The 144,179-nt window shown below is 39.2% G+C and overlaps 1 protein-coding gene across 2 annotated transcripts; it reads right to left on the bottom strand.

The window, feature by feature from the left end:
• Positions 1-27,515: 27,515 nt before the first annotated feature.
• Positions 27,516-139,191, bottom strand: LOC126106881 (uncharacterized). 2 transcript variants are annotated; one of them, XM_049913295.1, is made up of 3 exons: positions 138,969-139,191; positions 37,411-39,099; positions 27,516-32,692 (listed from the first exon to the last, which is right to left on the bottom strand). In XM_049913295.1, exons 1-3 carry the CDS (start codon positions 138,986-138,988, stop codon positions 29,386-29,388), a joined length of 5,016 nt encoding a protein of 1,671 aa, XP_049769252.1. In that variant the 5' UTR covers positions 138,989-139,191; the 3' UTR covers positions 27,516-29,385. The 2 variants fall into 2 exon arrangements, 1 of the variants encoding a protein (XP_049769252.1); XR_007523412.1 differs by lacking the exons at positions 27,516-32,692; positions 37,411-39,099 and adding an exon at positions 112,824-114,660.
• Positions 139,192-144,179: the final 4,988 nt, after the last annotated feature.

Raw genomic sequence — 144,179 nt, 5'->3', positions numbered from 1 at the left:
AGTGGTTAGGACACTGGACTCACATTTGGGAGGAATATGGTTCAAACCCATGTCTGGCCATTCTGATTTAGGTTTTCTGTGATTTCCCTAAGCCACTTAAGATGAATGCCAGGATGGTTCCTTCAAACAGGCATGGCCAATTTCCTTCCCCATCCTTTCCTAATCCGATCGGACCAGTGACCTCGCTGTGTGGTCCCCTCCTCTAAACCAACAAACCACAGTCAAAAGACCCTTACATAAAGCTTTTGGCCACAGCATTCATCAGTAAAAGAGAGACACACAAACCATTCATACACACAAGCAAGTCTAAAATCAGGATGCCCGGACGTGGGTTTGAACCATCATCCTCCAAAATGCGAGTCCAGTGTGCTAACCACTATGCCACCACTCAATTGGTAAATTGTGCCTGTCTGCAGCTTAACATGTCTTCTTCATGGTAATTAGCAATCTGTCTTTTTGTACAGTGTTAAAAATGCCATAAATTTATGCACCAACCTAATATTTTAGCATCTATGTTACTGTTTTTGTCTGGTTCAGGTTTTTGGATAGAGATTGTTCTATGAGTCTCTGGGTTTCTTCTATCACATAAGATTGGGTTATGAGTCTAGGTTGTTTGTGACTATGGCTATTGGGGGCGGGGGGGGGGGGGGGGGGGTGAAGCAGGAGGGTGTAGATGTATCTGAACTAGAAATTTGTGTTCATCCTTGGCACTGTTGCATGCTTCTCTTTCACATCTTGTCTGTTGGTTACAATTTGTTGCCTGTATCCAGCGGAAACAAGTAAACCTACCCAAGTGATATACTTCAATTTTGATTGGCTTTGAATATGTTGTAATGTAGAGCAACATACAAGACACTTTTTTTATACTGGCCCATATGGTCGTTCAGGGGGATACAACCCCTTGGAAAAAAAACCTGAGTTTAATATCTCCGAATGAATATCCTTGAAATGGTAAAAAAAAAAAAAAATAAAAAATAAAAAAAAAAACTTCAAATAAAAGTTCTATGGTTTTTAATGTCTGCTACAATGATGCACCCAGATTTGTTGAAAAATTCATTTTTTCTAGATCCCATGGCCCCCACTATTTTGTTTTTCATTTCAACATTTGACTAATAGCGAAATGTGTAGCATCCATAATACCAAATACAATCATGAAGTGGTATTCCAAAGGTGCGTGTATCAGAAATAAGCTGGAAATATCTCTATATTGCTGCATGTGCACCTGATATGACCATTTTGATGACTGTTTTCATGTTGCATTTGTAATAAGTCTTCTGCAGACAAATTTAGTCTAAATGTATATCAGCATATGCTGTTCTATACATAATTTTTGTTTTAATTTCATTAAATATAAAATACCTTGTTTTGTAATTGTGTTTTATTTTTGTATTTGGTGTATTTTTTTATTTTCAATTTGCAACCTTCTCAGATTCAATTATGTTATATTTGAAATTGTTAGTACAGTATTGTAAATTTGTACAACAATGAGAAAGCTGCATATCACAATTTATGGACTATAAACTGCACCATTTTTTCTTTGAAAAGTTGCCTCCAAAATTCATGTGTGTCTTATACTTGAAATTAATATTAAAATCTCTGGTATTTGATTCAAAACTCCCACCAGTCTTAAAAATGGCCATTCATTTGATGCTGCATGAAACCTATCTTTATCTGGCAACATTTGATTCACCTGGCAGCAGCAGTGCACCAATGTGACAAATGTGAGTTGCAGGAATTCAGAAGCTTGCCAACACTGTCTCCCTACTGTCCCACCAACATCATAGAACATGGTCCAGCCTATGATGTATCATTGCAGTCTATGTTGCCAGTGAGCTTGAACTGAAAGTGATTTTATCAGTAAAAGTTTGTTAGTAGCTAGTTTTGTAACACAAAAACATAAAAGGTATTCAATGGTGAGAGCTATAAAATGAAAATAATAGTATATGCAAAAGAACATTGAAACACAGCAATTGAGCAGTACTTTTGCTGTCCACCAACAGAAAAAAAAAAAAACATTTGCAATTCCCAGGATAGGAAAGAAGAATGAGGAAGACTCAATGTGCAAACAGAGGACTGAATGCAAAATGGCCAAAACTAGAAGATGGTGTATTGAAATGGATTCAAGAATACCATAAAAACAACACTAGAATTAATACAAAAATGATTCAAATACACACCTGTAAGCTAGCAGTACAGTGGAACTTGACAGACTTTAACAGTAGAGTTGGTTGGTGCCTACAGGTTTATCAAGCATCGTGGACTTAGCAAGTGCACCAAAACCAAAACGTATCAGAAAATGCCACAAGAATATGAAGGGAAAATACTATATTTCCACCAGATTATTATTCAACATCAAAAGAACACCAGTGTGGAACTAAGCCAAACAGCGAATATGACCAAAACTCCTCTGACATTTGATGTGCTGAGTAACAGAACTGTTGCCATCAAAGGTGCTAAAACTATAACTATAAAAACAACAGTACATGAAAAAATGCAATAAATGTCATAATTTCATGTTGTGCTGACAGTACTAAACTTAATCCAATGATCATTTTCAAGCACAAAACAATGCCAAAACCTTCTGAAATACCACCACATGTTGGTGTTCATGTACATGACAAGGATTGTATGGATGAGGCTGATATGAAATTAAGAGAACAGAGTGTGGGAGGGTAGGAAAGATGCCTTGTTGAAGAAGAGTTCTCTTCTTGCACTAGATCAGTTTAGTGGTCACTTGAAAAACTGAGACAGAGAAATACAGAGCTTGCTGTTATTACAGGAGGACTTACTACACAATAGCAACCTCTTAATGTCTTGATAAATAAACCATTTAAAGTGTGTTTGAGAGAGGAATGGGACAAAAGGGTGATGGATGAAACCCAACATGAATTCATGCTGAAGAGAGCTTAAAAGCTCTGCCTACAATCAAACAAGTGTGTCATCAGATAAAACAGTCATGGTCTAGAGTGAGAGAAGACATTATTGTTAAATCTTTCAAGATGTGCAGCATAATTAATGCTCTCAATGGCAGTGAAGACCATCTTATATATGAAGAGGACAACAATGGCAATGAAGAGGAAGAAGAAGAAGAAAGATGAGATGATGATTTACAGGGATTTTAAAGGTTAGTTCAGTTTTATAAACTAAGAATTTTTTTAGTCTGACTTTGCAATCTAACAATAAAAATGGTAAAAATGTTTTTTAAAAAAAATGCTTAAAATTTAAGTTGCATCCTGTAGTCTGTAAAATATGTTAAACATTTGAATAAAAAAAAGAAAAGGGGAGTACTGAATGCAATTTTATACAAAGAAATTCTTGCTTATTTCTGACAAATGTATATTGGGAATACTATTTCATCACCTATGATTAAATCTGATATTAACAATGCTATAAATGTTGCTATTAGTCAAAGGTCAAAATGAAAAACAAAGTAATGAGGGAGAGGGTATTTTGAAAAAAATCACTTTTTCAACAAATCTGTTTGCACCCTAGTAATGCACATTAAAAATGTAGAATGTATTACATGTGTTACCATTCCAGTGGTATTCACTTAGGAATATTAAACTCAATTTTTTTCAAGGGGTTGGTTCATCTCCTTAATGCCCGTATGGGCACATACAAAAAAATTGGTTTCTTTTATTTTGCTCTAAGCCACAATATACTCAAAGCCAATCAAAACTGAAGTGTGTCCCCTGGGTAGTTTTACTTGTAAGTAATGCAAGGCAGTTTTAATAGGGGTGATCCTTGCTGTATCACAACAGTGTTGCAGGGGGGTCTAAAATCGAGTTTGAGTATGCTTCTGAGTATCCATCACACATGGGAGTCCTGCTGGACATGCTGAGGTGTATACAATGATCAGTCTGATGAGTTTTGCAGATGTAGATAACTTGGAAATCCTGCTACTTTGTCTCATACCTTATACCACAGACAAAGTGAGCACACTCTGGTGTTTGTATCATATTTCATACCAAGCCCTAAGTACTTACATCAGAAAGACCAGAACAATATATCTGTCAGCCCAAAATATCACCCCCACTTATTCTAAACTGCACTTCCACCAATGGGCCATCTTGGCAACATGTGGCATGTGGCTGTGTCACACACTACAAGGAGCAATTTGACCAGGGTGACACATGGCAACACACCCCTTGCATCATTACATAAAGGCATACAAACATTAATGCTTGTTCCATAGATCATGAATACAACATTTCATAATGATGTGGAATGTGTCACTTTAACATAAGTTTTCTTTACACATGTCTTTGCCTTTACATATGTCTGCTTGTGTCAGTATATGTGCATATGGATAGGTGTGTGTGCGCGAGTGTATAACTGTCCTTTTTTTTCCCCTTAGGTAAGTCTTTCCACTCCCGGGATTGGAATGACTTTACCCTCTCCCTTAAAACCCACATCCTTTCGTCTTTCCCTCTCCTTCCCTCTTTCCTGACGAAGCAACCGTTGGTTGCGAAAGCTTGAATTTTGTGTGAGTGTTTGTGTTTGTTTGTGTGTCTATCAACATACCAACACTTTTGTTTGGTAAGTTACATCATCTTTGTTTTTAGATATAATTAATTAATTACTTTTTTTCACAGTTACTACTTCATATCTAAGAATTCATGTGTTGAGTAGAAGGAGTTGTCATTCAGAAATTTGTTTAATTTGCTTTTAAATGTTGGCTGGCTATCTGTTAGACTTTTAATACTATTTGGCAAATGACCAAAGATTTTTGTGGCAGCATAATTCACCGCTTTTGGTGCCAAAGTGAGATTTAATCCAGAACGGTGAATATCTCCCTTTCTTCTAGTGTTGTAGCTATGCACTTTGCTATTATTCTTGAATTGGGACTGGTTATTAATGGCATTCTAGCATCTGTTGTCATGTAAATGCAAGGCTTGTTGACAAGAAATGACATGTTGCTTCTTGTTGCCAGTTATCTGACAGTGGTTCTGTGTAGCTTGTTGTATGAGAGATGGAATGGACAACTAGTAAAACAATTTCTTTATTGCAGATTATTGTAACTGACATGACTATGAGAAATTAAAAGTAAATTAACAAATTTATTGCACTTATAGTGACAGCCTGCTCCTGTCAATCTCATTGAACTTCAAATATGTGGTGTTTTTTATTCGTAGATTACATACATTAAGATGTGTGTAGCATAGTTGTAGAGTTTTCATTTCCTTGCATTATAAGAATTTGTATTTCCTCTTGCTGTGGACATGTCAGTACCAGTAGTGATATTACAAAGGCACGCATGATGTAAAGTACCTCATAATCTCATCCCACACTTCTTTTGGTTCTAAGGCTGACCATCTGTGGTGTCACTGCAGATTCTCCATGTCAGTATCATTCTGGATTACAAACCTCCATGATACACAAACACTTTCACCCCTTTTGTCTGTCAAATATTCCTTGAGGTAAGTGCAGAAGTTTTGAAGTGTAACTTTTTCTCAAGAAGTTGTGAAGATAAACGCATGTTGTAACAAGTTCTGCATGCCAAGATGCCAAGATGGCCACGAGTGTGGAAGCCGATAATTTTAACACGAGAAATAGTTATAGTTATGTAGCTAAAAAGAAAACCTGTGAAAATTGTAAAGTTGAAATTACAACCCTAAACGAACGAATTTCAAGCCTACAATTCGTAGTCAATAATTTAAAAAGGGAAACAGCTGGACTGAAGAAAGAAATCGGCGAAGTACAAACAGTGGAAAATTCGTGTGAAGTGAAACAAGATACACGTGATAAATCATCCAAGTGGAAAGCAGTGTCGCAAAAAGTTCGGTCTCAAATCACGAAAACTGTTAAAAGTGTTACTTTCTTAGAGAAAAAAACAAATATGATGTATCATAACGAGTGTACAACTGATCGTGACGCTGTAAAAACCTGCAATCCGAACACCAACAGTAAACTTGGAAACAGTGGTAAGGGCAAACACGAATCATTAAGGGAAAAGTGTGGTATTCTCTTGCTTGCCGACAGCCACGGCAGAAAGCTATCAAGCATGCTCCGGGAGAAAAATCGAGAAACGGCAGTGACTAGCATAGTGAAACCTGGAGCGGGAACACACCATGTCGTAGACATTGATCTTCAGATGAACACAATAGAGGATAATGACTTTATTGTATGTATAGCGGGTTCGAATGACATAGCTAAAAATGAAGCCAATGCCTGCGTTAAAACGCTACAGAACTTTCTAGAAGTGAATAAATCTAGGAACATAATAGTAGCCACTGTGCCTCATAGACACGACCTAATTTACAGATTGTGTGTTAATAAAGAAATCAGGAAAACTAACATCAAAATTAAGAAATTGTGTGCAGAATACCCAAAGTGCGATGTACTGGACGTAAGTAAACTACATCGAAACCTACACACCAAACACGGAATGCACCTTAATTATGACGGAAAAAGTATTATGTGCGATCACATCAGTGAAATAATTTAAAAAAGACTATTACGAAATAGATCAGTCTATCAGCTTCCTGAAAGACTTACAAGCAAAAATGAGGAAAGCAAATTCAACAAGAACGAAGAAAGCAGGACAGAGGAGACGTCAGAAGATCCACAAAGGATTGCAGCAGCTACACCTGTAAGAGTAAATTTAAGATCAAGACGGAATATACCCAAGAAGGAGGATTTTTTCTATCCCCCTCTGAGAAAAGAAAAAACTTAGCATCATCAAACAAGTTAAAGATACACCATAAAACTGGCAAAGGACTCCATCAGCAAATTGTAGTAAATAAGGTAAAGTCTGAACCTCCTCACCAATGTGTAAAAAAATTAAACAAAAAAATTCTTGATCTAAAAGTATACATCCATAATGTACAAGGGCTCAAAAGCAAACTTAATGAATTAGAAATTTTGTTATCAAGTGCAAGTGAACTGTCAGATACTCAGATATTATGTATTAATGAACATTTCTTGAGGTCTTTTGAAATAGAAAGTGTTGTGATACCAAATTTTAATCTCGTGGGTCACTTCTCAAGAACATCTTACAAAGGTGGAGGCAGTTGCATATTTGTAAAAGACAACATTACTGCTTCACCTCTTGATATTTGCAATTCGTATAGTATTGAAAAAGATATAGAAATGTCAGGTGTAGAGCTTACAGATTTAAATGTTTATATAATAGCACTTTACAGGTCACCCTCTGGTAACATAGGGACTTTCTACAAAAATTTAGCACCAGTAATAGAAAATCTAAGTAAAAGAAAATCATATAGTGTTCTAATATGTGGTGACTATAATATAGATTTTCTCTCAGAAAACCCCAGCCATCTAAGCATTAAAAATTTTATGAACAGCTACAACCTAGACCTAATGGTTAACACTCCAACCAGGATAACAAATCACAGTACCACTTGTCTGGATCAAGTAGCAAGCAATATAAATTGTACTGTATCCTCTGTCAAACTAGGATTTTCAGACCACAATGCATTAATTATGCAGGTCTGGTTGCAAAATAACAGTCATGAACACAATAAAATCACTGTACAGAGGAGAAACTTCAATAAAACCCACATGCATACTTTCCTCTTTGATATACAAAATGAAAACTGGCAAAATGTATACGAGGCTCAAACAGTAGACAGCAAATATGAAGCATTCTTGGATATTTTCTGTTATTATTTTAATTGCCACTTTCCCTTACAAACAAAATGTATCACCAAAGATAGAAAACTCTCCAGCTGGATCACCCCAGGAATCATTAGATCATCACAAAGAAAAAGAGAACTTTTTTACATGAGCAAATCCAGACTAGGCAGTAGTGAAGCATTTAAGTCATACTTTACTCTATATAAAAAGATATTAAAGAACGTAGTAAATGCAGCCAAAAAGCTACAGAATGATAACTACCTCAAATTGTCATCAAATAAGAGCAAAAGCATGTGGCAACTCATTAATATGAATACTAATAGAGGAAAACAGTTACAAAGTGATATTAGCCTAAAAATAAATGGAAAATTAGTCTCCTGTGGGAAAGAAACAGCAGAGGAATTCAATAACTACTTTACAGAAACAGTAGAAAACCTGGCTAACCATCTTAAAAATAGCTGTCCCTTACAACTAGAACCAAACTTATGCTCTGAGACTCTATTTCTAAGGCCTACATCTGAAATTGAAATAGAAAAGACACTGCATAGCAAAATTAAAAAAAAAATCATCTGCTGGACAAGATCAAATCCCATGCTTCCTCCTTCATAATTGCAGTAACTCTATCAGTAAACCCCTCGCTCACATAATAAACTTCTCATTCCTGAATGGTACATTTCCTGGCATGCTCAAAATTGCAAAAATTATACCTGTCCACAAAAAAGGAAGCAAAGAGGATCCCAGTAATTATCGACCCATTGCACTGCTTTCAACTTTTAGTAAAGTATTTGAATATATAATGGCCACCAGAATCATGTCCTTTCTAGACAAAGAAAATATCCTGTCACCTGCTCAGTTCAGCTTCCAAAGTAAGAAAGCTACAACAGATGCAATACAAGAATTTCTAGATCATGCACTGGAGCTTGTGGACAAAAAACTCCCAGCCATAGGCATATTCCTAGATCTAACAAAGGCATTCGACATGGTTAACCATAGTATACTTCTGCAAAAGATGCATTCCTATGGAATAAGAGGAAATGCCTATGACTGGATTAAAAGCTATCTGGAAGATCGACAGCAGTATGTCGAATTAAATGAAACTAAGCTCTCAGGTACAGCTAGCACAGTACATTCCTCCATACATACCATAAAGCAAGGCGTTCCCCAAGGCTCCGTCCTGGGCCCTTTGTTGTTCTTACTTTACATAAATGACCTTCCTCACAGCCTACCAAACACAAAAACCCTTTTATTTGCTGACGACACCTCTATACTCATATCTGCGCCCGAACAAATTCTCCAATCCAATATAGATAGAACCACAGATCAAATAAGTCGATGGCTCCAAAGTAATAGGCTGCTGATTAATGCAAAAAAGACAATTGGAATAACCTTTCACACTGCCCAAAACAGAAATGCATTACAACCAACTATATCACTGGAAAAAAATAATGTTAAACTTGAAAATGAAATAAAATTTTTGGGGGTCACTATTACTGATACGCTCACATGGAAAAGGCACATTGACGTTACCAGCACAAAACTTAGTAAAGTATGCTTCATGATTAGATCAATAAGGAACGTCACTAACACAAGTACCCTAACCACAATGTACCATGCACTCTTTCACTCCGTACTTAACTACGGAATCATCTTCTGGGGCCAAAATTCTGAATCAATTAAGATATTCAAACTGCAAAAGAAGGTAGTCAGAACAATTATGTTCAAAAAACAAAGAGACACTAGTAAACCATTATTTAAGAAACTAAATATTTTGCCCCTCCCATGCCAATACATACTAGAATTATTATTCTTTACCAAAAAAAGTATCAACAAAATTAGTAAAAATATGGACTACCACGATTATGACACAAGATCAAAAACCTCTCTAAGAATACTTCCCCACTCAACAAAACTGTACAGTGATGGTGTCAAGTGCATGGGAATAAAATTATATAATCATCTTCCAACTTTTATACAAGAAATCCAAGAAATAAATAAATTCAAACAGACAGTGAAATCTCTTTTATTAAAAGAATGCTTTTATACCATCCAGGAATATTTGGAATCAAAATTGTCTTAGTGCATGATAAAGTATCAAAGCGGAATGTTGTTAAGTCAGTTTTGTCACATCATGTAACAAATCTCTGTAAAGCTGTAACATTAAGTAACATAATTTTGTAGGTAATGTAAAATAATCTTTCCTCTGTATTCATGTTTACTATTATAGACTCCTGTAAACTGTATATTTGTATTGACTTATCCCATATCAGTTGTACAAGCCATTGTACTGATTTGATCCACGGGACAAATAATAAATAAATAAATAAATAAATATCCACAGATAGCACTAGTGGTTTTCTAAATACATGAAAAACATGCCAACAACACAAAATTGTTCTCCACTGCTCTGCAAGCACCTGAGTATCTTTAGTTGTACTGTCTTCTACAAGAGTGCCTTTTTTGAAGGCGTGAAAGGGGTTTAATAAGTTGTTCCTGTGATGAAAATGCATCATCAGTCACTAATACATATGACAACACTTAATGCTTGCACAAAGAGGTTCAGGAGGTGTAAATTCCAATTCATTTTTTGTGGAACAAAGTTTCTGGGAAACCTTCATGGTCTGAAATGCAGCCCTGATAGCCTGTATTAGCAAACAAGAAAAAATAGGTAGCATCAACAGCAGTCATCATAAAAAAAAGTTAAAGGTCCATTTGTAATTGAAAAACATGCTGCCACTGTTCTTTGGGCTTTGAATAACTATGTGTTTTCCATCACAAGCCCTAACACTGAGCAGGTAATTCCAGGAAACCTCAAAATCTTTTGTGATGTTTCTCCACTTGTATTCAGTGGATGGAATCTAAAAACAGAAAAAAATAGTTTCTGTAGATTTGCGGCATCCTGTAATGCTATGATGAATATAGTCACAATTGGTATCAGTTTCTGTTTTTGCCATCACAGTTGGTCATGTATTGTTCTAGGTGACTGGTTTCAGGGTTTATTTATAGCATGTCAAAACTGCATAGCACCATGCACATAACAGGGAGTATCTGCAGTTAGTACCACAGTTTTGATGTATTACAAACTACACTTTGGACTGAATACCATAGCAACAACTATATGAGTACTGTAATATTTATGGTCTGGAGATGTGTTATGCCTGAAACCAGTCACACAGAATTATTCATGAGAGATTGTGACAACAGCAAACAAATAAGGTATTAATTTACTTTGCTACATATTTGGTTTTACTGGCAGAAGATGGTATTTCAAATGCTCCAGATGCTTCGAGTAGGTTAAGCAATGATGACAACGCTGCCAACTGTACATAAGTGTTATAGTCCTCTTGAAAATGAGAAAAAATGGTTGGGCTGTGTAGGTTCTTTCCCCTAGAAGAAAGTAACAAGGCATACACATTCCAGATATCCGTCAGAATGCAAGGAGGAAGCATGTCCTGTCTGTTGTGAACTAAAACTATTCTTAGGGAAGGAAACATAAAAATACTATTGGGTTTGATTTCAATTTTGTCTCATCAGAATTTGTCTGGGGCCAACTATACATCACTGCAAAATAGTTCCCTTTACAGTTACCTCAAGTTTATAATATCCTAGCAAATCTGCTGTGTGTGTTCAAATCAGATCTATGTAGCTGGAGTTGGGTTTTGCAAGTAAAACTAGGTGACACAATGAAATAGTTAAAGTTGCTAGTTTATTAGTAACAGTGTATCAATGATGCAAACTATCTCAGTCACTTCAGCAGGTGCAAATTTAGCAGACAGTCTCACTTACAATTTGCAAAGAACTGTTTTAACTGTTCCTGAGTCTGACCACAGTTCCCAACATAATTTACTACTCAGGTACAGTGCCACTGGGGAAGGAATTCTAAGCCAAGGTAAACCAACTCTATGTTTAGAGCTCTTGCAATTCAACTGCACAGAAATCTCCTAAATCATGATATATTCTCAACAAAAAGTGAAATTTGAAAACTTCACAGTTCAGGAAACTCAGGCCCTAAATTTGATATGTCTTGACCCTCTCGAGTCCCCAACCCAGTCCACAATTCACTAGAACAGGAACAATAAAGTCTAGACTTTCCCGAGTTCCTGAGAAAAATCTCTGGTCCACTAATCCAGGCACAGCTCCTTACATAATGAAATACACAAATACGTCTGAACTTTATCAAGTCCCCAACCAAAGTCCTCCCAGCTAGAACTGAAACATCTTGACTCTTCTGAGTCACTGACAGAAGGTCTTTTTACATCCTAACATCAGTCCCAAGGTAAATTCCTATATCACCATTACACCTTACAGTATGTTGGGTATTTGCTGCTACTTCTGTGCCTCCCCAACTTCATCATTTTGGTGTTGTGTCATGCCATAAATACAATTTCATACGAATTTGAACCAATTGGCCAACCTTGATAAATATAATCAAATAAAACTTATATCCCAAACTGCATTTAGATGTTGATTTTAACAACATCAAACATTATATATTTACGAGGTCTAATCTCTCATAAAACTTATGTTAAAAAATATATCTAAAAACAAAGATGATGAGACTTACCAAAAAAAAGCGCTGGCAGGTCAATAGACACACAAACAAACACAAACATACACACAAAATTCAAGCTTTCGCAACAAACGGTTGCTTCGTCAGGAAAGAGGGAAGGAGAGGGAAAGACGAAAGGATGTGGGTTTTAAGGGAGAGGGTAAGGAGTCATTCCAATCCTGGGAGCGGAAAGACTTACCTTAGGGGGGAAAAAGGACAGGTATACATTCGCGCGCACACACACACACATATTCATCCGCACATACACAAGCAACAAAGTCTGCTTGTGTCTGTGTATGTGCGGATGGATATGTGTGTGTGTGCGAGTGCATACCTGTCCTTTTTTCCCCCTAAGGTAAGTCTTTCTGCTCCCGGGATTGGAATGACTCCTTACCCTCTCCCTTAAAACCCACATCCTTTCATCTTTCCCTCTCCTTCCCTCTTTCCTGACAAAGCAACCGTTTGTTGCGAAAGCTTGAATTTTGTGTGTATGTTTGTGTTTGTTTGTGTGTCTATCGACCTGCCAGCACTTTTGTTTGGTAAGTCTCATCATCTTTGTTTTTAGATATATTTTTCCCACGTGGAATGTTTCCCTCTATTATATTCAAAACTTATGTTAACTTGAATTATTTCATTATCATGTGTTAATTTTGTCTCTGAATTAAATACACGAGTGTTCTCCACATTTTGCGGATAGAGACTGCCATCCATGTTTTGATTAAGTAAGACAGTTGATTAAAAACAGAAAAAGAACAGCTGGTCAAATACTGTTTGTGACAACATTTCTTAATCTTACATGGGTGTTCTCTCTCAAACATAGTTAACAATACAATCGAGACTTCAAAAGCATCACAAAAAAAGGTGATCTCTGGTGCTTGCCCTTATGTGTCATTTAACAAATATCCCAACAACAAACAAGTCGAGTAATTTTCACTGCTCCCACTCCTAGGCTTTTGCGTGAACATCTTGTGCATTTGAACAGAGTCATTGTCTCTTTGTTGACCCTTTTAAACACAATTCTCAGCTGCAAGTGGAACACCTACAGCATCTAACAAATACTGGTAGCTTTGGTCCAAATTCAATGGAGAATGCTGGTTTCCAAACCCTTTGTCTTCAAAAGCATACTAGTAGCACCTTCCGATGAGAAGAGACACTGTCTTTTGTGTTGCATTTTGAAACAGGTATTCCCTTGGTGCCAGTGAAGACTTTAGAATGTAAGGAGTGAGAGGTGTGAGTAATAGGACCAGTAGTTTAGATCATGGCACTCCTAAAGAGTGTGTACTGCTTATCCTTAAGAAAGGTAACAATGTTCACTTTAGCACTTTGCTTCAAGCGTGCATCTCACTGGTGCCGATGGTGCCCCCGGCTCACTCTACTTGCAGGCACTCCACTCTTAGTGGCGTGTGTGAGAGACACACACACTTTCCCAACCAAGCTAGCCAGGCTTTCCTTCAGTGCTATTGCCACACAGCACAACAAGCAACATGCTGTGCCCAGCTATCTATTCTCTTGCCCCTCCATGTGCAGTGCAAAGCACAGCTGGACCCTCATTTGTTAGCTCTCGAACTTCAAAGTCTGTTTAATACAAGACATAATTTTCAATGAGTTCAATTGCTCTTGCCTCAAACAAGATCGGTGATAATTTTTCAGAAGCTGTACGGATTCGAGATATGTTATTCACCTGTGGCATTCACAATCTTGAAACATCTATAAGTTTCTGCAACTGGTACAACATTCACAGATATTGATTGCACCATATTTTCAGAATGCTGGAAATGTTTTTTGACCTTCAACATCCTATAACTTGAAAATGAAATAATAAAAATGAACCAAATGAATTGGAGAGTGTGGTTTTAATATCCTAAGAATGGGTCTCAAGGAATGTTTGGGCAGTTTCTTTAATTTCCACAAGGAAACTCAACAATGAACTGAGACAAGAAACGAATCATCTTGTATGTATAGTTTATAGCTTATTGAGTCACCTTCGTAGTACTTCAGTTTCAATCCCTGACTTTTCTCTTCAACGAATCACAGTTTCTGCAATGTTACCACCATCGTGATATTTTTTTCTCATAGATACAGTAGATGCTTGCTGACATCTGAATATTTCCAACAGATTTTTCGATTTGTCATTTTCTCGTAGGTATCAAACAATTCTCTTCACAATTTTAAAAGGTTGATACTCGATTTCAGAAATTCTACAGCCTTTCGTAATTTGTTAGGAAGCAGGCAAAATTAAAAATGTGTTTGCAGTTCACATATTGGTGTTTCCCATTCGACAGAAGCCAATAAGCATAATAGACAATGTATGTGGCAGACCAAGAGATGTTACATTGAAGTAACTGGTACCATATTCAGTAAATCACCGGATCCACATATTTCTTCAGTACACAAATATTTAAACACATGGATTTGTCTCTGTCCACTGAGGATGTTGTCTAACACAGTGAAATGGCACTCTGTTTTCCTGTGAAATGAAAAGATCATATAGAATTAATGTCTGGGAGTCTCCACAGGGCAAGTTCAGGTGCCAGGTTGCAAGACTTACCAGTTGACAGCACATTGTATGTTACTGATGATGAAATTATGATGAGGACAACACAACACCCATTCCCTGAGTTGAAAAAATCTCCAACCCAGCCAGCCAGAAATCAAACAAAGGCCCGATGCATGTGAGTCAAATGCTCTGACCATTTAGCTAAGGGGCCACACTGTTTTCTGTGTGAATAGAAGATTAGCTGTCATGTGGTAGTGAATAGTTGGAGAATGAGCAGACTGTGGGTGAAAATATATTTAACATCAAATGTCCTGCCAGACTGGAAACCTCGCATTGTTATTGCATCTGGATCCTGCAGTGTTATTCAAGTCACATCCCCAAAGTTCCTTTCATTCACCAACAGTATGAGCTAATTTCTAACTGATCTGTTTTGTCCTTTGATATAATACAAATTCTAGGTGTACACCAGGCAATGATGATGATGATGATGATGATGATGATTGCTTGCTTGCTTGCTTGTTGCTAAATGGCCTGTTTCAGATGTGATTCAAGACATATTTTGAATGGAGCTCTGAGGTGGACATCAAAGGACTGAATATAAAGGCTTGCCATCAGGAATCCAATAATATGTATTGAAGCACGGGTTGTGTCCTCCCTGTTAAATACTGCCTGTCGATCCCCAGTGGAATACCTGTTAGCCTAAAATTGTATGTCAGGATTAATTGGTTTACACATGTGTCTGCTCTGGTTAAAAGTAATAATTGCCTTTGCCTTTGCTTTTAAGAAAATATTGCAAGTTTTCTAGATGTCATGTGTTGCCTTGTTGCTTTTCATCTGCGATTGCACAGAAAGGAGCATAAGCTTATGATTAGGAAATTTATTTATTTTTTTAATCTGGTAAAATTTCTGACTGGCCAACAATAACTAAAGCAGATTTAAGAATCGCCAAGATTAAATAACTTGAAGATAAAACTTCAGTATGAGGTAGCTTGTCTTGGTCTTTGTTTAAATGGCTTTTCACTTTTTTTTTTTTTAAATTAATCTCGGTGATCATTCTTGCATTTATTGTTTAAGATATTTCCAAGACTGGTACCCACATCTTACCTCCATCTAATGCATGGGATAAGAGATAAGTGTTATTGAAAATTAGTTTCACAATTGTGTTGATATGTAATTGTGGATCATTGTTCTCTGTAAAATGGTTGTTATCTAATTGTTTGCTGTCTGTCTGATGCTGCTTCAAAACATATTGTTATATGAAATAGTGTATACTAAAATTCAACTGTATACATGTCACTGAACTCAGTTGCTTCACCCTTCAACTATCCTACGGTGCCTTGCCATGCCCCAACAGTTAGGTTGTATCAATTAATCTTCCAATCCTTGACTTTTATTGTCCTTGTGATTCGTGATAGGAGGTGGTTTGATAAGTCTGGTAAATTTCCAAAAAAAAAAAAAAAAAAAAAAAAGGAACATTTTTGTAGCACCTTCATGGTTGGTAAGCTCGATTATTCCAAGCTCTGTATAAAGAATTTGAATAATGTGCAGCATACAGTTCATTGTTAACAGCTGCCTTAACTGGTCAGTGTGTTGCATGCGATTTGAAAATGGAGAATACCAAGTTTCATGATGTTACTAACATTTTCATTTGAAGAGTTGTGCTACAACACAAATCAAAACAGAATGGCATGAAGTTTGCCTGCACTCTGCACCATCCTTGAAGGCCATTTACTTTTGGATTAATGAATTTAAAAGTGATGGACAAGCACCAAAGACAAAGCATGCTCTGGCCGTCCAATTGAGGTCACCACAAAGGAAACCGCTGACAAAATCCACAATACAGTAATGCAAGACTGCCAAATGAAAATTCATGATATTGCCAAGACTGAAGGCATCTCAACTGAGTGAGTGCATAATATCCTGGATGTACAACTGACTATGAAGAAGCTGTGTGCGAGTTGTGTGCTACGACTGCTCACAATAGTCCGAAAGCACATCCAGCACAACATTTCAATACAATGGCTGGTGATATTTAATTGCAATCCCCAAGACTTTTTGTGCCAATTTTCTACAGTTGATGAAACCTGGAGCCATCATTACACACCAAAGTCAAAATGGCAGTCAGAACAATCACCATCACTGGTGAATGTGTACCAAAGAAGGTAAAAACTGTTTTGTCAGGTGAGGTCCACCGTCTTTTTGGGATTCCCAAGGAATAATCCTAATAGATTACTTAGAAAAAGGTGGAACCATAATTGGATCCAATTATGCTTCATTGTCGGATCATTTGAAACTTGCCTTGGCTGGAGAAAGACCATGACTGCCACACAAAAAAGTCCTCTCTCACAAAGATAATGCACCATCCCATCCATCAATGATAGCAATGGCAAAAGTGCATGAATTGGGCTTTGAACTATTTCCTCATCCTCCTATTCACCAGACTCAGCCACAAATGACTTCTCTCTAGTACCTAACTTGAAACTTTTGCCCACTAGGAAGAATTTTTCATCAAACGAGGAAGCGACAGTTGCTGTCAACATGTATTTTGCAGAGCTTGACAGTAACAATTTCTGATGGGATGAAAAAGCTGGAGGATTGCTGGACCAAGTGTATCTCCCTCAAAGGAGACTATGTTGAGAAGTACAGTGAGTTGTTCACGATAGACACAGTTTTTCTTTTTAACCACCCTACAACGTGTATCACACATCTGTTGAAACATCTTGTACATAGACAAATATATTTTCATTTGATGAAATTCTTGTTGTGACTTGAATTTCTTGGATAATTAATTCATATTGGATTAGGTTATGCTTAAGAGGTCAGTTAAATTAATTCAGTGCTCTGGGTGTTGATGTGGTTTCTACAAGTCATTTAACATATAAGGTATCAACCAATGAAACATAAATGTTGGCAAGTATTACTTGATGAAGCAAAGTGTAGACTTTGTCGTAGTGGGAATTAATTTCATCACATCACTAGGTGCAACCATATTCCATTCAAACTAGTGATCATTGTTTCCTTGCAGTATGAGCATTTCAAGTGACTATGGAAAATGCCTTTGTTTCTTGCTGTTAATGCCATTAAACTTTGTGATGATGAAAAGGAGAAAGGCATGATCGTTCTGATGTAAAATGCAAGCAGAATGTTAAGGTTGAGTAAGCTGATGGTGTACAGATTGCAGCAGGGGGGAACGATATGATGTTAAGTGATGCAGTATTCAATAGCAAAGTGCACACAATAAATTGCCCATTAATGGCGTGGGAAAATGTGTTGATAGCAGATTCTGTGATTATTATGAACAATACAAGGAAATACCAACTTTTCACAAACTTCATCATTTTCCTTGTACAAAACTGATCTGTGGTTGAAAGATGCTTCAATAAATGAGGCACCATGTTTGTGAACAAGTTGACGTAGTTTCAAGAAAGGTAAACTGTATTAGAGTTTTATGGAAAAATGAAGGAACAAAGGCTCAGAATTAAAGTGGCCAGTGGATTATTCATACAAAACATGTATTCATATGCATTACACTGTAAATATAATTTGTTGTCAGTCAGAGTGAGAAGTAGTGTAAAAAAAAGTGCTTGTCAATATTTAATTATTGTGCAACGATGTACATTTGGTATGTGTGTATTTTCATAGGGTGAACGTGACTCCAACAATAAATTTTTGCAGCTTTTTCAGTGATATTTTGAGTATTTTAGTGTATAGGACACATGGATACTCACATCATCATCACAGTTATTTTTCTTCTGTGAAAAAGCATGTAATACGCAATCATCGACACATACAACAGAAAACATAGTCTAATGTAACAACCCCAATTCTGTGAAAATATCTTCATAACAGAGTACAAGTGTGCAATATGCAATCACTAAAACGTATAACATGAGATACTAATGCACCCGCCCTCAGACAGATACAAAACTACTGTGATTTAACTAGCAGCATGGACAGTAAAGCTCCCCCAGGGTGTTTTGCTTCTATAACAATAGAGAAACATGCTATAGAGGATTACAAGTTCCTGACTACACCAAGACAAGGCTTATGAAAAGTCAGAGGTTTAGTGCATCAGGATCAGCTGATGATGTGCTGTTGAGAGCCGGACAACAGCAAACTTTATGCAGTTGGGGTTGGGGGCATCTCAAACAAAGGCTAGTTCTCTACCTTGTGTCCTCAGGTACTACTCATGATTTTCAGACCGGGGGGAGGGGGGGGGGGGGGGTGAAAGAACTGCGATAACCAAAGCAGAGTTCAGACAAGCTGTGAGTGGCCACCTGTGGCAAGGCGTCATCTCAAAACAGCAGCTGCTAGTGAAGAATATTGACTCCTCTGACTCAAACAGAATATAATTCTGTGGCAAAGTGTTCTTCTGTCCTTCCTCTTCTTTGTCCCACAATTTTACTCATGGTGATTTGTCCATTTTTTGCTCTCTGGGCAATTGGGTTTGATGATACGTACTCTTTACTTGCACTATGATGTTCTTGGTGCCAACCCTACATGTAGGAGGGTCATTCTAAAAGTAAAGAAAATTTGTTTGACTAAGCATTTTTACTCTAGATAATCTATTTTACAACACATTTTACAATCTTAGTTATTTGTATACGCAGTTGCTGTTCAAACTCATACATTTGTTGTACTGTTCCTCAAGTTTTCCAGTACTCTCTGCATACTTAGTTGCCACCAAGTTGTTGAACCAGTCATACTGTCCTCTTACAGTTTGTTGTTTTGTTCGTTATGATTTCTACCCAAGAAACCCGTCAATTTGGGAAAGGATAGTTATCACTCGGAGCCAGGTTTAGGCTATTTCCGAAGCAAATTCTTCAACACATCAGAAAGTGGGCAAGCATTATCATGAAGAGGCACATTGCCATTAGACAACAATCCATGCCATATCTTTTGAACAGAAAGGCATAGTGAAGGATCTTACAGTAGGCCACTGCATTTAAAGTTTCTCCTCTAGGCATAGATTCAATGGATAGGACACTCTTTTGATCCCGAAATACTGCGGGCCAAAACCTTTTTGGTCCACCTCCATAGTGGTCAGCATGGCTGACTGCCACGTGGGGGCTCTGGGTTTGATCTCCAACCTAGTTGGAGATTTTATCCACTCTGGGACTGGGCATCACATTGTCATCATTATTTCACCATAATTGGCGAACAGTTCACTGTAGCAGTGTCATATAGGAAACCTTTCACCTGGGAGTCAAACAACTGTAGACATTGTCTCCTAGTCAATAATGCCATATGATCATTTTCAATTCGCCTTTCTGCTACTCATAATTTGTATGGCTTTTTTTTGTTAGGGATAGTGAATGATGCCATTCCACTGACAGGGGACTTTGTTTCTGATCTTTCATGCGAGACCCAGGTCTTTTCAACAGTAACAATGTGGTTCAGAAACCTCACCATCCTTGTACTGAGTGAGAAAACTCTGTGCAGCTCCCATTTAGCATTCATATGTAAAACATTTAGGACCCACCTCTCATAGACTTTTCTATAACTGAAATCACCACTAAAAATTTTATAAAAAACTGATTGTGATATTTCAGGAAAGCAAAAATTCAGTCAATCAACAGCAAAATGTCTACCCTACCGAATTTTCCCCTCAGTCCACAATTTGATTTTGTCAGTCGAATGTTCATTTCTCTGCCACTAAACAAGACACGTTACATTCAAATTAAAGCTTCATCACATTTCCATTAAACTTGGTTATCTGTCAGTTGATTTTGATAGGGCAAACTTTTTTTGAATTCAGAAATAGTGTTACATTACGAACACAACACCTAGTAAGATCATTAATATCGTCACAAATCAGCAGCAAATAACCCTTACCACTTGCTATTAGCATCATAATGATGCCAAAACTTAGGAAGGTTTATGACACAGTGAAACGGGTTGGGAAGAGCTGCACAACTCCGCAGATCAAAATATTCTTAACTTTTAGAATGACCCTTGTATTTCCCTGATTGCTTCATCAAGTAGCAGGAATATGTCTAATAAAACTTTTAGCACTTGAAATTCTATATATGTTATTAAAATATGAGGCCAATTGTAAATCTTATTTAGTGTCCTCATGCAGGGAACCATTTAAATGGAGACTGTTCATACACTACTGGCCATTAAAATTGCCACACCAAGAAGAAATGCAGATGATAAACGGGTATTCATTGGACAAATATATTATATTAGAACTGGCATGTGATTACATTTTCACACAATTTGGGTGCATAGATCCTGAGAAATCAGTACCCTTGAAACGCCTGGGCATTGAGTCAAACAGAGCTTGGATGGCATATACAGGTACAGCTGCCCATGCAGCTTCAACACGACACCACAGTTCAAGAGTAATTACTGGCATATTGTGACGATCAAGTTGCTCGGCCACCATTGACCAGACGTTTTCAGTTGGTGAGAGATCTGGATAATGTGCTGGCCAGGGCAGCAGTCGAACATTTTCTGTATCCAGAAAGGCCCGTACAGAACCTGCAACATGCGGTCATGCATTATCCTGCTGAAATGTAGGGTTTTGCAGGGATCAAATGAAGGGTGGAGCCAGGGGTCGTAACACATCTGAAATGTAACGTCCACTGTTCAAAGTGCCATCAATGCGAACAAGAGGTGACCGAGACGTGTAACCAATGGCACCCCATACCATCACGCCGGGTGATACACCAGTATGGCGATGACGAATACATGCTTCCAATGTGTGTTCACCGTGATGTCCCCAAACACGGATGCGACCATCATGATGCTGTAAACAGAACCTGGATTCATCCAAAAAAGTGACATTTTGACATTCGTGCACCCTGGTTCATCATTGAGTATACCATCGCAGGCACTCCTGTCTGTGATGCAACATCAAGGGTAACCGCAGCCATGGTCTCCGAGCTGATAATCCATGCTGCTCCAAACGTCGTCGAACTGTTTGTGCAGACAGTTGTCGTCTTGCAAACGTCCCCATCTGTTGCTCAGGGATCGAGACGTGGCTGCACGATCCGTTACAGCCATGCAGATAAGATGTCTGTCATCTCAACTGTTAGTGATACGAGGCCACTGGGATCCAGCACAGTGTTCCGTATTACCCTCCTGAACAGATTCCATACCCCCGCTAACAGTTACTGGATCTCGACCAACGCGAGCAACAATGTCGCGATACGATAAACCGCAATCGCGATAGGCTACAATCCGACCTTTATCAAAGTCGGAAACGTGATGTTACGCATTTCTCCTCCTTACACGAGGCATCACAACAACGTTTCACCAGGCAACGTTGGTCAACTGCTGTTTGCTTAAGAGAAATCGGTTCGAAACTTTCCTCATGTCAGCATGTTGTAGGTGTCTCAACTGGTGTGAACCTTGTATGAATGCTCTGAAAAGCTAATCATTGGCATATCACAGCATCTTCTTCCTGTCGGTTAAATTTCACGTCTGTAGCACGTCATCTTCGTCGTGTAGCAATTTTAATGTCCAGTAGTGTATATGTATAACGATCAACTTTTATTGTTCCGTGTGCCATTTTAAGTTCAATGAACAAAGGGCCAAAATGGTAATTTTGAAGGCAAGTTTAGAGTTCTCCAGGAGAAGGGAAACATGCTGGAGAGAAATGTACTGCAGAATTTCTGTCAGAGGAAGGATGACACCACCCTGTGTCTAGAAATAGTGCTGCCTGTTTCTGTTTATAACCACTAGAAAATAAAGTGTTGCACTTACCTTGCTTGCAGATTATGCTTTCCATAGTAGGTTGCCAGATGAGTGATTTAGGAGAAAGGGTCATGTGCAAACTGCTTGCCTCAGTGAGTGTACCCTGTTCAAGGCTACTGTTTCGTATGTTTTCCCTTGATGGAACTTTCAACTAAATACACATGACAAGAAGTCAAGGAGAAAGGAAGTGATTAACACCCTACAACCCAATATGATGATCTCTGCTAGAGTACAGTACTTAAAAGGCCAAAAAAGCACAATTATGGAATATCTACTTGATAATGACAAATAAATGAGCGTTTGCAAAAACAAAACCTTCTGTGTCATTTGGCTCAAATTTTTAGCCACCCATTTAGCCTAGCAATAAGTATTAGGCAATGTATTGCCGTTACGATCTCCCACTCATATTCAGTGATTCCAGAAGAATCCCATGTCTCACATTGTAAGATTTGCTGTAAGTTTACTCAGTAGCTCATGTGATGGCTCAAAAGCAACTTGACTGCCAGGAGCTTTGCACATTTCTGAATAAGAGCTCTAGTGCAGTTTTGCTTATAAGAGTCTCTGAATGCCACCTGTTCAGCCAAATCAGAACTCCTGTCAGTGTCCGACATTACAACTCAAGTGCATCACTGCAAGCGGATCCACAGTAGAGAAGAACTACTGGAAGTTAACCTAAAAAGTACCTTTAATATATGTGTGTGCATCTGCACAGTGAAGAAAAGAAATCATTATTGTTTTAAGAGAAAAATCTGAATTATTACAATGAACAGTTGCATTCGAAACACATTTTTGTCACCAAACAACTTGATGCAGACCTTAAGTGCTCCACACACAGGTGACAGATCACTGTCGATACCACCTGCAATCAGTCACTTGCTTTGAGACCAGCATGTGAGAGCAGTTTGCCAAGCAATTTCTCATACTGTCATGAATGCCACTGTGTTGAGGAATTCTGCTATGGAAATGAAGTGCTATGTTAGTAGCAGTGGCAGGTGATCTCCATATTTCCACAAATGCTTAGAAAAGCTAGAAATTGAAATGTAATAAACATGTTGATTGAAATGCTATTCCTGGAAACTGTACATTACTTTACATCTGTCACTGATCCGAAATGGGTTGTGTACATCTTTTAGTGTGTCACTTTCATGTATTACAATCTGCAACCACGTTTATGGCATATGGGCCAGGGATATGCAGTAGACAACTGTGCAGCTAGCCAATCAGTGCTCCATCTGTTTCTGCATTCTGTATTGTGTACTCTTCCATTATATTTGACTGTTCTATGATGTTTTACATGCAAAACTACTACGACTGACTGATTTCTGTGGTATAATGGCTGAAATACCTAGGAGGCACCAACTACTTCACAAACAAGCAAGGGACTTTACTTTTAAAGTGTTGTCATTCTTCAAACATGGGGCAAATCCAGGTGAGCTGGTTTAAAACATGCCAAGGTGCATCCATGCACTGCAATGGCCTGTGGCATTATTGGTGCACTTTCAGCCGAGTTGACAATGCATAACTTCTTGTGAGATGTGTGGCCAGAGGCCATTAACACTGTAGCCAACTATAGTCCTCAATTTCTTTTTCAATCATTACTCTTTTAGTTCAACTGCAATCTCAGTACATCTGTAGAAATGATTTCAATAACTCCATAACTCTTGTTACAAATTGTATGGGTTATACTTAGACCATATGAGACGAAAAGGCCTTCAGTATAGTTTCAGAATAGGATTGCCCTATATACAGGGTGTCCCAAAAAGAATGACCCAATTTTAACTTGTAATAATATTGAGACAAATGTCACTAGGTAACTGAAACAGTGCTAGATGTAATTGACTTGGTCTAGAGTTCAGAAAAACTCCACTGGATGTCGCTACAAGCGCTGATCTGCAGCGTGCAGCCAGTCTCGCTCAGTATGGCACCCACGCAACAGCAGGCATATCGTGTTATTGAATTTAGTCATACTCAATCAGTGATCGCAGTTTCATATTCAATTTCGTGCTAAATCACCATCACCAAAGAACATTCGACAGTGGTATAAACAGTTTGAAGAAACAGGGTGCTTCTGTAAAGTCAAAAGTCCTGGCCGGCGACATGTTCTGAACAAACAGTGGAACAAATCCGACAAGCATTTGAGCAGAGCCCCCGCAACCCCACGTGTCATGCTAGCCGAGAACTTGCATTACCACGCATGACGCTGTGGTGTGTATTACGGCATAGTTTAGCCCTCAAACCATACCTATTATAACTGGTACAAGCTCTTCAAGATACTGACAAAGTGGAGCGAGTGGACTTTAGCAATGCTATTCTAGAGGACATGGAAAATGTCTATATTCAGCGATGAGGCAACTTCCCATATTAGCGGTAAGGTTCACTGTCATAATGTCCATATATGGGGGCTCAAAAATCCTCATGAAACAATTGAACACTAATGTGATTCAGCAAAAGTGAATGTTTTTTGTGCTGTTTCGCAAAGCAAGGTTTATGGACCATACTTTTTTGAAGAAGAAACCGTAACAGGACAATCATATCTTGCAATGCTACAGAACTGTTATTCCCACAAGTTGACTCAGACAATTTCATCTATCAGCAAGATGGAGCACCACCGCACTGGCACAACGTGTGCAGTTTCCTCAGTGCCAAAGTGCCTCGACGTTGGATAGGGCGTACAAGACTACGAGACCAGGCTTTACACTCTTGGCCTCCTAGGTCCCCTGACTTAACACCATGTGATTTCTTCCTGTGGGGATATGTTAAACAATGTGTTTACGATCCTCCCTTATCTCGTGACATTGATGAACTAAAAACCGGAATATCAGCTGTTGTAGCTTCGGTGACAGAAGACACCTTACACTTATTTTAGGATGAATTCGGCTATCGGCTAGATGTTGTCTGTGCGGCGAATGGAGGATATGTTGAACATTTATGATGGATTTTTATAACTTCTGTCTTTTCTGAGTAATTTAGTATGCAATTTGTTTGTGTGAAGCCCTTCTTGCTAATAAATAATTCTATTTAAAATCGGGTCATTCTATTTGGGACACACTGTATTTTAATTTAAATATTATGGTACACAAGTTAAAAACTTTGATAATCTCTTTAGCTGTTTCATAAATAGCTCAAAATCATTGCATGGAGCCCAGTATATTGTGACTATCACTGAGAACTCTGAATTTTACTTCTAGAGCACAAGCTGCAAAAAGTTAATCACTAAAAAATCTGAGGGTGTCTGTGGTATCAATAGCTATGATGCCACAACGTAGGTCCACTCTGCTAGGTTGGCACTATGAGAGACTCCGACGACAGCGCCCTTTAGCCAGTGCTGTCGAGGTTTACGAGCTATGCGACTGCTACTGCCCATTTTTCATCAGGTGCAGACAGCCAGGACACTTCGCTTCAACTTTGCACCTCATTCCAAGTTATGTATTCTTATTGCTTGAGTAAAGGGGATTTAAATTCATACAGCATTACCTACATGTTTTACCTTTTCCTGATCCAACCCACGCGCCGCCTTCCAGGTGGGATATAAAAGTGTCAATGTTTTTCTATTCGTATTCCTTCTCAACTTAACTACAGCTTCAGTGTCAATTTTCAGAATTGTTCGTGGGCCCCCAAATAGCTATAAATTCTAATGTAAAGTTTTTACCCAATATGGACGAAGCAAAATGAAATAAAACTACACATTCACACTTAAGAACTACACATTCACACTTAAGAACTACACAAAGAAGGCACAGTCTGGCAACGATACTATCACACATCGTATGCAATTCACGAAATTGCATGGGAATCCTGAGTGACCAGTGATTGATCATTGCAGTTTGTCCACACACTTGCGATCAGTGGACAGTTTGCACAATCTGGCCACAGATTGCTGTGATCTGTTGTTTGTGTGTGGGGTCTCCTTACAGCCTGTGACATCTGTTGAAGGTGCATCAGCCATCACTGCTGCCTGCTAGCCAACATTTGTGTGCACCATCCAGCAAGCTTAGTCAAACTTGCTCTGTGTGACAATGGTTTAAGTAAGACTGGCCAGACATTTCTTTCTCAAATTAAGTCCAGTTTTTAATACTAGCAAACTTCTTTTGGTGAGGAATGCTCTTTCTGCCTATAAAAGTCTACTGTTTACATCCTTCTTGCTTTGTTTGCCATGTGTTGATGATAAAAAGAAATCCATGTTAATGAGTTTTGACTCACTCCCGAATTGTGTTGGAATATTGTAATAGCAACTTAAAATAGGCTTATCATTTAGGAACCCCTGAAAACACAGCTTTTGAAAGCTTGTTATGTTTTGTATGTGATAAGTAGGAGTATAGTTGATCAGCAATGACTGTACATTGCACACACTTTCATTCATTATTTTGGTTTGGATTAACCTACTGCGGAAACTATGCCACCAGCAAAAAAATGTCATTAGGTTATTGAAGGAGGTTATTGGCATTATTTGTAACTCAACAAAAATATAATCATGCAGACCAGATTTCATGATGAGCATGACCAGCATTTGAATTTATGAATCTGACCTCCTTTGCAAATGACTATCTTTTAAACAGAACTGGGGAATTGAAACAAAATAAACATATAGCAGAAGAGTGCCTACATTATTCGCATGACCCAGCACAGAAGAGTTTTGTAACAGTAAAAAGTGTTGTGCACATCACAGTTTAATTATTCAAAAAGCTAGATAGTGGTATAATAAAAGTTCATTTAAAAATAGTCTCGAGTAATTTCAGAGCACTGCTTTTACTCAGTGAATAATGCTGAAGTTTGAATGACATTATTTATCATTTACACTTGCTCTTTATTAACTGAACTATTGGGAATTTGTGATATATGAGACAAAGAAACTAAAGCATGCCATCCATGACTGAATCTACCGGTTCCCACACAACTGAACACCCATGCCATTTTCCTGCATGCATAGTTCCGTTTTCATGTACTTGTATTCTTCAGAGTTTTACTGATTTGCTTGAGATCTTGGGCAATTCTTGTTGAAAAAGTTATGCAAAACACAGAAACATAGATTATGATATTGGAAGTGACTTTTCTTTTGTATAAATGAAAAATTTTACAGAAATACAATTTAACAAAATCTTTGAAAAGAATAATGAAATTTACTGTGTCTTTGTAACTTAATAGTCTAAGTAACACTCCTCAAAATACAGCTATCAATAGGTAAGAAGAACCACAAAATTACCAAGCAATAGTCTTAGAGAAACATTAAAAATCTTCTGTTTTGTATCCCTAACATTTAATTTGTCTTTATGTGCAATTATGAAATGAATGGAGCATTGTAATACAGCTGCCAGCTGTGTGCCACATGCTGTCAGCTGATGATGAAGATAATGAGAATATTATTCATAATAATAATAATACTAATAATAATAATAATAATAAAACAGTTATGTCTGAAAATTCATGTGTACAATTCCAAACAAAACCTCAGTTTAAAATTAACAAACTCAATAGGCTACTTACAGCTCTTCTGACAATGCAAAATCTTCACATGAATTTAAAATTAATAGTTATGCCATAGTAAATGAAATGCATGGAATAAATAAAACTAATGCAATTTACATTCCTAGTAATGAAGTCATAAAAAGTTGACTGTTTGGTTCAGACTTCATACAACTGTACTTTGAGAACTTATGCAAAATGGTACTGAAATATGAAGCCTGTTTATCTTTGTGTGAGGACACATCAAAAAAATAAGTTAAATATGATTTCTTATCATTTATTACAAAAATACAAGAAAATTAACATTTTTCCTCAGGTACATTTTTTCTCAGGTAAAGTTTATGACTACACAAAAATAATTAATTTGAGATCACAATTTGATATTTTTCTGCAAAAAATAGCAATATACAAATGCAAGATAAAGTTCTTAAATTAGCAAACATGTAAGTAAACTAAGTAATCAGTACTGTGTGAAACAGCCTTAAGGACAATCATAATGTATTTATTTTGGCAATATTTAATAGCAGTTAAAAGGAGCAGAAATATCAAATAATTAAAAAAAATGAAATATAAATATCCAATAAACATATAACATAATGAACAGACATCTTATCAGAACTGTCTGGTAAACTACTTTAGTCTGCAGAGCAGATCATTTACTTCATTTACTCTCTGAAGACTGCATTATGATGTGCAATAAGTTCAAACAGACAGACTTTTTGATCTTGGTCTATTGATAACCAGAAACAGACATTTTTTGGAAGTGTAATGGTCATGGTAATAGCGTTGGGGTTTTAGTTCTACATGAAAGATGCATTACCACACAGCTGGAGGAAACGTAACTGATGCAGATTTCACTCTAGCTAATTTTAAGTTTCAAGTAGATGAGACAATGGATGTCAAACTTCATCAAGTGGTCATGCTGGCAGAATACAACTAAGAGAACAGTGCCAACTGCAGCAATGGTTCTGTGGCTAGGTTAACTTATTTCAGGTTTTGTAGCACACAGAATTCATGCTAGTTTCAATGCAGCCTGGCTGCTATTGTCACAGTAGTACTTTGACACCAATGTTGATCCACTTGAAATCTAAACCAGACAGTGCCCAGTCTGCTGACTGCCAATAAGGGCCATGCAATCTATTCACATTGCACGCAATTAAAGGAAACATTTAGCCATAACTGGTCTAATTAAGAATTTTACTACAGGCTAACAAGGTGCCCACAGTTGAAAAATATGAAAAGGTGTTGGTACCAGCACAGGCTTTTATAGATGGCAGCATGTAGTACAGTTGTGAGATATGCCATGCAAATGAAAATGACTTGCCAAATACCACGGAGAATTCAAACAAAGAGAGCCACTGTCAGATGGAGACTTGAGAACTGTACACTGTGAACGTGCACTGCATTTAACCAGTAATAACAACAATAATAAAACAAGTGTCTGGGCAACACAGTTACAAAAATACACACTGGTTCAGCAAAGGGGGAAAAAGGCAATTCCAATTTGTTAAAAGCACAGGAAAAAATATTTAAATAAAATAAAAAGATCTGAACTCTGAAGAAAATATAAAAGCTTCATTTATAAACTATTTGGGCTTCCTCCATTATTATCTTTGGTACTGAAGCACTCACGGTCACGATGGCTCCACTCGTGGCAGAGCAATTTGTATCTACGGGCGAAAGTGTCTCCACAAAAACGGCATTTGTGGGGTGGGAAGTGGACTCTCATGTGTTGACTTAGGTGGCGCGGGGACAGGAATGCCTTGTCACAGACGTAACACGTGTACGGTCGCCGGTCATCTGTACCGCAGGAGTGCTGCTGCAGCTCTGACAACTGTGAAAAGTCTGCGAGGCACTTGCTGCAGCTATACTGCAAGATGGGAGTCGGTGGTGACGTACATTCTTTAATGCCGGTGCACCCGGAGTGGTGTCGAGAGCGCTGCACCTCCACGGATGATAAATTAATTTTTTCACACACGTGTCGGCGGACGTGGCTACGCAGTGAGCTTCTGGAAGCAAAGTTGTCACCACAATCGTCACAGTGGAATCGGGCTAGCTCGGGGTCGAGTGCCGCTTTCCTGCGATCCTCCCGCTTGTGCTGTGCCGAGTGCCTCTGCAGTGCAGTCTTCCAGCGGAAAATTTTGCCACAATCGGGGCAGATCAGCAGGGAGAGCTCCTTTTGGATAATGGGAAAGGATCCTGCAACCTCTTCTCTCATCATATTTTCTTTTTGATGCACTTTCCGCTTTTGTTCGAGAGCTTTCTTTGTCTCGTCCCTCAAGTGCTGCCTAATGTGTGTTCTCAGTTGGTCCTTTAGTTCGAAATATTCCCCACAGTAGCCACATTCAAAGTGGATCTTCTCCCGGTGAAGCTGTCGGTGCCTGACCAAGAAGGCTTGTCGCTTAAATGTCTTGCCACACAACCTGCACGTGTGCTGCCGCCCCTTCGTCCTGTGTTCTCCCTCGTGCTGCAGAAGTAGCTTTGCCTGATCGAACACTTTTCCACAAACCTTGCACCTCGATTTCTCCACTCGCTCCTTCTTGTCCTGTTCCGTGTGCTTTTCCACATGCCTAAGTAAACATATCCTCTGAAGAAATTTCTGGCCACATCCTTCACATTTATAGCGGCATTTCTCTAAAGGCGAACAGGACAGCTGCTGCTCGTGAGTAGTGAGCTGCGACTCTCTCCCAAAGCGGCGTCCACACATTAAGCAATGGTAGGGCAGCGTGTGTGAGCCTATGTGCTCAGTTAGCTTTGAAACCCTGTCAAATAGCTTACCACAGTATGTACAAGATAATTCTGCTCCATTTCCTCCTTTAGACATTTTATTTACAGAACAGCCACCTTTAGAGTACGTCTGAACCGTTACGACTCCTTCATCACACAATGTCCCTCTGCGTCTTTTGGACGGGTGAGTTGAGAATTCAGTCCCAGAGCTCTCATCACTTCTGCTATCGATTGATGAACGTTTTGTCGGTGAAATCGATACTGGGCTGACTCTGGGAGCATCGTGTTCGTTTTTTGGCAGATTAAAAGTGACATCTTTTGAGATTTGTCCTGCAAAACGCTCGTCCTGTATACCAGGGAAATACGTAATAGTATTTCGCAACCAGGCCTCGACGGGTTCAGACACACGTTTTCTCCTCCTCTTGCTAGTATACTGTGCTACTGGGTCTAGATTATCAAATCTGAGTGCTGTAAGATTACTTTGGATTGGTTTATTTTCTGCAGAAGATAATCTTGACAATTCTTCTGACGGCTTCATTTGTAAACAAGTTTCACCAACTGATGTTCTGTGAATGTCTAACATCTTTTTCTTAGTCCTACATAAAATTTTCTCAGCAACAGTGTCATTTTTATGGAAACATTTCTTTCTCTTTGACCAAGGCACTACCATCAGACTGCTCAGAGATAAGTTATTACCTTTCGCTTTCATATCATAGCAGCTAGGTCTGGGCAGTTTACTGACGACTGTAAGTTCCTGCACCGAGTTCAAATTGGTGTTGTGTTTGCAGTCCAAGTGCACAGCCTTGGAACACTGTGGATGTGTTTGTGCTGTCGTGTTACTGCAACTGTTTGTGTCGACTAATAGTGCTCCCGATCCTTTGACAATTTTCTGCTCTAAATTATTAGAAGACCCAATAACAGACATACTCACCAAATCATCCAAAAATTGCAGGGGTGGCTCATTTACAGACAAACTGCTCCCATCTGCACTCTCAGAATTTGACTGTGACCCACTGTACGACTGGTCACTGCCCAAGGTGTGAAGCTCAGTTTCTGTACTCTCATTGTTATCACAGTTTCTTACCGAGACAGTCATTGGGCAGCTTGTTCTTGCCACACAACTGACAGGCTCGCCTGTTTGTGGGCATTCTACTATAGCATATGTGTGGTCATCGAGCTGGTTGAAGGGAACACTTTCACCTTCACCTCCACTGCTACCTCTCTGTTGGCTCTGGTTTCCTACTGGATATTGGTGAATGTTCTGAGGGACCCAAGAGGCATTTGGTACAACAGTAACAACAGAGGACAATGACTCAGAACTGCTGTCATCATCATTATCATCATCATCATCATCATCTTCTTCTTCTTCTTCTTTGTCACTGCTCGGAGGCAGCGTACCATCAGTAACGCTGTGTGGAAACTGTAAAACTTCTGTTTTCTTGGCCTCGGCATCTTTTTGTGGGGCCATCCTAATACATCCAGTGTCTTCTAAAGATACATGTTCTGGTGAAATTGGTTGAAACGGAGAATCTGCTGCTAAGACAACTTTATCTCTGTACTTTTGTTGAAACTTTGTATGCTCTACACTTCTGTTTATGGGCTGATCAGTTTCAGTGATGTTTGGTAATGTGGTATCAGCTGGGAGCAATGTATCTGAACACTTATCTCTATCTTTCCTGTTACTATCAGGTATATGAACATCCAAGAGTTCACATAATCTCTCAATGGCTTCCTTTTCTTTACATTCAGCTTCTGTTTGAAAAATATTCTCATACCTCTCGTGGTTCCCTTTAGCAGTTTTCGGGAAATCTGCGCGTGTGAGAATACCACAGTGTTCATCTAATACATTACAGAATTTGTCAGTCAAGCTTGCAGTTTGAGTTGGGAGACCTGCAGCATCATCACCTTCACAGAACCCGTAGTCTGGGGACAGTACACCATTTGGGTTGCACCTATCATGTAATTTCGAGAATGTCTCATTGACACTGCTTTGAATCTTGTCATTGGCATGACACTTAGACATCTGGAGCTCTGATCTGTGTGGTGGAATAAATTCTTGTTCAGAAGTAAATATGTCTTCCAATGCTGGCACTGCCCACATTTCACCAGTAGTGGCAACACTAAATTCTTCATTATGTTCTGGAAGCATCACAGATGACCTGAAACAATAACTCCTGTAAATAATTTGCAGAAACATCACATTCAGTGCTAATTCACCATCTGAGTAAGACATACCCAAAATTAGTGAAATTTTTAATTCTTAGAAAGTAATACTGGACCTGCTTGGCATGTGTTCTGAATCTTCAGGGAAGTAACTCTGTGGAGAGATACTGGTTTGCAGTACAACACACTAGATGTTTTGTATGAAGAATATATTTATAAATACTGATAACAAATGACTGTCTGAATATAATGATTAAACTTCACCAAAGGAAGCACAAAAAATAACAACAGGATAGTGCAGAATTTACTGGAGTCACTGTTTGAATGGCTGCCGATTCAGGACGTCTGAAGTTTACAGTATCCATCTTTGACTTATTTGCCACAGTACTGTTCCAATGAGGATAGCTGAGCATTGAGCTTCAGCAACTGACAACAGTTTTAAGATACAGTTCTGTTCAGAATTTTATACGTAAAAGTTTTACCAATAATTTCTTTGGCAACTCTTTAAAGCCTTGGGATACAATTTTAGTTGTTTTACTGAGTGAGCACGATTTCCTGGATGTCACTGTTTCTACAAATTTATTTCGAAATATAGCATGTTACCCGTAAGAACTCAAGTACATCCACTGTCTAAAATATTATTCTTTATGTAACTGCATCTATTAAGGTCTGATAAAAGTGACTTGATGAAGACTATTTTGTGGTCAAACTAGAAACAATAAAGGCACTTGCTACCTTGTGACAAAATACCACACTGTAAAGATTGGTACTACCAAGTCCAATGGATAACTAACTGAAACACTCTCAATGAAAATGCATTTGGATTCTCAGTATCTTTATAGTGGCCACAGAAATTAGTGTTGTTTGAGAGAAACCATTTTTCTGATAAACAAATGCTTATGACAAAGCATTCTGAGTAAGTAAAAAAACAGAACTACTGCACAGCAAAATCACAAATAAGAAAACACAATTATACAGAATTTTTAGGACAAACAACACAAGTGATTTGAAAAGTATTCACTACAGGTAAAAAATTACCATCTGCTGCAGTTTATTCCTTTGGTACCTAGAATACAGTTTTCACCTAACATTTGGGTGAAATTTAACAAATGTAAGAAGAAAGAAGTGCTAAAACCTAAGACTGAAGCTTTGTATGCTAGGAAGATAATGCTGCATTTCAGTAAGAGGGCAGTCGCAAATCAGTGACAATCCATATTGTGAAAAATACTGTAAATTCCCCAACTAAGGGTAAAAATGATTTGGGAGACTTTTATACAACAAGTAAAACTTCTTAATAAGTTGCAACAATCAAGGAAATTAATGTTGCAGTAAAGGAAAAAAAATCCACTCCTTGAAAATATCTGCCTTGTGTATTCAAATTGCAAGTTTCTCTGTACTCACAGTTATGTAAGGATCAAACTCCAAATCATATCTGTTACGTAGCTTAGTCCAGAGAAACAGTTTCACATTAACAGACTACAAAATTTTGATACATTTATTTTGAAACTAACTAATAACTAAATAATTCAAGCACAGTGCCATTTGAGTGCTATTCATTTAACTTTCTCAATGGAATGAGAATGAAAATTAAGAAAAATAATAACATGAAGTGTTCTTGAACATTCACACTACAGACTGCTGGTCTCTATGCCCTCATACATCGTTTAGCCACCCAAGTGGCAATATGTAACACTATTGTGCTCATGCATGATCACAGGGTAAGTTGTACGGCAACAGTGCACCACTGTATGACACAATTGTTAGGTGCCATAGGTGCTTCGAATGACCAAAGAAGTCTGAGTGTTGAAGAATGAAGTAACAGACTTTTTTTCTCTCTGTGAAGAATCATGAATCTCAAGAGAAACGGAAGCTGTGGTGCAAAAAGAACACTGCATCACAACTGACACAACAGTGCAAAAACTAGAAAGTCATCGTCAGATCAGCTTTCAACATCTTGCACGCCATTTTGAACATGACAAATGTCACCATTCACTGGGTTTCACAACTGCTCAGAACCCTTCAAAAAAGCCTCCTGAACTAAGGTAGCAACAGAAAAATTTCAGTGGTAATCTGGATGAAGTATTTAAACACACAATCACTGAACAAGTGCTGGGTATACTGCTATCACTCAGAGACAAAGCAACAAAGCAAGCAGTGCAAACATGTAGATTCACCAACAGAAAAAGCAAAGACTTAGGTATCATTGGGCAAGGTGATGGTGAATATAGTCTCCTCCCCCCCCCCCCCCCCCCACATCCATGATGTAGTGCTAATTGAGGGAAGGGAGAGGTGATATTTTACAATAGGTACTCGTGACGACTGAGGTCAGGAGATGTAACTGCGTAAGAGGATGATTATTTTTTTTAAAAAAAGTGTTCATCTGACATGCCTGAGAAAGTACATTACTGTCACAGTTTCCATCTGAATTTGTGTTTGTTTATATATTCTGACTTAGACACAGATCACGCTCATTTGGTGTTTGAATTAGCAGCAGTATTTACATCTGAGTGGATTTCCGCATTTGCCATCTTTACACATCGCTCACATGCACATCTTCTGCTATTTTATATAGAATACACTTTTCATTTCATGAACTGCTGTATATACTGATATATAGTATGCTTACAGCAGCCTGACAATGAGTGATACTCAAAACTGCAGTCATAATAAACAAAAAATCTACGAAAATCACACAGCAAATGCAAGCAGATTTATTTATGGTGACAATCTTTATAGTGAGTAGTGATTAATTCAGTGATCAATGGGCAATAAAAATGGGTATTAACAACAACTCCACTCATATTGCCACAAGCCAGTACCCAACAACACACTATGAAAGTAAAACATTTAAGTTCTGCATGCTCAATCTGAAGATGAACTTGAAAAGCCTCAAAAACTAATTTATGAAAATAAACAAATATTTCATAAGTAACTGGTCACAATTATATATACTTATATTCAAGTAATACACAGACACATGTTCTACACTATCCACAAGGAATAAGCTCTGAAAATAACAATGTTTGGGAGCCTAAGCAAAAATGACAATGTTTAATAATTACAGTCCCTGGCCAAATTCTTAGACACAATGCACATTTTTAATGTTTTTTGTGATAATTATGTGTTGAGTACTATATCTAATGTGATTGCTCAGAAAATTTATGAGTTATTCAGGGCACTTGTTACATTGTTGAATTTTGTTTCTATTGTTGACTTATTGTAGGTATCAATATGCAGAGTACAGCGTACAGGAAAGGACCTGTTCAGTGGTGTTCTCACATGTAACTGGTGGAATACTTTGTTCGTTTTGATTATCAATTTCATAACATCAACATCACAATTGATTGTTTAACAGCCAGATGTTACAAATTGTGTCCTTCAAAAATGGGTAAAAGAGGGGACATTTCATCACGTAAAAAAGATGAGGTCAAAGCCCTCATTAATACAAAATGTATTCCAATTGAGAAATTTCACGAAGGTTGGAAATATCTGAAGCTAGTGCAAGGAGCATAAAGAAGAAAATTGATTCAAGTGAAGAATTGAGCCCCAGAAGCAAGAATAAAAGTGGAAGAAAACCAATTTTCACAACAAGGTCAGAAAGATTTCTCAAAAGACTTTGCCAAGAAAACAGATTTGCAACAATAAAACAGATAAAATCTCAACTGGAAGAGGCTAAGGTGAATGCATCTGAATGCAATGTTTGCAGAAAGTTGAAAGACATTGATTTCAAGGCCTGTAGATCTGCTAGAAAACCAAAGTTAACAGCCACAATGAAAGCAAAGCATCTGAAGTGTGCTAAACAGTGGTGTGATAAGGATATAGATTTCTGGAGATCCATAATTTAACTTTAAAATTATTATTTATGATATTATATAACCTATGTAACATTTATTCATGGTATATTAATGACGTTTCTCGATTTTTACAGGTATGCTTCAGCAATGAAAGCACGTTTGAAATTTTAACTAACAAATCTCGACATGTGCACCGTCGAACAGGACAAAAATTTAATCCCTACTGCATTATTCATACCATAAGACATGCAACTAAGGTGATGATTTGGTCTATCATCTGTGATAAGGGTGATTAAGGGCATAATGAGGCAAGACCAGTACAAGGAAGTCCTTGTCACACAGACCGGTCAGTTAAATACTTTCTGAAGAAACAAAATATCCCTCTGTTAGACTGGCCAGGTAATAGTCTGGACATGAATCACACAGAAAATGTATGGGAACTAACACAACAAAAACACAGCTCCTAGAGAAGATCATCCATATGTGGTATCATCATCCACAAACGCAGGGCACAGTACAGTCCTGCATCGACAGCATGCCACATCACATTAAGGCTCTCACAGCTGCAAAAGGTGGCTCACCAAGATATTAAAACCAATGTTTCACTTTCATAATATTTTAATTTTTGCTTAATTGTTGAAATACAATATTTTCAACAAATACAACATTTTAATTATTTCTTTAGTTATGAAGTAGACTACACATAATCATTTTATCACAATTTATGTATAGAAAAACATATTTGATTAGACATAAATCAAAATTTGCTTGAAAATTGTAGTGCATCTAATAAATTGGCCAGGGACTGCATATGAAGCCTGTCGACCCACCTCACAAATAAAAATGTTACGAGTCTTGAAAAGATTCTAAACTGCATGAGTAAAATATTACAACTAGGAGCAGATAGAAAGGGTACCAACCTGTCACTGAATGGTTGCAGTTCTGAAGCCACTACTCCCAAAGACCGCAGGAAAATGCTGTCACCAATAATGTGTTCATCACTGTATGATTGAGTGACTCCGTTGTCCCAGTTCCAAACCTGACTCTCTGCTGTTTCACTCTGGACATCACATACACTACTCCACACAGGAGAGAATAACAGGAAACCACAGTCCACAGGTTTTTGCTCCTTCTCTTCATTCTGCACTTCTGTCACATCATTTCCCTGTACTCTGATGGTGTTTTCATCCACAGCTATGATTGGGGATGAGGTGCCATTGTTTTGCTCTGTAGACAGCAATTCTTTCCTTTTTGGTGATGACATTAATGTTTCATGGAGGAGGTCTGTCTTAGTTAAACATGTACACAATGTAACACTCAAGGCATTCAGCCTCTGGCTGGTTTTCAAAGGCCACTGAAGTAAGTATTCTGCCACATTCACACAGAGTTTTGCAGCAGAGCTTCCACCCCACATCCACATTTTACAGTCTGTAGGAATACCAGCAGTTCCCACTGGCTTGCCAAGTAGAGAAAATGGCACACACATCATGCTAGTACCACAAACTGGCCACACAAACTGCTGAAAAATATTTTGCTGATAGACAGGATGCATCCTGACTGTTTTCTGCAATTCTTTGAAAAGTGACAAAACAGACAGACAATTGTTTTCTGGACTGGGAGGAGAAATATGAGAGGTATACGTAGAGGCACAGCCAGAAATATCGGTGAGACAAACACGTTTAACTAGAGGCCCAGAATTATTTCCAGATACTTCATGGTCCCATGTCTTCACCCTTTTGCCCCCTTCATTCTGCTTATTTAGTTCACTAGGTTTACCAGACTGTGATGCTTCATATAGAGTTAACTTTTTAATCCCAAAGGAGCTTTGTTGCAAGTCAGACACTTTATCTTTTGCAATAAAAACCTCACTGTTCATCTTCAGCCATATTTTCATACCATGTGCTTCATCACAAGGGTCGCTGTCCTCACTGCAGCTCACAGCCCCTTTTCTGTCACACTGCAATAACAGATCCTTTCCATGTGAAATTTCTGTTTTCACACACTTTGCCTGTTCCTGAATTAGCACTGCTGAATTTGTGCAGTACATTCTTTCATTGGTGAGGATGTGAGGCACTGCACTGCCCTTCACCTTACGTGTCTTATAGGATAATCGTTCTACTTTCTCTGGTGGGCACACGAGCAGTTCTTCAATCTTTGAGCTCGTTGCAGGTTCTTCCAGTTTACTCTTGTCTACTTCGTCCAAAAACTTTAATTCTTCACTCCAGTCTATCTTTTCAGCATTCAGTAGATATCTAGACTGTTCTTTGTCTTCACAGAACTTCTGAAAGCCGAAGTTCAAGTAACCTGGCTCTCTATCTGTAGCTTCAGACTTGTGAGTATTGGAATTGACTGCTGTTTCCCCTCCTCCCAGAATGCTTCCCTGCTCCTCTTCATCCTCAGATGGCCCACTGTTACCTCCCTCATTTTGACTGTCTACAGATGTGAACTTTTGTTTCTTAATGCAAAATTTATGGTCTCCCTTTCCTTCCTGTCTGTATTTCTGTGGTTTTTGGTATGATGACAGCAACTTCTTTTGAAGTCCACATAATTCACCGGCACTGTTGCTGACAGCCAGCTGAAGCTCCTGAGACCTGCAACATACGACGGTCCTATCCTTCCATTAATAGCGAATCAATTGTATTAGTCTGCTTGTCAAAAGTCAGAGAACTAGACGGCAGGGGTGTGTGTTTCTATTCCATTACAGCAAGAATTATTCATAAGACAGTAAAGCTTTCACCTTAATACATAACTGTATAATTCTGAAAATAGCGTATTTATAGAGCTGACACACCTCGCGAGCACTTCACATGCATTTAGTGGTAATTATCATTTTATGCGTAAATGAATAAAGCACATTCAAAAATGGATCACATTGGTGTTCCCTAAGCAGTCTCCTTTAGAAGTGAGCTACACTTCCCTAAAATTCTCACAAAAGACCGAAGTTGACCATTCTTCCAGAAAATTTGCTTCACACTATCCTTAGCCACAAATTATATTCCACTGAAGACAAATATTGGAACAGTATCTCTTCAGATGAGTGACAGAAATGTAAAGTACAGTAATGGATTGCATTCAGCTTGCACAGAACACACTATCATGCCTGACAACATAGTCAATTGCAAGAATCTGCACTGCAGATGTCACTTCAGATTAACCTTTAATGAAAATGGGAAATGCTTCACACTAATTCTTTTGGAAACAACATAATACAACAGGTTATTAAGAAATACTGTACTACACCAATTTATTGGGTCTGCATTTTGTTACTTATAACTTGCAAATCATTTGCATTAAGTACTTTTCTTATGTGTGTGTCCCATCTCTGTCCTCCAACAAAGCAAGCATCTTCACAATGTTTGCAGATGACTCACGCATTGTGACAGACTGTAAAACATTCAATGTCAATCAATTAGGTTGCAGGTATTCTTAAGTGGTGTACAGTAAATTCTCTGGCAAAAAACAATAGCAAAACCACTTATACTCAATTTCATTCTGACCACAAAAGCCTACAGAAGATTAATATTGTTCATGGAGCCAGCAGAAACACAGTGTATTCTGTTTGAAATTCTTAGGCATCCATATAGTAATAGGCCTGACTAGAAACAACACATACTACAAATCTTGGAAAGGCTTAGCTCAGCAACATTTGATATCCAGATAATCTCCATTAGAAGCTACGTCCATTCATTGATGTGTTATGGAATCATTATCACTACCACCAAAACAAGTCTTGACCATTCAGAAATAGGTTGTCAGAGTTGTGTGTGGAGTCCTCCCAAGAACCCCCTGTCATAATATTTTAGCTATTAGGGATATTAACCACTACCTCACAATACAGTTATCTCTCTTCAGCCATGACACCATGCTTCAAAATCCTTCTCAATATGAAACAAATGTGTCACACTATGAGCTGCATACATATGTGTGTATATACTCTGCAAGCCACCATAAGGTGCACAGCGGTGGGTACCTTATGCCACCACTACTCATTTTCGTTTCTGTTGCACTCTCAAATACTGCAAGGGAAAAACAACTGTCTGAATGCCTCCGTAAGGATCCTGATTTCACTTTTCATTCATCTTAGCTTTGTGCTCCTTACATGAAATGTAAGGTGACAGCAGTAGAATTATTCTGCAGTCATCTCTGACAGTTTTCTAAATTTTCTCAATGGTGGTGTGTGGAAAGACTGTCATCTCCTCTCCAGGGATTCCCATTTCAGTTCGTGAAGCACCTCCGCAATAATCGTGCATTGATGAAACCTACCGGTAACAAATCTACCAGCATGACTCTGAATTGCTTCATTTAATCGAATCTGGTGTGTATCTGAACATTCAAGCTCACTCAAAAATAGATCACATTAGTGTTCCCTGAGCCGTCTCTTTTTATAAGTGAGCTACACTTTCCTAAAATTCTCACAATAAACTGAAGTCAACCATTCGCCTTCTGTACTACCATCCTTATGTGCTCATTCCATTTCAGACTTTGCTGTGTATACCTAGTTATTTAATGTACATGACTGTGATAAGCAGCATACTATTAATGCTATAGTTGAACATTATGGGATTGTTTTTCCTACTTATCTGCATTAACTTACTTTTTTTATTACATTTAGAGCCGGCTGTCACTGATCACGCCAACTAGAAATTTTGCCTAACAAGTCATATCATACCCTCCTACAGTCAGCACATAACACAAGAGGGAAATGTGTCATATATTGCAACCTGAAGAACTGTCTCTACTATAAAAATCCTCAAGTCTCTTCCCAGTAATATCAAGTCACTATGAGATAATAATCAATTATTTAAAAGTAAACTGAAGCATGGTTTGTTTGAAAACAGTTTTTGTTCCCAAGATGGCTCCTTTAACAGAGACAGACAAAACCATTTCCAATACATTACTGTGTTTCCCCATTTTAATGTCTCTTTGCTGCTTTAATTACACCTTTTGATGATATATGTGATCACTGTATAGCTGTAATGGAAATTTCTGGAGAGAACACTGCGAGAAATCAGGGAAAGCCAACAACTCACCTATAGCAGACTGATGCGTGGAGTCCAGAAACATGTAACAAAAAAACAAAAAAAAAAAAAAAAAAAAAAAGTGTTCACACTGGCTTTCAAGCTCTTGGGTGCACACACCCACATGGCACGGTTAATGTCTAACAACTGGAAATCAACCCTTTCCCCAGACATATTCAAATGATTGGGGGAGGGGGGGGGGGGGGGGGGGGGACGTCTTTAAAACCACGAAACGAAAATTTCAGAATAAAAAGAAACAGAATGGACCAACATCTGCAACTGACTATGTTGCAGAAAGGGTAGGAAGTTCTGGACAAAATTCAAAACCCTGACAGGATAAAGCAATCATTAACACCATCGGAACACCAGATGACAGAAGAAAAGGTGAAATCTTTGAAGAGGTGCTCAAAAAGGGGCATACCCCTTTCCTCAAAATGGGATATCTGACTGACTAATATTGGAACAGAACTACCAATCTTACTGCTGACCAAAACTATACCATGGTAGATAGACTTATCTGACTAAAGACATAACAGAAGCAGAAATGAAATTTGCTCTTCACACCAGTAAAAATATATTATAAACACTACACCTCAGAAAAGTCTCTACAACAAACAATAATATAATTACTGACAACTATCTTCAACTACTGCTTATGAAATAACACACTACGTGCAGAGAAAACCAAAACTATACTGATTATCAAAGCCATAATTTAGGAAATTCCAACACTGTGTTGGTACAAGGATCAGCAACTCTTATTTATAATTCATCAAGATTTTGAATGTGTCACTGGAATTATGTTGCAATCAAATCATATTTGTTATATTGATCTAACGTATGGACAAACATTTTGAATCTTCCATTGAAATTATGAACAGCCAAACAGAGAAGGAGGTATGTAATAACTATGTAATCTGCACATACAAAATGTTAAGAACTATTGTGTGTTTTAACATTTTGTATTTTATGTTTGTATTAATACTGTACCTCGTAATGTAAGTAATGGCTTGAAAATGAAGAACAACTGTTGAAAGACTGGATGTTAGGAAAAGCAAAAATTGTGCATCCATGAAGTGAAAAATGCTGTACACAAATGATGCATGAAGGAAGAATTCCTTTACAAATAGTAGACCACAAGAGAAATGCGTGAAACTAGTTCTTAAAACGCTGCTATTTCACATCACAGTTCAGAAACTATACTGAAAGAGAAATCATTTGACTAATGGCATCATATGAAGTTGGTTTGAGGAATATTGAAAACACTGACAAGAAGAAAACTGCCACAACATACTGCTTGATGGTGACCCAATATTCAACACTGATGAGGCAGGTGTTGCCCTAAAACTGGATGAGTCTTAGGTTCAAAGAAGAATCTTTTTTTTACTAACATATATTAAGGACTATAAGACGCTATGAACTATAAGCTGCACCTTAATTTTTAAGCACTTTTTAAAAAAATAACATTTTTACCATTTTTATTATTGGAGTGCAATGCCAGACTAAAAAAATTCTTAGTTTACAAAACCGAACAGAGAATTCAAAACCCTGAAAGTCGTCATCATCTAGTTTTGGCTGTTTTGCACTCGGTTCTCTATTTGCATATTTAGTCTTCCTCATTTCCTTCGGTGCTTCTTTACTAGCCCATCAATCACAAATGGTTTTTTCTGTTGTTGGAGGCTGAAATGCTGCTCAGCTGCTCTGTTTCTACATTCTTTTGCCTATGCTATTACTTTCAATTTATAGCCCACATAATATGAATGTCTTTTTTGTTTTCATTACAAAACTAGCTACTAACAAAAATATTGTACTGTTACTGATAACACAAAAAAGCTTGTGAATCCCACAACTCACGTTCATCACATTGCTGCACTGCTGGTGCCAGTTGAATCCAATGTTGCCACATAAGATAAGTCTCCCACAGCATTGCATATATGGCCATTTTTAAGACGGGTGGGAATTTTTAATCAAACACTGCAAATTTTTATATTAATTTAGAGTCTAAGATGCACCTGAATTTCAAAGACAATTTTTCAAAGAAAAAAGTGTGTATTACAATCCGTAAAATACAGTATTCCTCCTGGCAAAAAGAAAGAACAGTCACTGTAATAGCTGAGTTTTCTGCTAATGGAAAAATTGTAAAACCTATGATAGTATATCTTTATAAAAGGATTCCCTCTGAAATTCTTTGTTGGAAAGTGTGGCTCAGACTGGATGACTGCACCAATCTCTTATCAGTTTGCTGCCAATTGCTTTTATCCCTAGTTACTGGCAAAAAGATCAGTTTTCCTGTTTCATTACTTTTAGATGGGCAAAAGTCTCATTTAAACTTGTTAGTTCTAAGTAAGTTCTGTCCAGAGAAGCGAATACTTATTTTCAGTTTGCCATTAAATCCAACTAATGTCCTTCAGCCTTGTGATGTGAGTGTTTTCCATCCACAAAGCATCATGGAAGAAGTGTCAGATTCTCAAAACAAAAGCATGGTGGATCAAAAACAATTACAAAGGCCAAATTTGTTTCTCTCTTCAACAAAGCTTTTGAATTAGTTGTGGATGAAAAGAAAATACAGAAAGCTTTTAAAGGTGTGGAATCTTTCATTTCAACGTTGAAAACACAAATTTCAACAAATGCGTGCAGACACGTCGCAAAACATGAATTTCAACGAATGTATGGAGGCTCATCATCAAGAGCTAATGAAAAACACATTGGATGTGTGAGGGTACTGGTGTGTAGTGTCTGTAAGTGGTTGTTCTTTGGAGGGCGACAATGCCCAGTGGCGCAGAGTCGCAAGCAGAGGCAGTTGTTGAGGGGCTGTGGAAGGTGTAGGCTGCGTGAGCCAAAGGTGGTTGCGTAGCAAAGGATTTATCTCTACGTTTTAATAGTAGTGGCACACAGTTTGAATAATAGTGTGTTTATGTTTGCGCAGTGTGATAAAGGAAATAAATTAAATTTTACCCGTTCTTAACGCGTCTCCATCAGTACCACACCATTGCATTTAACAATGAACAAAGTCTTGATATACATGGTCAACTCAACAAGAGGATTGTAACATAATAATCATTAATTCTACGGATCGGAGCGTGGAATGTCAGATCCCTTAATCGGGCAGGTAGGTTAGAAAATTTAAAAAGGGAAATGGATAGGTTAAAGTTAGATATAGTGGGAATTAGTGAAGTTCGGTGGCAGGAGGAACAAGACTTTTGGTCAGGTGATTACAGGGTTATAAATACAAAATCAAATAGGGGTAATGCAGGAGTAGGTTTAATAATGAATAAAAAAATAGGAGTGCGGGTTAGCTACTACAAACAGCATAGTGAACGCATTATTGTGGCCAAGATAGACACAAAGCCCATGCCTACTACAGTAGTACAAGTTTATATGCCAACTACCTCTGCAGATGATGAAGAAATAGATGAAATGTATGACGAGATAAAAGAAATTATTCAGGTAGTGAAGGGAGACGAAAATTTAATAGTCATGGGTGACTGGAATTCGTCAGTAGGAAAAGGGAGAGAAGGAAACATAGTAGGTGAATATGGATTTGGGGGAAGGAATGAAAGAGGAAGCCGCCTTGTAGAATTTTGCACAGAGCATAACTTAATCATAGCCAACACTTGGTTCAAGAATCATAAAAGAAGGTTGTATACCTGGAAGAATCCTGGAGATACTAAAAGGTATCAGATAGATTATATAATGGTAAGACAGAGATTTAGGAACCAGGTTTTAAATTGTAAGACATTTCCTGGGGCACATGTGGATTCTGACCACAATCTATTGGTTATGAACTGCAGATTGAAACTGAAGAAACTGCAAAAAGGTGGGAATTTAAGGAGATGGGACCTGGATAAACTGAAAGAACCAGAGGTTGTACAGAGTTTCAGGGAGAGCATAAGGGAACAATTGACAGGAATGGGGGAAAGAAATACAGTAGAAGAAGAATGGGTAGCTCTGAGGGATGAAGTAGTGAAGGCAGCAGAGGATCAAGTAGGTAAAAAGACGAGGGCTAATAGAAATCCTTGGGTAACAGAAGAAATATTGAATTTAATTGATGAAAGGAGAAAATATAAAAATGCAGTAAATGAAGCAGGCAAAAAGGAATACAAACGTCTCAAAAATGATATCGACAGGAAGTGCAAAATGGCTAAGCAGGGATGGCTAGAGGACAAATGTAAGGATGTAGAGGCTTGTCTCACTAGGGGTAAGATAGATACTGCCTACAGGAAAATTAAAGAGACCTTTGGAGAGAAGAGAACCACTTGTATGAATATCAAGAGCTCAGATGGCAACCCAGTTCTAAGCAAAGAAGGGAAGGCAGAAAGGTGGAAGGAGTATATAGAGGGTTTATACAAGGGTGATGTACTTGAGGACAATATTATGGAAATGGAAGAGGATGTAGATGAAGACGAAATGGGAGATAAGATACTGCGTGAAGAGTTTGACAGAGCACTGAATGACCTGAGTCGAAACAAGGCCCCGGGAGTAGACAACATTCCATTTGAACTACTGATGGCCTCGGGAGAGCCAGTCATGACAAAACTCTACCATCTGGTGAGCACGATGTATGAGACAGGAGAAATACCCTCAGACTTCAAGAAGAATATAATAATTCCAATCCCAAAGAAAGCAGGTGCTGACAGATGTGAAAATTACCGAACTATCAGTTTAATAAGTCACAGCTGCAAAATACTTCCGCGAATTCTTTACAGACGAATGGAAAAACTAGTAGAAGCCGACCTCGGGGAAGATCAGTTTGGATTCCGTAGAAATGTTGGAACACGTGAGGCAATACTGACCTTACGACTTATCTTAGAAGAAAGATTAAGGAAAGGCAAACCTACATTTCTAGCATTTGTAGACTTAGAGAAAGCTTTTGACAATGTTAATTGGAATACTCTCTTTCAAATTCTGAAGGTGGCAGGGGTAAAATACAGGGAGCGAAAGGCTATTTACAGTTTGTACAGAAACCAGATGGCAGTTATAAGAGTCGAGGGGCATGAAAGGGAAGCAGTGGTTGGGAAAGGAGTAAGACAGGGTTGTAGCCTCTCCCCGGTGTTATTCAATCTGTATATTGAGCAAGCAGTAAAGGAAACAAAAGAAAAATTCGGAGTAGGTATTAAAATTCATGGAGAAGAAATAAAAACTTTGAGGTTCGCCGATGACATTGTAATTCTGTCAGAGACAGCAAAGGACTTGGAAGAGCAGTTGAACATCAACAAAAGCAAAACGAGGATAATGGAATGTAGTCAAATGAAGTCAGGTGATGCTGAGGGAATTAGATTAGGAAATGAGACACTTAAAGTAGTACAGGAGTTTTGCTATTTGGGGAGTAAAATAACCGATGATGGTCGAAGTAGAGAGGATATAAAATGTAGACTGGCAATGGCAAGGAAAGCGTTTCTCAAGAAGAGGAAATTGTTAACATCGAGTATAGATTTAAGTGTCAGGAAGTCATTTCTGAAAGTATTTGTATGGAGTGTAGCCATGTATGGAAGTGAAACATGGACGATAACTAGTTTGGACAAGAAGAGAATAGAAGCTTTCGAAATGTGGTGCTACAGAAGAATGCTGAAGATAAAGTGGGTAGATCACGTAACTAATGAGGAAGTATTGAATAGGATTGGGGAGAAGAGAAGTTTGTGGCACAACTTGACTAGAAAAAGGGATCTGTTGGTAGGACATGTTTTGAGGCATCAAGGGATCACAAATTTAGCATTGGAGGGCAGTGTGGAGGGTAAAAATCGTAGAGGGAGACCAAGAGATGAATACACTAAGCAGATTCAGAAGGATGTAGGTTGCAGTAGATACGGGGAGATGAAGAAGCTTGCACAGGATAGAGTAGCATGGAGAGCTGCATCAAACCAGTCTCAGGACTGAAGACCACAACAACAACAACCCATATAATCTCTAAGGAGACGGGAGATTATAGATGGAGGAAAGCAATGTTCTCAGCAGGAAGACCATACACTTCTACAGATTATGGAATCTGAATTATCTGCAGATAGAATTTATTTCTCAAAACAGCTTTACTTGACAAATCAAGAGCCACTGAGATTACCGACAGACTGAGCAAAACAATACTTTAGCTGTAATTTTAAGCTGAGTGTCCAAACAAAACGAAGCAAATTGCAAATATTGTGTTTCTTAGGCCTACAGCAGTTAAATTATTACAAATGTGATACTGTACTTACAGAAATAAAAATTTAACCCACAGAAGATGACACACTGGTGTCAAAACATGTCTGGGGAAATATAAAAATAAACTAATTGTGTTTGCATAAGGCTGATTTCCAAAACAACCCAGTTTTTAAATTACAAACACAGAGGAACAAAAAGAGGAGCTTCAAAACCTTAGTAAAATGAGATGTGAAATGGGGTATTCCTCAGACAATCAAACAGAATAGATGGTTTTAGGAGAATACATCTCTGCAGTTGGAAACACTCATTCAGAAGGCATTCATGGTTCTCAGGTTCAGAACTCTAAATCACCAATAGCAAGCTCATAGAATCCCAGTGGAAACCTGAAAGGACCAACTTCATTGGTCAGTAATTAATGATAAAAAAAATGGCAAAAGAAAAGAAATACAAATAAACTTCCTTAGGCAGTTCTGAAAAATGGAAAGTATATCATGAGGGGGTTTTCTTTTCTTTTTTCTTTCTTTCTTTGAAACAAAAGCTGGATGCATCGCAGAAAAAACATACTATCAGGATCAGGCATCTGATGATCCAGTCTCTGTTCATTAATTGGATACGCTATTCATTTCGCAAGGTTTTCTGTTTCTTTTTGTTATATGCAATAATACAAGTGGTCTTTTTTATCAAAGTAAATTAAATGTCCCCTTAGTTGTCTATCAGTAGGTTATGTTACAACTAAATAGGGCAGGTAATAATGGAAAGAGTAGATTCTGAGACAGCAGCACCATATCACCATAGCATAAATGCAGCTGATGGCTGCACCTACACAGAAATCGTGAGCTCACCTGCTAATTTCATAGACAATGCTAGCACCAATCCAACTAGATATGAAACTGATGAGAGCACCATCCTACGAATCCAACAGGAGCTTCACTCCAAAAGCTAGCCCAGGGATGCAAACACACCCACCGCGGCAGTAGTGTCCTCAAACATAGCTGCAACCAACTCCAAAAAACTGTTCCCCCTCCCAGGTGCATTGAGAACCACATATAGGGTTTAACTTCGTACTTTTTTAATGCAAATGGCATACATAGACAAGTAAACAAATTCAGTGAATCCTGAAAGGCAAGGATGTTGTCATTTGTTCAGTTTCCGAGACTCACCTCAAATCAGGAGTTAGGACCTCGGCACCAAACTATACTATCTACCACAAAGATAGGCCAACAGCAGGAAGTGGGGTTACAATCTTTATAAAAGCAGAAATCCCACATCACCAGTTGAACCCCCCCACGGGCACACAGCAGTTAGAGACAGTAGACAGTAGCTACAGAAGTAAACACAACCACTGGCTTTGACTGTTGTGACAGTGTACAGACCCACCCAGTAACACCCAACATAAAAATGATAATGTGGTACTCGGACAGCTGAGAGGCAAGTCCATAACTGGGGAAGATGTCAATTACACAATTCTTCAGCTTTTTTGGTTATACATAAGTTGCCAACTTTTAGACACAAATAACATATGTGATTTCAAAGAGAGAGAAAAAAAAAGTGCCGAGTCGTCTCAACACGACACAGCCAGGGCGAAAGCACTACAGGTGCAAAGATGCGAGCTGGTGCCAGTGTCATAGAGATTCGCCACTTGCGCAAGTCCCACCAGCACCACAAGTGGTGCTGAAGATGAAGATATTGACTTTGCCTCAGCCAATAGCTGGCCGAGTACAATCTGCCAATGACTAGATGAAAGTGGACAGAAGCCTACTAGGAAGATAGAAGAGCAGCTCTCACCCACTTAGTTATACATCATCGTCCAGGGCTGACTTAGACACCAGAAGTGTTTCTGTTTGCCCTACGTCAAAAGTTTACTTATCAACGAATTTAGTGAACTCTTAGAAGTGAACAGACAGATGTAAATTGCATTTGTTATGTGCTGTGAAGTTAACCTACGATTATTTGCACTTGGCCACTGAGGGCCTTTTTTGTGTTATATTACATGCAGTTTTGCAGACTTCATAATTCGACAAGTCACAAATATAAACCTTTTTAACTCATTTGCGTGACTTTGTTACTAATTTGTTAGAGTGTTGTAGGACCTTCATTCTTCTATCCTGTTACCTGATCCTGGGGCATAGATGTGTAATAGTGGCAGAGAAAAATTGTCTTAGCGGTGTACTGCACCTGAAGCTGTTTCATGAACTCACGAAGTCAGCCTACCATAACAACAGTGGCAACTCTGCCTCCACAGCAGTGGCGACAAGGATTTACAAAGAAGAAGAAAAAAAAGCTATATTTCTAAAATCGAAGTATTTCCTAAAGTCATCTGTTTATTTAGATAAATGCAATTTTTTTGCACTTTTGGCAATAAACATAAATTTTTTTGGTTGGTTTTAAAAGTATAATAGCTGGTGCTACATTGTAAATTTATGTTCAAATAAATGAGCAAGTTTCTTATTTAAAATTATTGAAGCTCTGTCTCTCTCTTCCTGCTGGTTTGCACCCAACATCAATAATTCTCTTTCGGCAAATGCTGAGGTGATATTAGCAGAAAAGATATACAATATTTTTTAATTGTTTGGTGACTTAATTATATTTTGTTTTTAAGCATATATTGCTAAATGACTGAAGTATTTTTTGTGGAAAATATTTCTCAAATCATTAACCCTCAAACAGAGTTGTGGGGTCCTTTTCGATACCAGTCAAACTGTACACACATGCCATTTCCTCTGTTGGTCATTCTATTGTTGGCGGTTCTACATACCTTCTCGGCAGTCGATAGTGAAACCTCCTGACAAACTAGCAGCATTGTCGAGTTGTTCTCTTTCTCAGTGCACAGCTGTCAAGTTTGGGTGGTGCCATTATTGACCCCACGACACTGTAAGTGTTTCTGTTTGCCCTACGTCAAAAGTTTACTTATCAACAAAATGCCATTTTATTTTTAGGCTTAGTGAAGGTTTTCATTTATTTTCAGTGTTACTATGGCATCGAGCTCTCTTTCACGTACGTCAGTGCTCGATCCAAGTTTTCCACACTTTGTGAGAAAAACGCTAGAAGAAGGAGAAGAGGGTAGTGATGCAAATGATCTGGACGATGAAAATGACCCTTCTTACAACAGTGAACATGAAACTGCTTCAGAACAAAGTCTTGACTCTAGTGAATCAGATAAATTAGAGGGAAATAAACATAGATGGAAATCATCTAGTTTCTATGGCAGAAATAGGTATATGTGGTCCACTCTAGAACCTCAAAGGAATGTGAGAACACCAGCCCACAACTTGATAATAAAAGTTCCTACACTGAAAGGTCCTGCAAGCCGACTGGGAGACTCATGCAGTCCATTGGAAGCATGGGATTGTTTGTTTACCAGAGATATGTTAGAAGAAATTGTGAGTCATACCAATGTGAAAACTACTTCATACCGATCAAAATTTTCTGATCAGTAGCACACAGAACTATGCGACATGAACGCCAATGAACTTGGGGCACTATTTGGATTATTATACTTCAGTGCCATTTTCAAATCTAATCATTAAACTCTGGAGTCTATGTTTGCAACAGACAGCACTGGAAGAGATATTTTCCACGCCACACTATCCATGGAGAGAGTGCTGATATTGCTTTACTGCCTAAGATCTGATGACATAACTAGCAGAGATGAGAGGAAGAAAAATGACCCTGCAGCAGCGAGTTCTTGGATTTTCGATAGAATGATTCACAATTCTCAGGCATCTTATAACATATGTTCACATGCATGCATGGATGAAATGCTGGTTGGTTTTCGTGGGAGATGCACATTTAGGGTTTATGTGGCTAGTAAACCAGTGAAATATGGGCTGAAGATAATGATTTTAGCTGATGCTCAAACAAATTACCTTCTGAATGCCTATTTATATGCTGGAAAAGACAGTGATGGCGGCTTGACACCAGAAGAATAGAAATTTCAGAAACCTACTCAATCTGTCCTGAGACTAGCGAAGCCCATTTATGGTACAAACCGTAACATTACAGCTGACAACTACTTTGGCTCTACTGAATCAGTTTTGGAGTCGAAAAAACGAAAGTTGACCTATGTTGGTACATTGAGGAAAAACAAAAAGGAAACCCCACCTGAATTCCAGCCATCTAAGAGGTGTGTGGAAGGTTCAACACTTTATGGCTTCACAAATGACGGAACATTGATTTCTTATGTCCCTAAAAAAAGGAAAAGCTGTCATTTATTTCCAGTATGCATCATTCAAAAAGTACAGATCCAAAAACAGGAAAACCAGAAATAATTTCCTTTTACAATAGCACAAAAGGTGGCGTAGACACTCCTGACCAGAAGTATGCTACCTACAGCACAGGCAAACGAACACGCAGATGGCCTCTTGCTGTATTTTATGCAGTTCTGAACATGCTCGGAGTTAACTCGTATGTAATACAAACGTCCTGCAAGAAGTAAATACCTATTTCCCAGTTTGAATTCATCAAGACACTTGCCAGGCAGCTTACTGAACCCTATCTCAATGAGAGGCGATGAATGGCACACTACCAAAAGAACTAACAGTAACAATCTCAGGACTTTTGAAGAAACCTCTCCCAAAATCACAAATATCAACTCTGGATTCAATGAGGAAACGATGTGCTCTTTGTCCACGTGCCAGTGAGAAAAAGACAAACCAATATTGTAAGTGCTGCAGTCGCCCAGTCTGCCAAACCTGTCGTTCGGTTGTCTGTAAAGAGTGTGGAGAGGAGAATGCGGGTGATTGACGATTTGTGAAAAACTCTGTATCAATTCATATTTGATGCTCATTACATGCAGCTAATTTTTCAAACACTATATATTTATCTCTCAGCAATCTATTACTTTTTCGTGTTATTTCTGATACAATAAACTAGTTTCAATTTTTATATTGCATTTCATTTCAATGTTAAATAGTGTTGCATAAACTTGTTTTCCTTTTGTGATTTTTGTAGAGATTTTTTTTAGTTTAACTGAAATTTTGTGTTGTAACATAGGCAATTAAGGAATTTACAAGTAAATATTTCTAATGAAAGTAAAGTAAATAAATTTTCATGGATAAAATTGAGTGGTATCCTTTTGGACCCCACAACACCATTTACGATACTAAGAAGTCACCACTCCGTTTGAGGGTTAAGTTTTATTGAATTTTTTAATACAATTTCAGAATATGAAACAACCTTGCAGATGCTGTGCACTGTATATTGCAGGAATTTATCTTGGGGATCACTTTTTATGCAGTCATATGGTTTTTTTCCATCCTGACATCACTGAGCATTTTGACCCAATGTTAAATTTCACTATTAAGTAAAGCACTATTCATAAACATGGACAAAAAATTGAAGTAAAAACTACTAACTAAAAAGCAAATATAAGAATGACAATAACAGTAACCAAGGGAAATAAGAGTGCACTCAATAATAATAATAATAATAATAATAATTATTATTATTATTATTATTATTATTATTATTATTATTATTATTATTATTATTATTTAATAACACTAAAATAGTCAAATGCTCCCACTCAGAACTGAACGTACTGTAGGTCACCCAAATCCAATTGTCACTCAGAGCAGTGCAAACTCTGTTACAGACTGTTCACACTATTGGCTAAGAACAGACTTAACTGCGAAATTAAAATACCAATGTTTGAATTTCTCATACCGCGCGCGCGCGTGTGTGTGTGTGTGTGTGTGTGTGTGTGTGTGTGTGTGTGTGTGTTTTTCAAAGAAGTTAAAGTAATGAAAAATGATTGCTATATAAATAACTCCAATAACAAAATGCAAGCTGTGTGGAGTATAGTGAAACAGCAAGCTGACAATGTTTCCCCTCAAAATCCCAACATTAAATTGAATTGTAACGGCAAATAAATTAATGATCCTAAAGAAATACCAAATGTGTTCAATACTTATTTTAGCAATATAAGTGAGCAATTAATTGCTGAAATCAAATCTTGCAATACAAACTGCTCAGTATCATTTGTAAATATCAACATAAATCCTACTTCACTGTTTCTCTTTCCAACAATCCAGAAAGAAGTCCTGTCAGTTATCAGAACTTTAAAAGTGAATCATTCCACTGGAATAGATGGCATCCCAGACAGCATTAGTAAAAAATGTGGAGATCTAATTACTGAACCATTAGCTCACCTTTATTACAGTCCCTTTCAAACCAGAATTTTCCCATCATGCCTAAAAACAGCTAAGCTCAAACCACTATTCAAAAAAGTTAAAAAGGATGAAGTGGCTGATTACAAGCCCATTGCTCTACTATCTGTATTCTCAAAAATTATAGAAAATTTTTTTCAAAGAAGAGTAGTAGTGCTTACCGCCGTAATATAAAGATATATAATGAAAATGTATCAAAAAATCAGTATATTCTGGGTAAACTGATAAGACTGTATTAAATTTTGCGGCAAATTCGAGCTCGCCTTAAGGGGCCATGACGAAACAGAAGATTCCAAAAACCCAGGCATTTTTCGAGGTTTAGTCAGTCTTATGGCAGAACTGGACTGCGTCTTGAAGCAGCACATTGAGAAATCAGAAATCCGTGTTTTCTTAGGCCTATCGAAGACAATTCAAAATGAACTCCTGGAATCAATTTATGAGGTATGCCTCAATCTCATCAGGAGTGAACTGTCAAAGGCAATTGAGGAAACTACTGACTGTGCAAATTTGTCGCAACTGGTCCTAATAATTCGCTATGAGCTACTGGGGCAAATAAATGAAAGATTTATTTCCTTTGTATGCCCAAAAGGTCACAGTGCAGACGATGTAACTGCAGCTGTTCTCTGCAAGCTAGAGAAAATGAATGTACATGAAACACCTGAAAAACTGATAGCTCAGTGTTACGACGGTGCTCCTGTTATGAGTGGCCATAAAAGTAGAGTTCAGACTAGAATTAGAGAAATGTACAGGAATGCTCACTGTAATCACTGTTCCGTCCATCAGTTAAATTTAATTGTTGAACATTGTGTGATGGGCAATAAACAAGTGTAGATCTTCTTTAGCAACTTGGAAGGAATTTCCACCTTTTTTCCCGGTCTTCTAGCCGTACAGCCATTCTTGAAGATGTAGTGAAGAAGCGTATTCCTACCTGTCCTCAGTCCATCAGATGGAATTTTAAATCACGGAGCGTAACCACTGTGTACAAATACCAAAATGAAATTGTTGAATGCCTAGAAAGAATTATTGATGACGATGCCAGTGATTACAAGACAATAAACAAGGCCACGCGACTGAAAGGTTTCCTCTGAGATGAAGATTTCCTCTTCTGGTTAAATTTTTTTAATACAGTCATGCCTCATTGTGAGATTCTCTTCAATCAACTGCAGCAGAGGAATATTGATGCAGTGAAAACTGTTGAATATGTATCGCACTTTGCAGATTCTGTCCAGCAAATTAGGGCCTCACTTGAAACTGACGATCACTGGGAACAGGTAGAACCAACTGCAAAATGGGGACATTTCACAGAATCAAGAATAGTGTGTGCACAAAACGTTTGTGACCTCATCACAAACCAGAGCAGAGAATGATTCAGTTTCAATGATCACTGTTTGATCCATCGTTGTTAGCAAAACATCAAACTATTTTTCCGAAAAAGAGCTCAAAATAGCTGTTAATTTGTTCAATTTACAGTCTTCAGATCTATGTCATGAGTTGAACATGTTGTACAGCCGAAGATTTTATGAAGGCATCAGGTGCTTTGACCTTGTTGAACTTTCTTTACGACAACAATCTGGCTAAAGCTTTTCCTGAAAGTGTAAAAGTCCTGCAAATAATAGTAACCTTCCCTATGACGACCGGAGAGGCAGAATGCTGCTTCTCTACGTTAAAGCGAGTGAAAACATTCATGCGCAACGCTATGAATGAGGACAGACTTCGTGCGCTTGCGATGTGTTCCCTAGAAAAAGAATTACTGAATCAGCCAAATTTCAATGAAATGGTCATAGACCATTTTGCTGTGCAGAAGGGGATACGAGCAGACTTTATCTATAAACAAATGAATTGAGGTAAGCAAAAGTGCATTCATAATTGATAAGAGGTAATTTTTTTATATTAAAATCTTTGGTTAGACGGATCCCTTCCAAACAGAGTCCTCCACTCTCAACCCACAGGAAAACGCCCTAGAGGACGCCCAAGAACTCGATGGAAGGATAGGATAACAACGATCCTGAAAGAAGTGGAACCAGCAGCCGTGGAGGAGGACGCCAACGACCGGATGAGATGGACTGCCATCTGCAACAGCTCCCTCCTCTCGTGTAATTGACAGACACTGCGTGTGTGTTTTTTTTTTTTGTTTTTTGTTTCTGTAATGTATCCCTCTTGCCTTTTAAACCTTTGATTGAATGCCCTGTTTATTTTTTCGTTTCTTCTTTAAGCTGTAATGTACATATGTAACTTTTACTACTGTATAGAGTACTTTTGTAAGTCTTTTTGTCTTTACTTTTCCTTTTGTTCTTCTTGCTGTAGGCCTTAAAGGCCCGATAAGGCAATAAATGATGATGATGATGATGATGATGAAGTCCTACTTAGCCTATTAAGTGAAGTGAGTAAAAAGGGTAGTGTCATGTTTAGCCAGTCATAAACGTGATGACATTTTCCGAAACGAATCACTTTTGGTACTGGTACAGTGTGTTGCGCTACAGTGTCACATTTTGTGTACTTCAGCACAACAAACCATACTAAAAATGACATATTTTGGAGAGATCTTTAGTGTGCTATTTCACATAAATGCATATTTTCATAATACACAATAAATATGAACTGTTCGCTTCTCAAACATGTGAATTAATATGGCAGTTGCACGGATTACTCATGTCACCCAATCACAGCACAAGACCTGTGACGTCACCAAAACAAAACAGTATCGTCATGCGAACTCATAAACTTCGAGCTTTGGAGGTAAAACACAAGAAACACCTTAAGTTTATAACTGAAAACACCAAAAATATTAAGCAGCCGCAAAGTTAACATTCATCGCATTAAAGATCTCTCCAAAACACGTCTTTTCGTATGATTTGCTGCAAAGTGTCAGAAAATGTAATGATGACACATAAAAACACTAACCAAAGATTTTAACTCAAAGTTAGCTTCTAATGATATTTAATACGCGAGTCTAGAAGATACAGTACATAAAATTATGGGTAGAGAGTGATCTGCCCACCCCCCTCCCGCTGAATTCTTAGTTGTTTATGTCAGACTAATCTGTAGTGTAACCCGAGGTCTATGTTGGCTCTGTTCGATAAATGCCGCAGCCTTCCCCAGTATAGAAACCACGAGCCGTGCCTGGTTATCATCTCCTCGGTTCCACACCGACACGACTTACCAAATAGGTCATGTATAAATGAAGAAGTGCGGCGAGCAAATAAGGAAATAAAAATATATGCTAGAGATTCGAAAACATAACATTTGTGGGCATAAGCAGCATACGAAGAAAATTCCACACATCGAAGAAATAGTAAACAACAAAGTGAATGTCTAGCGTTATGCTACAGTGGCCATCCCTCTCGAGGACAAAAATTACAAATTCACAGATGAATCAACCCCGAAATACCAGGTCAGTGATACAATACATCAGCAGGACAAAAGTGACTTTTTTTGGGGCAATAAAACTTTCCACCAGATGCAAGTGTGCATGATCCACATATATGCCTCAACCAGACCTCAGTTCAAATGAGTGCAATTTATCGTTTCTGCATTATTGTGTTCAGGGTTTAGGAAACAAAATAAATGCATTTGAATCATTCATCGCAGAGCTAGCTCCACATGTAGTAATAGTCACACCAAAAACCAGTAGACAACATTCATCATTTCAAATTAGAAGACCATAACCTAGCAACATTCTACTATAGAACACAAAATAAAGGCAGTGGTGTCGCCATTTACGTGAGAAAATGTAAGTTAATAACAGCCACAGAAAAAGTATTATGTACAAAAAAATTCAATGCTGACAAAGATTTCGAAATTACAGCTCTTAAACTCACATTTTGTACTATTTCATTCATTGTTATAGGTATATATAGATCCCCGAGTGGCAACTTTGACGCTTTCCTGGAATCACTTGATGGAATTCTAAGTAAATCAATGTCAGGTTGCAGAAATGTAAATGTTATCATACTTGGAGATCTGAACATAAACACCTTACTCGACAACCAGGAAAGCAAGCGTTTTGCAGATTGTATCCTCTCCTATGGGGCTAAAGACATTCTTGGACTAGTACCCACTAGAATGTCTAACACACCCACATCAGTTGATCATATCATTACAAATTATGGCCATATCATCTCAGCAGACATCATAAATGGTCACCTTTCAGATCATTTTGGCCAAACACTAGTACTAAAATGTATGAGCACAAGTGAATACTATCTGCAAACAACATTGCCAAGCTAAGACTTTGGTAAAGTCAGGAATCATGGGAATCAGTTATTACTACCAATGGGGTAAGCAATAAATGGAACGAATTTGCAGAAATCCTGACTGGGCACCTAAATAGAACAATGCCAATAACAAAAGTAAATATCCACAAAAACCAACCTTTAACATCAAAACCTGTGCCATTAGACTGTAAAACAAAAGATAAAAGAAAAAATGGAAAACATGTATCGCTTACACAGACTAACTGACTCAGAGGTACACAAAGAAACCTACAAGCAGTACAAATACAGGTACTGCAAAGAAATCAGAAAATTAAAAGCAGAAAGAATCAGCCAAGAGATACAAAACTCAGATAATGTCTCAAAGCCTTGCTGGTCAGTTGTAAATAAAATAAGAAATAAGGAAACAGACACCAAAATTAATAATGTAGAATTAACCGCGAACAATAATGTCATTTCCGATTCCTTTCTGGTCAGCAATGTTTTCAATAATTACTTCATAGACATTGTCGAAAATGATGAATGTATGAAACAGGATAAACAGCACATATTCACGAATAGTGACAAACAGGACTGCAGTAGTACACTACCCGCAGTAAAAGCTTATGATATTTTCCAGCACATTGATAGCGTCAAAAACAAAAAATCAGCAGGAATAGATGAAATTTCTCCATATCCAATGAAGAAATGCAAACATGAACTGTTGAAACCACTACTTCATCTTATAAGCTGTACACTCGAAGAAGGTGTGTTCCCAGACAGGTTGAAACTGTCTGTAATTAAACCATTACACAAAAAAGGGGAAGGAAAGCATGTATAGAACTACACAGGCCCATAGCCCTTATCTCAACATTCAGCAAACTGATAGAAAAAATAATATTAAAAAGAATCCTGGAACACTACAATAATGCTGAAATACTAGGTGATTTCCAACATGGTTTCCGGAAGGGTCGAAGCACCATGTCAGCAGCTGTACAATTTACTCACCACATACTTGAAAACGTAAATGAAAAGTCTCAAATGGCAGGAATATTCTTGGACATCTCAAAAGCTTTTGACAGAGTACATCATGATGTACTCTGTCAAAAATTGCAAAGAGTGGTGTCACTGGAAAACTCATGTAACTGCTTGAAACATATTTAAAAGGCAGGCAACAGTGCACAGAAACCCTATATTACAACGGAGAAATACTAGAGTGGAAAATGTCAAGTATAAGAAAAATACATTTTGGGGTTCCCAAGGGCTCTATTTTAGGTCCTGCCCTATTCATATGTTACACAAATGATTTCACAAGTTCTCTAGACAGTAAGCAAATGGTCACTATGTATGCCAATGATACATCTGGTGTGTCTTGTGCAGACAGTGAGACCGTCCTAGTCGAAGAAATTCGTAGCTTTATTGAGAAGGCAAGGGCACACTTCGAAAAAGACAACTTGAAAATAAACATGGAAAAAACAAATATCATTCATTTTAAACCCAGTGGTATAAACAGGCAAAACACCAAGACTAAGGAAATACTGTCAAATAGCTGTTCAGATTGTAAATTCTTGGGACTACACATAGACGACACTCTCTCATGGAAGCAGCAAGTTGACCATGTCTGCAAAAATAAACTACATCCAGTCTATATGTACTAAGAAGATTATCACTATATCTCAATTCGGAAACTCTAAGGGTTAGTATACCCTTTCTTGTCATGTGGGATAGTACTGTGGGGCAGCACATGCCAAACAAATATGAAAAGAGTCTTCATACCACAAAAGCGAGCCTTAAGGATTGTAACAAAAGTAAAACAAAGAAGCTCTTGTAAAACACTGTTCACTAGACAATATTCTTACAGTTTATGCCATGTATATACTAGAAACCATAATGCTAGTGAAAGAAGACACTAAGATCACAAAAAGAAATATGGACATCCACCACTATGAAGCAAGGCATAAAAGACTTTCACATGGTTACCAGAAGATTAACTCTAACAGCAAAAAGTCCTTATATGCACGGAGCAGTTTTCCACAATACATTACTGGATGAAATCAAAACAGTGCGTCAAGCAGTGTCTTATTAAAAAATGCCCCAATAATCTGGACCTAAATGAAATATGATGTAATAAGAAATAATGTAAAAAGAAAATTCTAATTGAAATAATTAATTTTTTATATACTTTATATACATTTATGATATAATCAGAAATTAATTTTTATGGTTTTATATACTTTACATGCATTTATAATGTAATAAGAAATAATGTAAAATGAAAACTCTAATTGTAAAAATTTCACTTTTATTCATTATATGCTTTGTTAAAAAGGCACATGCATGTAAAAATTACCTGTTACGAGCAAATTAATTAAATAAATAAATAAACATAGACTGCATCAAACAGCTGGACGTTAAGGCCCCTGTAAATGAGGAAACTTGTTTGTCAAATGTGTCCTTGTCTAGTCGCAGATTTGTCAAGCAAGTCTGTGCAGGTACAAAGTTTGTCAGTCTAACTTCGCTTGGAAGCAAACACTGTTTGTGAGTATTTTGACAGTAGTGAGAATGGGCACAAATACAGACAAAGCAGTCCTGGCACTGACTTTGACACAGTGTTTAAAGAGAAAGAAGAAAACAAGGCTTGGTCTGGGAAACAGCTGAAAATGAGATATTTACCCATGATAATCTGCTAAAAGAAATATTACTCTCAAAACCCGATGATTACATCAACTTCCTTGGAATAGACAATGAAACTTTCAAAAGTTTGTTAATGGTCTCAAGATGGAGCAAACTCGTCTGTTAAATTCACTAAGGATGGGTCAAACAAACTGTATACGTATCAACAAAGCTTGTCAATTTAACCTCACTTTTGGAGCAAACACTTTTTGTGTACAGTGAACTTTGGCACTATACTCTGTTCATCATAAGAATAATCCTGTTGTAAACAGTATGCCATATATTCCTCCACACTTGCTCGAATCTCATTGGATTTCATTTCTCATGGAGCTGAAGCCAAGCTGTGTCCAGCACAGTCAAGTACGATCACAAGGATACTTTTACGCTGTGTTACATGTACACAGACTGAGCAATAATGCTGGACAACAGCTTTACGGAGAGCTTGGCTCGAAACGAAAATAACCAATAGCGCGTGTGTGTGTGTGTGTGTGTGTGTGTGTGTGTGTGTGTGTGTGTGTTTTTCAAAGAAGTTAAAGTAATGAAAAATGATTGCTATATAAATAACTCCAATAACAAAATGCAAGCTGTGTGGAGTATAGTGAAACAGCAAGCTGACAATGTTTCCCCTCAAAATCCCAACATTAAATTGAATTGTAACGGCAAATAAATTAATGATCCTAAAGAAATACCAAATGTGTTCAATACTTATTTTAGCAATATAAGTGAGCAATTAATTGCTGAAATCAAATCTTGCAATACAAACTGCTCAGTATCATTTGTAAATATCAACATAAATCCTACTTCACTGTTTCTCTTTCCAACAATCCAGAAAGAAGTCCTGTCAGTTATCAGAACTTTAAAAGTGAATCATTCCACTGGAATAGATGGCATCCCAGACAGCATTAGTAAAAAATGTGGAGATCTAATTACTGAACCATTAGCTCACCTTTATTACAGTCCCTTTCAAACCAGAATTTTCCCATCATGCCTAAAAACAGCTAAGCTCAAACCACTATTCAAAAAAGTTAAAAAGGATGAAGTGGCTGATTACAAGCCCATTGCTCTACTATCTGTATTCTCAAAAATTATAGAAAATTTTTTTCAAAGAAGAGTAGTAGTGCTTACCGCCGTAATATAAAGATATATAATGAAAATGTATCAAAAAATCAGTATATTCTGGGTAAACTGATAAGACTGTATTAAATTTTGCGGCAAATTCGAGCTCGCCTTAAGGGGCCATGACGAAACAGAAGATTCCAAAAACCCAGGCATTTTTCGAGGTTTAGTCAGTCTTATGGCAGAACTGGACTGCGTCTTGAAGCAGCACATTGAGAAATCAGAAATCCGTGTTTTCTTAGGCCTATCGAAGACAATTCAAAATGAACTCCTGGAATCAATTTATGAGGTATGCCTCAATCTCATCAGGAGTGAACTGTCAAAGGCAATTGAGGAAACTACTGACTGTGCAAATTTGTCGCAACTGGTCCTAATAATTCGCTATGAGCTACTGGGGCAAATAAATGAAAGATTTATTTCCTTTGTATGCCCAAAAGGTCACAGTGCAGACGATGTAACTGCAGCTGTTCTCTGCAAGCTAGAGAAAATGAATGTACATGAAACACCTGAAAAACTGATAGCTCAGTGTTACGACGGTGCTCCTGTTATGAGTGGCCATAAAAGTAGAGTTCAGACTAGAATTAGAGAAATGTACAGGAATGCTCACTGTAATCACTGTTCCGTCCATCAGTTAAATTTAATTGTTGAACATTGTGTGATGGGCAATAAACAAGTGTAGATCTTCTTTAGCAACTTGGAAGGAATTTCCACCTTTTTTCCCGGTCTTCTAGCCGTACAGCCATTCTTGAAGATGTAGTGAAGAAGCGTATTCCTACCTGTCCTCAGTCCATCAGATGGAATTTTAAATCACGGAGCGTAACCACTGTGTACAAATACCAAAATGAAATTGTTGAATGCCTAGAAAGAATTATTGATGACGATGCCAGTGATTACAAGACAATAAACAAGGCCACGCGACTGAAAGGTTTCCTCTGAGATGAAGATTTCCTCTTCTGGTTAAATTTTTTTAATACAGTCATGCCTCATTGTGAGATTCTCTTCAATCAACTGCAGCAGAGGAATATTGATGCAGTGAAAACTGTTGAATATGTATCGCACTTTGCAGATTCTGTCCAGCAAATTAGGGCCTCACTTGAAACTGACGATCACTGGGAACAGGTAGAACCAACTGCAAAATGGGGACATTTCACAGAATCAAGAATAGTGTGTGCACAAAACGTTTGTGACCTCATCACAAACCAGAGCAGAGAATGATTCAGTTTCAATGATCACTGTTTGATCCATCGTTGTTAGCAAAACATCAAACTATTTTTCCGAAAAAGAGCTCAAAATAGCTGTTAATTTGTTCAATTTACAGTCTTCAGATCTATGTCATGAGTTGAACATGTTGTACAGCCGAAGATTTTATGAAGGCATCAGGTGCTTTGACCTTGTTGAACTTTCTTTACGACAACAATCTGGCTAAAGCTTTTCCTGAAAGTGTAAAAGTCCTGCAAATAATAGTAACCTTCCCTATGACGACCGGAGAGGCAGAATGCTGCTTCTCTACGTTAAAGCGAGTGAAAACATTCATGCGCAACGCTATGAATGAGGACAGACTTCGTGCGCTTGCGATGTGTTCCCTAGAAAAAGAATTACTGAATCAGCCAAATTTCAATGAAATGGTCATAGACCATTTTGCTGTGCAGAAGGGGATACGAGCAGACTTTATCTATAAACAAATGAATTGAGGTAAGCAAAAGTGCATTCATAATTGATAAGAGGTAATTTTTTTATATTAAAATCTTTGGTTAGACGGATCCCTTCCAAACAGAGTCCTCCACTCTCAACCCACAGGAAAACGCCCTAGAGGACGCCCAAGAACTCGATGGAAGGATAGGATAACAACGATCCTGAAAGAAGTGGAACCAGCAGCCGTGGAGGAGGACGCCAACGACCGGATGAGATGGACTGCCATCTGCAACAGCTCCCTCCTCTCGTGTAATTGACAGACACTGCGTGTGTGTTTTTTTTTTTTGTTTTTTGTTTCTGTAATGTATCCCTCTTGCCTTTTAAACCTTTGATTGAATGCCCTGTTTATTTTTTCGTTTCTTCTTTAAGCTGTAATGTACATATGTAACTTTTACTACTGTATAGAGTACTTTTGTAAGTCTTTTTGTCTTTACTTTTCCTTTTGTTCTTCTTGCTGTAGGCCTTAAAGGCCCGATAAGGCAATAAATGATGATGATGATGATGATGATGATGAAGTCCTACTTAGCCTATTAAGTGAAGTGAGTAAAAAGGGTAGTGTCATGTTTAGCCAGTCATAAACGTGATGACATTTTCCGAAACGAATCACTTTTGGTACTGGTACAGTGTGTTGCGCTACAGTGTCACATTTTGTGTACTTCAGCACAACAAACCATACTAAAAATGACATATTTTGGAGAGATCTTTAGTGTGCTATTTCACATAAATGCATATTTTCATAATACACAATAAATATGAACTGTTCGCTTCTCAAACATGTGAATTAATATGGCAGTTGCACGGATTACTCATGTCACCCAATCACAGCACAAGACCTGTGACGTCACCAAAACAAAACAGTATCGTCATGCGAACTCATAAACTTCGAGCTTTGGAGGTAAAACACAAGAAACACCTTAAGTTTATAACTGAAAACACCAAAAATATTAAGCAGCCGCAAAGTTAACATTCATCGCATTAAAGATCTCTCCAAAACACGTCTTTTCGTATGATTTGCTGCAAAGTGTCAGAAAATGTAATGATGACACATAAAAACACTAACCAAAGATTTTAACTCAAAGTTAGCTTCTAATGATATTTAATACGCGAGTCTAGAAGATACAGTACATAAAATTATGGGTAGAGAGTGATCTGCCCACCCCCCTCCCGCTGAATTCTTAGTTGTTTATGTCAGACTAATCTGTAGTGTAACCCGAGGTCTATGTTGGCTCTGTTCGATAAATGCCGCAGCCTTCCCCAGTATAGAAACCACGAGCCGTGCCTGGTTATCATCTCCTCGGTTCCACACCGACACGACTTACCAAATAGGTCATGTATAAATGAAGAAGTGCGGCGAGCAAATAAGGAAATAAAAATATATGCTAGAGATTCGAAAACATAACATTTGTGGGCATAAGCAGCATACGAAGAAAATTCCACACATCGAAGAAATAGTAAACAACAAAGTGAATGTCTAGCGTTATGCTACAGTGGCCATCCCTCTCGAGGACAAAAATTACAAATTCACAGATGAATCAACCCCGAAATACCAGGTCAGTGATACAATACATCAGCAGGACAAAAGTGACTTTTTTTGGGGCAATAAAACTTTCCACCAGATGCAAGTGTGCATGATCCACATATATGCCTCAACCAGACCTCAGTTCAAATGAGTGCAATTTATCGTTTCTGCATTATTGTGTTCAGGGTTTAGGAAACAAAATAAATGCATTTGAATCATTCATCGCAGAGCTAGCTCCACATGTAGTAATAGTCACACCAAAAACCAGTAGACAACATTCATCATTTCAAATTAGAAGACCATAACCTAGCAACATTCTACTATAGAACACAAAATAAAGGCAGTGGTGTCGCCATTTACGTGAGAAAATGTAAGTTAATAACAGCCACAGAAAAAGTATTATGTACAAAAAAATTCAATGCTGACAAAGATTTCGAAATTACAGCTCTTAAACTCACATTTTGTACTATTTCATTCATTGTTATAGGTATATATAGATCCCCGAGTGGCAACTTTGACGCTTTCCTGGAATCACTTGATGGAATTCTAAGTAAATCAATGTCAGGTTGCAGAAATGTAAATGTTATCATACTTGGAGATCTGAACATAAACACCTTACTCGACAACCAGGAAAGCAAGCGTTTTGCAGATTGTATCCTCTCCTATGGGGCTAAAGACATTCTTGGACTAGTACCCACTAGAATGTCTAACACACCCACATCAGTTGATCATATCATTACAAATTATGGCCATATCATCTCAGCAGACATCATAAATGGTCACCTTTCAGATCATTTTGGCCAAACACTAGTACTAAAATGTATGAGCACAAGTGAATACTATCTGCAAACAACATTGCCAAGCTAAGACTTTGGTAAAGTCAGGAATCATGGGAATCAGTTATTACTACCAATGGGGTAAGCAATAAATGGAACGAATTTGCAGAAATCCTGACTGGGCACCTAAATAGAACAATGCCAATAACAAAAGTAAATATCCACAAAAACCAACCTTTAACATCAAAACCTGTGCCATTAGACTGTAAAACAAAAGATAAAAGAAAAAATGGAAAACATGTATCGCTTACACAGACTAACTGACTCAGAGGTACACAAAGAAACCTACAAGCAGTACAAATACAGGTACTGCAAAGAAATCAGAAAATTAAAAGCAGAAAGAATCAGCCAAGAGATACAAAACTCAGATAATGTCTCAAAGCCTTGCTGGTCAGTTGTAAATAAAATAAGAAATAAGGAAACAGACACCAAAATTAATAATGTAGAATTAACCGCGAACAATAATGTCATTTCCGATTCCTTTCTGGTCAGCAATGTTTTCAATAATTACTTCATAGACATTGTCGAAAATGATGAATGTATGAAACAGGATAAACAGCACATATTCACGAATAGTGACAAACAGGACTGCAGTAGTACACTACCCGCAGTAAAAGCTTATGATATTTTCCAGCACATTGATAGCGTCAAAAACAAAAAATCAGCAGGAATAGATGAAATTTCTCCATATCCAATGAAGAAATGCAAACATGAACTGTTGAAACCACTACTTCATCTTATAAGCTGTACACTCGAAGAAGGTGTGTTCCCAGACAGGTTGAAACTGTCTGTAATTAAACCATTACACAAAAAAGGGGAAGGAAAGCATGTATAGAACTACACAGGCCCATAGCCCTTATCTCAACATTCAGCAAACTGATAGAAAAAATAATATTAAAAAGAATCCTGGAACACTACAATAATGCTGAAATACTAGGTGATTTCCAACATGGTTTCCGGAAGGGTCGAAGCACCATGTCAGCAGCTGTACAATTTACTCACCACATACTTGAAAACGTAAATGAAAAGTCTCAAATGGCAGGAATATTCTTGGACATCTCAAAAGCTTTTGACAGAGTACATCATGATGTACTCTGTCAAAAATTGCAAAGAGTGGTGTCACTGGAAAACTCATGTAACTGCTTGAAACATATTTAAAAGGCAGGCAACAGTGCACAGAAACCCTATATTACAACGGAGAAATACTAGAGTGGAAAATGTCAAGTATAAGAAAAATACATTTTGGGGTTCCCAAGGGCTCTATTTTAGGTCCTGCCCTATTCATATGTTACACAAATGATTTCACAAGTTCTCTAGACAGTAAGCAAATGGTCACTATGTATGCCAATGATACATCTGGTGTGTCTTGTGCAGACAGTGAGACCGTCCTAGTCGAAGAAATTCGTAGCTTTATTGAGAAGGCAAGGGCACACTTCGAAAAAGACAACTTGAAAATAAACATGGAAAAAACAAATATCATTCATTTTAAACCCAGTGGTATAAACAGGCAAAACACCAAGACTAAGGAAATACTGTCAAATAGCTGTTCAGATTGTAAATTCTTGGGACTACACATAGACGACACTCTCTCATGGAAGCAGCAAGTTGACCATGTCTGCAAAAATAAACTACATCCAGTCTATATGTACTAAGAAGATTATCACTATATCTCAATTCGGAAACTCTAAGGGTTAGTATACCCTTTCTTGTCATGTGGGATAGTACTGTGGGGCAGCACATGCCAAACAAATATGAAAAGAGTCTTCATACCACAAAAGCGAGCCTTAAGGATTGTAACAAAAGTAAAACAAAGAAGCTCTTGTAAAACACTGTTCACTAGACAATATTCTTACAGTTTATGCCATGTATATACTAGAAACCATAATGCTAGTGAAAGAAGACACTAAGATCACAAAAAGAAATATGGACATCCACCACTATGAAGCAAGGCATAAAAGACTTTCACATGGTTACCAGAAGATTAACTCTAACAGCAAAAAGTCCTTATATGCACGGAGCAGTTTTCCACAATACATTACTGGATGAAATCAAAACAGTGCGTCAAGCAGTGTCTTATTAAAAAATGCCCCAATAATCTGGACCTAAATGAAATATGATGTAATAAGAAATAATGTAAAAAGAAAATTCTAATTGAAATAATTAATTTTTTATATACTTTATATACATTTATGATATAATCAGAAATTAATTTTTATGGTTTTATATACTTTACATGCATTTATAATGTAATAAGAAATAATGTAAAATGAAAACTCTAATTGTAAAAATTTCACTTTTATTCATTATATGCTTTGTTAAAAAGGCACATGCATGTAAAAATTACCTGTTACGAGCAAATTAATTAAATAAATAAATAAACATAGACTGCATCAAACAGCTGGACGTTAAGGCCCCTGTAAATGAGGAAACTTGTTTGTCAAATGTGTCCTTGTCTAGTCGCAGATTTGTCAAGCAAGTCTGTGCAGGTACAAAGTTTGTCAGTCTAACTTCGCTTGGAAGCAAACACTGTTTGTGAGTATTTTGACAGTAGTGAGAATGGGCACAAATACAGACAAAGCAGTCCTGGCACTGACTTTGACACAGTGTTTAAAGAGAAAGAAGAAAACAAGGCTTGGTCTGGGAAACAGCTGAAAATGAGATATTTACCCATGATAATCTGCTAAAAGAAATATTACTCTCAAAACCCGATGATTACATCAACTTCCTTGGAATAGACAATGAAACTTTCAAAAGTTTGTTAATGGTCTCAAGATGGAGCAAACTCGTCTGTTAAATTCACTAAGGATGGGTCAAACAAACTGTATACGTATCAACAAAGCTTGTCAATTTAACCTCACTTTTGGAGCAAACACTTTTTGTGTACAGTGAACTTTGGCACTATACTCTGTTCATCATAAGAATAATCCTGTTGTAAACAGTATGCCATATATTCCTCCACACTTGCTCGAATCTCATTGGATTTCATTTCTCATGGAGCTGAAGCCAAGCTGTGTCCAGCACAGTCAAGTACGATCACAAGGATACTTTTACGCTGTGTTACATGTACACAGACTGAGCAATAATGCTGGACAACAGCTTTACGGAGAGCTTGGCTCGAAACGAAAATAACCAATAGCATTTTAGCGTAGCAATATCCAATAGGATTTGTTCATTTCGAAGGAGCTGTGGCGTAGACATTCTTATCTTTGGAAAGTTTACACGTGCAGTTTTGTCAGCAAATACGTAGTTAATGGAATAAGTGTATTTTGGCCTTACTGTTACTTTATGCTGTGCTGTGCTGTGCTGTGGTGTGTAAGTGTGTGTGTGTGTGTGTGTGTGTGTGTGTGTGTGTGTGTAAGCAATGAAAAATTTTCTTTGTGTCCAACATGATTTTTCAGTGTCATGTGTGCGATAAGGTCTATCCTAAAAAAGGTAATTTGAATAGATACTTGTTAGAGGTTCATGGACTGCAAATAGAGCAGAAAAAATTGTTTGTGTGCGCCCTGTGCAATGAAAGAAATACTTCTGAAAAGTGCCTCTTTGAACATTGACAGTCGGCATGTGACGTAGATGTGAAATATTACATTTTAGCACTGCTGATGAATTTCGGAAGGGGAAGGAGGAAACTGAGCAGACAACGCTCTTAAGGTTTGTCAAACGTCGTCGTTCCCATGCTAAGGTTGATTCAGAAGCTGTTTCTTATATTTGTCACCATTCTGGTAAGTTTGTGTCTATAGGAAAAAAAATGTGCGATGTCTTAAATTGCAAGGTAGTAGTAAGATTGATGCATGCTAAGATGAGAGTAGATATGAAAAAGGATGGAACCTGCTGCGTGAAATATGTTTCAACCCATGTTGGCCACAAATCCCAGTTATGTCATCTGCAACTAACAAAAAGAGAAAGGGAAAGTATTGTTGCAGATATAGCAAGTGGCATACCATTCTCTCATATTAGGCAAAATTCGAGATACAATTGTAGATTCGAACTTGGAAAGGATACATTTGATTACGAGACAGAATATACATAATATAGATTGATCTTATAATTTGTCCTTCAAGTCAATAAGACACCATAATGATGCAATCAGTGTAGAAGGATGGGTAAACGAAGTAAATGGTTGAGACAGTCCTCCTGTGCTTTTCTATAAACCACAACATGTGGTTCTTGATTCATACCCTCAATTAAAGCGCTCTGATTTTGCATTGATAATTATGAACAATGCTAAAGGCGAGATATTAAAGAAATATGGGAACAACTGTGTTTATGTTGATAGGACACATGGTCTCAGCTGATATAATTTTGAACTTGTAACTCAACTAGTGCTAGACGATCTGAGATAAAGGTTTCCATGCGTGTTTCTAATATCTGACAGGAATGACTCCCAGATGCTGTCAATATTTTTTCCAGCGTATAAAGAGGCAGGTTGTACCAATTTCGCCATATGTTTTTATGTCAGATTTGGCCGAGACTTTCTTTATTGCATGCAATGATGTCATGGCAGCTCCATCAATGCAACTTTATTGTACATGGCATGTTGATAGATGTTGGAGGAAGAATATCAAATGTAAGATTCAAGGTGTAGAAAAACATGGTGAAGTATACAAGCAAATCAGAACTTTGGTGCATGAGCAGGATGTAGATTCGTTTGACGAGATGTTACATATTGTGCTAGAGAGATTGGAATGTGATCCTAATACAGTTCAATTTGCCACATACTTCGAGACAACTACGTTGGGGATGCAAATTGATGGGCATATTGCCATAGATTGAAAGCTGGAATCAATACCAACATGCATATACAAAGAATGCATTGCACTATTAAGTATATATATGTAGATAGTAAATGTGTCAAACATTTAGACAAAGCTATTTTTGTATTGAAGTCTTTTGTGAAGCACAAGCTGTTTGACAGGCTTATTGTGCTAATTAAAGGTAAATTGATGAGTAAAATAAAGATAGAGTGCTGGGTTAAGCTGATGGAAGAACTGGACATGGCAAAAAACAGCAGAGGCACCTGGAAGTTAATAAGATTTCTGAACAATGATCCCACGAAAGGCCACGTGCACTCCAACATTACACTTAACCAGATTGCTCCTCAACTCTCGATAAATGGCAAAACAAATAAAACAAGAACACCATCTAAGCTTCAAAGAAATGTCAAAGAAGAAACATCTAACTTGTCCAACCCATTCACTATCAAAGAGTTGGAAGACACCATAAAAAAAAGAGCATGACAGGCAAGGCAGCCGGACAAGATGATATGCGTATAGAGCAGATTCATCACTTTGGAAACCTTACCAAGCAATGGATTCTACAGCTCTTCAATAACTGCCTGGAATGATGCCAAATCCCTCAAATTTGGAGGAAGACTGAAGTTGTTGCTGTTCTGAAACCTGGAAAGCAGCCAAAAGACCCAAAGAACTTCAGGCCAATATCACTTCTGTGCCATCTTTACATGGTTTTTGAAAGACTGTTATTGATCCGCATAACACTACCGGTCGAACCTCTTCTCATGCCAGAGCAAGCTGGATTTAGGCCAGGAAAGAACTGCTGTACACAGACCCTTAACCTGACACAGCACATAGAATATGGTTTTCAGCTCCTATGACACTGTACATCAAATCATCCTAAGGAAGATGTATGATCTTACAATGGACTTCAGGCTTATGCAAATCATTGCCACCCTGTTGCAGAATCGACATTTCTTTGTAGAATTTCAAGGCAGGCCGAGCAGATGGAGAATACAAAAGACTGGGCTCCCGCAAGGCAGTGTCTTAGCACCAATGCTGTTTAATACCTACACCAGTGACCAACCACTTCCTCTCTACATAAGAAGCTTCCTATACGCAGACGACCTGGCAGTGGCAACTCGGGGTAAGAATTTTGAGACAGTAGAAGAAAATCTCACTGCTGCTCTGAAGATTCTCTCAGAATATTATGAGGAAAACCATCTCAAGCCAAACCCATCAAAAACTAAAACGTAGAACAGAGAAGCTTCTCAACAGCTGCATGTGAATTCGAATGGAAAGGAGTTGGAACACTGAAGTGCTCCAGTTTACCTTGGTGTTACCCAGGACCGCTCCCTGACCTTCAAGGCACACTGCACCTACCTTAAAACCAAGGTTTCATCGCGAAATTGCCTGCTGCGCAAGGTGACTGGTTCTGGATGGGGTGCCCACCCCCAGACAGTAAAAACGACTGCCCTGGCACTCCGCTGCTGAATATGCTACTCAAGTGTACAATTATGCAAATGCAATAAAAGTGGACACTGCCCTAAATGAAACCTGCAGGCTGATCACTGGCTGTCTGAAGCCAACGCCAATACAGAAGTTGTATGCACTTGCAGATATAGCCCCACCCAATATTAGATGCGAGATAGCTGCTAGCAACGAGAGGCAAAAGGTCTGCAATAACCTGGCCCACCCCTTGCATGAACACCAGCTACCACCACTCGACTGAAGTCCAGGAAGAACTTTCTACAGTCTCCTGTTCCTATTGACAGAGACCAAAGTATAGCCAGGGTTGAACTGTGGAAAAAAAAGACATCATGTCCATCCAGAGCAAGACTTCATTGAAGAAACTCTGCACCTGGTCACCAAGAAGGATGGTGCACATGGAAGTCCTTGAACAGACTGCACTCCGGCTCTGCAAGAATGGAGGACAACTTTGCACAAGGCGGACACACATTGTGTGTGTGTGTGTGTGTGTGTGTGTGTGGAGATGAACAAACTACAACCTATCTCCTGAAATGTCGTCTCTGCCCACACTCTTGTACAGTACTGGAACTGGCCTTGGCTTATAGCAACGCAGTCAATGTTGCCAAATACTGGACACAACTAGTGTAAATGTGTTTATTATGTAAAAACTGATTTCTTACTCCTGTGCATATTATCTAAATATTGATTTCTAACTCTTTTTCCCTATTTTATTACGGTCATATGTCTTTGAATTACTCATTTATACAAATATGTATTTTTTTTTTAAATCAGCACAGTCAGTGTCCTAGTACTTCTGACACAAACAAATAAATAATATTGCATATTTTAACTAAAACCAAATGACAATGCATATTTTCGCTCTATGTTTACAATATTTTAAAAATTTAGACTTACGGTTTCTAGTTCGATCTAGTTCCGATGTCTCACAGATTGACCTAGAACTGCGTGGAATCGCTAAACGAGAGGCCACTGCCTAGTGAAATCATTAAAGATAAGGAACAGGAACAGGCAGACAAAGTCAATGCTCCTGCGCCCACACCTCCAGTTAATCCCCTCTGCTGTCATACCGTACGAGTCGGCAACACTTAAATGAAACTATGCAAGCTTTTAGTCGTACATCCACGGTTTCGGTTTAGCTTTCTATTGTACACAGCTGAACGTGTTTACGATGTGTATTTTGTAAAGTGTGTGCGCCATGCCGCCCGAAAAAACATATTGTTTCATGGATAGCTGACCATCCTGGAACATTTACACATGATGGATCTTTTTTTTTTTTTTTTTTTTTTTATATATATATTGTCAAGTTTGCGAGAAAAACGCTTCATGTAAAAAAAAAGTTTCAAATAGCCCAGCACATCGAGACAAGTCTTCATATCACAGGAATGCAGAAGAAAGGACCACGACAACAACTTCTGACAACAGTCAAGTTGCAGGGATTTGTCCAAAGGTAACCAAAAAATCGGTTTAACATGGATTGATGTGAAGCATTCATTGCAAGCAATATCCTCCCTGACAAACTTACAAACCCTATCCTCAAAGGCTTCCAGAGCAAATATTGCTTAAGTCAAGATATACCAGATGAATCAACATTGTGTAAAAATTACATACCGACAATTTTCGTAAAGGTTCTGGTAGAAATACGCAATGAACTCAAGGACTACATTATCTGGATTTCCGTTTGTGATAGTACAAACACTTGTGGCCATTACATTGCAAATTCAATTGATGGTGCTTTAAAAGAAGAGCCTCCTTTCTATTTAGTGGCCTGCAAAGAACTTTAAAAGGTAAATCATTTTACAATCGACAGATTTGTATCGCAAAGATACAGTGTTCAGAAATATCCCAGTAAACCATTAGCTATATCCTGTGACAACAGTAACATTATTCCTAGGGGGAAAATGGCCATGATAGACTTTTCAAGTTGAGGTATATAATTGACCTGCTGAGGTCTCGTTTCCAAACAGTTCCTATTGAAGAATGCATGTCTGTCGATTAGCAAATGTGTTTCACAAAACTGATGAGTTATCTCAAACAGTATATGCCAAATAAGCCACATAAATATGGGTACAAGCTATTCATTATTAGCAGAATCTCAGGGTTCACATATGATTTTGAAATTTTCACAAGTGATGAAAACTGCCCTGAGAAAAGATTGCCGAGGAGGGAGGATTTAGGATCAAGTGCAAATACTGTTGTTCGCCTTAACTGAGTACTGCAAAGAAATGTAAACTGTAAACTTTATTGTGACAATTACTACACATCATTATCACTTCTAGTTCACTTACATAAGCAGGGCATTTATTGTTTACGAACGGTGAGAAGAGACCGAGTGACAGATTGCAAGCTTCCAAAGGAAGAAGAATTGAAAAAAACTGGAAAGAGGTACGTGTATCGAACATGTGGCAACTGTTCAAGGAGTTGTCTCCTATGTTGTTTAGGAAGATGATAAACTGTTATGCTTCTTTCTACTCTTGCTGGAAAGGAAAGTTAGCAGGTATAACAGGAAAACAAAAGCAAGAATAACAGTGTCATGTCCTCAACAAATAAAGTTGTACAACAAACATATGGGAGATGTAGATTTATTAGACAGTATTATGGGCAGACATGAAATTCTTATATCAGAAGTGGTACCTTAGAATATTCTATCCATTAGATATGGGCAAATCATGGATTTTGTACTATAGCACAGTGTAAAGGGAATCAAAATACCATAAAGATAAGCAAATTCTGCATGGAGGTTGCCGAATGTTTATGCCATGCTGGGACCACATCGTCAAAATGTGGGAGACCAAACAATGAATTGGAACAACAAATCCAAGCAAAGAAGAGTAGAGGACCAACTGCTCATATGCCAACAAAGGTGTTATGACTGGACCAAGTGTGTCATTTTCCACCTCACTTGGAAATAAGGCAGCGACGTAAATTTCCTGGATTTAATGGATTTACATGGGTTTATTGTGAATAGTGTGTAGTACTGTAGTGTCACAGAATAGTAAAGAGTTGGAAACGTGGTATATTGTCAAAGTTTCATTGCCTATGCTGAGAGCCAGAGGCAGCAGGTTAGCCAAGAACTAAGAGAATTGTGCATATATCAGAATGTGTCGTCACGCAGGCGCAATGGCCTGGTTACATGCAACAGGCGAGAGAGAATTGCTTAGCACGCCGGTTTGTGTTAGATGGAGACTTTCGTAGAGTGCAAGCAAACGAGCATGACATCAGGACATCGGTCATGCTTCCTTTAAATATGCCAGCTTTGATAGCAACAAGACACTCGCAGTTAGATGTGTACTGGGTCGCTGCATAGCACTCAGCTCAGTGATCGACACGTTAATCTTTATTAAGGAGATATTGCAGTAAGGGCGGCCAATCCAGCAGCAGATGTGAGAGGACAGTACCAGCTCTGGTACTCTCTGCTGCCGTTGTCAATCATCAGTCCAGGATTAGCAGAAATCGCGGCAGACTCGCTCACAACCAATGTTGACCTTATCAGTGAGCCGTCGTCGAGATCGTGCGGGGCCTAGGCCCTGTGCATCCGCCGTCACAACCGCGTGAGCCGACGACACTGGGAGACTGCAGCCCGTTCCACCCGTCCACTGTGGACGAGCCACCAGGAGGTCCAGGGAAGAAGACGGGGTGGGACAGAGTACACTCCGCACTACGAGAACGCCTCTCGTGCCGACAGCACAGGGACTCCAACCCGGAGTCTCCTACACGCAGCGGCCTGCTGTCCGCCGCCGAGCCAGTCGGCCAGCCGGGCGCCACCAGCCACGCGCAGCCGAAGTGTGAAGTAAGGAGATTCCTTCGCTACGTCACAGCACGCAGCGCTGCCTGGTGTCATTGCTACCAGTCAGCGAGGACTCGGGAAAGTCGTTGATATCACCAAGCCACATTGTAATCAGCAGGAATAAAGGTGTTATGAATTAATAATGTTTCTTTGGCATTTCTGATGCGTCCACAGTCATTTCCTAGCATCCTGACAAATGGAGAGGTCACTGCTCGGCCTCCAGTCCACCGTAGGCGACCGGGACCACAGATTTGGTGTCAGAAGTCCTCATGCCCACCGCCTACAGATTTGGTATCAGAAGTGTTGGAACCGCCCGCTACAGCACTGGCCTACAGATCTGCTATCTGGAGTCCTCGACAACGCCACTGCAGGACTGACACCACAGAGTTGCGGTCAGAACTGTCGACTCTACGCAGCCCTGTCGTAAGTGCACGAGGCGATTTTTGTTAATAACTATGGATGCACATTCTTTGTTGGGAGTGCACTTTGTGAGACCTGCCGAAACTGCAGATTTATCTGAGTTTAAGGGAAACAGTTGGGAAACGTACTAGGTACCAGTCAGATGTACTGTGTGTAATTTAACAGGGCATGGGGAGCCACGCACGACGTTTGTACCAGTAGAATGTTCAGTTTGTAGATGGTTTGGTCACACATCGAACAATTGTAGAGAGTGTCGGTGGGCAGTAACAAGGCGGAAGGATTAATTATATTTAGTTGTGCATTGTGAGTCTTGTTTGTCTTCTTGTGTATAGTGCTCAACTGTGACAAAGGACTTGAGTAGCTATACTATTATTTAAACTAGTTGTCACTTGACAGGCAACGGGCAGCAGGGCTCCCGCCACCAATAAACCAATGGCTGCCAGCGCTGTCGGCTGCCACTGCATTGAAACTTCGCTCTGCTGAGCTGACTAAGGCATTGTGCCAGCCAGTCCTCAGTGAGCCGTTTTAGACATGCAGGTGAGAGAGTTGAGTGACTTGTAGCTTCGCGTGTTTACAATGTCTGATGAAAGCAGTTGCAAGAGAGGGAGGCCGAGGCTCCACACTCCTCGGAAACCTCCAAAAAGTAGCGGACATGGCATCATTATACGCAGTCAGGTGAGTGAATAAGTGTGTTTCTTAAGGGTCTATTTTGAGAGAGAGAGGGATGGATGCAGGAGGGCTTCTCGTTCCTTTGGATAAGGTGGTGGAGCGAACTGCAACGGCTCTGCAAGTTAGCGAACGATCAGTAATAAGAATCTGCAAGGAGAAATTCACGAAAGAAGGCTCAATGAATCATCTAAATTGGAGACACCTGGGAAAAAGAGGCGACTAGAGAAGAGGGTCACAAAACTTGACTCTTTTCAGGAAGATGCCATTCGTCGTCAAATATATGCATTTTATTCAAGGGAGGAGTATCCAACACTCAAAAAACTACATGCTACCCTCACAGCAGCTGATCTGTTTCATGGTAGTAAATCGTCTGTTATGAGTCGTGAAAATGTTAGGATTCCGCTATAAATCCATCTGTGTTACTAATGGAACGCCAAGATATTGCAGCCTGCCGATGCCGCTTTCTTAGAGAATTAGTGGGGACAGATTTTGATGATATCATTTGGCTTGATGAGACGTGAGTGAATGCAGGACACAGTTAAAAAAAAAAAAAGGCTGGACAGACAGTACCATCAGCAGTAGTATGGCAGCTCCGATTGGCAGAGGAAAAAGGATAATTGTAGCACATGCCGGAAATTCTAAAGGTTTCATTCCAAATTGTCTGCTGCTATTCAGTTCAAATAAGACCTCCGACTACCACGAAGAGATGAACCACAATACTTTTGTGAAATGGTTTGAAGACTGTGTGCTCCACAACTTAACAAAAAAACTCCATCATTGTTATGGATCATGCTCCTCATCACTCAGTAATACAAGAAAAAACACCCACAAAGGCAACAAGGAAAAACGACATTGTTAGCTGGTTACAGAAACATAAGATACAGTTCAACAGCAATTTGACAAGGGCAGAATTATTAGAACTTGTATCGCAACACAAGCCAAAGAACCAGATTTACATTGTGAATGAAATAGCGAAAAAATACGGGCATAAAGTGTTCAGATTGCCTCCTTAACATTGCCATTTCAACGCAATATAGCTGATTTGGGCTCAGGTTAAACGGCATATTGCTGCAGAAAATAAGAAATTCACATTAACCGAAGTGGAACGCCTTTTGAAAGAGGCAGTTGAAATTGTGACATCGGAAGACTGGCAGAAGGTAGTGCATCACGTGAAAGGAGTGATACAGGACACATGGAACAATGAAGGTATCTTACAACAAAGTGTCGAAGGCTTGATTGTACCTGTCAATACGAGCAATGACACGGATAGTTCCATTGACTCTGACTCTGAATTAAGCGGTGTTTTTGCATTGTCTGATTAGTGTGTAATGTACTTACTGCCTTTAAATATTGTGTTTGTGAATTTATTTCGATTAATTCTTATTTTTGTTGTGAGACTAAGAAATACTGTTTGGCCAGCTCTCGTCATCTCCTTACAGTAAGTTAGACTGAATTTTAATTCTATTTCATTTTGTATATACACCAAGATGTTATTCAATGTGTGTAATAGTTTCTGAGATTTGCAATCTAAAGAAGAAAACTTTTCCGGATGCGAAAATTTCTCACACTTCAATAGTTAATGTAACAACGGCCCCAATTAAAATTAAGAAAAGATATTTGATTTGCTTATAGGTACCACTGAGAGCGATACTGTACGTAAATTTCAACATATTTACATAATATTTATAGGAGAGATTTTAAATGTCATACTTGTTTTGAGTTCAGTACTGATAGGGTTGCTTAAAAATGCTGTTTTCAGAAATTTATATACAGGAAACGTGATGCACTATGAAAACTTTTAAGGATTCTTTGCCGAGTGCATTATTTTGGTAATGAATGGGAAAAAATATTTTGCTGTGACACCAAAAGTTTTTCAGTAATGACGTGATAAGTTAGAAGCTGTTTGCAAAATTGGGAATTTAAATGGTTTCAAACAAATTAACGTAACTCTTGTCCTAATTAAAATTAAGAATAGATATTTGACAGATTGAGGGACATTGTAGAGATATACATCATATGTGGGTTTGAAATTTTTTACTTTTTGTAGAATATACAGGCTTTAAAACGATTTTCTATCGCCGGGGGTAGCGATGCGCTGAGGCGGCTGCCTCCAGCCAGTGCTTGACGTGACAAACGCCGCAACTTCGCAGCGCAAATGTCAGGTGACAACTACTTTAAATCAGACTGTAGTGTAGATATTGTTCTGAGGAGTAAATTCAGTATAGAGTAAGTTGTTGGTAATTTACACAAATCATGCCGGAAACAAGATCTGTTAGTACTGGAGTGAGTATAGCTGCTCTGACGGAGCAAGTCTCAATATTGTTAGAAGAGAATGTGCAGCATAAGTTACGTCATGTAGAATTAATGATGCAAATGGAGAATTGCGTTCGGTACAATAGTCGCAAATGGGTTCAAGTGAGTGCAAGTCAGTAGTAATGTCCAACCTTGCAATATATCCTTCAGTAGCTAACCCGATCATGCCTTTCTCAGGTAAAACAACAGAGGATGTCACAGTGTTCATTAACTATGTTTAGGCAACAGCTGCAATGAGCAATTGGTCAGACGTAACTATGTTGCGTATGGCAAATTTGCGACTTGCAGGGGAAACCAAGACGCTTGTGATGTAGCATGAGACGCTTAGTAAGGCGAGCACGTTTGAAGAATTGGCAGATGGGTTACGACAAAGATATCGTAAGCAGAATAGTGCAAGATTTTTTTTAGGGAGAAGTTAGCTAATTTGACACAGAAGGTCAATGAGACAGTGGAGTCTCTTTCAAATAGGATACGGAAAATTAATTCGCAAACCTATGAATTATCGGGTAATCCTGATGTGGATCGTGTGTTACTATGAGAGGCAGAAAACAGAGCCCTCGATGTATTCCTCAGGGGAATTCCTGCAGAATTTTCTCGTAGGGTTAAGATGGAAAATCCTGGGGATTTAGCTGCAGCACTGCGCATTGCAACGCATCTGCAGGAGATAGACATTGCAACAAGGGTTTGCAATGATAAACGCATCTTTGCGTCGGAGAGGAATTGTTACCGTTGTGGGAGGAAAGGTCTCGTGAAAGCTCAAGCAGACAGCTGCAGTGCTATGCTTGTAAACGCTACGGTCACAAGGCGAATTAGTGTAGTAGTAAGCAGAATGGTAACAAGAATAAACAGGAAAAAGCGTTAAACGGGAACGGGAGTGTTTCGTCCGTCGGAAGACATTCCCGGTAAGCAGAAGTACGGTGAAAACTAGTACAGAGACAGATTGTTGCTTGATGGGTGTTGTAAGGAATAACAGATGTAAGTTTTTGATTGATACAGGGGCACATGTATCTGTTGCTAGTCTAGACCTCATGGGTAGGAGAAGACTACGTACTCCTAGGTATATGTGTACTCCTAGGTATAGATTACATGGAGTAGGGAATAATGAGTTGCAATCATTGGGTACAATACAGCTTGTTTTTAAGATTGGAACTGTAGAGTTCGGAGACAAATGGAAGTGTTGCCAACTGTGGGACAAGGGTATTCTGTGATTCTCGAACTGGACTTCCTCGATAAACACTATGCCAAAATTAATCTTTCACAGCGTACAGTTGAACTTAGTGGAAACTTGTTTTCAATGGCTACAACAGCTGTAAATGTTTCTACGTTGCGAGGTGCGTCCGTTGCTAAGATGTCACCAATTGAACTGTGTACAAGGGCATTAAAGATGATTACGCATGTGAAAGTGCCTTCGGGTACAGGGAAGTTAGTTTGGTTGTCAGTAAGTACTGATGTACCACAGTAGAGACTATGTGTGGTTGAGCCACTGCAGAGCAATGAAGCATTGGATGAAATGCATAGTTTTATTAGGAGGAGCGTTGCGCGCGTAATGGATATAAATGGGGAACTGATGATTCCGGTCAGTGTAGATAATTTTGGGGCAGATGAAGTGGATCTCCCAAAGGGTTTAGTCATAGCAAGTTTGGAAATACTCGATGATGAGGTTATAGGTGAATCCCAAGGTGATTATAACGTCAAGCAAACCGTCAAGGCATCTGTACTATGTGATAAGATTCGTCATTTGGAGAATGGTGATCGGAAGGCTATGGAAGCTTTGCTATTAGAGTATTTAGATTTGTTTAATTCATTACCAGCAACTCCTATTACACAGCACCGTATACCGACTGGCGATAGCCCGCCGGTCTATAGAAAACCATACAGGATAGCGAAACACCTACGACCACTAGTGGAAAAATTTATTAATCAACAGCTAAGGGACAGTATTCTAGAGAACAGTGAAAGCCCGTGGTCTGCCAACATAGTGGTAGTTCCTAAGAAGTCATTGGACGGTACTAAGAAGTACAGGTTTTGTTGTGACTATCGTTGTTTGAACACACGACATGTAACAGATGCGTATCCAAAACCGAACATCACGGAAACAATGGATAACCTAGGTCGGTGTAAATATTTTTCGACACTAGGGTCTAAAGAGCGGGTACCATCAGATAGAAGTAAGTCCCGAGGATAGACCGAAGACGGCCTTTACAACAAGCCTTGGTCACTTTCAGTATTGCAGAATGCCATTTAGGTTGAAAAACGCTCCTGCCAGTTTCCAGCATCTGTTAGATGGTGTGCTTCGGGGACTGAAACCGAAGATTGTTATGGTATACCTCGATGATATTGTTACTTTTTGGTGTACGAGGTGCGGCTAGAAAAAAACCGGACTGATGCTGGAAAAAACATTTATTTACAATTTCATGTTATCTCCTTCAATGTACTCTCCTCCTCGGTCTCTACACCGCTCCATACGAATTTTCCAGTGTTCATAGCAATGCTGCAGATCATTTTCGGTAAATCCATACATTACTTCCGTCGCTTTTTCTTTTACTGCTTCAGTCTCAAATCTAGTTCCTTTCAAAGCTGACTTGACTTTAGGGAAAAGAAAAAAGTCACAGGGGGCCAAATCAGGTGAGTAGGGTGGATGATCTAAGATGGGAATGTTGTGTTTTGCCAAAAACGTCTTTTCTCGACAAATCATTCCGTTTTCTCCATACTCGCTCACATAGGGTAGCCAGGATGCTAATGTAGTAATGCTGATTCACTGTTTGTCCCTCTGGTACCCAATCAATGTGCACAATCCCTTTGATGTCAAAAAAAACAATCATCATTGCCTTGAATTTCGATTTTGACATTCGTGCTTTTTTTTGTCGTGGAGAACCAGGAGTTTTCCAATGCATCGATTGGCGTTCAGTTTTGGGATTGTAAGTAAAAAACCACGATTCATCGCAAGTAATAACATTTTGTAAGAAGGTGGGATCACCTTCAATGTTTTCCAGGATGTCAGAACAAATCATTCTTCGGTGTTCCTTCTGTTCAATTGTGAGACACTTTGGAACCATTTTTGAACACACTTTGTTCATGTTGAAACTTTCATGAAGAATCTGCCTAACACTTTCCTTGTCAACTCCTATTAACTCAGACACTGCTCTGATTGTTAAACGGCGATCTTGTCGAACAAGTTTACAGATTTTTTCAATGTTTGCATCAGTTTTTTCTGACAATGGTCTGCCAGTGCGAGTGTCATCACTGGTGTCTTCGCGGCCATCTTTAAATCGTTTAAACCACTCAAACACTTGTGTTCGCGATAAACAATCATCGCCGTACACTTGTTGTAACATTACAAACGTTTCACTTGCAGATTTTCCTAGTTTGAAACAAAATTTGATGTTAACACGCTGTTCTTTCTGTACACTCAACATTTTCCGATGCACAGACAAAACGTCAACTACTTAAAACAGACGCCACGAGCAGACCGAGTGCAGGAGGCAGATGAAACTTGAGCAGTAGGCGGAGCGAGAGTCACGTGACAGGCCACGCGACTTTCAGCCTTATTGCATTCGTTTTATTGTTTCACCAGTACTAGTCCGGTTTTTTTCTAGCCACACCTCGTAATATAGAAGAGCATGTGGAACAACTGAACGAAGTATTTAGTAAGCTAAGAGCGGCAAATCTTACGCTTAATGTCGAGAAATGTCAGTTTGCTCAGACGCAAGTGACTTATCTTGGGCATATTATCAGTCAGGATGGGGTAAGAACGGATCCTCGTCTAACATCGGCTGTGCGTGGTTTTCCAGTACCACAGACTACTAAACAAGTTCAGCAATATGTCGGTTTATGTAATTACTACAGACGATATGTAAAGGGGTTCGCGGAAATTGCACATCCATTAACGAGATTGTTAAAGAAAGGTGTTAAGTTTGAATGGACAGCACAGCGTCAGGAGGCATTGGAGAAGCTCAAACAGATACTAACATCAGACCCAGTGTTGATACTTCCTGATTTCGAACAAGAGTTCATACTATCTTGTGATGCTAGTAATATTGCTGTAGGTTGTATTCTTTCTCAGAGGGTTAATGGACAGGAACATCCAGTGGCTTATGCTTCCAGGCAACTGAATAAGGCAGAAAAGAATTATTCAATTACACAGAAAGAAATGATAGCAGTGATTTACGGTATCTCATATTTTTGCTGTTATTTATATGGGCGTAAGTTCAAGGTGATTACAGATCACGCAGCATTGAAGTGGTTGTTGGGGTTCAAAGATCCTTCGAGTTGTCTAACGAGATGGGCACTGAAACTAAGTGAATTTGACTACGAGGTAATTCACAAACCAGGGGTAAAACATACGAATGCAGATGTGCTTAGTAGAAGAATAGCAGCTGTACAAGTTGTGGGCATAAGTGCGAAGGAGTGGATAAAGGCGCAAGCCACTGACAGAGGGTGTCAATTGTTCTGAACGCAACCGCAGTTTGAAATGCAGGATGGGTTGCTTTGTAGGAAGACGAAGTGCGGACTACGCATCGTAGTACCGGAGTCGCTGAGGGAAGAAGTGTTGAAACACGCGCACGACCATGTATTGTCGGGTCATGGTGGTAAAAGAATGACTGATAGACGGGTAGCTGAAAGGTTTTGGTGGAAGACACGTCGCAATGATGTAGAGCAGTATGTGCAAAATTGTATACCATGTGCACAGAGAGCAGATGTAAGTCATCAGAAAATTCAATTACAGAGACTACCTGAAGCGCATCGTCCATTCGGATTCATAAGATTAGACGTAATTGGGACATTTAACAAGACCCAAGCGGGTAATCGATACGTATTAACAATATTAGACCATTTTTCCGATACCTGGTAATGGTAGTTATTCCAGATCAGAAGGCAAGCACTGTTGAGCAAGCCTTAGTAAATAACTGGTTGCTGAAGTATGGTGTGCCTGATACTATAATTACAGATCAGGGTAGTAACTTTATGTCAGAGCTGATAAAGCAGTTATGACGTTTAATGAAAGTGAAGAAATTGCGGACAAGCCCATTTCATCCTCAGTCGAATGGACGAACAGAACGGGTTCATAGGATGTTAGTTAAGGCGATTATTCATTACGTAAATTCAGAACACACGGATTGGGATGTGTATTTAAATCTGTTGACAAGCACATATAATGCGAAAGTTCATACAGGAATGGGGCTCTCTCCGTATGAGGTAATTTATGGTCAGAAAATGCCATCACCATTTGATGTGCTCAAACCTCAGGTAGGTTCACAGGATGAGTCAGTGAAGAATTTCGCCAAGAAATTGAGAGAGATTTGGCAAAGGGTACGGCGTGCTAATACCAAAGCTTTGGAGAAATGAGAGAGTGTTGGGCAAAGAACAGGTAAACTGCCACAATACAGAATTGGTCAATGGGTATTGTTGGCTAATCCTTATGTTCCAAAGGGTAAAACGAAGAAGTTTTTGACGAAATATTCTGGACCGTATAAGGTAAATGAAATAGTGTCTCCAGTGAACGTAAAGTTGCAGTTACCAACCAAGTCGTCAGTAGTTCATGTGAGTAGGATTAAGCCGTTTAAGGGCGCAGTGGATGCGTGACCACAGATTCCTCCAGCAGTAACAAAGGGCGTGAGGCTAAAAGAACAGCAGAGGAACGTTCCTCGTGCACTTAGGTCTAGGGATAAGTAGATTAAGTGTCCTCAGGGAGGAACATGTCGTATTTATTGTTATTAGGTAATAGGATATATGTAGTTTTTACTTGTCATTTGTGTATTTTAGATGTGGTAAGGAAGGGAGTGATTGACATGGCTTCCTTTTCCTTCAGGTGCCATGTCAGGATGTGGCTCGGGAAACTTTTCGTCGGTCTGGTACTGCTACACTGTTACAGAGGAGAGGTGGTGCAGGTGCAACCACTAGATAAAGGAATTTTGTTTGCAAGGCAATTAGATGTGGTATTGTCAAGCTGCAGGTGGACAATTGTGTTCACGTATAATATATGGGAAGTGAGGAATGATGTACGGACACTACAGGATAGATTTACGGTGCTACAGGTGGCCACAGAGAAGGAGAGGTTGTTTCAAGACATACGGAACGAGTATCAGGAATTGAAGCTCTCATACGAAAAGCTGAGAAGGCAGCTGCAACAAGTAATGGAAGTGGTCCCGCAAACGCTCGTTCGCAGGAAATGAGGGTGGTTGGATGCAGGGGGAAAATTGCTGAAAACAGTGTTTGGAACCACGGACGAGGAATATATAAGGAGCTTAAATAGTACGGTTGGGGAGGTGCAGGAGTTGGTGGAGGAGACAAAGTCGAAAGTGGATTGGCACACGACACGTATAGGTAACATGGAACAGGGGAAGTGTTTTTATTTGTCCAGCAAAGGAGGTGGCAACCCACAATCATTCGTGTGAGATGCAGTTGTTCTTGGGGAATATGGGAACCTTAGAATGGGAAAAGAAGGTGTTACTTCTGAGACCAAAATTTCAGAAAGTTGGGGAACATTGGATATACTCTGTGTTCGAACTAGAGACCGTAGTTGCCCTTGTTACAGAAATGGTAGATTGACAGATATATCAAAGCTTGAATTGCAGGGCAATGGGTTATTGATTAATGGCACTGGATGTGAAATAGTGGGGAAGCATTTTCACCTACCAGCTACTTTCACGGGTACAACAATGATTAACGTGACACAGCCTATCTTGTATTATCCAGAGGAACCACCACACATATTGCCTCACCAGAACCTAACGTTTGTTAATGAGTCCTTGGATCCCACATTGCTACTATCTTTAGATAGCCTGATTATCTCAGAAAAAGAGCAGATCTCAGTTAATCAACTACTGCAGCACGTGCAGCAATATCGGGAGAAACGTAAGCAAAACACAATTATATTTGGTGTGTCAACGACTACCATAATCTTAGTTCTAGTGTTTATTTGTGCAACTTACTTTTGTACACGGAAAAAATGTCTCGTTCTGAAATAACAACCGTACATCAAATACCTATGGGATGGATCGGAAACAGTGGAACGTAATATAAATAGATAACCAATGATAAGATTGGAATCAGTATTAAGTGTAAATAGATTATTAGCAGATAAGAAAAGTTTGACAGTGTTGAAGGAGTAGTTGTTAGATACCTGTAGAGTATAAGGAAGTATGGCGTGCACAACCAGTAAGTCCAGAATTATAAAATTCGGGATGAATTTTCTTAAAGGAAGGGGACGTGTAGTGTCGCGGAATAGTAAAGAGTTGGAAACGTGGAATATTGTCAAAGTTTTGTTGCCTATGCCAAGAGCCAGAGGCAGTAGGTTAGCCAAGAGCTAAGATGATTGCGCTTATATCGGAATGTGTCGTCACGCAGGGGCAATGGCCTGGTTACATACAACAAGCGAGAGAGAATTGCTTAGCACGCGGGTTTGTGTTAGATGGAGACTTTATCGTAGAGTGCAAGCAAATGAGCATGACATCAGGACGTAGCTCGTGCTTCCTTTAAATACGCCAGCTTTGATAGCAACAAGACACTCGCAGATAGACTTGCAGTTAGATGTGTACTGGGTCGCTGCATAGCACTCAGCTCAATGATCGACACGTTAATCTTTATTAAGGAGATATTGCAGTAAGGGCGGCCCATCCAGCAGCAGATGTGAGGGGACAGTACCAGCTCTGGTCCTCTCTGCTGCCGCTGTCAATCATCAGTCCAGGATTAGCAGACATCGTGGCAGACTCGCTCACCGCCAATGTTGACCATATCAGTGAGCCGTCGTCGAGATCGTGCAGGGCCTAGGCCCTGTGCATCCGCCGTCACAACCGGGTGAGCTGCTGATGCTGGGGGACTGCAGCCTGTTCCGCCCGTCCACTGTGGACGAGCCACCAGGAGAAGCAGGGAAGAAGACTGGGTGGGATACAGTACCCTCTGCACTACGAGAACGCCTCTCGTGCCGACAGCACCGGAACTCCAACCCGGAGCCTCCTACGTGCAGCAGCTTGCTGTCCGCAGCCAAGCCGGCCGGCCGGCCAGCCGGGCGGGCGGGCAGGCAGGCAGGCGAGCGCCACCAGCCACGTGCGGCTGAAGTAAGTACATTCCTTTGCTACGTCACAGCAGGCGGCGCTGCGCTAGCAAGACTGTGCGGCCCGGAGCTGGTGTCATCGCTACGAGTCAGCGAGGACTCGGGAATGTCGTTGATATCACCAAGCCACATTGTACTCGGCAGGAATAAAGGTGTTATGAATTAATAATGTTTCTTTGGCGTTTCTGACACGTCCACAGTCATTTCCTAGCATCCTGACAACTGGAGAAGTCACCGCTCAGCCTCCAGTACATCGTAGGCGACCGGGACCACCGGGGTGCCTACAGTACCATTATGCTTTAACAAAAATAAAAATTGCTTTAAGGAATATCATATGCAATACGACTGTTGCACATTCCAAATTAAGTTGAAAATTTTTAAATTACTTCTGTGCTACATTTAAATGAATTTTTGTGTTGCTTCTGTAACCTACTGAAGCTTATGTAATTTTTTTTATTTATTTTATTATTAGTTTTTTTTGCTTAACGTCAGTGAGTAAGTCTCTGTGAGTGTGTACGGACAATGTCCACTTTTGCAATGGAGCAGAAATCTCACACATTAGTTGATGTAACTCAACTAGGAAATGACCTGGGGGGGTCTATGCAGACACCACGAGACTCTGGCATAAAATGGGGGTGATGTGCGATTACAAGAACTCAGCGAGAGAGTTCTCACAGCCTCTGTCACCTCAATTCTCCAACTTCCTACCTACACGTGGTGCTCCTCCTAAGCCGAGCAACACAGCGGTGAAGGTTGGGTAACCAACCCCAGTGGGAAACTGAGTCAGTGAGCAGATAGGAGTTGGAGGACAGTGGAAGGCAACGGAAAACCACCACTGAACTATCCCAAGAAAACCCCATGGCTTCACTCAGCTCAAAATTTTCCGGAGTTTCAAGTTTCCCGATCGGATCTCTGGGGGGAACCAGGTCAAGAGGAGCTTCACGAAGAGTAATAAGGTGCAAAGAGAAGCACTGCATAGGAACATGGAATGTAAGATACAAGTATGAAGGAAAACTAGACATAGTGAAAAGAGAAATGGAGAATATTAACATCGACATATTGGGAATAAGTGAAGTGAGGTGGACTGGCATGGGAGAATTTGCTTCGGATGGCCATATGGTGTATTATTCTGGGCACGATAACAACAGAAGTAGCCTTCATAGTTAGTGATAAAGTGAGAAAAGCTGTAATGGGATGCAAATATAAAAATGATAGAATGATGTCCATCAGACTTCAACGTCAGCCCCTCAACATCATAGTAATTCAAATTTATGCGCCAACAACCGATGCTGAAAAGGAAATTACTGACCAGTTCTATGGAGATTTGCAAGAATTACTACTGTCAACACCAAAAAAGGATATCGTCTTCATAGTTTTAGACTGGAATGCAAAAGTGGGCAATCAAGCTGTAGAATGTATAACAGGGAAATATGGTCTTGGTACAACAAATGAATCAGGACAGAGACTCCTAGAATTCTGCCAACAAAATTCATTGGTAATTACTAATACACTGTTTCAACTACCAAAACAATGCCTATATACCTGGACTTCACCAGATGGCCAACACTGGAACCAAATTGACTACATACTTTGTAATCAGAGGTGGAAGAGCGCAGTTCAGTCAGCTACAACAAGACCTGGGGCTGACTGCGGGTCAGATCATAAGCTCCTGACTGCAAAATTTCGGCTGAAACTTCAGAATGTAGCAAAAAGTATCCCAACTTGCAGATACGACCTTAACTCTATACCCTCCGACTATGCTGTAGAGGTACAAAACAGATTTAATGTATTACAGCTGGAGGACAAAAGCTCGCAAGAGATGTGGACAGAAGTAGCTAATACTGTCAAGGAGGCCACAGAGAAACACGTTCCCAAGAAAAGGAACAGTAAGAAGGCTAGATGGCTATCAGTTGAGGCACTACAAGTTGCAGAAGAACAAAGGAAAGCAAAAATGAAGGGAGATAGATCAGCTATGTTTGAATTAAATAAAGATTTTCAGAAATTAGCTAGAAGAGAGAAAAATATATTCTTTAATGAACAGTGCAAGGAAGTTGAAGATAGTAATGGAATGGGGAAGACGAGATCTTTATAAAAAAATTAGAGAAATTAAAGGAAAATTCCAGGCAAAAATTGGAATGATAAAAGATAGAAACGGGAAAGATCGGAGTGAAGCAGAGGATGTTAAGGAAAGATGGGCAGAATATGTAGAAGACCAATAGAAGAAAGAACTGCATCATGACAGGGCTCCTACTGCTGATGTTAATGTTAATTTAGAACTAGAATGTTAATTTAGAACTAGAGCGAAATCCAGTGGGCCCTTGTAAATATGGCTGATAACAAAACTAGTGGACATGATGAAATACCAGCAGAATTGTTTAAAGTCACTGGAAAGGATGCAGTGAAAGTGCTGCACTCAATATGTCAAAAAATATGGATCATGCAGCAGTGGCCAGAAGACTGGAAAAGATCAGTATTCATCCCCATCCCAAAGAAGAGAAGTTCTAAAGAATGCTCAGATTACCGAACAATCGCACTTATTTCACATGCTAGCAAAGTTATGTTGAAAATCTTACAAAATAGACTTCGCCAATATCTAGATCGAGAGCTACCAGAAGAACAAGCTGGATTTAGGAAAGGAAGAGGAACTAGAGATCAAATTGCTAACGTTCGGTGGATTATGGAAAAAGCGAGAGAATTCCAGAAAGATGTGTACCTCTGCTTTATTGACTACGCCAAAGCCTTTGACTGTGTTGATCACAACAAATTATGAACGTACTGAAAAACATGGGTGTACCAGATCACCTCATTCATCTGATACGGAGTTTATACCTTGACCAAGAAGCCACGGTGAGAACTATGTATGGAACAATGAAATGGATAAAGATTCAGAAAGGGGTCCGGCAAGGCTGCATACTGTCACCGTACTTATTCAATCTGTATGCAGAACATGTTATGAGGAATGCGAGGCTATATGAAGGAGAAACAGGAATTAAAATAGCTGGAATAAATGTAAACAACCTCAGGTACGCGGATGATACGATCCTGTTGGCAGAAAGTGAAGAAGAATTGAGAACACTCTTACTGAAGGTGAAAGATGAAAGTGAAAAGGCCGGTCTTATGCTGAACGTGAAGAAAATGAAAATTATGGCAACTACACCTACCAATTCGAGAGATATAGCAGGAGAAACCATGGAGGTAGTGACCACATTCAGTTATCTCGGTTCCCAGATCTCTGCTGATGGCGACTGCAGCCACGAAATCCGGAGACGCCTGTTGCTCGGTAGACAGGCGATGTCAAACCTTGACAAGGTTATAAGGTCCAGAGATATAACACTAGCAACAAAGATCCGTATTGTGAGGGCTATGGTCTTTCCAGTTGTGATGTACGGATGTGAGACCTGGACCATTAGAAAGGCTGAACGGCGAAGAACTGACTCCTTCGAATTGTGGCGTTGGAGGAAACTTCTTAAGAGTTCCGTGGACTGCAAAGAGAACCAACAGATCAATATTGGAGCAAATTAAACCAGATTTCTCCCTGGAAGGTCTAATGTTAAAACAAAAGCTGACCTACTTTGGACACACAATGCGAAGGCATGCCTTGCTGGAAAAAACATTAATGCTGGGGAGGATTGAAGGAACTAGAAGAAGATGACGTCAGAGGATGAGATGGATCAATGGCATCACAGAAGCAATGTGTTCCAACCTGGAAGGTCTACGGGAGAAAGTGCAAGACAGGAAAAAGTGGCGTGATTTGGTTCATGGGGTCACGAAGCGTCGGAACCGACTAAACGAATACACAGAGAGAGAGAGAGAGAGAGAGATGATGTAAAGTCATAAAGTCACTGGTTTGTCAGTTAACTGCTAAACGCATTTTGTAGCTGATCAGCTACAAACTATTTCTCTGTATCTAAGAGATTCAGATTTTGGGATAATTTTTTTTAAAACTACTTTTCTGGCTTTTAACACCCCTAAACACAACGGTGAAAATTTTTTCGATAAAAATAAACAATTTGTGGATTTAGGAGTACTAAAAACGGTATCTATTCCAAAAACAAGTTCTGCCATCTTTGTTTCTAACTTCCACCGTAATATGTATCCCCAGACCAGTATGCAGCATTTTTCCAAACACACTGTATTTGTACTACTGTTTTCTTACTAATGCTTTTGACATCTCATTAATAAGCAATTTTTTCTCAACAGAAAATTCTTCCACAATGGAAAATGTATGTACTGGACCTTCAGGAATGTGCAAGAACTAAAACACTTTTTCTGATGGATGCAAAACCGACAGTGAAATTTACTCACTATATATGTAAAACAAACAAACAAAACAAACACACACACACACACACACACACACACACACATCTGCAACAAAAATGCTGTTTATAGATTGTACACGCTCTCTGGGCCATGATGGTTGCCTAGTTCTTGTTGTAGTCACAGATAAGAGTGTCGAGGCTTGTCACTGGGAATTGTAGTAGCTTCATCAGAAAGTTGTGACTTTTGGAAATAGACTTCCAGATTCTGAAACAGCTAGTAGAGTAGAATATTTTTTGGGGGGGACATCCCTGAGCCAAGTGGCTTTCACATTGATGACAGTCAGAGCAAAATGCCATTAGAAGTTGTTTTACACTTTACCTCTGTCTGTTCATTTCATGTGCTGTAGGCAGCCTGTCTTTAGCTTATCAAATCCAAAAATGGTATACCACAGGAAAACAATTTCAATTCTTACAAAAATTTAAAAAATATGTTTGTACAAATAATGTAACTGTTCTTAATTGTTATGTATCTATAGCAAAGGCTTTTAAAAAGTATCAGAATTATCTAAAATACTTCATAAGGGTATTTGGCTAGGTGGGAGCAATGGGTGATTTACTATTATATAGGTGTGCTGGTACCACAGGACATCATCAACAATCTTAAATAAGTTTCGCAAGGAGTTTTGACAAAATTTTTGAAAAGATTCAAGTCTTCAGTGTGGTGCATATGATTGATTTTATACTAACTTATGTGAATTTATGTTTCCAGAAGAAGATTACTTGAGGCTACAAACAGAAAGCCAAAGACCTATCTATATGTCCATTAAGGTCCTTTCACAGGAAAAAGGCTGACTGATTAAAATGCAGACACTGTTTCCCAATGAGGATAAAAACAACCATTATTATGTAGACAATATGGCTGTGATTATTTGCAATTTGCTCTCGGCAACATGGAGAAGATCTGCAAAAAGAGACTGGGCTAGTACTGCTTGCCAATCAGGAAACTATATGGAAACAACCGATACCAGCAGTATGTGTAGAACATAGTGACAGGGAGAAGCCTCCTCAAAATTTGCTACAGTCTTTGTACGGGTCTGGAACTGGCACGCAGACAAACAATGATCATCATTTGCAGCCAATGGACACAGAAGAATTAAAGTATGAAACAAAAAGAGCTGGCACACAGGCAATGCATGCGGAAAAAATTCCTCATAACAAATAATAATCAAACTCGTCTCTCAGATTTTTCAGATAGATCATATGAAATGTGAAAGGGTCTTCTGGAAGTGCACATCATTCGTTGAATTGTGGTTACGGTAACTAAGGCACAAATGTGAATCTAATTCACGGAGAGAAGAGTTCAGATCTCTGCAATTAGCAGAAAGAAAAAGAACTTAGCAGTTTGTAGAAGCCATCCTGCAGAAATACCAAGAGCATCAATCTCTAATAATAAAGAGGTTGCAATAACATGTGAAATGTAGTTGGTTAACATTGTACTCATTATGTCATATTGTAATTATAACTGTATAACTTCTGACAGCAGCAGTGGCACATTAAAATATTTGCTGTAACAAATGTGATAAGTAGATCTGCTGGGTGTGAACACCAAATCATAAATTATTATGAGCAAATGCAATTTTCCACATACTTTTATGCATTTACCATCTGTGTTGATTACTGCACTTTCTGTAATTTGATCTAATTTATTTTGTGCTCATTTGATCACAATTCACGATACAGGGCTTGTCCAAATGAAATGTGTGAGCCAGATTTTTTTTGTGTTTGTCCAAATTAATATATTAAATACTGCACCATAAAAGTGTGTATTATTTACCACTGCATTGACACATTTAAGTGTAGTACACCCAAGCTTTTCTGGGAGAAACCATTCCAAAAGCTTCAGATTTAATTTCATACATGCATAGTTTATCTGACCTTATTGTATAAGACAGCACTATGAAACAAAACATTTAATCTTTCAATCATGACAAATGTTAAAACAATTTTTCACAAACAGGAAGGTGAATTTTCAAAGAAGTAGCAGTGCTTAGTGTGTCAATAAAAACCATCTGCTTCCAATCTGTGTGTTTACACAGCATTTTCAATCGGGCTTCCACTTCTGATTTTGCATTGGTCACTTGGCTAGAGCTCGGATGGCATGGTGGGAATATTGCTAGATCCCATATTATTCCGTTCTTGCCTAATTTCCCAAGCTACAAGGAAATACATAATCTTTTGGATCAGATACCACCACTTCTAATAGTATAATATGACAGATTCCACACCGCTGAAGACACTGAGCTTCTGATTCGTTGCAAGAAGTCATATTTTAGTATTTATGTTCATGTTAAATGAAACATTTTATTCTACACATTTCTGTTTCACTGACACTGTACAAGCAGAACCAAAAATATGAGAGTAAGGACTGCCAATGGATGAGCTAACTGCATTTACTGTAGCCACAAAAGATAATCCAGATTTTATTACAACCTCTTACATCCATGTGTCAAGCCAGCTTCATATTAATTCTCTATTTTTCTCAAAGAACAAATGCAGTTTGTCATTAGAATCATTTTTTCTCAGTGATATTTGGTTCATATGGTTGGCTACACTGAGACGTTTCAGTCAAAGCATAATGACAACTGCTGTTGGCACTGTCGAAGTTTTACCGCTTTGGAAAGCTAGTCATCAAGTAAGCAATTGAAATCGAGTTTTGTAAAAGCTGGACTACTAGATGAAGAAGTGAAACATAATAACGATTTTAAAAGTAGCAAAATGCCATTACATGAGATGCAATGTCTTGCAGCATGGTCAAAGAAAGCATCTAATGACAACAATATCTCAATGTATGTATGATGCAATCTTTAAATATAATTGTTACAGATGCGATTATGGCACAACGCAGAGTAAAATTATCGTACAAATATCACCCACACTCACTGGTAACACCGGACTCCACATCCGCAGCGACGTATTTTCGCTATCTGTTCCTGTCTTGGGCTATTTCCTACCATTCACCTTCAATATCTAGGCTCCTCAAATCAGCCTTCACATTGTCCTCCCATCTACATCTCGGTCTCCCCACAGTACGTTTTTCCTCTAAGTGCCCTTATGTCACGACTTGAATAAAGTTCATGAACCTCTTCGTTGTGCAATTTTCGACACTCTCCGCTAATGTTCTCCCTTTTTGCTCCAAAAATTTTCCTCAAAATTTTGTTTTCAAATACTCAAAACAGCTTTTCATTTTGCACAGTGAGAAACCAAGTCCCACAACCATACAGCATAACTCATAGAACAATAGTTTTGTATATTCTAATCTTTAAATTAATGATATGAATATAATAGAGGGAAACATTCCACGTGGGAAAAATATATCTAAAAACAAAGATGATGTGACTTACCAAACAAAAGCGCTGGCAGGTCGATAGACACACAAACAAACACAAACATACACACAAAATTCAAGCTTTCGCAACCCACGGTTGCTTCGTCGGTAAAGAGGGAAGGAGAGGGAAAGATGAAAGGATGTGGGTTTTAAGGGAGAGGGTAAGGAGTCATTCCAATCCCAGGAGCGGAAAGACTTACCTTAGAGGTGCGGGGCAAAGTCACGAAATGCGGGGGACCAAGCAGCAATCGGTATTGTAATTGTAAACTGTTGAAGCTGCGTTGGTAAAGTACCGGAACTTCAAGCGCTGATAGAAAGCACCGAAGCTGAAATCATTATAGGTACAGAAAGCTGGCTGAAGCCAGAGATAAATTCTGCCGAAATTTTTACAAAGGTACAGACGGTGTTTAGAAAGGATAGATTGCATACAACCAGTGGTGGAGTGTTCGTCGCTGTTAGTAGTAGTTTATCCTGTGGTGAAGTAAAAGTGGATAGTTCCTGTGAATTATTATGGGTGGAGGTTACACTCAACAACCGAGCTAGGTTAATAATTAGCTCCTTTTACCGACCTCCCGACTCAGCAGCATTAGTGGCAGAACAACTGAGAGAAAATTTGGAATACATTTCACATAAATTTTCTCAGCATGTTATAGTCTTAGGTGGAGATTTCAATTTACCAGATATAGACTGGGACACTCAGATGTTTAGGACAGGTGGTAGGGACAGAGCATCGAGTGACATTATACTGAGTGCACTATCCGAAAATTACCTCGAGCAATTAAACAGAGAACCCACTCGTGGAGATAACATCTTGGACCTACTGATAACAAACAGACCCGAACTTTTCGACTCTGTATGTGCAGAACAGGGAATCAGTGATCATAAGGCCGTTGCAGCATCCCTGAATATGGAAGTTGATAGGAATATAAAAAAAGGGAGGAAGGTTTATCTGTTTAGCAAGAGTAATAGAAGGCAGATTTCAGACTACCTAACAGATCAAAATGAAAATTTCTGTTCCGACACTTACAATGTTGAGTGTTTATGGAAAAAGTTCGAGGCAATCGTAAAATGCGTTTTAGACAGGTATGTGCCGAGTAAAACTGTGAGGGACGGGAAAAACCCACCGTGGTACAACAACAAAGTTAGGAAACTACTGCGAAAGCAAAGAGAGCTTCACTCCAAGTTTAAACGCAGCCAAAACCTCTCAGACAAACAGAAGCTAAACTATGTCAAAGTTAGCGTAAGGAGGGCTACGCGTGAAGCATTCAGTGAATTCGAAAGTAAAATTCTATGTACCGACTTGACAGAAAATCCTAGGAAGTTCTGGTCTTACGTTAAATCAGTAAGTGGCTCGAAACAGCATATCCAGACACTCCGGGATGATGAAGGCATTGAAACAGAGGTGACACGCGTAAAGCTGAAATACTAAAAACCTTTTTCCAAAGCTGTTTCACACAGGAAGACCGCACTGCAGTTCCTTCTCTAAATCCTCGCACAAACGAAAAAATGGCTGATATCGAAATAAGTGTCCAAGGAATAGAAAAGCAACTGGAATCACTCAACAGAAGAAAGTCCACTGGACCTGACGGGATACCAATTCGATTCTACACAGAGTACGCGAAAGAACTTGCCCCCCTTCTAACAGCCGTGTACCGCAAGTCTCTAGATGAATGGAAGGTTCCAAATGATTGGAAAAGAGCACAGGTAGTCCCAGTCTTCAAGAACGGTTGTCGAGCAGATGCGCAAAACTATAGACCTATATCTCTGACGTCGATCTGTTGTAGAAGTTTAGAACATGTTTTTTGCTCGAGTATCATGTCGTTTTTGGAAACCCAGAATCAACATGGATTCCGGAAACAGCGATCGTGTGAGACCCAACTCGCTTTATTTGTTCAAGAGACCCAGAAAATATTAGATATAGGCTCCCAGGTAGATGCTATTTTTCTTGACTTCCGGAAGGCATTCGATACAGTTCCGCACTGTCGCCTGATAAACAAAGTAAGAGCCTACGGAATATCAGACCAGCTGTGTGGCTGGATTGAAGAGTTTTTAGCAAACAGAACACAGCATGTTGTCATCAATGGAGAGACGTCTACAGACGTTAAAAGTAACCTCTGGCGTGCCACAGGGAAGTGTTATGGGACCATTGCTTTTCACAATATATATAAATGACCTAGTAGATATTGTCGGAAGTTCCACGCGGCTTTTCGCGGATGATGCTGTAGTATACAGAGAAGTTGCAGCATTAGAAAATTGTAGCGAAATGCAGGAAGATCTGCAGCGCATAGGCACTTGATGCAGGGAGTGGCAACTGACCCTTAACATAGACAAATGTAATGTATTGCGAATACATAGAAAGAAGGATCCTTTATTGTATGATTATATGATAACGGAACAAACACTGGTAGCAGTTACAGCTGTAAAATATCTGGGAGTATGCGTGCAGAATGATTTGAAGTGGAATGATCATATAAAATTAATTGTTGGTAAGGCGGGTACCAGGTTAAGATTCATTGGGAGAGTCCTTAGAAAATGTAGTCCATCAACAAAGGAGGTGGCTTACAAAACACTCGTTCGACTTATACTTGATTATTGCTCATCAGTGTGGGATCCGTACCAGATTGGGTTGGCGGAGGAGATCCAAAGAAGAGCGGCGTGTTTCGTCACAGGGTTTAACAAGCTCAAGTGGCAGAATCTGCAAGAGAGGCGCTCTGCATCGCGGTGTAGCTTGCTCGCCAGGTTTCGAGAGGGTGCGTTTCTGGATGAGATATCGAATATATTGCTTCCCCCTACTTATACCTCCCGAGGAGATCACGAATGTAAAATTAGAGAGATTAGAGCGCGCACGGAGGCTTCCAGACAGTCGTTCTTCCCGCGAACCATACGCGAGTGGAACAGGAAAGGGAGGTAATGACAGTGGCACGTAAAGTGCCCTCCACCACACACCGTTGGGTGGCTTGCGGAGTATAAATGTAGATGTAGATGTAGGGGGAAAAAAGGACAGGTATACACTCGCACACACACCCATATCCAACTGCACATACACAGACACAAGCAGACATGTCTGCTTGTGTCTGTGTATGTGTGGTTGGATATGGGTGTGTGTGCGCGAGTGTATACCTGTCCTTTTTTCCCCCTACGGTAAGTCTTTCCGCTCACGGGATTGGAATGACTCCTTACCCTCTCCCTTAAAACCCACATCCTTTCATCTTTCCCTCTCCTTCCCTCTTTCCTGACGAAGCAACTGTGGGTTGCAAAAGCTTGAATTGTGTGTGTATGTTTGTGTTTGTTTGTGTGTCTATCGACATGCCAGCGCTTTTGTTTGGTAAGTCACATCATCTTTGTTTTTACACTAATCTTTAAATTCCTAGACAATATCCATGATGAAAGTAATCTATTCAGTGAGAAGTAGCCCGTAATCTCCTCTTCAGTTCGGATTCAATCCGATTTCTCGAAGAGATGACCATGCCTAGATACTTAAATGTGTTCACTTTTTCAATCTGCATGTCTCCAACGCTTAACATTTCCTGATCTACTGCTGTTGGCATTCTAGTAGTAACCAGGTATTTAGTTGGTGAATTGCGAATTTGCTGCACGAATGCGTGAGGGTTCTCTACCACCCAGATTCGCACATTGTGTGTGTTCACTTCACCATTAAGAAAAAGTTTAGATCATCTGCATCTTAATATTTCCATTTAACTCCACACCCTCTGAATTATCTGCTGTCATTTGTACAATACAGGGTTATTACAAATGATTGAAGCGATTTCACAGCTCTACAATAACTTTATTATTTGAGATATTTTCACAATGCTTTGCACACACATACAAACATTCAAAAAGTTTTTTTAGGCATTCACAAATGTTCGATATGTGCCCCTTTAGTGATTCGGCAGACATCAAGCCGATAATCAAGTTCCTCCCACACTCGGCGCAGCATGTCCCCATCAATGAGTTCAAAAGCATCGTTGATGCGAACTTGCAGTTCTGGCACGTTTCTTGGTAGAGGAGGTTTAAACACTGAATCTTTCACATAACCCCACAGAAAGAAATCGCATGGGGTTAAGTCGAGAGAGCGTGGAGGCCGTGACATGAATTGCTGATCATGATCTCCACCACGACCGATCCATCGGTTTTCCAATCTCCTGTTTAAGAAATGCCGAACATCATGATGGAAGTGCGGTGGGGCACCATCCTGTGCGGCACTGTCGGTCTCCAGTTGTGGCATGAGCCAATTTTCCAGCATGTCCAGATACACGTGTCCTGTAACGTTTCTTTCGCAGAAGAAAAAGGGGCCGTAAACTTTAAACCGTGAGATTGCACAAAACACGTTAACTTTTGGTGAATTGAGAATTTGCTGCACGAATGCGTGAGGGTTCTCTACCACCCAGATTCGCACATTGTGTGTGTTCACTTCACCATTAAGAAAAAATGTTGCTTCATCACTGAAAACAAGTTTCGCACTGAACGCATCCTCTTCCATGAGCTGTTGCAACCGCACTGAAAATTCAAAGCGTTTGACTTTGTCATCGGGTGTCAGGGCTTGTAGCAATTGTAAACGGTAAGGCTTCTGCTTTAGCCTTTTCCGTAAGATTTTCCAAACCGTCGGCTGTGGTACGTTTAGCTCCCTGCTTGCTTTATCCGTCGACTTCCGTGGGCTACGCGTGAAACTTGCCCGCACGCGTTCAACCGTTTCTTCGCTCACTGCAGGCCGACCCATTGATTTCCCCTTACAGAGGCATCCAGAAGCTTTAAACTGCGAATACCATCGCCGAATGGAGTTAGCAGTTGGTGGATCTTTGTTGAACTTCGTCCTGAAGTGTCGTTGCACTGTTATAACTGACTGATGTGAGTGCATTTCAAGCATGACATACGCTTTCTCGGCTCCTGTCGCCATTTTGTCTCACTGCGCTTTCGAGCGCTCTGGCGGCAGAAACCTGAAGTGCGGCTTCAGCTGAACAAAACTTTATGAGTTTTTCTACGTATCTGTAGTGTGTTGTGACCACATGTCAATGAATGGAGCTACAGTGAATTTATGAAATCGCTTCAATCATTTGTAATAGCCCTGTATATTCTAGGACTAAATTAAAAAGTAGCAGAGACAGGGCATCTCCCTGCTTAAGTCCGTTCTTTATTACAAATTCTTCCGACTCCAATTTCCCTATGTGTACTCTATCTTTTGTGTTTTTCGAACTCGCTTCTATAAGTCTAACATACTTTTTTGGTATTCCAAGTTCCAAAAGAATTCTGTACAATTTTGATTGCAATATTGAATCATATGCTTTTGTAAAATCTATGAAAAGATTATGAACTGGTTTATTGTATTCCCATTTCTTTTCCAAAATTTGACACAGGGTGAGTATTTGGTCTATAGTTGATCTGTTCCTCCGAAAGCCAGCTTGGTAATCCACCACAATTTCATCTGCATATGGTTTAAGCCTGCTTAGCAGAATATTAGAGAAAATTTTGGACCATACTGGTAATAGAGATATCCCTCTATAATTACAATCCATTTTGTCGCCCTTCTTAAAAATTGGGATGCAGAATCGACTCCTGCCACTCTTCAGGTATCATCTCTGAGTTCCATACTTTAGTTATCACTTTGCGAACTACTTCCACCGATTTCTGTCCCCCATTTATAACTAATTCTGTAGTTATGCAATCTGATCCTGGTGCTTTATGGTTTTTCAATTTGTTGATTGCATCTCTTACTTCCTTTAATGTTGGCTCAGGTATCTGGGGTTCTGCTGTATATATTTCGTACACCTGTTCATTTCTTGCTTCCTGGTGTACATTTAATAGATGCTCAAAATACGCCCTCCATTTACTTAATATAGCAGTGGGGTCTGTCAATATTCCCCCGGCATCCCCTCGAAGTGCATTTGTCCTAGCCTTGAACCCTTCCTATACCCATTTATGTCTAGGTAAAGTTCCCTATGTTTTTTGTTTTACTGTTTGTTTCCATTTTTTTTAATTGGATTGTTCAAATAATCCCTCTTCTTTGCCCATAGCCTACAACTAACATCCCTTCTCATTTTCAAGAACTACTCTCGTTTTCTGTCTCCCATTCTATCCCAATCTAATCGTGCTTTCCTCTACCAATTTCTTGCATTCCTCATCAAACCACAGTTTCCTCCTGTTCTTCTTACTTGTACCTATTGTGACCTTCGCTTCCTCTTTGATATTATTCCTCACGGTGATCCACTGTTTATTTACATCCTCGACTTGATTTTCGTGTGTCCTGAGAGCATCGAACCTATTTGAAATTTCTATCATGTACCTTCTTCTAAAGTTTTCATCATTTAGCTTGTCAGTGTCGAACCTAACAAGTTCTGCATTGTGACACCTTGATGTTGCTGTACATAGCCGTTGAAGTAATAATTCTTTAAATGTTGCAACTAATTTAAAACAAGTGGAAGTGAAGAAATCTCTAGACTGAAGGGCAAGGGAACATTTAGTCACTGAATCTGTTCCTTTGATGAATGTGAGGGCATTTGAAAATCCAATAAGAAATAATGTTACCGAAACAAGATACATTAATGTTTGCAAGAAAGGTTTGAGAAGTTGAGTTGAAAGCACAATCTCAAATAAAAATAAGTTCTTTTAGCAAAAGGTTTACTAAATAATCTACTGTCAGTGTGTGAACTAAAAGAAAGTTGATGGTTACACATGTAGATCAAAGACAAAGTTCCGGCTTGTATATCCTTTTGTTCAGACTTACTACAGATGCTATCTGTACTGCTTGTGTTTCAGACAGTGATTTAAATTTGTGGCATTAATGCTCAGGACATTTGAACTTTGAACATTTGAAGAAGCTTTGCTATCCAGCAGAAGGGTTGGACAAAGTAAAGTTGACTGGAACTGTAAATAAATGTTTGAGTTATGTAAATAAACACAAGTACCACATATTCATTCACATGTTCGAGGCGCACAGCTACTTGAACTGATACACAGTGATATGCTTGGTACTATAACATGAGTCTCTCTTGATGGAAAGAAATATATAGTGACTGTCACTGGTAACTATGCTTACTTTACAATAGCTTATACCCAACAATTAGAGACGTGTTTCATTATTTTAAAGCATATTATGGAATGGTTACTGCTTGTTTTAACACGAGAATCTGCTTACTTAGGTGTGACAATGGTTGAGAATACATTTCAAATGAAATGATGAAATTCTTTGATGAAAAAGATGTGCAGTTCAAGTGTAGCATAAGGTATGTACACACCACAACAAAATGGTGTGACAGAACATCATTGTGTGACTCATAGATACAAACTTGGAAAACAATTTCAGTCAGACGCTACTTCAGTAGGCCCACTTCGCCAAACAGCTATTTGGCAGCCCATCCACACTATGCCTGTACACAATATAGGCATGCCACAATGTCTCGTGCAGATGGCACACATTCTGTATGAGTTCACCATTTACATTTTTTCAAAATCAAAATGTGTCTTCCCTTATGCTATACACTCACTGGCAGTAAAAATGCACAAATGTAGTGTTTTTTTTTTCAAAATCTTTATAAGTGTGGTGAAATTATCAAAACTTAGTCACTATTAGCCAAATGGGCCACTTTTACAAACTAGATTTCTGAATTGATTTTTGAGCAGTGATGGGTTTCCAAGCATAAGTTCATGTTGCATCTGAACAATATTTCGACATACACCAAGAAAGGAGATCAAAACCATGTTCCTCTTCATAATATTAGCTATATTCGTGTTTTGAATTGATGTGGCAAGCAGTCTGAAAATGTTTCATATAACAGTGCCATCACAAAAAAAAACTTCGTTTTCAGACATAAATATAGTTTCCAAGTTTTGGTGTTTACATGAAAAATAAATATTGCTTGAAAATATGACTTCTGTGATGCAACAGCAGCTACGTGGTAAATTGTGAGGTTTACAATGGAATACCAGAAAAGACTGACAACAGCATCCCAGTTTTAGTGGTTAGGTTGTGCTCCCCCATATCACAGTGAAGGCCACTATATTTACTTCGGCCAATAATATAAAAGTGTGACCTTACTGAAAATGTAAACAGCAACAAACATTACATATAGGAGTTGTACCAAAGAACACAAAGGGTTTACTGTCAATCTCCAAAACAACGGAGTTTAAAACGAAATGAATTTACGTGGAAAGGGTCCTATTCTGGTACTGAAATGGAAGAATATAATGTGTACTGCCTGCCAATAAAACATCAGGTTATCACAATAGAGAGACCCATTTGTTCAAAAGAGGGTAAGAAAAATGATAAAGTTATTGTTACTGATTACATCAACAAGACCGGCATGGATCATCTAATACACATTTGGATGTAAAATAATGAAATGGTGTGAAAAACTCTTCATAAAAGTTTTCCTAGTGTCTACGGAGAATGGTTTCATACTCCCCCAACAGTTTCAAGTAAAAGCTCTCTTGTGGAAGTCAAAAAATAAATAAATAAATATATCTAAAAAGATAATGAGACTTACCAAACAAAAGCGCTGGCAGGTCGATAGACACACAAACACAAACACACACACAAAATTTCAAGCTTTCACAACCCACAGTTGCTTCGTCAGAAAAGAGGGAAGGAGAGGGAAAGACGAAAGGATGTGGGTTTTAAGGGAGAGAGTAAGGAGTCATTCCAATCCCGGGAGCGGAAAGACTTACCTTAGGGGAAAAAAGGACAGGTATACACACGCACACACACACATATCCATCCGCACATACACAGACACAAGCAGACATTTGTAAAGGCTACGTGGAATGTTTCCCTCTATTATATAAATAAATAAATGATTACAGGAGGAGAAATGTCAGTGCTACACACACCAATCTTTTTCATGACAAATTTAGTCGCAATTTCCCAGTGACAATACTTCCAACTACCAACAAAAAAATGCTATGCACTACTGTAAAGTTTTCTCTGACAAAGGGAAGAAAAAACATTGGCAATTGCATCACAAAATGTAGATGGTTGTGCAAAGGCCTGTGTGTTGGATCAAGTGTACCTAAATGGTTCCAAGATTACCATTTGAAAGTAAATTATGTATAAATTACATGTCATCATGCAATTACCGTGATCTTGTTAAAGGTCACCACAACCGACTTCAACTTGAAGTAATCATGATGGAACAAATGGAAAGAAATCGCTACCCCAGGCCCCAGTCAACGGACTGGACTTTCCTGGTCATCGGATTCTGGGGGACCAGGAACATCATGAGGAGAAGAGTCGGAGCTTCTCAAAACCTCTTCACAAGCACTACCTTGGCACTCTCAATGCAAACACTCTGTTCAAACTTGGAAAACTAAAACAACTGACAGACATGCTAGATAAATTTCACATCAAAATTCTTGCCATTCAAGAGACGCGCTTCGTAGATGAAAACCATTTCGACACAGAACATTACAGGATTTACAAAGGTAAACCTGCTGTCAGAAGAGGAACACCATTATTGTTTGGTACAGGGTTTGCAGTACACAAATCAGTCATGGATAACATCATAGACTTCAATTCAATATCAGAACGTATCTCAACACTGTCCTTCAAATCAGGTAATAAAGCATACACAATTATCAACGCACATGCACCTACAAATGACCATAACAGAAAGAAGCCACAAGAAATTGAAGACTTCTGGGAAGACATGGAGGAAGTAACTAACAACATACCAGAAAGACATGTGAAAATTCTAATGGGTGATTTCAATGCGCAGCTTGGTAAGGAGAGAAAATTCAGAGAAATAATAGGCCCATACTCAGCACATATTCGCACGAACAGAAATGGGGAACACCTCATAAAATATTGTCAAAACTTTAACCTCAAAATCATGTCAACACAATTTCAAAAACCAAGACGAAAACTTACAACATGGAAAGCACCCAACACAGTGTGGGGAGAATTTCAGATTGATCATGTGGCCATATCCAAGAAAAATTCACGGGAAATTCTAAATGTCAGAACATGTAAAGGAGTCTTCGAGTCTGATCATTATTTGCTACAAGTTAAGATTAGGCCAATCCCAAGACTGATACAGACAGCGCAAAACAAAATAGTCAAACCTGATCCGGAATACTTGAAGATAAACAGGGATAAAATCGTTGAAGAAATTAATAGGCATTCAATAGACACATGGACAGATCTGGCGAAGGCAGTTCAGAAGACTATGTGCTGGGGACAACCACCTAGAAAACGCAAACATAGGTGGTGGAACGCAAATTGTGATGAAGCCATTGAGAGAAGAAAGCAAGCATGGGACAAGTTCAGTAGCTACAGAAATTCAGAAACATGGAAAGAATTTCACGAAGTTCAGAAACTAGCATCGAAGGAAATCAGAAGGGAAAAACGAGCATATGACAATTACAGACTAAAAGAATTTGAGGAAGATTTCAAAAGAAATAACACAAGAAATTTTTACAGAACTTTCAAAGAAAATATTAAGGGCTATCAACCCCCTAGCCTCTGCTTCCGAAGAACAGATGGATCCCTGGAAACAAACACAAAAGAAAACTGTAAAATTCTCAAACATTACTTTGATAAACTTCTTAATTGCAAAAAACCTACAGGAAAATTAACATTCCAAAAGACCACACCTAATGCCGATTCTGATCCACCCACAATAGAAGAGGTAGAGGAAATCATAAAACAAATGAAAAATAACAGAGTTGCCGGAGAAGATGGTATTATCGCCGAGATCTGGAAACTCCAAGATGAAAACATCACCAAAAAAAATCCATAAGATTATCTCCGAAATTTGGATCACAGAGAAAGTGCCAGAGGAACGGAAATGTGCATTGATCCATCCATTACATAAAAAGGGTGATAAGTCAGATCCAAACAATTACAGAGGCATTTCGCTAGTACCAGTTACATACAAAATTTTCTCTAAGGTGCTATTAAACAGACTAGAACCACAAGCAGATCTGCAAATTGGGGAATACCAGGCAGGCTTCAGAAAAGGGAGATCATGCATCGAACAGATCTGGAACTTGAGAACACTTTTGAAAGTCAGACAGGCAAGAAACACTGTAGTTACCTTTGTGGACTTTAAAAAAGCATATGATTCCATAGACAGACAGACACTCTTTGACGTGCTGGAAGAATATGGTATCGACAGAAAAACCAAGGCACTTATACAACAGACGCTTACAGACACTACCTCCAAGATTAAGTTCATGGGAGAAATTTCGGAACCCTTCCACATACACACAGGTGTCCGACAAGGAGATGGGCTCTCACCAATCCTGTTCAACATGGTGTTAGACAAAATTATCAAACAGTGGGAGGAACAAGTTAAAGGAATACAGCTGGGAAGAACACGTGAAACCAAAACAATCATAAAATGTCTGGCATTTGCAGATGATATAGCCATACTCAGCAATAATACACAGGAGGCAAAGGAAGCACTGGAATGCTTGCATGAAATAGCTGCCAAAACAGGTCTGCAGGTATCTTACGAGAAGACACAATATATGGAACGACAGACCAACAATGTACACACCATCCATACTGTATATGGATCCGTAGAAAGAGTCGAAAAATTTAAGTATTTAGGGGAGTACATACAAATGGGAGGATCAAACAAGGCGGCTAACATGGAACGAACGAAGAAACTCCAGAAGGCATACAAACTCACATGGTCACATTATAATAAGAAAAGCATATCGAGGCAGGCCAAACTTAGGCACTACAAAACAGTTGTATTACCAGAAGCATTGTACGCGTCAGAAACAACCACAATTGGAGCATCAGGCATCATAGACACAGAAAAAATAGAACGCAAAATTCTCAGAAAAATATTTGGACCAATTCACAGAGATGGCATATGGATGAAGATACCTACCAAAGAGCTGTACCAGCACACTGACAGACTAACAGACGCGATCAGAAAACGCAGATTAACTTTCTATGGGCACATACAGAGAATGGACAACAACTGACTTACAAAGAAAATTTTTGATGTAGTAAACAGCTCAAGCAAGAAAACAAATTGGTATCATGAAATAGACGAAGACTTAAGGCAGATAGGGATCAACAGGCAAATGATAGGAGACAGGAAATACTTCAGAAACAAAGTTAGGAGTGCAAAATTTATTGTAAAGGAGAGAAAGAAGACAGGAACATTATGGACAGAGCAAAGGAAACAGGAGCACAGCCAAAGGATGAAGAGATTTTGGGAAGAGAAGAGGAAGAAAGGAAAGAAGTGAAAATTGTGTCATCATGTGATTTTCGAGTTCAAACACTGTCCATAAGGGCAACAATGAAATGAATGAATGAATGAATGAACATGTCATCATCCTATGTAAAATATGTTATAAATAAGCACACCTAAAATATTTTCTTCTTATTTCTACCTGGAACCACAGAAAACATTTTCTTCTGAATTGGGTATTTTTTACTGTCTTTAGCAATTTTAGTACACCTTTATTGTTGCAACAATCCGTACAAGCACGAACATTTTTAATCTACGAATTTAATGCACTTGAAAGGATGTCAACTGCTTGCCTCTATTTCATTATCATGTAATTAACCACTAAATTTGTTATAAAACTGACAGATCGTTCAAGCAGTTTAAGAGGTGGTCAATGTTTATGCAAACAAATATGAATGATAGTGACCATACTAAAATCACAGTGTGTATCTATATGGGAGGGGATGGAGGGACTATGGCAAAATGGAGATGCAGCAGGGTAAGTGAATGTGTTCACAAATGAAGCAAACAGCATCAGAGGACCCATCAAACTGAAGCACAAGGAGGAAGGTAGGAGTTCAATCTCATTTCAACAATATTTTATTCTCAGATCCCACAAGGCGGCCAGTAAGAGCTAATGTGACAAATCCAAGAAGACTAACAGCCACCACCTGTACATCTCAACTAGAGTAAGAAAACCAGCAGGGAGGAGCAGGCACTTTTTCTGGCTAGTACTGGGAAACCTCTTTGATTTTAAAGTTTAGACACAGGATCATTAATAAGTTTGCCACAAGTGTAAGAGAAATATGTCAGGAAAACTACACAACAGCACTTTCTTACTTGCAAGTAAATAAATATACAGAAAATAAAAGCTGCCCATGCGCGCACGTGGGCTCAAACAAAATGAGAGCAAGGTGTACACTCCCGTTGACTTCAAAACGGTTTCTCCTTATTTTAGGTTCCGCTCAGAGCAGGTGATGCAGGTACGCTTAGAACTCCCTCACTGCAATAATGTTGCATAGTCGCTGCTACCGAGGTCCACGTGAGATGCAATGGGGCAAAAGCGGGCAACCGACATCTAGCACAGTGAAGCTGCAAGTTTCCACTGTGTCTGTTGAGCACTTAAGAGTCACTGACAATATAGTACCGTTTTGTCACAGTGCTATGGCACCTAAGGAGGATGTTCTACAAAATGTTAGCAGATGGAATGACCCAGAATAAGTTGGCCTAGTTCCACTTGGGATAATTTCAAGGCCCTACCTGTTCAATTTGATGCGAATTTGCATCATTTCAGGTCAGAAGAGCAACTCACCTACACCAATGTTCTAGAATTTAGCCTGAAATTTCGTTATTAACCCTTACAATCATTTGTAAGAAAGGGGCGGTGCGGGGGATTACACAGATACTGGATCGTAACATAAATTTTGAGAAGAGATGCAGATATTTCTATGACTTTAAACAATTTGAATAATATTTCTTAGGTAGCAAAAAAATTTCCAGGTTTCAACTTGGGACTATTATGGATACAATAATTTATAATCATCAATATTTTCTTTTCACTTTTTTCTGCAAGCTACTTTCAAAAATAATGTTTCAAGTCTTTAAATGTAGAGGAAGAGACACTGGCAGTATTCGACAGAGCAAATGTTTAATGCTATTTTCAGTTTCATATAGTGCTCAAAAGGGACATTTGTGATACTGTAGTTTTCAGTGCTAAAGTGTGGGACAAAAAGTGTTATTCATATACAAGGGAAACATCACTAACACAATAAAACAGCAGTGGAAAAGCTATCCAACATTTGGCATCCACAACACTTTCTAACTGCAGCACTGAGACAGGAGACGGCCAGAGAGAAGTGAGAGTTGGCTCTATGGCCCTTCAACATCTTAAGTGGAGAGCAACAGTTTCACAGTTTTTCTCAAGAACCAAGCATCAGTGAATCATGTCTTAAAAATATTCACAACACAGCCGATGAAGTGAGATCATGAGACAGCCAATGAAGCAAGACCATGCCTAAAACACAGGTAGTCACTGACCAGAATGAGCATGCTGTGATGGGTGATCCTTGGACTGAATTATCACAAGATTGCCAACGGGACATGCGCAAACATACCTACAAGAGAAAGTCTACAACCTAGAAGATTTTCATTGTATGGCTACATTTTTCCATCTTTCAAAGAACTTCTTGTCCTGAGTATAGAAAAAGAAAAATATATGAAAAGGATAAATTGCTAATCACCATATAGTGGGGGCACTGAGTCGCAGGCTGGCCCTACAGAAAGACAGCTAAATAAATAAGGTTTTAGCTAAAAGGCCTTCTTAATTAGACAACATACACACATTCATTCATGCAATCTCAACTCTCACGCACATGACCACTGTCTCTAGCTGGCGAGGCCAGAGTCTTGGAAATCATTATGTGAAAACGTGCAAATATTAGCTATTTGTCTGAAAGAGCACTAGATTACTAATGACACAAAGTTTTAGACAAAATTGAAAATTTCTATGTATCACGTGCAGCTTTGCAGGAGAATCAAGCCATATGGAGGTTCAGATATACTTCACCACAGTGATTCACATCATGCAACGGTAATGATTTTGACAATTTCAATTATGTAAATTAATTCTTAGTACCTACAGAGGTGATTGTAGTGTCAATTTGTAGGGGAATACAAGTTTTGTCTCATGTAGTTTGCTAGTGCTGAATTGCACCGTAAGAAACGTTAGCGGCAGTTGCGTTAAAGATGGCTGCCTTCGCTAGACCTGAGTGTGCTAGCTGTGTTTTTGATCTGAAGAACCAAAGTCTGTGACAACAATTCAGCGTAATTTCCACACATTGCAATAAATTTGTGATAGCCCTAAACTGAATGCTTTTTGTGAATTGAGCAAGAACAAAGTGTATGGCCCATTTTTTCCATAAGAGAACCATCAACGGTATAGTGGACCTGGATATGTTACATCAATTTTTGATACCACCGATCGATGAGGACGATCAAGAATGAAATTTTTACTTCATGCAAGATGATGCATCACCCTACCACCTAGCTGACGTCCTGGATTTTCTCAATGACCACTTTCCAGGTCAATGGATTGGCCGTGATGCATCAATTGCATGGCCCCCATACCTGACATCACTTTCATTTTTGTTTGTTTTTCTTTTCTTTTTAATTGGGATTCATCAAAGATATTGTGTTTGTACCTCCTGTGCCAGCTTCTCTATCTGAACTTAGAGCAAGAATTTACGCTGCCACTAAGCATGTTACACCTGCAGTACTACAGTGAGTTTGCAAAGAAACTGGCTTCTGACGGGATGTGTGCAGGATAACCAACAGAAGCCACATACAACATCTTTAGTTTAAGGTAAAAAACAACTTAATGTGTCTCCCTACAAAATAACACTAAACCCAGCTCTGTATCTTCTTTCAATAAATTTATATGAATTTTTAAAGTTGTAAAGTCCTTTATGCAACACCCTTTATTTGTGAGGTGATGTGTGGAATTGATGGCCTTATTTCCATAGACAGAATCTCAAGGGGACCAACATCAGAACTTTTCCTATCTAAGTTTCAGGTGGCTCTGGTACAATCCTGATGAAACACACAAAGATATCTCAAAGTCTGGATGAATGGTGTTACATCTGGAAGGCATGAGTATCGGAAGTTGACACAAGTATCAAAGGCTGTTGACCGTCAATTTTTTTTTTTTGCCTGCCAATATAGGGACATTATTAACATCGCTGGTTCCGTAAAACTACAGAAAAATAATGTCAGAATGATACAAACAGCTGCTGAAAAAGGACACTCTGGATTCCTGTCTATCAACTCATTTTAAACCTCTGCAAAATATTAAATAATTTTAATGAGTGGCATAAATTTTTAAATTGTGTAACAACTTACTAAAACATACGATCTGCAGGATTAGATTTAAGTAATGTTTCCAATGAATTTAATGGTTCTTATCCAACGGCAGTCTTACTTTTAAGCAAGGTAGCATAATCTCTCTAAGTTTAAAAATTATTACTGCCCGACACTTCCCTCTTCAGTTTCTTCACATCATGTATGTAATGGTTCCTCTAACTTCCTCTGACACTGCAGATACCCCCTCCCCACCTACCCCAACTGATTCTATCGTTACTTGTGTGGAAGACTTTCATACTGGCCTTGTCTACTGGTAAGCAAAATCTGACCAGGAACAATTGCTCAGTGTAATTATACATTACAGAATCTTTCTTTTTCATGTCTGTGCATCACCAATTTCCTCGTGTCAGTTCATTTACAATACCTCTAAACACTTGTCTTCCTACAACTGTTCCATAATATGAAACTTTAAGATATTTATTTCAGAGAGAGGCTAAAACCTACAGTTTCAAACCTAAGAAGTCAAGAATGAATTATTGTTACTCTATGCAGAGCATACACTGCACGAATTAGACGAGGGATGGTCGAAAAGTTTCTAGACTGAGTTAGTTACCTAGATGTCTCGCACAAACACCACCACCTACTTTTATGGTGACCCTTTGTGTTATGCAAATCAAATTTTGCAACTCCAGCTTAATTAGTTTTGCCACTAGGATACATTGTATATCTTAGTGTAAGCAAAATGACGAATATTGAGAGAATCAAGAACCATGCTGAAATTCAATATTTTCATTTGAAGAGAATGACGCCGAAGCAAATTGCAGAGGACATGCAGAATACACTTAAGGACAGTGCTCCGTCTTATGCATCAGTGAAAAACTGGGGTTCCACCTCCAAACATATTAGAATGAGTGTGGAAGACATACCAAGGGGTGGAAGGCCTGTCACCGTTGCTACTGATGAAACAGTGACTGCAATTCACGATACGATTTTGCAGGATGGTCTAGCAACATTGTAGCACATTCAAACCACATTTAGAATCTCCTATGGGCATGCCCATGACATTGCTGTGGATATTTTGGGAATGCTGAAAGTTTCATCTGTGTGTGTCCCAAAAGACTTGAATGCAGAACAGAGATAGGAGCAGGTGCAGTGTAGTGAAGACATCGTCCACCAATTTGAAGTCGATGAACTTCGATCCTGAGACAAAACAACAGTCACGACTATGTAATCATCCTTCATCCATTTCCTCACAAAAAAAATTCTGAGTGCAAAAATCAGCCAGTAAGGTGATGACATCAGTCTTCTGGGATGCAGAAGGGGTATTATGGTGGATTACTTGCAAAAGGGCGTAACTATCAATGTATCATACTACTGCAACCTCCTGCACTATTTGAGAGAAAAAAGGTGCAGCAAACTGGTGCGCAGGGTTCTTTTACATCAGGAAATGCACCAGTGCAGAAAGCCCTCACAACACTGGAAACTCTGCACAACTGCGGGTTCAAATTGTTACACCATCTGCAATATTCTCCAGATTTTGCTCCATCAGACTTTTTTCTTTTCCCAAACCAATTGACAAAGTAGTGATTGATGCCGTGAACACTTGGTTGGACTCGAAATCTAACAACTTTTATTCAAATGGTTTGCAGAAGTTATCTGAGTGTGCCCATAAGTGTATTAGTGTACACAGGCATTACATTGAAAAATAAATTGGTATTATGAAATTTCTTTCATTATTTTTAAGGCTAGAAACTTTTTGACCCCCTCATATGTCAGGTGAAAACTTAGGCAACTGATAGCACACTGCCTGCAAATGACGGATCCAAGTTCAAAACTCCAGGCACAGTTTTGTCATAGTAATCTGAAGCTATTTCTTCCCTGGTGCAGAACTGAAAGAACAAAGATGTGATGGGTTTGTATTATCTAGCAAAGATTTTACCTTCTAAGCATACTGCAAAGATTACATTCATTTACCTTTGTTTATTATTTTTGGAGCAAAACTGCAAAATTACCAAACTACAAACTTAAATCTCAAACTTTTTCTCTAACCAGAAAACACACACTTGCAAATTTATGGACCAAATTTTATCTTCTGTACGGAAGTTGCATTTACAACCTCGTAAGGTCTAGCTTTTTTTAAAACCATATCACAAATGTTAACATTATCCAAAACCTATCTCTGTTGCAAAGGTCACCAACAGACACACTGTGACTGCACTGGATGCTGAGGCAGCTGGTTTGAATCGTGGCAGTGGAAGAAATATTCACTTCTAGTTTTAGGCTGGAAAGTGAAGGAGAGGTGGAGGCATAAAGCTAATGATCAGTAGAATTTTTGTCAACAGTCTAGATTAAATTCCAAACATCTCTATTATTTCAGAGTGAGGGCATATTGATGGTTGCCCATACACTGGATGGGGACATTAAGTGTGTTGGGCCCACACACACAAGGGGTGGGTTATGTGCCCACTTTGGATTTCATAATTTCCCTTCTTCAAACATCATAGAACATGTATATGATGGTACACTATAAAAATACTCCCATTATAGTCACCCACAACAGATATACTTATGACAACTCTCTCACTTTGCAAAAAGGAGAGTTGACTGTGTGTGAAGTTTAAAAAGACCACCCCTTTCTGATCAGGCAGCTGAATTTAATCTTGAGCGTCTCCTAGCCATATAACTTTATACTTGCTTAACATTAATTTACCACCATAATCTGCTTCCTACCCACTAGATCTGAATTATGTATTAGACAGTTAAAAACCTGTAGTTCTCTTTAAGTTGTGGGGGTCAAGACAGTATGTAATCAATTAACTACTTTTATATTCTACTTCAAATTTTCCTCGAGTCATCCCTATTTCCACTGAAGTGACGTCATGCATCAGATTCTCACTATTGTTTTGTGTCATGTGTAACTCTGCAACAATTTCTTGGTGATGGCCCTCCATTCTCACTCACACTTCACAGAAAACTCCTTGGATACTTCAGACTTTGCTGTCTGGCCACTGTCATACTTCACTAATGCTGAATTTTCTTTTATACAAACAAGCTATGCCCAGTATTGTAGTTATTCTGTTTTCGATCTCAGAACACCTGATGTAAATTTAAATCCAATGCATCATTCCACATTAAACGGCCCATTGCAGTTACTTCATTTTTCCAGAGTTGCTCTCTAGTTTTACACGTGGCAATTAATTTGTCATGTATTTACTAAATCAGATGTATAATTTTGGTTTCCAGGCCTCTGTAACTATTACTCCCAAACAGAGACAGTTGTGTATCACTTAAGGATTTCAAACTTTAATATTACTGCAGCTACTGATGGCCTGATTCAATAAATGTTTTTGAGAAACATTTGAAGTCTGTTAGCACAGAAGGTATCAAGAAGGGTGAGTAAGGATTTGACAACATTCTCCACGTAAGGCTAAGACAATATCGTGTGCCACTGCAAAGCCCTCATTCCCACAGTCACTTATTTTATCATGGTCTGCACCACGGACAATCTCAGCACTGAAATTGTCCATAACTAAACCTCTATTAACCAGTGTTTCTATTAATGCAGAGCAGCTGCGAGAAATAAAGCATATGTTTCTGTAGTCTTCCATCTGCAGCTTCAAATTAGCCGTAGTCTTCATTTACAAGCCAAAGCACAGTGTGTTCTCTTCCAGCCTGTAGTCCTAAATGGGAGAAAACAGAATGTTACCTACATAATGATGCCTTTTTATTAGTCTAACATTTAAAATTTTAATTTCATGAAATTTCCCAACATTTTAGATAAAATGTGCATGTCAAGAAAGTGTCCACAAGAGTGACAAAACAGGAAAATTTTTTCTCACAATTACACATTAGTAAATGGCTAGCCTAATTCTGACTATGTTACTTTACAAATGACTGGTTCCATAAAACCCCAGATGTAAATAATGGGTTCCATACTGACACAAAAATAAATAATGAACTTGCAAAATGCATCAACATTACACATGATATATCTTGCTTTGTTACTATTTAAGACTAGTGAACCTGTCAATGCTTCACATTTTCTAAATACGTAGGGGAATCTGATACATGTCCTACACTCCACTGCCCCCCCCGCTCCCGTCCATTTCCTTTTCTCCTCTATTGTAATCTCTTCTCTCCACTCTACAAATTGTGATTGGGAATTAAGTTGCTTCAAATTATTGAGTACATCACTTGGTAACACTGGTGTATGCCGTATGAGAGAGAGAGAGAGAGAGAGAGAGAGAGAGAGAGAGAGAGCTCTTCAACTGCTGGACCTGTGAGGATAGCCTCAATGATATTATTTCCCTTAGTTTTAATATGCGAATGGGAAGAATTAAAGTTTTAGACAACTCGATTCTTTGGTAGTATTCTAATCATAAGCCAATAAGGCATAAATATAACTATCCTTTTCTTCTCCAAAACTGGCAGCTAGGAAGGAAACCACAATGTTCTGCAAGCAATATTTGTTTGAAATTATATAAAAAGAGAAAGAATATGAATGGCAGAAACAATTTGTACAATGGTTTACATGCTCTGCTATCATAGTTTAAACTGACTGGGAAAAAACTAAACGGCATATTTTCATAGCACAGCGTCTCTCCCTTGCGAAGTTAGTTTTGACAGAAAACTAGATAGTCACTTAAAAAATATGTTTGTCCAAACGTTTATTAGAGTATCATGCAAAAAATTGAATTTTTGCCAAAATATGAAATTACCCCCCCCCCCCCCCCCCCCCCCCAAACCACCACGAACCACGGACCTTGCCGTTGGTGGGGAGGCTTGCGTGCCTCAGCTATACAGATGGCCGTACCGTAGGTGCAACCACAATGGAGGTGTATCTGTTGAGAGGCCAGACAAACGTGTGGTTCCTGAAGAGGGGCAGCAGCCTTTTCAGTAGTTACAGGGGCAACAGTCTCGATGATTGACTGATCTGGCCTTGTAACACTAACCGAAATGGCCTTGCTGTGCTGGTACTGCGAACGGCTGAAAGCAAGGGGAAACTACAGCTGTAATTTTTCCCGAGGGCATGCAGCTTTACTGTATGGTTAAATGATGATGGCGTCCTCTTGGGTAAAATATTCCGGAGGTAAGATAGTCCCCCATTCGCATCTCCGGGTGGGGACTACTCAGGAGGACGTCGTTATCAGGAGAAAGAAAACTGGCGTTCTATGGATCGGAGCGTGGAATGTCACATCCCTTAACCGGGCAGGCAAGTTAGAAAATTTAAAAAGGGAAATGGATAGGTTAAAGTTAGATATAGCGGGAATTAGTGAAGTTCGGTGACAGGAGAAATGAGACTTTTGGTCAGGTGAATAAAGGGTTATAAATACAGAATCAAATAGGGGTAATGCAGAGGTAGGTTTAATAATGAATAAAAAATAGGAGTGCAGGTAAGCTACTACAAACAGCATAGTGAATGCATTATTGTGGTCAAGATAGACACGAAGCTCACGCCTACTACGGTAGTACAAGTTTATATGCAAACTAGCTCTGCAGATGATGAAGAAATTGAAGAAATGTATGGTGAGATAAAAGAAATTATTCAGATAGTGAAGGGAGACGAAAATTTAATAGTCATGGGTGACTGGAATTCGAGAGTAGGAAAAGAGAGAGAATATAGTAGGTGAATATGGATGGGGGGTAAGAAATGAAAGAGGAAGCCGCCTGGTAGAATTTTACACAGAGCATAACTTAATCATAGCTAACACTTCGTTCAAGAATCATAAAAGAAGGTTGTATACTTGGAAGAATCCTAGAGATACTAGAAGGTATCAGATAGACTATATAATGGTAAGACAGAGATTTGGGAACCAGGTTTTAAATTTTAAGACATTTCCAGGGGCAGATGTGGACTCTGACCACAATCTATTGGTTACGAACTGTAGATTAAAACTGAAGAAACTGCAAAAAGATGGGAATTTAAGGAGATGGGACCTGGATAAACTGAAAGAACCAGAGGTTGTACAGAGTTTCAGGGAGCGCATAAGGGAACAACTGACACGAATGGGGGAAAGAAATACAGTAGAAGAAGAATGGGTAGCTCTGAGGGATGAAGTAGTGAAGGCAGTAGAGGATCAAGTAGGTAAAAAGATGAGGGCTAGTAGAAATCCTTGGGTAACAAAAGAAATACTGAATTTAATTGATGAAAGAAGAAAATATAAAAATGCAGTAAATGAAGCAGGCAGAAAGGAATACAAATATCTAAAAAATGAGATCGACAGGAAGTGCAAAATGGCTAAGCAGGGACTGCTAAAGGACAAATGTAAGGATGGTAGAGGCTTATCTCACGAGGGGTAAGATAGATACTGCCTACAGGAAAATTAAAGAGACCTTTGGAGAAAACAAAACCAGTTGTATGAATATCAAGAGCTCAGATAGAAACCCAGTTCTAAGCAAAGAAGGAAAAGCAAAAAGGTGAAAGGAGTATATAGAGAGTCTATATAAGAGCGATGTACTTGAGGACAATATTATGGAAATGGAACAGGATGTAAATGAAGATGAAATGGGAGATAGGATACTGCGTGAAGAGTTTGACAGATCACTGAAAGACCTGAGTCGAAACAAGGCCCCAGGAGTAGACAACATTCCATTAGAACTACTGACGGCCTTGAGAGAGCCAGTCCTGACAAAACTCTACCATTGGTAAGCAAGATGTATGAGACAGGCGAAATACCCTCAAACTTCAAGAAGAATATAATAATTCCAATCCCAAAGAAAGCAGGTGTTGACAGATGTGAAAATTACCGAACTATCAGTTTAATACGTCACAGCTGCAAAATACTAATGCGAATTCCTTACAGACGAATGGAAAAAGTAGAACCCGACCTCGGGGAAGATCAGTTTGGATTCCGTAGAAATATTGGAACATGTGAGGCAATACTGACCCTACCATTTATCTTAGAAGCTAGATTAAGAAAAGGCAAACCTACGTTTCTAGCATTTGTAGACTTAGAGAAAGCTTTTGACAATGTTGGCTGGAATACTCTCTTTCAAATTTTGAAGGTGGCAGGGGTAAAATACAGGGAGCGAAAGGCTATTTACAATCTGTACAGAAACCAGATGGCAGTTACGAGTCGAGGAACATGAAGGGAAGCAGTGGTTAGGAATGGAGTGAGACAGGGTTGTAGCCTCTCCCCGATGCTTTTCAATCTGTATATTGAGCAAGCAGTAAAGGTAACAAAAGAAAAATTCAGAGTAGGTATTAAAATCCATGGAGAAGAAATAAAAACTTTGATTTTCGCCGATAACAGTGTAATTCTGTCAGAGACAGCAAAGGACTTGGAAGAGCAGTTGAACGGAATGGACAGTGTCGTGAAAGGAGGATGTAAGATGAACATCAGCAAAAGCGAAACGAGGATAATGGAATGTAGTCGAATTAAGTCAGGTGATGCTGAGGGAATTAGATTAGGAAATGAGACACTTAAAGTAGTAAAGGAGTTTTGCTATTTGGGGAGCAAAATAACTGATGATGGTCGAAGTAGAGTAAGATATAAAATGTAGACTGGCAATGGCAAGGAAAGCGTTTCTGAAGAAGAGAAATTTGTTAATGTTGAGTATAGATGTACGGAAGTGAAACATGGACAATAAATAGTTTGGAGAAGAAGAGAATAGAAGCTTTGGAAATGTGGTGCTACAGAAGAATGCTGAAGATTAGATGGGTAGATCACATAACTAATGAGGAGGTATTGAATAGAATTGGGGAGAAGAGGAGTTGTGGCACAACTTGACAAGAAGAAGGGACCAATTGGAAGGACATGTTCTGAGGCATCAAGGGATCACAAATTTAGCATTGTAGGGCGGTGTGGAGGGTAAAAATTGTAGAGGGAGACCAAGAGATGAATACACTAAGCAGATTCAGAAGGATGTAAGTTGCAGTAAGTACTGAGAGATGATGAAGCTTGCACAGGATAGAGTAGCACGGAGAGCTGCATCAAACCAGTCTCAGGGCTGAAGACCACAACAACAACATGAAATGACATGTCTTTATACAGTAATATAGATGAACTGTATGAAACAAGTTCAAAAATAGGCAGTGATGGTGGCGGTGTTTTTCTTTTTTTTGGGGGGGGGGGGGGGGGGGGGGGCGAGGTTGGGCTAAAATATCAGTTTTGATCCAGAATGTCCTGAGAGATCCTTTCTTAGATAATTACATTAACAATAAATGCCATACCAAATGCTGGTTAGAAAATAATAAACAAAAATATAGGGAATAGAAAAAATATGAATTATTTATAAATTTATTTAATTAAAAAGATAAAAATCTACTCACCAAGTGGCGCAGAACACACACATAAAAGACAGTTGTCACTGGTAAGCTTTCAGAGCCAGTGGTTCCTCTTTCAGGCAGAAGGGGAAGGAAGAAAGGCGAATGAAAAGGACACGACCGGTCTACAAAAAGGGGTAGATTTTGGGAAAGTCACCCAGAACTGCAGGTCAGGGGAGATTTACTGCACCGTATTAAAAGGAAAGACAGTTTGTTGGGGACTGCATCTGATGAGATTTGAAAACCTGAGAGCTTAAAGGTGGAAGACAGGGTAATACGCAAGACAGAGATTACCACTAAAACATTGTCCATGAGCTACTAAAAGTGAGAGGCTAAGTGCATATTGTACATAACAGATGTGGGAGGGGGTGATTAAAAATAGACAGGAAAGACAACAAAAGATGTAGAAAACTGAAACGAAGTGAAGCAAAGAGTAGTTACAGTGAAGAAAAGCTGATATGGAAGAAATTAACATAAATTACGGCCAGGTGGGTGGCGAGAACGAAGAACATTTTGTAGTGGTAGTTCCCACCTGTAGAGTTCTGAGGAACCAGTGTCTGGGAGAAGAATCCAGATGGTGCGTGGGGTGAAACAGGTGCTGAGGTCATGAATGTCATGTTGTAGAGCATGCTCTGCAACAGGATATTGCGAGTTCCCAATATATACCCTCTGCTTATGCCCAGTATCCTAATTGATAATTTGGTGGTAGTCATGCCGATGTAGAAGGCTGAACAGTGTTTGCATAATAGCTGGTATATGACGTGTCATTTAGCAGGTGGCTCTCCATTTGATAATATATGTTTTGCCAGTTACAGGCCTATTATAGGTGGCGGTAGGAAGGTGCGTAGGCCAAGTCTTGCAGCGTGGATAGGGGTAGGAGCCATAAGGTAGGGAGATGGATGCAGAACGAGCATAGGGTCTGACAAGAATACTGCGGAGATTGTGAGGGGGACAAAATTATTCTAGGCGTGGACGGCAAACTTTCTGACAGAATGGATCTCATTTCAGGGCATGATTTTAGGCAGTCATGGCCTTGTCAAAGTAGCTGATTAACACATTCCAGACCAGCATAATATCGAGTCACCAATGGTGTGCTCCGAAGTATTTTGTGGGGGGATCAGCAACATCAGGCCTGGAAGTGATGGCCCAGGAAATCAGCTTTTTAACTAGGCTGGTGGGGTAATTACGTGCAGTGAAGGCTGAGATGAGAATGGTGGCGTATTGCTGTAAAGAGTCTGCATCCAAACTAATAAATTTGTCTTGTATGACAAGGCTGTATGGGAGGGAACGTTTGACATGGAAAGGATGGCAACTGTCAAAATGGAAGTACTGTTGTTTATTGGTAGGTTTGATATGGACGGAAGTGTGTGTAGCTGTTTCATCACACACGCCATCGGTATTGTTCCCCCAGACACAATTTCCTCAGAACTCTGCAGGTGGGAACTACCACTACATGTCCTTGGTTCTCACCACTCACCTGACCTTAATTCACATTAATTTCTTCTGTCTCAGCTTTTCTTCACTGTAACTACTCTTTGCTTCCCTCCATTTCAGTTTTCTACATCTTTCGTTGTCTTTCCCATCTATTTTTCACCAGCCCCTCCCATCTTTGTTACATACAATGCACTTAGCTTCTCACTCTTATTAACTCATGCACAATGCTGTATGCATATTATCCTGTCCTCCACCTTTAAGCTCTCAGGTTCTCAAATCTCGTCCGAAGCAGTCCTGAACAATCAGTCTCTCCTTCTCATACCATAAGGTAAGTCTCCCCCCAACCTGCAGTTCTGGATGACTTCCCAAAATCTATTTTCTAGACCTCTCCAGTCCTTTTCCTTCATCCTTCAACCCTTCTGCCACTGGCTCCGAAAGCTTCACAACAGCCGTGTGTGTGTGTGTGTGTGTGTGTGTGTGTGTGTGTGTGTGTGTGTGTGTGTGTGTGTGTGTTTCTGTGGGCACTTGGTCAGAAGATTTTTTTTATCTATCCAATTAAATAATTTGAAGAATAGAAAAACTGTATTTCTGCAATACATAAAGGCCCAGAAGTGGGATAAGCTAACGGTAATGGCCATGAAGGAAGCAGGCTATAAAAATATCCTGTTATCACCTGACACATTAAGCCACATCCACACTGAAGTTAGCAACATGGAAACAGCTATTTGTGGTGGTGTAGTTAAGAGGAAACAATGTTTACAGCTGACTATTGCACCTCGCCATTAACTGGCACCAGTCTCTGTAGATTGGAGGAAGGGGGAGGCAGAGGGGGAACACAGATGCATCAATTTCCAGTTTCTGCATGTCTTAAATGAACAAGAAAGTAGTTTGTGTGCCACTGACTGGTAGAAGATCTAAATTCCAGCTTGTGCTGATGGCAACATTTGCAGATCACACTGGCTACGTGTAACCTTATTCTGGAAACATTATGAAACATGTCACGTGTGCAAAAATGCTTAGTCATCCTGAGTGAGTTCACCCCTTTGTTCTGAATGGGCAGGCACCACATTTGGCAGTAACCTGTCAACTTGCACACTTTGAGCATTCTTGTTGCTTTCTCTTTCCTATGTTGCACAGGTGCCACTGTCTTCAAGCACTTTCACTCTAGGGAAAGTTTTTCATAGTCATGCACATCTGATTATATGCAATGTTATTACATTTATGTCAGAAGAGGCAAATGAGGAAGCAAAATTCTCATTAAAAGTTGTGCTTGAGAGGATTGTTGGAACTATTAGCTACTCCAATCATACAACAACAATAATAAAGAGAACACAGAGGAGGAAAGGCTTCACTACTACAGAAAAGACATGGAAGAAGACAATTTCATATTCAGATAATATTTATGAACAGAACACCAGGGAATGGCCACACAACTTTAATATGACAAGTTCTTTATTTTACCTTTTCAGTGTTTTATTAAAACACTTTGCTCCCCACAATACATTTTTTACACTTTTTTGTTTTATGAAAATTTCTTTCTGGCAATATGTGATTGTGCTTAATTTGCTGTGGTTTAACCTTTGTTTACACAGCCATTTCTTTTTAGATACTCTAATGAGAAACTTTGAATGTAATTTGTTGAATTATTGTTTGTACTGGCATAACCTGTTAATACAACTGCAGACTTGCTAACAGCTGACAAATCATGTGGTGGTCTTTCACAACTAAACCCCCAGTACAACTGCCTCCTCTCCATTCATTATGCAGGAACAGGCCAAGTTGTTTTGTGCACACTAAATATTAGGTTACAGTTCAATGTGTGCATAAAACTGGGAGAAACACACAAAAGCTTGTAGTTCAAATAAGCCAATGATTTACTGCCAAGGACTGCATGAAGTTGAGAAATTACACACACACACACACACACACACACACACACACACACACACACACACACACACACACACTGTCAGTGTAACTGCAGGAACAACATTGTATGTCGTGCAGATACCATAGGAAATACTGAGCACATTACAAACATGCATTACACATGATATTTAGAGCCTCCTAACCAGAACTAGTTTCCGCTAATTTCAGTGATGGAAACTCACTCTTCACTATCCCCTCTTGGACTTGTTCTCTGTTTGCATACAACTCTTCCTTACCCTTTTGCTATATGGTGGCTGTCAGAACTTAGCCATTAGCGTTCCTCTCCTCCTCCATTTTTCCCTATTCGGTAACTGAATTATTAATTCAGTTTCTCACTTTTGCTCCACCTTTACCTCTCAGTCTCTTACATGTGTAGCTCAGTAAGTAAATTATAAGACCTTGGGGGCTCACCACCACATTAAGTATTGGTCCTTTTTCCATCACTTATCACATCTTGCCATGATGTGTGTAGGTGAAAAATATCAAATTGTACACTGGTTTGTACCCCACATTAAACTACAGGTAATCCCATAACTAGTTGGATCTGTCAGTGCAAACCTCAGCCAAAGGCAAGGGCACACCACCTCCAAATGGACACTCCATAATAAAACATTACGATGTTCAAAATAAGTGTTCTGGGTTGAAGACAGCTGTACATTTACTTATATTTGAAGTGAAGCAAGCACAGTACTTACTAATTTACTATTTTCAACTTGTCACTCTGATCTCTCTTCCTTTGTGAGACAGAATTTCCGCTAGAAATAACTAAGGATGCAAGCATTTGGTCATCTTTATGATGCTTTTGAGGGTCGAAATCTGAAGTAGTTTACAAAAACTGACTGAATTCTTCCAAAGTCACTGTTAGGACTAATTTGGATGACCAGTTTTGTGGCATCCAATCCCACTGCCAAATATTAAATGAATCATTACATCTACAGTGCATAAATTATAGTATATGATACAGTGCACTTAAACATGCTTTTCTGGTACATTCCAGCCATCAGCAAAACTCAAGAAATTGCAATGAACTTCATGTGGATCATCCATACTGACAATATTGGATAATGAAACAAACTGACAATATTAGATAATGAAATTTAATGTCTCAAAACTGGTCATATGAATACAAAAAAAGTGTATTCCTGATAAGAGTGATTTCTGTGGTTTGTTAGGTGTGATTAGTGGTTACACAGATTAATTGCTGAAGACATGTTATTTTACTCCACCACAGATTGTCACACTGTCACTGTCACATATGAGAATGACTCTGCAAATCTGTATACGTCAAATATGCTCGATTAGTGATGTTTGTCTTCAAGTGTACCTATTTGAATCTGAATTCTTACACATCTGCATTTCTTTCTGTGGTGTCACCGCCAGACACCACACTTGCTAGGTGGTAGCCTTTAAATCGGCCGCGGTCCACAAGTATACGTCGGACCCGCGTGTCGCCACTGTCAGTGATTGCAGACCGAGCGCCGCCACACGGCAGGTCTAGAGAGACGTCCTAGCACTCGCCCCAGTTGTACAGCTGACTTTGCTAGCGATGCTACACTGACAAATACGCTCTCATTTGCCGAGACGATAGTTAGCATAGCCTTCAGCTACGTCATTTGCTACGACCTAGCAAGGCGCCATTACCAGTTTATATTGAGATTGTTATTAATGTACCGTCAAGAGTGATGTACACCAATTATGGATTAAAGTTAAGTATTCCAGAAGCTATGTACTATTTTTGGCTACTATAATTCCTTGTCATTTTCCAGACCTCACGCCAGCCTGCGTGAGCTTAAACGCATGCCTTTCGGCTTCCTCCAAACCCCGTGAATTGGCTCCTGCTAATTCACAACACTTTCTATCATCCAAATTATCTTTGCATGTCTTTTTTTTTAATGAAGATGCACAGAAACTACACAATTTTACTTTCTAGCACAGTGCAAGAACACATATGTACCAAATTGTTTATCCAATGTTACAATTTGCTTGACTCAAATGAAACTTGACAGCACAACATGGTTTAATCTAGAAAAATGTAACTGTGCACTAATACATCATGATAAACACTACCTTAACAATATAAGCAATTTTTATCTGCACCTCATTCAACAATTCTTGCTAGTGCCACTGTAACATGTAATTGAAGTGTCCACTGCTTTGGTTTCAGAAGCGTTGCTCTACTGAGAATGTGGTTTACATGTTCATTCACCCCAAGGATCAAATAATAAAACAGTGCAGCTCGAAATTTTCTGAGACCCATTTAAGACATCTGATGTGAATCACAGTAGTCTCCTTGGTACATTAAAGTTCTATGGGATTGATGATACAGCCAATCAGTGGAGACTGTCATATCTAACCAAAAGAATGCAGAAAGTTGTATTCAGTAATTCATACAATACAGTCTAGGGACATAATTCTGACTGGAAAGAAATCGCATATGGGGTTCCCAAGGTTCAATCTTAGGTCTGCTATTGTTCCCCATATGCATAAACAATCTTCCATCTAGTAAATACCAAGCAGAATTAGTTCTTTTAGCAGAAGACAATAATATTCCTGGGTAATCCATCTTTAAGAAAGAAAGTCTTCATTTCGCAAAAATGTGCTGTAAGAAGAATATGTGATGCTCACCCACAATCACCTTACAGACATCTGTTGAAGGAGTTGGGCATCCTGACTACTACTTCACAGTATATTTATACCCTCGTGAAGTTTGTTATAAATAATCCACTGCAGTTCAAAAGGAACAATGATCATAATTACAAGGCCAAAAGGAAAAATAGCATTCATTACTCTACAAAAATTTTTGATCATTTACTCAGTGGTATAAAGTGTCTGACAGACTGCTAAGTAAAATTTGAAAACAAACTGAGAAAGGTTCTCCTTGAGAATTACTACTACCCCTTAAATAATTTCGATTATTGTAATGTGCAAAAGGTGAAGGGCAGGAATTACTAACTCACATAAAAAAAGCTTAGAAATGTTCAGAATATAATGATAGATACAAATTAATTGCAATGTGATGTACCTTCACTCATAAGTGCAGTCTCTGCAATTGCACGTCCATACAGTTGACAGGCCTGCTTATAGAGGCCACCTTGGTCAGCCGCCTTGCACACTCTGGTGAGCCACCAAGGAAAAAGTATTTGTCTTACACGATTGTGAGTGCTCAGCCTATTCTGTACACTGTATTACCATTGTCCAGTCAATGTATTCAGTGTTATGCACAACGTGTATCTTATGTGTTGCTCTGTGAAGTACTATGTTCCATTAATTGTGTTTATTCTGGCTATAGCACAATGTGAATGTAAAATGACTCTTTACATGTTAATATGATCTATTGTGCAAATTGATCCTTGGAAAATGTAACTAATTAACTGCAAACCAGTTGCAGCTAACACTGAGCAATGCTATGAAACAAAGTCAAAAACCAAAGTTGTAGCTGCATGATCCAAATTTATGGGGTAGTGCACTAATAGAAAAAGCACCAGAAAACCTAATGAACTGGGTTAAAGGTTTCAATACCTGCAATCCAGAACATAATGTATTAAGATCTTGTCACCCACCTCATTCTAATGGGATGTATGTTTCATATAACACCACACATGCTAGGATATAAATGTGAATCAAATGGCATGGCAAGCACCAGAAGTGGAAATTCTGACTCAAATTATGAACACCTATACTGTGATAGGAGTCAAGTCAGAGAAAACAGGTAATTTCCCACAGTATCTTATGAAGATAACTAGGATAATGCCTAGCAGCCATCACTCACATGTGCATCAAAATTTTGTTTTACTTCACGTTTTTCAATGGGATGTCAACTAGAGGATGTATCTGTCTGTATCATTATTGAGTAATGATTGTCCATGTACATATGATCGTCTCATAGATGTAGGTAACACAACTGCTATACCAAACTGTTTCGGCTATTAAGATATTTGTACATCCTGGTGCAACAAACAATTTTTCTCTAGTCCTCTCAGAGTACTTATTAACAACTGCTTCATTTAGGCAGTGATCTGTTTGTATTATTTGGAACTAAGCTAAGTAATGTTAGGCATGCTTTTCTGCATAAATGCAAGACAAACTTCCAGTAAATCAACTATGAATGCACATTTACAGCATGAATCGAACCAAAGAGCACTAACAAACCTCTACAAATTCTGAGTCATGCCACTCATTTGCTTTGATCCATGACGTAATGGTGTGTGTTGTCACTTAGTTGCAGTGTTTCTGAATTGCTTGGGACATGCTAAGTTTAATATTGGTTCATTTGAGTTTTGGTTGTCATCATCCAAACAAGATTTTGAGTTTAGAAAGGTGGTGTGGCATTGTTGGCTGTGGAAGTGTTTTCAGTGAGTTACTAAGGGTTTATTCTTTTTGGTTAGGTGCAATTAGTCTGATATTTGATGTGCAAGAAGAAGTCTAACTTTTTAAATTGCTTTTTAGTTAGGTATGGGTATGACAGAAGGTCAAGAGTGTTTGAGAGAGAGAGAGAGAGAGAGAGAGAGAGAGAGAGAGAGTGTGTGTGTGTGTGTGTGTGTGTGTGTGTGTGTGTGTGTGAGGGGGAGGGAGGGGGGTGTACTCCACTCATGCTGGCCAACCCAGGTGATACTGCCATCAGCTTTTGGTGGTAAGTAATTTCTATTCTGCCTTTATTCCATAGTAATTGTGATGTTTTGTCTGTTTTATATTTCTGATAGGTTGGTTGTGTTTTAATTGATGTAGTGATATGGAGTATTTGGGTTTTTGGGGTTTTAGTTCCCACTTATCAAAGTTATAAGTGCCATTTTTTGGCACTGATAGCTGCAGTTGAGCTATTAGTTGAAGGGATGTGTGCAATTCCACTTTTCGGGGATGTAGTTACTGATTTTTATGTAACAATAGTTTCAATTGAGCTGTATCGGACAAGGGAAATGTCCACTTCCTGTGGTTTTGTTGGTGTAGCGGAATGTTGTAATTAATTTTTTTTATATTATTTGTTTTTGGATGGTGCCATATTTTTTTAATGTTGTGGTTTTACCTTGTCCCCACCCTAATCCCCAACTTTTTCATGGTCATCCCATTAGTTTCATTTTGTTTCTGAAGTGAGACATTACTGTGTCATTTTTATTTTTGTTTGCATTTGTTGGTGTGTGTATGTAGTGATGTCATTGTCACCATATTATGTATGCTGGAGATAGCCGTTTCCACCATACTGACGTCATGGGTCAAAGCAGATGGGTAGAATCTGACACTTCCATAATGCCAAATTTCCGTATTACAGAAATCTGGGAGATTGTAGAAGCAGTTTAACTTATATGTAAGCAGGTGCAATTTGTCTTATTTCCTGACAATTTTGTTACCCATGGACATTAATCACCATCTACTGGCCACAATACATAGTAACACACTGAAATCATTTATGACAACAGTGTCAGGGACATTTATTGATGTGCAGATACTACTGAGTTTTACCAAAACTTGGAATTATACACTTCTTGATTTTGGCAACATGGCTAAAACACACAGAATCTATTTTTACTTTGGTACTGTGTGTATGCAACAACTGCAGGGCCAAAATTATGCCACTGCAACTGTATTGTCACTATGTTTTGAAATGACTGAGGGCACAGATCTCTCAAAGCATAGTGTCAGGACACTTGCAATCCAGAGGAAAATATTGTTTGCATGTGGTAAAGCCTGTCTAATATCACAAGAGGGTTAAGATGCGATCCAATGAAGGTTGTTTAAAAACATTATTTTCTTTTTTATGTGATTACTGTATAACTGTGAAGTTCGAAACAGTTTTTAAAAAATGATGACAGCAACTGTGTGCCACCACATGAGACATCTTTCTGGGTTGTCTGGTGACGATGGCCAAGATCCTAACAAGTGGCTGAAGGTATATGAGCATATAGCCAAATTTAACAAATGGGATGACACTGTGTGTTTAGCTAACGTATTTTTCTACTTGGAGGGCAGTCAAGCAATAGTATGAGAACAACGAAGAGAAGTTCACAGGCTGGGAAGTATTTGAAGCAGAACTGCGCAAGTATTACAGGCGACACACGACAGAAGTGCAAGGCTGAAGATAAAGTGCAGGGCACAGCATCCAGGAGAAACAACAGCATCCTACATTCTTGGAGCTGTGTAAAATAGCGGATCCGAGAATGAAGGAGGAAGATAAGGTTTCACATCTCATGAATGCTGTTGCTGAGGACATGTATCGAGCTCTACTCCTGAAGGAGGTTTCGACAGCAGACAACTTCAACTTCATAAAATGGTGCCAGTATATCGAGACAATGCATGAAAAAAGAATCGCACACAAGAAGTTTGAACGGCTTCCAAACATTGTATTGATGTCTTGAAACTACGTTCCCACAATGGTGCATGAGGAACCTGTATGGGCACCAAGGAAGACTGACGTCTGGAGGACCCACGATAACCAACCAGCATGTTTCCACTACAGATGACCGGGACATGTGGTGCGCTACTGTCAAGAAAGGCGGCGGATATTTGATGGCACCTGCACCAGAATACAGCAGACCGATCTTAGCTGACAACAGCTCCTGAACAACAAAGCTGAACAAGAAGATGTGGGTGCAGGACGACGTAGGTCACCTTCGCCACAAGCTAGCCGCTATAGAGTACGCTCCCCAACACACTGATCAAGGTCTCCATCGCCGTTTAGAAGCTCCTGCTGATCACCTAACTGCCGTAACCTGGAAAACTAGAGGGTGCGACCTTCCTTGGAGTTGAGGCCGCCGAAGAGAAAAATCCTCTGCCGTCAATCACTACAAAAATGATAGGAAACTATGTCGATAGCCTCATGGATGGCTGACCAGCCCAAGCTCTTGTGGACTCTGGAGCATCATATTCAGTCATTTCGGAGAAGTACCGTCACCAGTTGCAGGAAATCTGTATTCCTCGACAACAAAACATCTCTGCTGAAGGTGGCTAATGGGAAATATGCAAAACCTACAGGTAGATGTGTCATTCATGTTGGTATAAGTGACCATACACAGCCCTTAGAATTCATTGTCTTACAAGAGTGTAGCCATGACGTCATTCTCAGATGGGACTTTTTGAAAGTTTCTCAGGCAATTATAGATTCTGGTCGCTCAAAGATTATGCTAGATGAGATGAGATACTGTGTCATGCCATGCCTCAACCCATGCATCTTTTAGAGAAGCATACCACTGAAGAATAACTTTGTCATCCCAGCCTCTGTCATCTCATTTACGAACTGATCCGGTGAATTGTCTATAGTTAATTGTCACCGAGAACTGCAGATCCTTCCAAGACGCACGTGCATAGCAAACGCTGAGCCGTTTATCGAAGAACAGCTGAACATCTTAGAAACCTCCCATGCAGAGTCTGTGGGCAAAATTAGTGCTACCACTACGAGGCAAGATCTTCTAGCTCGGCTATCACCAGATCTCACTAAGGAACAATAGAAGAAGCTACTTGCCATTCTTCAAGATCTCTCTGAATGCTTCAATCCACAAGTGAAGAGCAAATTACACAAATCGACAGTGAAGCACCGGATTAGCACTGGAGATGATCAACCAATAAGCCAGAGAGCATACCATGTGTCAGCAACAGAACGTTGAATAATTCTTGACAAGGTAGAGAAAATGATTAAGAATGACATCATTCAGCATTCACAGCACCCATGGTCATCAACAGTGGTCCTCGTCAGGAAGAAGGATGGCAGTTGGTGCTTTTGTGTCGATTACAGGAAGCTTAATAAGATAACTAAAAAGGACATTTACCCCCTTCCACGAACTGACGATAAACTAGATTGTCTGAAGGGGGCTAAGTTTTTCTCAACAATAGACATGTACTCAGGATACTGGCAAATCTAAGTAGATGAGGCTGATCGTGAGAAAACTGCAATCTTCACACCTGAGGGCCTGTATGAGTTTAAGGTAATGCTGTTTGGTTTCTGTAATGCATCAGCAACTTTTGAACAGATGATGGATAATCTTCTAATGCACCTGAAGTGGAATATGTGTCTGTTATTTAGATGACACTATAGTGTTCTCAGAGACATCTGATGAACACACAAAAAGACTGAGGGCCGCTTTTAAGTGTCTCCAACAAGGCGGACTGAAACTTAAGTAAAGTGTCTCTTTGGAGACAAAGAAATCAAAATACTTTGACACCTTGCGTCACACGAAGGCGTGCGGCCAGACCCAGAAAAGGTGAGAGTTATAACGGATTCTTATTCCTAAAAGTATTAGAGATGTGAGGAGCTTCCTTGGGTTATGTTCTTATTACCATTGTTTTAGCGAAGACTTTTGCAGCGAAGCCAGGCCACTTCAAGAGTTATTAAAAGCTGACGGTAAATTTATCTGCAGCGGTGCTCAACAAGATTTTTTCGATGTGCTGTAAAAAGCTCTGACTTATCCTGTGCTTTGTATGATGAGAGAGCACATACAGAACTACACACAGATGCCAGTGGGTATGGAATCGGTGCTGTTCTGGTGCAAATTTCGGATGGAAAAGAGAAGGTTATAGCCTATGCTTCTATGACACTTACAAACGCCGAGGGAAACTACTTGACTACAGAAAGAGAATGTATTGCTGTGATCTAGTCCGTGTGCAAATTTTGACAGTATTCTATGGAAGGCCATTCACAGTTGTTAGACCATCATTCATGTTGTTGGCTGACAAGTCTTAAGGATCCAACAGGACGACTCGCCAGGTGGGCACTATGTCTTCAAGAGTATATTACCATAGCGTACAAAAGTGGAAGAAAACACCAAGATGCCGACTGTCTCTCAAGAAACCCTGTGCAAGATCATCAAGCCTTTGATGAAGATTGTCTCACTGCACTCCAGGATGTCTCTGCTAAACAGAAGAAGGACTCCAAGATATCTCAAATTATGCTTGCCTTACAACGGTCCGAGGATGTGAAAGGACAATTTAAGGTAGTTAATGGATTACTTTGCAAGAAAAACTTTGATCTGTTTGGAAAGAGGTGGCTACCAGTTATTCCTAAACACATGCGCTCAGGCGTTCTACAGAAATTCCATCACACACCTGAGGCCAGACATTTAGGATTTATTAAGACCTACGATAGAATCCAAAAGAGATTTTTCTGGCCACGTTTATTTAGGAGTGTCCATCACTGTGTCGCACTGTCTAGAGTGGCAGAGGAGAAAGGCAGTTCCTCAGAAACCACCTGGCCGACACAAACCAATTCCACCAGCCATAACGCCTTTCCAGTGTGTTGGGATTGAACTCCTCAGACGATTTCCAATTTCTGCTAGTGGCAATAGATGGATTATTGTTTGCACTCATTATCTGACACACTATGCCATTACAAAAGCTGTGAAAACAGCTGAAGCATCTGAGGTAGCCAAATTCATTGTGGAAGACATTGTATTAAAACACAGTGCCTCAAGGTTGTTAATTACGGATCAAGGGAAAGTTTCTCAATCGAATCTTATGACAGAGAAACTGTCGGTGTAACATTACTCCTCACATGACGACTGCCTACCATCCACAAACTAACGGGCTTACTGAACACCTTAATAAGACCTTGGCTGACGCACTATCAATGTTTGTCATTGTTGGGCAGAGCAACTGGGATGAGGTGCTACCTTTGTGACATTTGCCTGCAACACCGCCAAACAAGACACCACAGCATTTACGCCATTTTTCCTGGTGCATGGGCATGAGGCGACTACGACGATGGACACTGTGTTTCCGTTACATCCTGATGACGTGGACAACGACTACATCGGCCAGGTGTTAACCAGAGTTGAGGAAGCTCGGCAGTTAGCACGACTCCACACACTGCAGGCTCAAGAAAACGATCGCCGAAGGTATGACGCAAGCCACCACCCTGTTGTCTACCAGCCTGGTGACCTCGTCTCGATCTTCACTCGTGTTGGTCTCTCTGAGAAACTCCTCAGGTGCTATTTTGGACCTTATAAGGTTGTTAGACAGTTGTCCATAGTTATTTATGAAGTTTAAGATTGCGACCTCAACACAAGACGACAAAAGAACAGAGATACGGTCCACGTCCTTCGAATGAAGCCCTACAAGGATCCTGCCACCCAGGGTAAATTTGAAGCTCCAGCAGCAGGCAACAAACGGAAAGGTAACGAAGAGTGCAGCGGCAAAAGAAGTTCTAAGAAGATCACCGCCAGGGCTAGCATCAGTCATTGGGAGTCGGAGTATGCAGGATCGATGACTCATTCCCAGACTAGAACAACAGAACACCAAGACACTGTTCTCTTAAGGAGGGAACAATGTTGCAGAAGAAGCTGAGTAGCACTATGGTGTAGTGGTTACGATACTAAACTCTTGCATGGCGGGTCGCGAGTTCAAAACTCACCTGGACTGTACTATTTTAATTTCTATACTCTGTTCCAGTACATTTTAGAAGTATCCACAAATGTCACGGATCATTTTACTGGAATGTTCTGTAGCTGTATATATACTGCAAGTGTTCTGGCCGGAGGCAGTTCACTCCGCGCTCTTATATGTGCAAGTGCTGAATAAACCGTCATTAAGTGAAGTTAGTGTTCGTCATTCATCTAATTACCCCTTCTTCTACGTGGCAGTATAGTAAAACGTTGCCTAATTACATCTCAGTTTATTCTCAATTAAGCAGCACATAATTACTAGTTCAAAACAATGAAAGTAAAAGCAACGTGAAATTACTGTTGAGAAGGCTGCAGTTTTGTGCACAAATTTGGTCCTCAAGACAGGTGTGTACAGAAGCTCAGAGTAATAACTCTGCACAGGAGCCCAGTAGCCAGTGCCTAGTCTGTACATAAAACTCTGTTATGGTGGATGTATATACTTTTCACTGATAGTGTAGAATAATTTATGTGCTTTTGTTGTGGATGAATCTTAAATCAACTAAAATCATTTTAAAATTTAATAATAAATGAATGTTAAAGAGTAATTGGAATGTAATAAAATGGATGAACAGTGCTCTATTGGACAAAGAGTAAGTGAAGAGTGCCACAAAACAGTTTATGGTTCAGTTTCAAAAAACTTAAAAATTTAATGACTCTGACGAAGATAGACAAACTTTGTTTAAATTATGAATAAGTTCTTCTGTATCATCAGCTCATTAGTATCATGAGAAAAACTTTCTGAAGCACAATCAAATTTTTGGAAAAATGTTCTGATCCACTCAAAGTTCACAAAAAGCCAGGTACTAAAGGTTTGAGGGAAATAAAAGTGCAAGTAAATTGGCTTCCCAAGTGAAAGTTACTGTGATTCTTGGAAATTCCCTGTGCCCAAACTGTTACTCAGAAATACTTACCGTGAACCCAAAAACAGAATCACTAACACTGTTAATGACATTTATATTCCTAATTGGGATGTTATTAGCAAACTGGATTTTGCCTGTTCCAACTCAGAAGTATCTCCTGCTTCGAAAATAAGGAAACTAAGTAGCAGAAAAAGAAAAGCCGCTATTGAAAGCAAGGAACAACAAATTTCAGACAGAATTACAAAAGGCTGTGAATCATGCTTTAATAATGCAGATACCAACAGTATTCTGACAAGGAAGAAATCTTATCTCCAGAACCACCTGACACAGAATATCTGAGCTTAATTGAGTATTAAAAAATTAGAGTTCGATGACACCTAAAAAACAAAAACTTATAAATTTTAAGTTTGCTCCCTGACTCATGGTCAAGTGAAAAAAAGTTCATGGGTTCAGTTTTTTGATGAAGATAAAATAGTAGAATGTGCTCACGTAGCAAAGACAGCAAAAGGATGGTTGTAAATGGAGTTAAAAGTAACAAAGCAGAAACAACTAGCGGACAGCACTGTCAAATTTAAATGAAGTTTATGTAGCCTTCAAAAATGCTCATCCTGAATGTAAAATTGGAAGGCCAAAATTTTGTGACCTTCGCCGTAAGTGGTGTATTTTGGCCAACTCCTCAGAAACACGCTCTGTACGAGTTTGTTTCCTCATTAAATGTCAAAATGATGATCGCAGGTGCAAACTCAATGACATGAACTACTAAGAGTTACTAGATTTAGTGGTCTGTGACACCAATAATTATGACTGCACGATGAGTAAAAGAAATCTGAGGAGGAAATGCCTGACAATGTTGCCTTCAAACAGTGGGTCACAACCAACAGAGCTAAATGATAACAGTGGTTATATCTCAAGAAGAGTGCTCTGAATCTTTAATTGATGACGTAGAAAATCTCAAAAGTAACCACTATGGTTCTAAAATCTGAAGTAAGTTTTTGAAGGGCAAAGCACAACGTTTTAATTTCATGCATAGCCCTAGCTGGTTTTGCAAGGAATGTTACATTTGTGGTTCAAGATGAAATAAATACAAGAGTACCACAGGGTTAATGACCAGGCAACAGTGCATCCACTTGTTCTGTACTTCAAAAATGAGAAAGATGAAGTTTGCAGTTCTTCAATTTGCATTCTATGCAACTAATTTGAGAACAACACTTCGGTTGTCCATGTGTTTCTAAAGTGTAACAGTTTACATGAAAAAGTTGCCTAAGGTTGAGAAGCTCATACTTTTTCAGATGGAAGTGGTGGTCAATATACCAACAGAGAGAATTTTCCAAATCTTTGCAACTACGAAGTAGATTTCAGGTTGGAGGCCGAATGGTGCTTTTTTGCCTCTTGCCATAAGTAAAAATGCATGTGATGAAAGAAGAGGTACAACAAAATGCGAAGTGATTAAAGCCAGCCTACAAAAAATGACCAAAGACCAAATTCTTACAACAGAAGATATATGTATGCCTTTTGCAAGAATAAATTAAAGGCATAACCTATTTTCTTATCAAGGCAGAAGAGGAAGTTGTTAGTCCTAATTAAAACAATACTTCAAACCAGATTTGAAAACTGTATAGCGATAAAACAAGGAATTTAACAATTTCCTTGGCATTGCAGAAAACTTGGTTCGGTGCTAGGTAATATCAGAAACCAAAATTTATGAGGATCATTGTGTCAGTAAAATTTAACATTCAATGGCACAGTGGCAAGTGTATGTGATGGGCAATGGTGGCTTGCATAGATTGAAAGAACAAGTTTGTAAAACAATCATGTTTTTATGCATATTTATCACCCTGCTGGCCCTAGGATGTTGTTCAAGACATGTACTAGTGACAGTTTGGGTACCAATGAAAAACATACTAAGGAAGCTTTCAGTGCTTGAACTTACCACAGCAACTACGAGATCTTATTTTGTATCACAGAAGTTGTCTGAAGACATGTGTTCTTAACAATTAACACTAGGACTAGGAAGCAACACCTCTCAAAGTATGTTAACTGAAAATATTTATTTTACATCATTCAGGATAATATAAGTAATTTTTTGAGTTTCAGCATATAGTTCAGTACCTTAACTTCAATGATAATTGATTACACCTAGCAAATATCACATATGAATTAGGCAACAGTCATAAAATCAATTGCAGTCTAATGTGCATTATCTTATCATTTTCAAAAATTCGTATCACAATCAAATATCACAATCAAATATCAAAGTTGAATTTTTGGCAGTTCTTTGATGTCATAAGTGTACAAAATTTGCGAAAGTTAATTTATGTTCAGTCCCACCAGAGATAATTAGCCCCAAACTTTACAAAATTAAGGTTTTTGAAATTTCAAAAATTTTGAAACAATTAAGGAAACATTTGTGTCATTGCTCCATATAAGTCTGGTAGCGGAAATACGGAAGCGTCCGATCCCGCCCGTCTGCTTTGACCCATGACGTCACAAATATGGCGGAAACGACCGTACACCACGATTCCAATATGGCGCATATAAAGTCGGTACGTACACATTATGGGGACGAAAATACATCGAAAAACAAACGCACACACTTTCCACAAAAAGCCTAATGACACTAACGGGACAAGGGCGGGAAATGAGGTGTTTTTGGGTGGGGGGCAAACTAAATATAAACAAATTTAGACACCCACCTCCATACAAAACCACGAAAAAAACCGACATCACAAAACTCCCCAAATACCATTAAACACTATCATTTGGAATCGGACACTTCCCTTGACCTATATCGCTCAACAGCAGCTCCCGATCCCATAAATTAGGATCAAACACTTCCTTTGGCCTATATAGCACAAAAACATCTCCTGATACCAATACACAGCCACACATTGGGATCGAACACTTCCCTTGACCTGCACACTGTTCATTTTATCCGTCATATCCATTCCTGAACAAAAACAACAACCGATTAATTTTGCTTAAATTACCACACGACGTACAACGAACAACACTAAATTAACCTTCACACAAAATCGTTAACTCACTGAAACGAATTCCACTACAAACACAGCCGACACTAACAATTCTGGATAATGAGCAGAAGCAAGCTGAGTCCATTACACCACACAAACGAAAACCCTGAACATACCACCAGAGAGCTCAACAAACCACAACATAACGACATCTACAAACACGCCACAGTTACAAACCAAACTCCGCGCCGTCACGTCGTCACACACGACAACACCCTTACGTCACGGGTCAAAGCCGACGCTTGGTATCGGACGCTTCTGTCAACCCCTGGTAGCTTATGATATCTAACTAGGGAAAAAAAACTTAAATCACTCCCTGGTTGTTATTTTTGAGTCTAAAACATTGATTTTTCTAAAAAACTTTGGAGGTCATATTGACTGGTTATTTTTCAATTTAAGGTATTTTTCAGTAATAAACCTGCAATATTGAAATTTAACCCATATCCAAATTAATGTTAATGTCTCCAAATCGAAAACTGTTGTGCACGTGTTGTCACCACTCAATAAGGCTGCAACATAGTTAACTGTTTTGAACTTCTCAATTACAGAGTAATCACACATAAAAACCAAAATATTTAAAAACAGTCATGCAACCAACTTAAATTTTATGGGATCACTTATAAGATATGCAAAATAAAAGCTGCAAATCACTAGTACAGGCGAGTTTGTTCAATACTGTCCTATTACCAGCTTACAAAAAATGTTTTACCGAAGTCAGCATATAACAGAAGTATGAAAGTAACACTGCTACAAAATCAGTACAACAGAAATTACTGTAAAAAATTCTTTATTGCACAAATATACAACGAAACTGCACTTCAAACAATAACATACCCACAACATAAGTGCCTCCACCTGGGTTACAAATCTTGGCACACATTAAAATTTATTAATGTGTGCCTAAACCAAACTGTCAGTGCAATCGTTTAGTTTGAACCAAAAGTAATTTCATATCAGATTTGAAGACCATTTACATGAATCAACAAGATCTTATACTTTTTTCCTTGGTACAGTATACATGACTGGTTAATATTGAAACACAAAAGTATCTTTAACAGGGTTCTAGCTGGAATACGCTATCCTCGACAATTAAAACTGTTTGATTAACCAGCGTTCGTACCACTGCACAGTTTAGGAACACTCAGGTAAACATCTGTTGAGCCGAGTGTTTGCGCAACATGAGTGATTAGTTACCGAGAAGTCAGAGCTGAAAAATAAATTACGTCCATTTGAACATTCTCAAGAAGTTAACCTACTCATATTTTTGGGGCACTGTTTTAGCATTTAACTGGAAAATATACTGCACAAATGGAATTTTAACGTTCATACTGAAACTCTGTGAAGCAAGTTTTGACCTCTGACGATTAATATAACCTCAAAGCGTGTTAAATGTCCAAAGGGTTTTATTGCATACAACAACTATCATCAAACAGCGAAGAACAAAAAGCAGTAAAGATATCAGTTTCAGGGCAAAAACCATTTGCCCATTTTACGAGAGACTAAGAATCCTAGTATTGTCGCCATTTTGGATTTCGTTGTTCATGAATTCAAGATTTTCGTATTTTAAATATAAAGATTTTTTACTACCCTCGCAATTAAGAATTTACATAGAAATTAATTTTCTGTGTACCTTTTAAAATACATGCATTGACTCGTCAACAATAACTTTGGCCACAAAGAATGCGTTTTACTTCAACGCAACCTGTTTTCCAACTTTCGAGGCGACTTGTCTAATATGTTAAGTGCGAATGGAACTAAACAACTTCTAAGTTTCCGTTCTCAGTGGCTGTTAACTGGTACTGTAATTTATCGCAATCTGAAAATATGGTTTTGATTTATTTGTTGGCTGCAGGCGCACATAAACGTACACCTCGATATAGTCGAAAATATATTTCCAAAAGCGGTTTAGCATACACAGTTTATAGGCATAGCGATTGAAGTTCCCAAGAGATTAGTATACAAACACTTCCTTATTCAATACATCACATACAGCTACTTAAAGTAATAGATTTTTACACATTACTGTCCTTAAAACTACGGTATATCGCTTCTCAGACCTGCTTAGATCAAAGTATTTATGTACCGAGAAATTATCAGCTTAATTACCTTTCCTTTGAAGTATCCATGAGGCGAGTTATCAGTAGATTACACAGTTTCTAGATGTATACTCAAATTTATTAAACCATTCTAACCATAGCAAGAGAATTTCAAAACAAGACTTCAAATTCGTCGTCACAGCTCAACGCAAATCAACATAGCTATACAGTTCCAAAGCAGTTCACATTCCTCATCATAACCTAAAAGATACGTATCAACTCTGCGCGTGCTGTGGATATCGTACAGAGAGTATAAAACAAAAGAGATGCAACTCCTATCTCAAGGGTTCTCTCACATTCAATAATATCACAGTCTAAAGGCCCGTCCACACGCAACGATCTGTCTGCGCAAATGTCTGTGCACATTACATCTGCGCAGACAGATCGTTGCGTGTGGATAGAAGATTTGCACTAATCTCAGGTGTGTGCAAACCTGGAAGTTGGAGTTGGAGGTTTGAGGGAAACCTCTCAAATCTGTGGGTTCAAACCACATCTGCGCAGACAAGTTGGAGCGTGTGGACAGGAGATCGCCGCAAATCTGGCGCGAAACAGCTGTTTGCTCAGTCTAGTGTTTGTATTTGTGCGCACAGGGCATTAAAATGGCTGATACTCGTCAGTGTTCTCGAGAGTTTGTAAGTGAATTCATTGAAATATATAGAAACCACCCATGTCTGTGTAAGATTAAAGTAAAGAATATAGTGACTGAGACAAAAAGACAGCAGCATACAATGCTCTAATTGAAAAATTGCGGGTATTATTTCACTCAACTCTTGTTTCGATACTGCAGTTGAAAATTCCAAATCCTTGTAGCTCCTTCCTGTTACTAGGAATCTTAATGTTACCGCCAGCCGTTCATGAGGAGAAATTGCCCTTCTCTATACAAGTATTTTTTCTCATAATATGAGGGGTTACAAGCTTTAAGAGATAATTATAGGTTTCGACATCCATCCGCAAATAATTTCGCCAGTCGTTAGGTTCGCCCTGCAACTCTCGCAGTAAATTTACGTGAGAAAACTGCTTTCGCTTTAGCAGCTACTGTCTATACCATTTTGTCCACTTTCTCTGTTTCCTGCCGTTGGTCTGAATCTTTTTTGCAACACAAGTTGCGAACACAGACCACGACAGAACTTCCTCCATTTCTATATTTCAAAATAACTGAATTAAATTTTTGACGTTTACGGGGAGCGTAGTCGCTTGCCATTGATATTTCTTTTCTACACCGACAGATGGCGGGCGAGTAATAGATTGGGGTTTGTGTCGTGTGAACACACCACATTTGCAGCAATCTTTTGCATGTACAGACATCTGCGCCGATGTCTGCGCAGACAGATCGTTGCGTGTGGACCGGGCTTAACAGTCGCGACACTTCGTCTCGATTTTGTTGCCTACAGTGCCAGCAGCGCCCAAAGCGGCCGGTAGGTTGAACTATGAGTTCGGCGCGATCGTGATAGCAAATAGTGGTTGTTTATTTTGATTCATACAATGGTTTTTACCATCGGGAGCATTTGTAGCGCAATAAATTGCAGCAACAATAGGAAGAAGACACCATAGCTGTCTTTTTTTTTAGGTTTCCTAAGGATCCTGAGAGGTATATACCATCATGTTACTAAACTGTATCGTCAGGATTCACTTGCTACACTATATATGTATAAATGATGAATGTTTCGTTTTAGGAGCAGAAAATGGCTAGTTAATAACAGACGAGAAGACTTTATGAAGAAAGACCCAGTTTATCTGTATTATAATATTATGTTTTGTTCGCTACATTTCGAACAAAACCAGTTCATGAACGCAGACAATAACAAACTCGTGTGGAAAGCAGTACCCACACTGTTTGACATTCCAAATAAGCCACCTCAACTGACGATGAAGAGGAAACTGCCACAAAGATTCGACAGTCAATCTAAAGCAGTAAAACAGTCCTATGACACAGAAGCAGCCAGTTCAACTCTCCATGTATCAGTGCCAGATTCGTGTGAATCATCAATACAGACCTGCTTTGACTATGAAGTGGTTAGAATAAGTGCAGCTGTTAGTGTCTTACAAAAGCGTGTTAAGTGTTAGAATGTGCAGATCGCTAGACTTCGAGCGAAACTATTACGGGACAAGGAAAGTGCCAGCAGACAGCGACAGAAACTGTATCAGAAGGATCAAGTGAACAAGGACAAACGAATGTTGAAGACTATAGGATACCAATATTTAAAAAAAGATGCCCTTGACTTGTTGTTAAGCCAGATTAGCATGCCATTGAAAGAGAAGAGAAACGTGCTGCAAGATGGAAACTGTTGATCAAGATATCTGTTAAAGTGAGACTCGTTTATCGGCTCAATTATTGGAATCAAGACTTAGTTTCTAACAACAAGAAAGCAAATAAGATACTGAAGAAGTTGGCTCATTTGGGCTGCTGATTTCTTTGGTATGTATTTCATTCACTTCTGTTGTTAGCCACTTCATTTTCCTTGCTTCTTTCGTGTGATGACATTATTTTGTTAGCACCTTGTTCACTGACAGATTGTTTGAAAATTATTCAAATACTTGGTTTTTCGTGAAATGTAATGTAATCAGCTCATTATAATGTTTTCAGTATATTTCTCCCACTATTTGACAGTTGCTTGTCCCACTTAGAATAATATAAAGATGAAGGTCGTACTTCTGGCAACAGACGACAATGACAAACACAGTAGGCCTACAGAACGATAAACGAGCTGTCGATCGCTTTTGCATGTAGAGGTACATGTCTGTGCTTCTTACATGTGAATCTGTGTGTTCATATTCTTTTGATATCAACGTGGTAAGCTGCAATTCTGTCCAATGTCACAAGTGCTTCTTCACGAATGTGTTGTAGCTTGCCACTCTGTTCATGGTTTTTGTCCATACTTGCGCTTATTTTAGAATCATTTTTAGAAACATATATGCCTTCTGATACTACACAAACTCTTTGAGGCAAGAAAATAACTCAGATAATTCGGAAATTACGTAGGAAACAGATGCAAACAAACATTATGCTTACGACGCGTCTGACATTCACCTTACCTGCCACTTGGAGCGCTAGTGTCGCTCCATCTGTCAAACGGCAACAACTTTTACAACAGTGAGTGTCGCGACTGTTATGTTAGACTGTGATAATATAGCCAAACTGTCAAGTGTATTATCTGTATGAGGGCGCGTATTGACATATTATTGTAAGTAGAAATATTGACGAACAGTATTGAAGACCCTCAAAATTTCTCAGTATTGTCAATACCTACATACTGAACATGTGAGGTCAACTGTTGACTGACAATTCCTCCTTCAGATGTTGCAGAGATTCATGAACAAGGTACACGATGTCAGTGTGCACTGTTTATGTTTTCATTTCGCCATTGTTTATATCATACTTCAGATGCAATTTTAAATAATCTTTTAATAAAAAAATTAATATTACTATGGAAGGGTAAACATTCTGTATGTGCCACTTTAGAATGATTAATGGAGGTCACTGCTTACTTTATTAATTTGAAAATACAGTATAAATTGGTGAATTACGTACCAGTTTGGAAAATTGTACCCACTTCGAAAATTACGCCACATATCTGCCGTGACAGAAGTCTGGAAAAATGTTTCCACTTCGAAAATTACATCATACACTCCTGGAAATGGAAAAAAGAACACATTGACACCGGTGTGTCAGACCCACCATACTTGCTCCGGACACTGCGAGAGGGCTGTAAAAGCAATGATCACATGCACGGCACAGCGGACACACCAGGAACCGCGGTGTTGGCCGTCGAATGGCGCTAGCTGCGCAGCATTTGTGCACCGCCGCCGTCAGTGTCAGCCAGTTTGCCATGGCATACGGAGCTCCATCGCAGTCTTTAACACTGGTAGCATGCCGCGACAGCGTGGACGTGAACCGTATGTGCAGTTGACGGACTTTGAGCGAGGGCGTATAGTGGGCATGCGGGAGGCCGGGTGGACGTACCGCCGAATTGCTCAACACGTGGGGCGTGAGGTCTCCACAGTACATCGATGTTGTCGCCAGTGGTCGGCGGAAGGTGCACGTGCCCGTCGACCTGGGACCGGACCGCAGCGACGCACGGATGCACGCCAAGACCGTAGGATCCTACGCAGTGCCGTAGGGGACCGCACCACCACTTCCCAGCAAATTAGGGACACTGTTGCTCCTGGGGTATCGGCGAGGACCATTCGCAACCGTCTCCATGAAGCTGGGCTACGGTCCCGCACACCGTTAGGCCGTCTTCCGCTCACGCCCCAACATCGTGCAGCCCGCCTCCAGTGGTGTCGCGACAGGCGTGAATGGAGGGGCGAATGGAGACGTGTCGTCTTCAGCGATGAGAGTCGCTTCTGCCTTGGTGCCAATGATGGTCGTATGCGTGTTTGGCGCCGTGCAGGTGAGCGCCACAATCAGGACTGCATACGACCGAGGCACACAGGGCCAACACCCGGCATCATGGTGTGGGGAGCGATCTCCTACACTGGCCGTACACCACTGGTGTGATCGTCGAGGGGACACTGAATAGTGCACGGTACATCCAAACCGTCATCGAACCCATCGTTCTACCATTCCTAGACCAGCAAGGGAACTTGCTGTTCCAACAGGACAATGCACGTCCGCATGTATCCCGTGCCACCCAACGTGCTCTAGAAGGTGTAAGTCAACTTCCCTGGCCAGCAAGATCTCCAGATCTGTCCCCCATTGAGCATGTTTGGGACTGGATGAAGCGTCGTCTCACGCAGTCTGCACGTCCAGCACGAACGCTGGTCCAACTGAGGCGCCAGGTGGAAATGGCATGGCAAGCCGTTCCACAGGACTACATCCAGCATCTCTACGATCGTCTCCATGGGAGAATAGCAGCCTGCATTGCTGCGAAAGGTGGATATACACTGTACTAGTGCCGACATTGTGCATGCTCTGTTGCCTGTGTCTATGTGCCTGTGGTTCTGTCAGTGTGATCATGTGATGTATCTGACCCCAGGAATGTGTCAATAAAGTTTCCCCTTCCTGGGACAATGAATTCACGGTGTTCTTATTTCAATTTCCAGGAGTGTATATCTGCAGTGACTGGCAAGAGGTCTGCGGAACGCATGTCAGTTTCACCTAATTATCATAAAGCCTAGAAAGAATGTTTTATGTTAATTGTCATAACAATTCCTTGCCAGGCAGATATAACTGCTTCACATGTTTCTATAGAACTTTTCTAATTGTGTTCGCTGATATTAC

The sequence above is a fragment of the Schistocerca cancellata genome, chromosome 10 (genome assembly GCF_023864275.1).
Source record: "Schistocerca cancellata isolate TAMUIC-IGC-003103 chromosome 10, iqSchCanc2.1, whole genome shotgun sequence".
NCBI lineage: Eukaryota > Metazoa > Arthropoda > Insecta > Orthoptera > Acrididae > Schistocerca > Schistocerca cancellata.
Note: the sequence above shows the minus strand (reverse complement) of the source record. Positions and strands in the feature narration are given on the sequence as shown.

What these genes read in the sequence shown, in the direction of transcription:
- LOC126106881 (XM_049913295.1), bottom strand. Translation starts at nt 138,988, where the DNA reads ATGGATACTTCAAAGGAAAG. An exon ending in ATGGATACTTCAAAGGAAAG is followed by an intron (nt 39,100 to 138,968) that starts GTAATTAAGCTG and finishes ATGGAAGGATAG; the next exon opens with GACCGTCGTATGTTGCAGGT. An exon ending in CTGCAACCATTCAGTGACAG is followed by an intron (nt 32,693 to 37,410) that starts GTTGGTACCCTT and finishes TTATTGTTTCAG; the next exon opens with GTCATCTGTGATGCTTCCAG.